Source organism: Mytilus trossulus, chromosome 12 (assembly GCF_036588685.1).
Source record: "Mytilus trossulus isolate FHL-02 chromosome 12, PNRI_Mtr1.1.1.hap1, whole genome shotgun sequence".
Taxonomy (NCBI): Eukaryota; Metazoa; Mollusca; class Bivalvia; order Mytilida; family Mytilidae; genus Mytilus; species Mytilus trossulus.
In genome coordinates, this window is record NC_086384.1 from 58,903,866 (window position 1) to 59,034,984 (window position 131,119).

At 32.8% G+C, this 131,119-nt stretch overlaps 4 protein-coding genes and 2 long non-coding RNA genes across 6 annotated transcripts in view; 2 read left to right on the forward strand and 4 right to left on the reverse strand.

The window, feature by feature from the left end:
* Positions 1 to 1,848, reverse strand: part of LOC134692640 (uncharacterized) — a 3,101-nt gene extending 1,253 nt beyond the window's left edge. Inside the window, exon 1 of the mRNA XM_063553099.1 lies at positions 1,785 to 1,848. Within this exon, the coding sequence (XP_063409169.1) occupies positions 1,785 to 1,848 (64 nt within the window). The remainder of the gene's footprint in view (positions 1 to 1,784) is intronic.
* A 4,586-nt stretch (positions 1,849 to 6,434) lies between these two features.
* Positions 6,435 to 10,159, forward strand: LOC134693790 (uncharacterized). Its single transcript, XR_010102479.1, has 2 exons — positions 6,435 to 6,480; positions 9,358 to 10,159. It is a non-coding gene; the product is annotated as an uncharacterized LOC134693790 (long non-coding RNA).
* A 12,779-nt stretch (positions 10,160 to 22,938) lies between these two features.
* Positions 22,939 to 88,042, reverse strand: LOC134692641 (uncharacterized). Its single transcript, XM_063553100.1, has 11 exons — positions 88,009 to 88,042; positions 84,189 to 84,242; positions 82,345 to 82,401; positions 79,748 to 80,044; positions 76,635 to 76,931; positions 74,247 to 74,543; positions 69,794 to 70,048; positions 66,533 to 67,105; positions 29,099 to 29,220; positions 26,498 to 27,682; positions 22,939 to 23,013 (listed from the first exon to the last, which is right to left on the reverse strand). The coding sequence occupies exons 1-11, from the start codon at positions 88,040 to 88,042 to the stop codon at positions 22,939 to 22,941; spliced, it is 3,246 nt and encodes a 1,081-aa protein (XP_063409170.1).
* LOC134692942 (uncharacterized) lies at positions 36,391 to 42,167 on the reverse strand. The gene is made up of 4 exons (XM_063553587.1): positions 42,017 to 42,167; positions 40,000 to 40,069; positions 37,465 to 37,533; positions 36,391 to 36,901 (listed from the first exon to the last, which is right to left on the reverse strand). Exons 1-4 carry the CDS (start codon positions 42,122 to 42,124, stop codon positions 36,798 to 36,800), a joined length of 351 nt encoding a protein of 116 aa, XP_063409657.1. The 5' UTR covers positions 42,125 to 42,167; the 3' UTR covers positions 36,391 to 36,797.
* LOC134692943 (uncharacterized) lies at positions 55,545 to 59,773 on the forward strand. The gene is made up of 3 exons (XR_010102297.1): positions 55,545 to 55,648; positions 59,138 to 59,225; positions 59,561 to 59,773. It is a non-coding gene; the product is annotated as an uncharacterized LOC134692943 (long non-coding RNA).
* Positions 88,043 to 88,438: 396 nt separating the features above from the next.
* On the reverse strand, positions 88,439 to 90,543 carry LOC134692944 (uncharacterized). Its single transcript, XM_063553588.1, has 3 exons — positions 90,378 to 90,543; positions 89,774 to 90,079; positions 88,439 to 88,770 (listed from the first exon to the last, which is right to left on the reverse strand). The coding sequence occupies exons 1-3, from the start codon at positions 90,475 to 90,477 to the stop codon at positions 88,712 to 88,714; spliced, it is 465 nt and encodes a 154-aa protein (XP_063409658.1). The 5' UTR covers positions 90,478 to 90,543; the 3' UTR covers positions 88,439 to 88,711.
* Between the last annotated feature and the right edge of the window lie 40,576 nt (positions 90,544 to 131,119).

The following is a 131,119-nucleotide window of genomic DNA, read 5'->3' on the forward strand; positions in this document are numbered from 1 at the left end:
TTCATAGGCTACATTACACTAATCACGGATTTTGGGGTTCCTCCTTTATAAAGTTTACACAGACGTGTCGCTGGATCCCTGTTTCGTATGTCTCATATATCCATGGGTTGTAGTTTTAAAACGGTAAAAGTAAACTGGTCAACAATTTTTATCTTTCGGTTAGATATGTTTAAATATGCTGTGCTTGCTTTTAAATAAATAACTTCAATATATGAATAGAGGCGTTTTTCAAATCCCAGCTGCAGTTATCCAAATGTTTAAACACCTGGTCCTAATTGCCATAAACTTTATAAAGCATTTACTGTTTTTGTACAGTTATCCAAATGTTTAAACACCTGGTACACCTGGTCATAATTGCCATAAACCTTATAAAGCATTTATTGTTTTTGTACAGAGAAAATACGAATTCAATGTTTTCTGTTCATCTTTTGTTTACCCACAGCTCTAAAATGGTAGAGGTAGTTGGAGAAAACTTGTCAAAATTCCTATAGTAGAAACACATCAGCGATGTTGTTTTACAATATAAATTTGAATTGTCTCGTTCTTCAGTATTTACATTTTAAATGCATTCTCAGTAATTTCTCGTCTTGAAAATGAATGAAATATTTGCCACTGAACGTAAAGCAAACAATAATGAAACAATCTATCGTTTATGAGCTTACACTTCAGACAACGGTTTCTCTGCCTATTGTAGTAATCTTGTTTAATGAAAGATTTATCATGAACACAGCTTTATTTTTATGAGCGAGCGGAAACATGAATATAATGTCAAGTTATAGCTAAGCACAGGATGTCTTTTGGTTACATAAAAGAGCAGGTTTTGCAAGGGGGCTCCATGTCTAACCAAGATAGAATCGGTTCAAATCTCTCCGTTTAACATATTGGAGCGCTTATATTTGGCTTCAATGGTATGTTCGGTTTTGTAGGATGTATAAATACGCATCCACGTCCAACCAAATTTTGGACGCAAAATATATTGACTCCTGAAGGAAAATTGACACACTTTCTGCAGTTGTATATTAAAACGGTTTCGGGGATCAATATATCTAATTCGAAGCACTTCTTTTGACTCTGTAACATGTGTTTTTATGTCTTTCAAACTCACTGAATACACCGCCTTTTATACTTCTCGAAAACTATTGGATTAGTTTCAAAATTGTGCCCTTTCGTGTGCTTATGTAATCAAGTAATCTTTGTCATTAAATCTTGTGTTATGTAGTAATACCTAATTGATATCATCTATGCCAATTTTCGGATGAATGGAATGTTTAATTACGCAATTCTGTAAAGGAGAGTCAGACCCGTAGCCAGGAATTTCCAAGGGGGGGGGGGGGGGGGGGGGGGGTTCATTGGACTCGTGAACTCGACTTTAACAGTCACACTTTGAACAAAACGTTGACTTTATCAGTGCTTATTTGATTTCGAGAGGGAGGGTCGTCCGAACCCTCCTGGCTACGGGTATGAGAGTATCAAGTTATCGATAAAGAAAAATCGGAAACCTCTTTGAGTCTAAATTTCTGCCTATCTCCAACACACCTTTATTTCATGAAATAATTGCCACTTAACGTTAAGCTAGTACTAATTGAGGAATCAATCATATTTCTTTAAATTGATTGTTTGTTGCTAACCATCCAGTTGCAAATGATTTCTGCATGTACTTGACGATATCAGTTGACAGTAAATATGGGTAATTCCGGGATAGAAGTCTCGTAAATTTTGACTGCAATTGATTGTGAATTGGAAAGTGACTGAATATATTGATGTGCAATAGGCAATTTTCTTACCCCGGTTAAGAGGTATTGCAAAGGTTCTAAGTAAAGAAAATATGGCATTCACGCCATGAGACATCGGATTCAACATTCAACGTACGTGGCTGTGTACTTGTACATCACTCTCAACCAAGGGGATATCCCGGTTTCTGCCAAGGTTGTATCGGCAGTCGCGGTCGGAAGGGGAACCTTAGTTTATTAGTTGTTGCACCATTGACCAACGTCGAATTTAAAACATAACTATTTTTAAATCATGACAGTTCCGAAGCACCGCATAATGAGCTTGGGCTTTACATGGAGTATTGGTGTCAGCCGAGTGCAAGTAAAATAAAAAATAACACTTTTGGCTTAACTATTATTTCCTAATCCTTATATCAGCTCTTCAATTTTTAGTATAATATTGTGGACTAACGACAAGGAGAATCACTGAAAAACAATGTTTATTGCCAAAATGCATTTGGTGCAATAAAACAATACCGTTAAAGCTGTTGTTATCAAGGAATGTAATACTATGTTTGACCGTAAGCTTTAGTATTGTTTTAAGTCCAGCAGATAGGTGAATAATTGTGCACGTTGTGTTAAAAGCATAAAATTCGGTAGAAACCTAGTTTGGACCATTCTAAATAAATTTAGATATAGAGGCAAGCTGGATTTTATTCACTTACCGTTTTATCATCAAAATGGCGGACATTCATTTGATAACTGATAAAGGATTATTTAATTCTCAATACTGGTAGCCAAAGTTTGCTTTGTAGACGATAATATTATTGCGTACTCGTGGTTTAACATAATGTATCATTTCTTTGAAAACCTCGAGGTAGTGTATTCCAAAAATGTCAATGACAAAAAAACGTAATTTAAGGTCAAAATACATATGTTTAAAAATAAATATGTAATGTCAAAAAAAGGTTGAATTACATTGTCCTTCTCTGGTATATTTGTTCGATCAGGATAACGAATCGTTCGATTAATGGCATAATAGTGATTCCGACATTCAAGGTACTCGCCTGGTCTCTCATAACGGCGGATGCTTAAGTGACACCATTCAATGCAATCCATGTATCCCATGCTCTTTAATCTTTTAACCAGCGATCGATTCCACAATGTCGAATCCAGTAAATGCATGGAAAACAGGCAATGCATATGCTTTTTCTTGTTCTAAAAAGTTAGCAATCTCATGAATTCAAATGTATCTGAAGTCCTAAAGCAACCCATATGTCAGCTGCATTTGTCGCATGAAAGCAGTACTACTTCATCGGTATCAACTGTAGCAATAATTTTCTTCCCAAAAATGTGTTCATCCATCAGTTTATGTGACAGAAAACTGAAAATGCTCTAATTTGTTTTTATCTACACACATGGGAAGCTCTACCAGTATCGTGGTTAGCATGTCTTTGAACACGTTTCCTTGTGCCGTCAATCTTTATAGTGTCTACAATAGTTACTTCTTCTGTCGATGTGGTCAATGGTTCTAAACACTTCGTAAGTAATCAGACTGAATGCCGGTAGATGGATGTGATTTTGCTGTTCAAAGAACTCGTTCAAGTTTCCTCTTAGATAAATTTACATACTGCTATCGTCCAACTACTTCTATTCAACGAACGACGAATAGTATCAACAACTGCCGAGGGAGGTATATCTTTAACTATTATACAGAACAAGCAGTTCAAGAAATTGATTTCCTAAGTCTTCTTCTAAAGAGGCTACATGATGGATAAACGACATTTGAACACTTAGTTTCTGCTCATGATGAGTTATGTCCTCATCATAAAGAAATCAATCTCTGTGACTGTCCCTCTTGTATCTTTTGCCCCTTTTCTTAAACTCTTTAGCAAGGCTTGCCATATCCAGTCAAGCTATCATCCATCGTCGTAGGGCAAATGCGTCTTCTGTTAACAGTGCCTCCATCTGACTTAACAACATATTTATTTTGTTCATGCGTATAGACAATAGCTATTACTAAAAAAAAAATTGTCTGACTGAACTTTTATTCCTAGGTGCATATGTAAGGGGGTTACTTTAGATGCATGATGACGGATCTTTGGAGAGTTACAGATTCGTTTGTAGCTTTTGAATATTACACTAGAAGCCCGATTTCAGTCTGAAACGGCCATTTTGGTCTGATCACATCTTGATTGACTGGATTTACCGCTAGAGAAATTCGTCCAGATATTTCAGATCGTTTAGTCGCCGTTCAGATCGATAGCCTCATCAGGTAAATCAGTTCGTTAAGGCGTATCAAGACGGAAAAGACTAAATCATCTAGCGGGTTGTTTAGACCCGTTAAGACCGTGTCAGACCAAAACAGACCATGGATACAAAGTTACGTCAAGATGTTGTCAGACCGTGTCCAGTCGTGTTCAGATTTTAATCATTTGGACACAAAACGAGTGAAACTTTCCCATTGTTTATCAGGGGTTGCTCCCCTTTTAAAAATAAAATAAAAGTTAGAAAGAAGACGGTTTATGTTAACTGAAAGTCTACCACGTCCCTTTAATCATGTTAATTAAATAAAAAAAAATATTCAATTTGAATTCTTACTACATCCTATTTAACATGTTTTGTATATATTTTAAAAAATAGCTCAAAGTCATACTGCTGAACAAACCGCCGCGAAATGACTAAAAAAAATTCAACAGATTGACGAAATAACATTTATTTATTGAATGTAAGCACCTGAACCTTTATATCAAAGGTATCATAAATCATAATAAGGTATATAGGATTTTTTTTTTTCTGAGACAAGTGCCAAAAAATTTCCTATATGTAGGAAAAAAATTTTCTGAGACAAGTGCCTGTGCGTGAACACTTGAAAACGCGTGATCTTAATAATTATGTTTAATTAAATTTAAGATGTAACATTTTTTAATATTGTAAATGAATGCATTCATTTAACTTTTAATGTTGGCTATATAAATTGCATTTGAGTGAGGCAGGGAAAATATATATATATAACTAGAATCTATGTCTTTTCTCGTTTTCCGTTTACTGTCATGCCATTGTCCGTTCATTTTTGCCAGACTCATGCGTTTGACTTTCCATCTTTATTTTTCACTTAGTCTATAATTCGAGAGCCTTTTATAAAAGAAATATTACACACCAGAAGACTTTGTTAAAAGATAAAGTTTGAATATTATAGCAGAAAAAGGCCAGTGTACCTGAAGTACATTTGAAGACCAGGTTATATATATTACATGAATACAGCATAATAAAGCTGGTTTAATTTGAATTACTATCCATTAGGGACATTTTCTGACGATAATTAATCAAATCTGACAAGTTTGATTAAAAACGGAAAATAAGCCCGTAAACGATTTAACGTTACCGTACCCTCTTTACTTGTCGCATGTCGGCATCTTCAAATGGCAAATTTATTTTACACAAATTCGTTGACATGCCATGATGGTAGATGGCAGTGGCGGATTTACCGGGGGGCACAGGGGGCACGTGCCCCCCCAGTTCAGGTCACCAAAACATAATTTCTAACATAATTTTATTGCTACTGAATCTTCTTATCTAGAGCGGAAATGAATCACAGCTTGATTTGACTTCTTAAACTGGCCGTTAATTAATGCCAGCGTCCACATGCGTGATTTATGACAACTTATCGATGGGTGTGTAAATATTGACACCTTTGTGTGTTTTTAATGTCTCTTTGCAAGCTTAAATTATGGAAAATACATTTACATGTTGATTGGAATAGTACGAATTTTTATTGGTTTATAATACAATACAGATTAAGATCGATTACCAGGTGAAACTTCTGATCTGTGTTTTTAAAGAATAGGTACAAATTATATGTTTAATGTCGATTATGTTGGTACACATCTATATTTAGGTACTTAGTTTCTCTCCATTCCAAAATACAGTACTCACAATACCATTTTATTTAGAATTTATGTTTTTTCCCTCTTCAAAACTGTCTTTTTGTGAATTTATTCAGCAACAAATCAAATCATTTGTTTTTTGATACCATACACGTTTGTTTTTTAAATGGAATGTCCTATTTCCTTTCCTCTTATGTTCAAGGGAAATCGACGATTTGTCCCCCCCCCTTTTTTTCACCGGTCTAGGAAAAACATGATGAATTGACATTTTCTTATAAAAAAAACATTAATAAAATGCTAAATTATTTTCCTAAGATCTATTTTGTAACTGAATCTGGGACTTAATCATTTCTTTGAATGCCCGAGCATACAGTTATATTTGTTTATTTTTCTTGTTTCAAATGCCATGTACATTTATGAGGCTGAAAAAGGTCACCATTTGTAAGGATATGAAGGTGTTTTACAGATATTAGAATAATGTACAAAAAAGTAAGTCTAAAGAGCAAGACCAAAAAAATATAGAGATGATGAAGAAAATATTGATTGATTGTATGTTGTTTAACGTCCAGTGGCAAATATTTGATGCATGTTGAGGACAAATATAATAAAGATCAATTGGCAGGAAAAGAAAGTATAAAGTGAAATAGTAAAAACAAAGATCTAAAAATAGAAACGATGATCTAACCCCCCCCCCCCCCCCCCCCCTTTAGAAAAAAAAAGCAACAACCAAAAAACAAAACACTCACACTCGCATATACCGTATATACATCTCTAAAAAATCTAAAATTTTGGTTTCATGGTGCCCCCCCCAGACATCAAGGTTCTGGATCCGCCCCTGGATGGACACTACAGCACAATATAAGCTGAGCTGGAAATTACAATTGGTGAGTAGAAATGAATAATATTTTAAAACATGCATATCAGACATGAGAATAATCATTGATCCGGCCAAGAGTTTGAAGGAAAGATGTTTACATTTGTTACATTTGTGCATACAGGTATGAATTGACTTTCTAATACACCACATTCTTGTACAGTAACTTGTTCAAAGGCAAAGTAAGAATTTGGGCTTGTAAAAAAAAATATTCCTGTGATTGGACCCCCCCCCTTTTTCGAAGATCAATGCATGATTTGAAAAAGGTACATATAAACTATGGTTTAAATCCTCCCTTTTAAAAAGGGCTGGATACACACCTGTTTATTGCCTAAACCATTGTGTGTATTCAAAATGGTTTGGTTGGGGGGAGGGGGGCTTATTACCAGACCTAACCCCCTGATGGAGTAACCCTAGTCCAAATAATTATGACGTCTGGCAAGGCTATTTTATTTTTTTTCTGATACGCCTTCCTAGGACGTTGTAGGAAGGCGTCCCAGAAAAAAATTTAAATAGCCTTGCCAAACGTCATAATTATTTGGACTAGAGTAACCCTACATATTCATATTTATTGTATGTTTAATAATGTATTGATAACTGTCACGTCCTAAAATTTGCATGAAATATCTGTCACTGGATTTTTTATAACTCATAACCAACCAATCTTCACATGTATGTTACAATGATGATGCACCTATTTATATAGCCACTGGTGGGTGTTATACAATAATTATAATTTATCACATATTTGTTATGAATACCTTCAAGGCTTGGGTTTGCATATGCAATAACCTCTAAATTGCCGGGGGCAAAAAAAAGAGTATATTGATATTGGCCCTGATTCCAAATGATGTGACAGCATTGCATCCTTAACGACAATTTTTTACACTTTTGTGATAAGAAATTTAAGATAATTTTCCAGGCATGTTTCATTAAATTGCAGGCGCGGATCCAGAGGGGGGTTCCAGGGGTTGGAACCCTTTCTCTTTTTGAGGATCAATGCATTTGAATTGGGACATGTAATTGGAACCCCCCTTTGTCCTGGTTTTCAAAATGGCTGGACTCTCCCCTGAATTGTATCAATGATTTGTTTTGCTCTAAACTTTGTAGAACTTAAATATAACATGTTATAATCTATGCATACCATTGCTTTGTCATGTATGTAGTAATATTCTACAAATTCTATTTTGAAATAAAAAAGTATTATTAAAAGAATTTGTTGAATTATTATTACTACAAATATCACAAATCAAATACATGTAGTTACTGTAAATTCAGAAATTATTGCGAATTTTTCATTTTAGACTTAAATGCGATTTTAATTTTTACGATTTTGTGAAAAATCTTGTTTAATTCATATAAAATATCACAAAATGTGCGTTTAAGTTATTGCGTTTACAACTCAGTCGCATTTTTCGCAATAATAAAAACCTCACATTAATTTCTGAATTGACAGTAGTATATAAAATAGTATTAAGGCCACACTTAAAAATATTTTGGTTTGCCCAAACCCTACCCAAAGTTGAGACAGTGGGTAGGTAGGTAGGCATTTTCTTTTGTTTTTATTAAAAAAATGAAATTAAAGTATCAGATGTTTATTAGTCTTCATGTCTATTTGATTAAAAAAAAACTTCTTCAAATCAGGACAATAAAAGAATTTGAGTAGGCCGCTTTTTTCTGGGTAGGTAGCGTTTGGGCAAACAAACCTATTTTTCTCATCACTTTGCGTCCGGCGTCTGTCGTCCGTCGTCGTCGTCGTCCTGCGTTAACTTTTACAAAAATCTTCTCCTCTGAAACTACTAGGCCAAATTAAACCAAACTTGGCCACAATCATCATTGGGGTATCTAGTTTAAAAATTGTGTCCGGTGACCCGGTCAACCAACCAAGCCATGGCTAAAAATAGAACATAGGGGTAAAATGCAGTTTTTGGCTTATAACTCAAAAACCAAAGCATTTAGAGCAATTCTGACATTGGGTAAATTTGTTTATCAGGTCAAGATCTATCTGCCCTGAAAATTTCAGATGAATCGAACAACCTGTTGTTGGGTTGCTACCCCTAAATTGGTAATTTTAAGAAAATTTTGCTGTTTTTGGTTATTATCTTGAATATTATTATAGATAGAGATAAACTGTAAACAGCAATAATGTTCAGCAAAATAAGATTTACAAATAAGTCAACATGACCGAAATGGTCAAATGACCCCTTTAGGAGTTATTGCCCTTTATAGTCAATTTTTAACCATTTTTCGTAAATCTTAGTTATCTTTTACAAAAATCTTCTCCTCTGAAACTACTGCGCCATATTAAACCAAACTTGGCCACAATCATCATTGGGGTATCTAGTTTAAAAATTGTGTCCGTTGACCTGGTCAACCTACCAAGATGGCTGCCATGGCTAAAAATAGAACATGGGATAAAATGCAGTTTTTGGCTTATAACTCAAAAACAAAAGCATTAAGAGCAAAACTGGCATGGGTTAAATTGTTAATCAGGTCAAGATCTATCTGCCCTGAAAATTTCAGACGAATCGATAGTCAATTTTTAACAATTTTCATAAAATTTGTAAATTTTTACTAACCCTTTCAACTGAAACTACTGGGCCAATCATTATAGATGGGGATATATGTACGCAGCAAGAATGTTCAGTAAAGTTAGATCTACAAACATATCACCATCACCAAAACCCAATTTTGTCACGAATCCATCTGTGTCCTTTGTTGAATATTCACATATACAAATGTACCAAGGTGAGCGACACAGGCTCTTTAGAGCCTCTAGTTTATTATGGCCCAATGCTATTGACTTATTTAATTTTATACATGTTATAGAAGTCGCATGTAATACAAGTTATAAATACTTAATTCTTAATGTAAATTTTTTTTGTAGATAAGATATCACATTGGTTTGAGCATGATTCCCAGCAAGATTATGAAGGGGCATATATATCATATATACATAGGAAATATATAGTGTCACTAAATTACTCTCATACGGTACCTCACCTCTGTAGCTGTAAATTGCGAAACGGTGGATTCATTCATAATTTTGAGTTACTTATTGCAATTGGAAATAACGTTGATATAGCTAACAGCATTATGCCATGATGTTGATGGGATGTTATGATTGGACAAAAAGGAAATTGTGAATTGAACAAATAGCAAACTTGAAATTCATAGGAAAAAAAAGTAGGAAATAGGAATAATGAAAATTCATAGTTTCAGTGATTATCTTACAATCATCATGATCATTGTCAATACTACAAGTGCATCATCATTATCATATATATCTGAATTCACCTTGGATAATTATACATTTAAAATAATAATTTGGATATAATAAGAATTTCTGTGCTGGCGTTGCTACTGTTGGCTTCATGTACCACCAGCTGGGAGTGTTAAACCTTTTTGACCTTTCGTGAGGGTCTGTCACGGTCCGTCACAATTGGTTAGTGTCATATATGCATGATTATGGAAGTTTCACCAACCTAGACAAGCTTTACAGCCCTGGCACGGTTGTTGGTTGCACTTAGAGTCAAATGACAGCTTGCTGTATACATTTGTAGTTCAAATAGTCTGAATGAATCTACATGTATGGTGACAATCTTCTAAATTACTGTTCATTCTGAAACTGGCATTTTATACTAGTACATGTAGTAGTCGAACATATTAAACAATACATGTACTTCAAAGTATCAATTTATTTTGTCTCGCCTTACATGAAAGTCATGAAAGTTGGTTGTATATATGCAAGAAATATGTATTACAGTCTTGGGGTGATGATGTAAGCTATTTTTAATAGAGCTTTACATTTATAAAAGCTAATGGAGCTGGTTCAGGGAATGAGTGTAAAATATACTGTTACATTTTATTACATGTAATTGGATACATTTTATTGTTTATGAGTACCTTGCAAGGTCTACTTGTCTATCAGGTTAGGTTGACCTGACCTTAATTTTATTTCATGGATAATCTAAGTGATTTAGGTTATTTCAGTTTAATACAATGTTAACATGGTTAGGTTTGTTTCTCAGATACTTCGTAATGAAATTAGAGACTGGAAATGGGGAATGTGCCAATAAGACAACAACCTGACTACAGAGCAGACAACAGCAGAAGGTCCTCAATGTTTGAATTGTTTCTCAGAAGCTGTAAGCTACATTGAACATGTTGGAAACAAACATAATTTTTGTTTTGCCTAAGGAGATATGGTATCAGGGGTGAATACAGCCATTTAAAAAAGGGGGGGTCCCAACCCAAGACAAAATGGGGGGGGGGGGTCCAACTATATGTCCCCATTCCATGATCGTCCAAAAAAGGGGGGTTCCAACCCCCTGAACCCTCCCCCTGAATCCACCACTGGGTATGAATTTTGATGAGACGACTTGCATTACTTAAACTATAAACCATGTAGACCAAGTGATTTTCTTTTTAGTCACTATATAATAGGTCACTGCACACCCTTCAGCAAAGACCAAAAACTTAAACTTCATGATGAGCACCCTATAAATGGCTCTGCTTGGAAAGAGCTAGGCTTCTAACAGAGTTAATGTAAAAATTCAGACGAGAACCCAACAGTGATGACAACTTGATTTATACTAGTATACATGAGCTACAAACAAACAAATATGTTATAAACAGCAATCAACAAAAACACTACAGACAAAAAATTAAGGGGAGACTATTTAAATATAAAAAAGAAGATGTGGTATGATTGCCAATGAGACAACTCTCCACAAAAGACCAAAATGACACAAACATTAACAATTATAGGTCACCGTACAGCTTTCAACAATGAGCAAAGCCCATACCGCCTAGTCAGCTATAAAAGGCCCCAATAAGAAAAAGTAAAACGATTCAAACGAGAAAACTGACGGCCTTATTTATGAAAATAAATGAACAAAAACAAATATGTAACCAAGGATTTGTATAGTGTCTCACTATACAAATCCTTGATGTAACACAAAAACAAACGACAACCACTTAATAACAGGCTCCTGACTTGGGTTTATTTACTTTAATGTAAAGTAAATAAAATTAACTAATGTCTTGTACAAGTATTACCCTGACGTTCCGTGAAAATTGTTTTCAAAAATCTAATTTGTCCATAATTCTTTTATGTAATAAACTTATTTAAATAAATTCAGACCTTCACCTGTCTGATCACCAGCATGGCTAAAGGTATTACTCCCAGATGTATTGGCAGGTGACACCTCCAGGTATTCAAGCGATTTCCTGTCGGACTTGCAAGTTCATGCATCATTTCACTTCTGTCAGTGTACACGGCTTATTCTCATTTCGCCTTAGCTGTCAAAATCTTTATATAAAATTAATCCCATTTTGCCTTAGTACAAATTTTCAGGTAAAAAATAATTAACTAAGGCGAAATGGGAACTTGTGTAAACAATGGAATTAAGTTACTTTTTGTTTGTATTGCAATTACTTGATATTTGTTATTTTAATGTAAAATTCTGCCATTATACTTGTACTTTTTTCACTTATGTGATATATTTTGTAAATATATTATTAAGTCTAGTTGTTTCTTATTAGAGATGAAAAATATATTTCATTTCTGAATCTGTATTGAATTAGCCCAAGCACAATTTTAGATTATATATTTTATTATCTTAAGATTTACAGCTTATCAGTGTTAAAACAAGAAATAACAAATTATAATTGCAGCAAAACATGTAGACAGAGAATGTTAACTATTTTGTAAATAACTGTCCCTGACTATCCTTAGAGACCATCATAAGACACTTTTGGTGCAGTCCTAACTTTATGACCAACTTTAAAACATCCTTAGTAAGGACCACTTTGAGAAACCCACTAAACCTAAGATATGTTGTAAGACCATTCTTAGACATGTCTTAGTCCAAGACAGCTTCGTGAAATGGGCCCCATGAAAATTAATTTCCCTATTTTTCAGCTTGTTATGTCAGCCCTCTAAGTGATTGTTTGTCCTTGATCTTTTGATGGTTCCATGCAGGTTGGTTGTGGGTATATGCCTTCTATCCATGTCAGAATTACACGTTAATTTGGTGCAGGCATCTGTCTATGGTGCGTTTTCCAGGGAGCGTTAATTTTGGTCTAGTATTTGGTATTTGTGGGACAGTTTTTGTCTGTTATGTAGAGTGGGTTTTTTTGGTGTAGTCTCAAGTGTCTAGGCCATGGTGAACTTTAACTGGTAATTTGGGCCAATCTTGAAGAAGTCAAGACATTGTATACTGGTATCATGGATTTTCCTTTATGCATATAATTAGCACAATTTTAAATGTTTCTTTATTTTTATACATCAAATGTTCTGTTATATATGAAAACTAGACTGTTGGAAAACATATGTTATGCTCTATTGATTTTTTTTGGTTTGTTTATACATTTTATATATAAGGGATAATTGAAATACGTAGATTTTTCAAATTGCATTAAATTTCTAAAATTGCAACTTTTATTAAATGAAACAAACAATATTTCAAGAGCAGCAACTTTCCTACTGACAATTGTTTTTATTGTAGATTTTTTCTGATTTCACAACTGTAAATCATAAAAATTGTCATTTTTATTAAAAGAATATAATGTTAATGTCAATATGTTTTATCATAGATGCATTCTTTATATAATTTTTAACGTTATAGTCTTTTGTAATTCTGTACAGAATGGCTCTCTTTTTATATTTTATATATATTTTACATTTAATGTAATGTTGTATTATATATTATTGAAAGATGAGACTTAAATAAAATATTGAATTGAATTGAAAATATTAAAATAAAAATTCAACACTTCCCTAATTACATGTTATTTACATTGTTATAAAAACACTGAGGTTTAATTTGTTTATTTAACATTTTTATCTAAATTCACATTTTGCCTTAGTTCAATTCCCATATCGCCTTAGTATTTTTTTTACCTTTTTTACCTGGAATTCACAACTAAGGCGAAATGGGAACACACCGTGTACACGACCGAAAACTTGAATCTTTCCATTTTAAACTTTCAGGTGCATAGGTAATCATTTGATAATATACATCTCTGTCCTGCGTGTCCGATAGTGATACACTAGTCATTACTGTTTATAAATAACATTTCTGGTGTAAAGAATATTATTCATAAAAATTTAAATAATTCCAAAAAAGAGATTTGATAAAATAAAAATTTGCTTACACATTTTTTCCAATGGTAAATTTGGGGAAATGTAAGTACTCGTTGTCAAAAGTAAAGGCCAGTTTGAAACTTACAAGAAAAATTGATTTAACAAATATATATATATATACGCACTTCACGACCATTCTTTTATACGCCTTGATAGAAAGTTACGGAACTATAGATAGTTGCAATTTAAAATTATATACATTTTTACATTGAACATAAGAAAGAAATAAAATTGAGAATTGAAATGGGGAATGTATCGAAGAGGAAGCGGAAGGTCACCAACAGGTCTTCAATGCAATGTAACGAGAAATTCCCGCTCCTGGAGGTGTCCTTTAGCTGGCCCCTAAACAAATATATACAAGTTCAGTGATAATGAACACCATACTAATTTCCAAATTGTACACAAGAAACTAAAATTTAATAATACAAGACTAACAAAGACCAGAGGCTTCTGACTTGGGACAGGCGCAAAAAATGCGGCGGGGTTAAACATGTTTATGAGATCTCAACCCTCCCCCTATACCTCTAGCCAATGTAGTAAAGTAAACGCATAACAATACGTACATTTAAAATTCATTCAATTCAAGAAAAGTCCGAGTCTGATGTCAGAAGATGTAACCAAAGAAAATAAGCAAAATGACAATTAAACATAAATAAACATGCAATTTGCCCCCTCCCTTTTTTGGGAAAAAAATCGGTTGCTTATATAGGGAATCACTGAACCGTGACTGGAGCGGTCCCTCTCTTAGGTCAGTCAGTGGGCCATCACTTACGAAAATTCCTGGATCCGCCACTGAGCATGTTATCATGGGATGTCGATGGACTATTGTATACCAAAAGAAGAAGAAGAGAACCAATTTGAATTAAAAACAGGTCGATATTTAACCTGCTCTGGTTCGTCGAAGTAATGGACAAAGTAAAATCACAGATTTCTATTTAAATAAAATTGTTCTCGAACAAAGGAAGGAATTCGTCATCACAATTGTTGGGTATAATGTATTATAATATGAACATCGTTCTGAAGTACTGTATGCCAAATTTTCTGTTCCAACATGCACGTTATATATATGCTACTGGACGTCCCAAGAGAATTTTCTGTTCCGACATGCATGTTACCAAGAGATGTGAATATTTTCTTGGAAAAGTATTCAGTAACAAAGTTTCAAATTAATATCGGGATTTATTTTCTTTCTTGATATATTCAGTAACAGCAAAAAGAATAACTTGACTGCTTGTCCGCTAAATTGGGCTGTTCTTGCCAGATAAAAGACTTATAGTTATATAACTCGAAAAACTTTTAATTTGTATTTTTTTATTTTTTATTTTCATCACTAGATAGCTGAAATTTATTGGGAAACTTGCATTTCGGGCATATTCTTTGCTTCTTAGCTCGAATTAAAGAGTGTTATAAACTTTTTCAAATGTTGAATACGCAACCAACAAATGGAAGTTTTTAACGACCTTGACTGGCTATACAGCCCTTGCACGGTCGGCCCTGGCTTGCGCCTTTTTGGGCATTAAATAATTTAATATGTTTACCATGTGGTAATTTAAATAATTTAGAATGATAAGAAAGTTTAATAAAAACAAAAATTTTAAAAGCAAAAATTTGGATAAATAAATGAATAAAAAAAGTAAAAAATTTAAGATTAAGTAAATAATAAAATAATAAAAGAATATAATACGCAACCAAATCTCCAAGTATTATTTGTGTTTCTGGTAAAGGCGTTTGATTGGGTATTAGTTTGAGGTAGGCGTGTTTTCGGAAACATTCCTCCAATCAGACCAATTTGACATACATGTGTGCGCTGATGCGTGTACACTGGCTATTGTAACGGCACGTGTGACTGTCTCATATCGAAATCTGTCGAGCGTGACCAATGTTTATTGTAGAATTTTTTGTCATGTGGTCAAATTATTTGACATACAAGTTTTAATTTGCATTTTGAAAGATTATTTTCGGAAGTTGTCCCGTATATACTATTCTAAAGTGTTAGAGAAAAAAAAACAAGACTTTAAAGGAAAGATACATATCAACGGAGAATATAACCTGAGAAAACTATACTAGTCTACTAGCATAATAGTCAAAGATATAAAACATGTATTATATGGCTCTGATATTAAATTTAACGTGTTCTGGAAAATTTTGACAAAATATAATTGCACGAATTTTTAATCGATCGCTGACCTTTAATTCTAGAAGTGACTTGTGACTGTTATAAACATGCAGAGACAATTCTATGCATTATGGTTTAAGTTTACAATGAACACACTATAGTTATACATTTTCCTTTTAAATATCAAATAGACAATCACCTTTCGGATAGACTTGCTTTTTCTTTCTTTTCGTAAAAATTATCATTCGTCCATTTAGAGACATAAATTACAAGTTATATATGTCTCTGCATGGTTTATTATATTTGATTACTTCAAAAATGCTTCAAAATACTTTGAGCCTGTATTGGGGTCCCAACCGATCACACAAAAAAAAAGGGGCGAGTTCCAACTATATGTCCCCGTTCAAATGCATTGATCGTCTTATAAGTTTATGACTCAACGGTTTCCTCCAACAATATGGTTTGATAAATTTCTTTCGAAGTTCATTACTTTTCACATACTAAAATAAAATGATATTCATCTTCAATTACTTGTTTATCACACATAATACAAAATCTCGGATATGTCTCAATATTATAAAATCGACAAGTTTTATAGCATGAAAAATGTGTGTAACTGATTTTACGTTGACTTGGACTGCGAATTTGAAAATAATATATTTGTGAAATCACATTCTACAAGATGACATATTTTGTAAGTACGTTTAATATACTCTATAACCTTTAATTCTAATTATAGTATCTTTGAAATGCATTTTATAGCGGACTATGGGGTATGGGCTTTGCTCATTGTTGACGGTCGTACGGTGACATATAGTTGTTAATGTCTGTGTAATTTTGGTTTCTTTTGGACAGTTGTCTCATTCGCAATCATACCACATCTTCTCTTTTATATTTATATAGCTATTACTTGCAACTGCCACATGTACATGTTCTAGACTCGTGTCGCTGAAAGAGGTCTCCTTTCAAGTTTGAAAATAGGTGGAAAAAGCCACACCCACTTATAAGATATATACATGCTCTCAGTCTGACTGTTTCATTTTGAACAAACGAGTGAAAGTCCAGCGCCATGTAGAACAAAATAGTTTCAAGATTCATTTATCATTATCATGATCTTGACCTGCATGGATATATGCATTTAACTTGCAACTGTACGGTTAAACAAACCGGTTATTGATGGCTGCACAAAAATCTTTAACCTCAGACAAAACATGAAATTAACTGTTCAGGAAAAACGAAGTCCATCTAGTAGTAAAATACGGAAAAATGAAAATAAAAATATGCAAAATTTTCCCCTGGATACTGTGTTTTGGACATAAAGAAGCCAATGTCCCAATTTCCCGAAATTCCATTATGTTTGACAACGATTTTGATGTAAAACAAAACTTTAACCACAGACTGAACCTAAATGCTGAATTAGTCGGCGTGAATGCTGACGACGGAACCTTTATTTTTTACCAATTAATTAAATGAAATTGCGCCATATTTACCTGTAAATATTTTTTTACCTATAGCAAAAGAAAAGCAAATGGTATGTTGTCAGAGCTACCTTAAAAAAATAATAAATCCAGAGCTCTTCAAAATTGAAGAAGAAAACTAAGAAAAGAAAGATTTAAAATATGTGCGTCAGTAAATGTATATAGAGAGAAGAAAACTTCACCGGCTCAACTTAAATTCCAGCCGAATTTCACTGAATAGTGGATGCTATTGGTGTTGTTACAAACAAAGATGATGACTTTGTATTGTGTAACGATCCAGAAAGCGGGATCATTTTATTAGGATGCAAAGCTAATTTAAAATTTAAAATTTCTGTGTACAATTTCAGAGGAAGTTTTTGCTGGTATCTATAAAATTTGTCCAAAATATTTCAAACAACTTTATACTATACATGCATGGCTTCAAGATAGGACATGATATATGTGTCTATTCTCAACTACAAATACCAGCCTTTAGTTCAATGATGTACAGAGACATTTTAAGGTGTAACTGTGTATATTTATACAAGTGAACGTTTTAATTCAGCATACTTTTTGTTATTAAAATTACTTTAACTCCGCCAGTCGGTAAACTGCCGATCCCGAGCCCGGATAAAGAAGGAGGGAAGTCAATCATTTAGTTATTTTATATAAATAAAAAAAAATTGGCGCAATTAGATGATTATTTTATTGGCGCAAATGATACCTATAGTTTTGAAAATTAAGTGGCGCCAAAGAAGTATTGGCGCAATTAAGTTGTGGCGCAAATAAGTTACTTTTTGGCACAAATAGATATCACCCGAAATAATAGCTTAAACCCTTTCAAACTATTCTATTAATCTCTCCATGCCATATGGCATAGGTTATGACTAGCCCTCGGGGAAAAACAGTCAAATGAATGGATAATTATTACAAGTTAGTGTATTCCCGACAAAAAATGACAATTACCAAATTCGTTCATTACGTGTAAATGAATGCATTTTGTAAAAACATTAAATCTGTATTTATATAACTGTACAAATCACCCATGCAGAAACATATATACACATGGAAAAAAGTATTGCAACACCTTAATTTTTTAAAACATGAAAAATTAGTCTCTTATTTTGGATGGAATATGATAAAATATTTGTAAAATAATATTGAAACGTAGTTAATGATAACACTGGCTTTAAATCGAACAAAAAATGTATGAAAAAAAAGGTTTTTTCGAACTAAAATTTTTATAACAAAATGAAGTGTTTTTTGTACAAAAAAATGCATTTTACAAGTTTTACTGTAGACGAACTTTACAATGTCAGACATTTCAAAATTAATCTTTAGAAGATTGTTCACATCATGGTTGGTCGTTATACGCTAAAGAATTAGTACTTTGAGCGCAGCTTCCATTCAATACGACGAAAGCAAGCGATCCATGGTAAAAAAGACATTTAAAGGGCACATATTTATCTTTCGTCTGACAGCACGTATACACCGCAGTTATCGTGAATTATATAAACATATAAAAAAAAAAATAACATTATTTTTTTTAGACAAAACAGAGAAAAGAACTGATAAGTGCGGGTATTCCATGCGCCTTGCCTCCTTTATGTTTCGATATTTTAGAAATTAATTATTCTTTTATCTATTATAACACGTGAAAACTACACCGGTGAGTTCCATATATGTCTTCAACTTACAGCTGGTCCTGAAAATGCATGAAATATTTGCCACTGGACTTTTAACAACCAACAATCAATCACACTACAACTTAAAGTATATATAGTAGTGAAATACAAAATGAATATTATAATGATACAATTAGCAAAATAAATAGAATACAAATACACACTACTTTATTTAACTGACATAATTTAAAGGAATACTCTGTAAACTATATAAGTAGAGAAGCGAAAAGTTTCTTTTGAATACTTAACAAACTTCCGAACAGTTCATGTTTTTTTGCTCAATTTAAAATCTTGAAAACATAAGCATGTATATTAAAAACTGACGATCAGACATCACTAATACGTGTATACACAAATTCATTAATTCTTTATTAACGTTTAGCCCTACGGCACCTTTCTATTAAGAATGATGATGAGAGTAATTGTAATATATAATAGGCATGTACTTTCTTACGTTACGGATCATTGATTTTGTTACCTGTTGACCCGGTTGATTACTAGCACGTGCCATCGAACTCAACCATTTTAACTAAAATAGATTTTGTTTAAGTTAACCATGTTAACGCCATATGTATACTAAGTACAGTATACCTATCATATGGATTAGAAAATGCATATTATACGGTGATACTTTAACACTGTCCCGACAGAGACTGAATGAATGCAGTATGATGATCAGGTTTCGGGATCCGAGAAGTCTTTTTTCGAATTTCCGGATGTCGGGAATATTTTTTTCCAACTTAAATAGAGTAAATCTCACTAAATTAATACACATGCAAACAAAAAGCAACAGCTTCAACGGTTAACTAGGACATATATCAACAGAAAACGAATTAAAGCAAATGTCATACATAAAACCAAAATATGCATGTGTTAATTTGCCTCCGGTGCATTTCTGTGGATCCTTAACTTTTTTAGGTTACGTTTAGGATTTTCCGTTACAAATCTTCAAATACGAAAAACATTTTCACCGGTGTTCACAACATTTTAAGGTTTATGGCATACATTCTGGTGTGTATACAATTAACATGCGTCCTTGCATTTAATTACCAATATACATTTATATAAACTAACATTTATTAAAAAATAAACAACATATATAGACGAATAATTTATTAGTTCCTCGACAAAACAAGAAAAGAAATAAAGAATCAACAGAAGATTTAATTTTTCTTTGTAATTAATCAAAATAATACTTCAAACAAATCCTAATATAAAAAAAAAACATATATACAAAATAATCTAAAATGCATTATCGAGTAGAAGGGGCGCAACTCGTGTTATCAAACCGGTATACTAAACGGATCTAAACAGGGTCTGAACATGTTGAACGTAATTTTGTATCAATGGTCTGTTTTGGTCTGACACGGTCTTAACGGGTCTAAACAACCCGCTAGACGATTCAGTCTTTTCCGTCTTGATACGCCTTAACGAACTGATTTACCTGATGAGGCTATCGATCTGAACGGCGACTAAACGATCTGAAATATCTGGACGAATTTCTCTAGCGGTAAATCCAGTCAATCAAGATGTGATCAGACCAAAATGGCCGTTTCAGACTGAAATCGGGCTTCTAGTGTTAGCATCTGACCAATCGTTAGTGTTTTTTCCTGAGAATAAGAGTCGGTTGTTATATGTACCAATAAACATGTGGCTGCGAATGATTTTTACTGCTTTATTAATCTGCATTTAGTTTGAGTCAAAGTCATCATTACCTGCTTTCTGAAGAAAGTGTCCTTTATCATCTTTGAAATTAATTTTCTGACCCTTGTTGTCATTCCTGAACATCAGGTAAATAAGCAAGTATTATATATAAGAAGTTGTTGTATGAGTGCCATTTAGACAACTCTCCATCCAAGTCAAACATGTGAAAGCTCTCTCACAGGCAAACAACCCATAACTGTGTATTCTTTTATCTTGTACTACCACTCTGTCTTCAATGTCAACACCTAGATTCCTTATTTACCTAGAATAAACCTGACATCTTGAAAACTGGTGCTAAATCTTCCTCAGGTATGGAATCTTTAATGTAACTGATGAATTCAGCTAATGCGATTCCATGGCTTATTCGTATGTCTCTTCCTTATTCAGTCTCGACTTTTGATGCCTTTTGATAAAGATTAGCAAGACAAGGATATTTTGTTTCTTTTACAATTAGGTCCCCAGCACTGATCGTCTCTAATAAAGTTGTATCTTGAAGCTTTAGTACACTTGACAAATAGGGATAACAACATTACTTGTTGTTTCTCTGTGAATGTTTTTTATCTGGTCTATACGAACCACAAAAGAAACATGCACATTCTTTCATTGCTATTTCACATGGATAGCTGATGCGGGTGAGTTTCCAGCTCCGATTGGCTGTTTTTTTTTACATCTGTACCCTTGTTATGCCCTTTTTTTTTTTATCTCTCTTTGGTTTTGTTGAATTAAGATGGCAGGTGTTATGCCATGTGGCATTGTTTTTGTACATACTATGTGGAAGCCCACTGCCATCACATTTTGTATTCAGATTGGTCGTAGACAGTAAACATGGACGTTCTTTGCATTTTACGAGATTTTCCGCAAAATTTACATATTTGGTACCAAAACTGAAACACTTTGCATCTATTCGTCTGTTATATTATGACAAACTATACAGTTCAAATTGAGAATGGACATGGGGAATATGTCAAAATGACAACTCCCGAACAGAGAGCAGACAACAGCTGAAGTCCACCAATGGGTGTTAAATGCAGCGAGAAATTCTCGCACTAGGAGGTGGTCCTCAGCTGGCCCCTATATACATTTGTTTACTATAGTTCAGTGAAATTGGACGTCACACTAAACCCCAAAACATATAAATAAACTAAAATAAAGTCCAGTCAGCGGACAATACCCGAAGGTAACCAATGGGTGTTCAATGCAGCGAGAAATTCCCACACCCGGAGGTGGTCCTCAGCTGGCCCCTATATAAAATTGTATTCTTCAGTGAAAACGGACGTCACACTAAAAACAAAACATAGAAATGAACTAAAATAAAGTCCAGTCAACCTCTTTATCATTTGGGAAGATCTTCCTGGTCTTTGATCATCTGATGTCTCATTAAGTTTAAATCTTCAAGAGCTCATCTTTGAACTGTTTTTGAGACTCTTGAACTATAACGTGTATGTCTATCTTTATTACAAAAAGTGAAACAATATTATTCACCACAAATGAATTTTAACGATCTCCAAAGAAAATAAATGCATGAATTTATTACACCCTTCTTCAAACTTTTTTGCAAATTAGTCGACTTCTTTTATGCTTGAATTTTAACACGAAATTTCGAACGGAAGTTGACCAAACGTTACCAAATGTTGCTTCAACTTTATAAACAACACTGAAAAACATTTTATTTTATTCAGATCAAATTAAAACATCAGTTCTTAGACTTGTAGTTTAAACTAAAAATTGTGAAAGATAATTAAAAAAGTTGAAATTTAAACATACATCCGCCATTTTGGATTTTACCGGAAGTTAACTATATTTCCAGCCTTAATTTTAATGCGCAGTATGTCAACAAATAGTCCATTTTAGATTTTGTTATTAATCATGATAAAATATATAGAAGAAAGATATGTTGGTACTTATTATAAACATGCGCATTTGCCAAATTGGTAAAGCTGTGGTATTTGCATATACAAAAACATTATTGTTATAAGTTTACACGTTTTGCTATTGCTGGGGCCAAATAACACCATCCACCAAACCTCACTTAAATGTATGTCTTGATTATTCCTGTGTTAATTGTCTTCTTACTTAACATCACGATAAATCTGACAGTAAACGTATGTGTAAACAATAATCAAAAGAGATATATTTGTGGAAAACGCATTAACTTGAAAAACTTTTATAGTCATCAATCAAACTAATTCTTGTAAGTCTGAATAAAGGAATGCCACCCTTCCTAGTTGTTCCCTGGATATAAAGTAGAATATTCGAAAGACAAGACTATTGAGTTATAACACCATTTATACAAAAAAGTCATGTTGTAGTAACAAATAAAAAACGATTAGACGATAAAGGTTCAAATGGAGAATATTTAAATATTCATACTACCTGGATTTTGGTCATCTTGTGTAGTGTTGATTTTCGCTTTGTCGGGAATCTCTTTAAGCTGAAAACAAAATAAAAGAAGTTTAATTGAATACTAAAACAACATAATTACAATATAGCTTTACTATTCATAATGTTTTACTGAACATCTAACAAGTATGATAATTAGGGAGGTTATGCAAAAATAAAACTGTAAGGTATCTTATAAAACTACATGTAAACTTGTTGCCAATATAGTTACTGCATATGTATGCTTTACTGTTTTGGTGATCAGTCAGTAGTCAGTAATCCGTCACTGATAGGTAAAGTTCATATCACCAAGCCGTCACTGATAAGACAAGTTGATATCACCAAGCCGTCAAACTTATAATGGGAAGACTGGCTGATCGGTGTTTTTGGATTGAACTTTACTTATTACTGCCTCTGGATTGATACGTCTGCTGGGGGACATTTTGACCACGATTATAATTAGCCTAGCATTACCCTAGTAGCCAGTATTTTGATACTTGCATGAAAATACGAATATTGATTTGATTTGAATGCTGTTATAAAATTTCGGAAGAATTTTAAATCAAGGAATGTATCTCCCTAGTGCCTAGCCATGTCCAGCTTTTGCTTCACTGGTGCAGTAAAATGAGTACCGTTATTGTTTATGTTATTAGTAAGCACTGGATCTATACTTTAGCTGGTGTCTTTTGCCTAGTTCAGGCATAGAAATTTTTATATTAACTGATATTGTCTCATTGAAGTGGCGTTTAACAATTTTGAAATCATTTTAAGGAATGTATTATCCTCATGCATAGCTTCTTGTACGAGTTAAAATACCTTTTTGGTTTTATCAGCTGTTACACTTTTGTATTCGGTTTTTGATTTTCAAATATAAATTGGTCTCGAGCATACTTGATTGTCGAAATGCAGATCTGGTGTAGTTAAATAGGTGCTGTTAATGTTCACTGGGTTACTACATTTGTACCACTGGATTGATATATCTAATGGACTTTTAGTCCCAAAAGACATCATGAGACCACTCGCCAGTACTTCAGATTTATTGATCGGTCTCTAAGATCAGCACAGTAGTTTGGAAAATACACCAAATGTGAGAATTGACGATGAGCAAAGAGACGACCTATGTGGTACTGTTATACCACTGTCCCAGGTTAGGGGAGGGTTTGGATCCCGCCAACATATCTAACCCCGCCACATTATTTATGTATGTGCCTGTAATTCAGTGGTTGTCGTTTGTTTATAGGTAACATATCTGTTTTTCGTTATTTTTTTGTATATAAATAAGGCCGTTAGTGTTCTTGTTTGAATTGTTTTACATTGTCTTATCGGGGTCTTTTATAGCTGACTATGCGGTGTGGACTTGGATCATTGTTGAAGGCCGTACGGTGACCTATAGTTGTTTTAAATGTCTGTGTCATTTTGGTCTCTTGTGGACAGTTGTCTCATTGTCAATCCTACCACATCTTCTTTTTTTTGATATACATGTAAATAATTATTACGTTCAGAGCATCTGCGATCACCCATGGATATGGGTTGGGATTGTGTTGCTCAGTTTTAAGTTTTCTATGTTTAGTTTCTTACTGTATTTTTTTTGGTTGTTTTTAGTTTTATGCCATGGCTTTGTCAATATATCATTGACATGTAAGTTTGCGAATCATTCTGTTTGATTAAAAAAATTATTTGTGCATATTGAAAGCTTCATACTTGAAAAAAAATTACAAAATATTTCCGTAAATTAAGGATGTTGTAACATTGTGGGTAAATGAACGGTATTTGTATCATGTTATTGCAAAACACATTTAAATCATATATGAAAATACATTGATTGTAATGTTTTATTCGCAGAATGATAAGTTTATATGAAACGTCAAGAAACAAGTATTACACACTCATGGTACCAGAGAAATTAAATTTAAAATTAAGCAACATGTAGTTCATTACGTTATTATTGTTATCTTCTTTTAAAAATCTTGTCGAGGAAACTATGAATGAGAATTGATTATACATTCACTGATCCAGATCCAAAGTTATCAATTTGTATCTGAGTTTTTATGAATTGTGTGTTATTATTCTAAAAGTATGAATTCTGTCTCTACAAATACCTGAATACATTCTGAATCAATCCTCATATAATTTGTATTGATATATCCTTACCATTTCTGTTTTTGTGTTAATTTATTCTTAAAATCCTGAATTTTCATAACAAATTATACTATTTTTAATTTGTCTAGACATATTCTTTCCATTCTAATTTTGTCTTCGTATGTCTTAATAGTAAACTAAGGTACTCGGCTTATAATTTCATACGCCAGACGGGCGTTTCGTCTACATAAGACTCATCAGTGACGCTCAGATCAAAATAGTTAGAAAGCCAAACTAGTAACTACATAAGCAAAAATGAAAGACAGTGATACAAAGAAATGACCGTAGCACAATGACACAACGGCGGGATGTATAAAAGCCGAGCCCGTCAAAAGAATATTAAGACAAATGGATTTTAAAATTATTTTTACCAAAACCATTATCATTTTCCATTATCATTACAAATACCATTTACAACAGATCAAGCTAGTAAAGTTTAGTTACTTGGACTTAACATCTGAAAATTAACTTTTGATAGTATGAGATTTTGAGTTGTGTTCTTCAGAAAACACTTAGACAGTTGAGAATAAAAGAGGGACGAAAGATATCAAAAGGACAGTCAAACTCGTAAATCTAAAACAAACTGACAACGCCATGGCTAAAAATGAAAAAGAAAAACAGAAAAACAATAGTACACATGACACAACATGGAAAACTAAAGAATAAACAACACGAACCAACAAAAACTAGGGGTGATCTCAGGTGCTCCGGAAGGGTAAGCAGATCCTGATCCACATGTGGCACACGTCGTGTTGCTTATGTGATTACAAATCCGGTAAATAGTCTAATTCGGTAGGTCAAATTCATGAAAGGGAAGGGGATTGTAGTTACGACGTAAGGAACATATCCGATATCATTTCTGAAACGGTTATTCCATAACGGTCAACCAACTTGTGATGGCGTCCGTAAAATTTACGAAGGGATGATTTCAACTTCACCATTTGGAACTCTTGGTTTAATAGCTTCCTTGTGAGCAGTAACCTTCTACCAAGAAAATCATGATAGGAAATGCAAGCACGGGAATATCGTATCAATTGGGAGATATATACCCCGTATGCAGGTGCTGCTAGAATGTTGCTACTTAGTAATGGAAAGTTCACAGTTGGAAAGCTGAAATCATCTCTTTTGTCGTAAAGTTTTGTCTTCAACCGACCCTCATTGTCAATTTCTAGATGTAAGTCAAGATATGAAGCCGACTTAACTGTGTCTGTAGTATCCTTTATCTCCAATTCGATGGGATAGATGCGATCCACATAGTCACCAAATTTTGAATTGTTTAGAAGAAATAAAGGTACCGAGACAGAGTTAAGACTATATACAATGGGTCCAGATTATATTGAACTATAATAAGACTGTTAAGGATTCCATATGATAATAATGCTGTTTTAAAATCATACCTCATTCTTCATCCAAGGCGAACATATTTGGTCAGATCGATGCATTTGCTTATGCTGAACACAGAACCACTCCTTCTCGTTTTTCAATTTCTCGTATTCAAATGTGTTTTGAAAATAATAACCATCACTGCATTTTAAATGGAGTTTAAAAGATATTTTGACGCTATACCTCTCTTTTACATATTCCAATAGTTGTGATACCTCACTGTGTATTTTGCTGCATGTGCTTCTGAATCCCACATTTAGTTCGGAATACGTTACAACCTGAAGAGCAATTGTATCAGTTGACATGGTAACTAGAATCTTTGTACTACCAGATGTATCAATGTCAAACATACAGATACCACGATATAAAGCACTAGTATTTTCTACTGTGCTAGGGTGGTACTTTCTAAGAAACCAGGCAGACAGATGGTTGAAGAAAGAAGGTGGGAGAAAGTCAAATTTATAACAAAGCCAGGAAGATCTTTTACATTTTCCGTCAGAAATTCCAAATATTTTACATACATCGTCAAACGTGGACGATGGCATCATGCTTGGCATTATGTAATAACTTGAGTTCTCAATTTTGACTATTATGTCAAGTTTGTCCATAACTTTATGCAAATTATCCTTCATTCCGGAAAACTGACTTCCAGCTTTTGATTCAAAGAGTTTTGTTATTAGACTGTCACTTATTTTGCCTCTTTGTGTAAACAGACACCAGTCATCAAGGTGGTGCAATTCTCTGGTGTCAATCCTATCCGAGACTAAACATCGGAAAGCATCTGCTAACCACTGAGGATTCAATATGATCAAATCCGGTATTTTTTCGAAGAAAATAATGTTTCCTACATTATGCTGAAATCGTAGAAACAACAACAAATCACCCTCTTTTAGTATGTTGATATCAGGATGTTTAGCCAGTGTTGACATGTCATAAAAATTTATGAAATGTTTTCCATCGTTCTTATTTATTTCAATTAGATGTTCTAAAAGAATCCATTGTAATGGAAAAGAATTACCCCAATTTCCCATTTTCCGAGCAGTATCGTAAATTTCGTATCTCAACTTCTCAAATTCTTCGTCACTGTCTTCTGTATTTGACAGATAAAACTTGTTGTGCAAGTGATGATATTTGGTTTGAAATCCAAGAACTTGGTTCATTTGATCATTGAGTTCCTTTTCTCTCGTCTTAAAATCTGCCTACACAAAAAAGATATAAAAACCAGCAATTGTCATGATTGATACTATATCAATAATAAATGAAATGATTTGACTAGATTTTGAATCCCAATATATATAATCTATATCAACGTATCACCTCTTGGGTTGTGAAGTTCGGTGTGACTCATGTAAAGAGTACAGTATGTCTGCACATTAAGAAAACTTGCATCATCTCTTTTAAAGGCCAAAACTGTGTCATGTAACATGGACAACTTTCTATTTTAATCTTTATAACCCCTATCTCAAAGTGGCTTTTAAGTTTTCCAACCATTATTTCGATCGACAACCTATGTGAGGACCTATTTTCTTATGGTTTTTTTCTCGTTCTTAACATGCATGAAATACTTGCCACTGGGTGAAAAAAAAAAACGAATTAGTCCCTTATGAATAAAGAATATGTAAAATCCTGAATCTTTTTTTACAATCTCATTGAAGGCATGCCATTTTCTCTCCTATAAACGCACTTTTCTGGTATTGGAATTTAACTTCACATTTGAAATATTAGCATGTAAGAAGAGGAAATCGCACAATGCTAAACCTTAATCCTTGTCTCGAACATTGTATACCAGGTCATCATTACTAACATGTTATGTTTTCACAAATAACCTGCAATTAACGTTGAAAATTTTCGATAAATCGACAGGAAAATTATAAACCCTTCACAGAACAAACGTGAGAGGTGATTCGCATTCCTCAAGATATTTTGTTTTGTAAAATATTATTTGATAAGTTATGTCTAGGACAGCAACAACAAACACATACATATTTTACGTTACAGTAAACTCCTAAAGTGATGTGGTCTTTAGCGAGGCAAACATGCATGTTCCTGCCAAACAAGTTAATGTTTTATAATCCTAAATCCTTTTTGAACATATGTACTTGAACTTTATTTACAGTTTTTTTGTAAATATGCATAAATTTATTTATCGCTTTACTTTGAACAGGTATCGACTAATCACTTAATTCAACACATTTTTGTATGTTCGTACTTTGTTTTGTTAAGCTATTGGCCGATGTTGGTGTTTGGCTGAGTGCTCTTAAACAGGTTTGGCACAAACGTTCTAAATGTGCTTGTTTAAAAGAAGCCTACATTCCAATTGGTTTCTGTCATTATTGTTTTACAATATTGCTTTTTTTATCTTCTTATAATTAATGGTTTTCATTTTTTTCGCATGTTGTTATCATTCATATGTGTATAGGTTACTTATTTTAATGGGTTTTGTTGATTTTGTAAGGTGTACCTTAAAGCGATTATGCTCTTTGATCTTCTTTGGATGAATGTCTAAATAGCAAACATGTGTCTGATGACACTTTAATCACGAACAAATGATAATATGTCCGGTTTTATACAAAACTCAGATAGAAGTGATGAACAACGTTCTACAATTATGTTACCTTGCTATACTTATCCTTTCCAGTGAAAACTAATAGAATCGGAGGATCGAAGTGTCCATGATTAGATCGTTCGTCAGCCGTTCGATGGCAATGAATAGAATCAAACCAAAAATCGACATACTCTAAAAGAGATGAATATTGTTGAATAAATAACGTTCGAGACCAAATACGATACTTTGGATATGTACACTGACAGGGAAAAACAATGAAACCATGATTTATTTCTAACATAACTTACAACTATATTTAGTAGTAAATAAACAAATTTGAGGATTTCGTTTAAAAAAATATGTATTTTCAATTTTTTCTCTGCGTGTGAACCTCTCTCCATTTTCATAAAAGATTATGGTGTGCCAAAAAAAATCTCATATCGGAGAAATGTTGTTGTCAATTATAATTAAAACAATGTGTTTTATGTTTTACTGAGTAAGGTTTGCTCTTGTTTAGAGTGATAATAGGCAGAACATATATTGGTCTTGTCTGTAACACCTTATACACAACAGCACTAACAAGTATTTGAAGTAAAATAAGTGGGAAAGGGGTTCACATTGTAGGACATATATTTTGTCTTATCTGTAACACCTTCTATACAACATACACATTCTAATGAGCAATAAATAAATACACCAGAAGTAAAATTGCCATCATTTTTTTAAACAACTAATTAGTGACAAATTCATAAGCGTTAACGGAACCATATAGCATATTGGGAAATCTATTAAATTTTTAATTCGCACAATCCTTTACAAAAACTCAAGCAGTAAATGCCTACTACTTGTAGTAGTTATTGACAAAATTACTGCAACATTATAATGCTAACTTGTATTTAAGATGTAGGAACACTCTACAAAAGAGGGACGAAAGATATCAAAGTGACGGTTAAACTCATAAATCTAAAACAAACTGACAACGCCATGGCTAAAAACGAAAAAGACAAACAGACAAACATTAGTACAAATGACACAACATAGAAAACTACAAATGACATTCCATACTGTTATTTTAACAGAAAAACTTTCTCAATCACTATCTCATCAGAGTCAGCACACGAAATACAAACTACATTGAATATTAGATATAATCAGATATGAGTCAAAAGATAGAGGTGTCTTTTTTTAGTTGTTTTTTTCGTCAGTGACGTATAACCCACACTACTTTGAATGCATTATTTGTCATCCCTTTTTACGAATACATATATTTCTCTATGTTTTCTAGCTATACATTTATAAAGTATTGATTTCAAAATAGGAATTTATTCATTTTTAGTTTATTTAAATGTTCTACCAGGTTGATTATTTGTTTTATCCGCCATGTCCTTCAGGAATATTTTTGTTCATCATCAGTACACAAAAGGCATTTCAAAAACGACAAAAATCAAAATCTGGCACGAAAAAGTTATCTCCCTTTCACCAATTGTTTACCTCCGCCGGTCGGCGCTGTGGTCACACCAACCGAAATGGCGGACTTTTCAGATGGGTTGAAATGTTCTTTCGCCGCTTTTGCATGAACATCGGGTAGATTACATGATAAATACCCAAAGGAAAGTGAAGTAGAACTATTATCGGATTGCACAAAAGACATTTGCTCGCATTTGAAAACGAATAGACTGAATTCCGGTTACAGAAGTCGTTACCAAAACCGAAGGTCGTCTGATTGCCAGTCATGTGGGAATATTTTCCGAAACATTTTAGAGCGAATGACAGTAAGCCCATTCCATCGGTACTCCCTGGTGTTGTGTTGGCAGAGACAGAAAGCCACAAAATGCTCGCACCTGCACCATGCAGGATACGTAAACCGCACAGATGCATTTCTTTGGAAATATCCAGGGACATCTGGAAATATCCATGGAAACTGGTACACTTGTACAAGTTGGATTAGGTGAAAATAAATCTTTACAATCTAAAATTTTGCCTCAAGTACTAGTGTTTTCAAATTATCTAGTTGTTTCGTTTTTGCTGTAAATAATAACATAATATTATGTCCCAGTCCCCTTCGAATCCATTACAAATCACCCCACTGGCAAACCGCCCCACTTTTGTTTACCAACTGGCCCCATTTATGAAAAAGATAATTATCCTATTGAAAATAAGTTGGATATTTTGCCTCATTTGAAAGAAAAGGGTAAAAATCCCTCTAAACTAAGGTCTGCCAACTAGCAGCACTTCAAGGCACTTTTGAAAAATAATATTGGTCCTTTCGCCGAAAAACCCGCTGCTGTGTGTGCACTCAAAATAAAAATTATTTGCAATTTACTTGAACAAATATTGATTTTACTCAAATCAAGTAAAAACAAAAAATTAAATATGTTTGTCAAAAAATGAGTAATTGCTATGAATGCCAAGTAATTGTAAGTTATTACCTAGTAATTAAATTTTGTAAGTATTTTTTCAATGTAACTTAAGTAATTCTTTTAAAAAAACTAAGTATTTTTTTTCTATTTATACTAGGCAAAAAAAAAACAACGTTACATACTTATAAGATCATTTAATAGTTTTATAACTAAAACTTGATGAAAATTATTTAATGGAATAGTTAGCTAACATGATTTTGAAGAGAACAATACCAATTTTTTTTTTTAATTTAAAACAATATTGCACATATTCGGAAAATTTTAACAGGACGAGTACAGAATTCGGGTTAACTTGTCAATACCTTGTATGACCACCTCTTGCATTTATAACCGCCGGACACCTCTGTCGCATGGAATCAATTAAAGTCGAATACAAATCTTGAGGGATGTTGTTCCATTCCCTGAAAAGTGCTGTTCGGAGCTGGGTTAGCGTTTCCGGTGGATTTTAGCTATTTCTGATACGTCGTCCAAGTTCGTCCCAAAGATGTTCAATTGGTGATAAAGACATTGCTGGCAAAGGCAACACACGAATATGGTTATTCTCCAAAAAGGTAATCGAAATGTGTACCAAGTGACAACGGGTGTTGTCCTGCTGAAAAACGTGGTTAAAACGATGTCTTCGGAGAAACGGGAGAACAACAAACGGGAGAACAACTGGAGCCAGAACTTCGTCCCTATATCTTGTTGCATTAAAGTTACCAACAATGATTTTGAGCTCAGTGCGTTCCTGGTAGGTACTTCCGCCCCATACCATGATTTTGCTACCACCAAACCGATCTGTTTCCTGCACGCACGCATTAGACAATCGTTCATTGCGTCTCTGGTAGACCCTGCCGTCGCTAAATTTCAAGTTGAACTTAGATTCATCGGTAAACAGAACCTGCCTCCATGTTTGCCTATTCCATCGAATCCGGACCCGTGCTCATTGAAGTCGCGCCATCAAGTGACGCTGCGAAAGGATAGCTCTTATACCAACTTGACGCAATCGGTTACGAACTGTTTGAGCAGATATTCTGTTGTTATGTCTTCCGTGGATTTGTCGTGCAGTTTGTGAGGCGTTTACAAATCGACAAATCGTCGTTTCACGTGGCCTGCAACTACGGGGGCGATTATTTGTTGTGCCAGGATCTCTGAGACGAGTCTTCAGACTTCAATTTCTTTCAATGCGACCTTTTGTTAACAATCGTGTTTGACAAAATAAATGACAAAAAGGACAACTCGATTCCAACTCTATACAGGTAATTTTTTGAAAAAAATGGTTATTTGTTTGAAATCAGAAAATGACGTCACGATATTTTCAAATATTTTGGCCATGAGCATCACTGAAGAGACATGTATTGTCGAAATGCGCATCTGGTGCAAGAAAATTAGTACCGTTAATTTTATTTCCGATAATTTTAGAAATGAGTAAATTTGATAGATAAATCATTCAGGTTACTAGTTTTAATCATGAAAATATTTGAAATTAATATATGTGATATTTTCAAATTAAAAACCAATGTAACGTTTCTTCATTTGCCTAGTATAATAAGTAATTCTTTTTATTATAGTAAGTAATTCATTGAATACACATTAAGTATTTCTTTTAATGATAGTAAGTGATTATTTTAATACATATAAGTATTTCTTTTAATAATAGTTAGTAATTCTTTTAATACATATAAGTATTTTTGTTTATCAAATAAAGTAATTTTTGTAATACCATTAAGTATGTCTTTTAATAATAGAAAGTATTTTTTTAACATGTTTAATACACATTGAGTATTTCCAGTATGACAGTTCTTGTCCATTCGTTTTTGATGCGTTTTGTTTTTTGTTTTTTTGATTTTGCCATGTGATTATGGACTTTCCAAATTGATTTTCCTCTGAGTTCAGTATTTTTGTGATTTTACTTTTCCATTAATAAAAGTAAGTTATTCTTTGAGTATTTCTTTTAATATTCTAAGTAATTCGTGTACCTCTTGTAAGCCGTTCTTTTACTTATGGCAAGTACTTTCCGGAAATACAATTACTAGCAGCATTAAATTTATTTATAAGTTTTAAGTCATGCTTTTACATTCAAATTGTATATATAGATATAGGAAGATGTGGTGTGAGTGCCAATGAGACAACTCTCCATCCAAATAACAATTTAAAAATTAAACCATTATAGGTTAAAGTACGGCCTTCAACACGGAGCCTTGGCTCACACCGAACAACAAGCTATAAAGGGCCCCAAAATTACTAGTGTAAAACCATTCAAACGGGAAAACCAACGGTTTAATCTATATAAACAAAACGAGAAACGAGAAACACGTATATATTACATAAACAAACGACCACTACTGTACATCAGATTCCTGACTTAGGACAGGTGCAAACATTTGCAGCGGGATTAAACGTTTTAATGGGCCCAAACCTTCTCCTTTTTTCTGAAACAATAGCATAACATCACAACATATAAAAACATACGATAAAATATCAATTAGCAGACTTAACTCAATCAAAAAACGTATGATTACACAAAGAAAGAATAAATTTGATCTGCGTATATATATATTTAATATAATTACAGATTAGAATTAATTTTTACACTGTTTTCTTAAAAAATGCATCTAATTCGAGAAAGTAACATAACTTTTTAAAGAATTATCATATATATATACTATATCCTTTGTTATGATCCATTTCTATTCTTGTTTGTTGTAGGCTAACATGGGCTACATCCCCAGCAACTGTTTGTATTACATTTCATGTAATTGAACTAATACACAAAGAGTAGAAAAAAACATGAATACCCACAAAGTGTCCTTTTGAAAGGTTCTCATTTCCTTTCATTTCGTCAATTGTACAAGTATTTTAACAAACTCAGTAGACGTTTTGTTCAAATTCAAATCTGAATGATTTCCAGCTAATTTTCAAAATAGCTTACCAAAGTCTATTAAACCCTAATTCTGATTGGATGAACATTTTTACAGTCTCAAGTCAAAAACGACTTATTAAATACAGGAAATATGATATAATTTTGTACATTTATAATAAATAGTTAATTATCAATTTTAGTAAGACTAAGTCATGTAACTAAGTTAACATTATAAAAATTATATCAAAAATTAATAATGATAATTGGAGATGTTTTGATATGAAAAAAAAAAGTAATTCAAAATCAATTTGTTTAAGCATTTCGAAGTATTATCTAAACACTGGCTACTATTTTAATTTGGAATTATTTGAAATTATAGAATTTGCATAATGTTTTGTGCTCGAAATTTTAAATGAACAATGCATTTAATACGTGTTGAACTATATCTTAAACGCATTCTATTTGAAAAAGAGAATTTCTATTTTATTCTCTTTTTTTGGTGGTTTCAAATTCGGTTGACGATGTGAATTGAAATAAACACTTGTTGTCAACAAATCTATAAGATAATGGAAATGCGCTTACTTGATGTTATCAAATTTGAGGAAAGCTTCCCACTCAATGAAGAAAAATAGTCTTTTTGAATTGAAAAACGTACCAGTGGGGAAAATCCCCACATACACATATAAAACCAATAACATAAGAATGGGGAAATATCCCCACATTCACATATGCAACCAAAAACATCAGAATGCGGAAATCCCCACGATAAGATAATTAATAAGAAAATACAAGCTATTATTGCTGACCATCAAATGGGGAAATTTCCCCATAATCTCATTATGTTCAAATCATAGAAATATTGTTGACTATCAATTGGGGAAATTTCCCCATAATCTCATTATGTTCATATTAGATATTGTTGACTACAAATTGGGGTAATTTCCCCATAATCTCATCATGTTCATGTTAGATATTGTTGACTACAAATTGGAGAAATTTCCACATAATCTCATAAGATTCAAATTTACGGCAAATCAAATAATTGTTTGTACTAAAACTGTCATCCCAAGTCCTGAAATTTAGACAGCGTTAAGACATTTGACTTCTTATGAAACAAATGTGTACCAATGACAACTCTCCATCCAGGTCCCAATTTGTAAACAAAACAACATTATAGGTATAAAAAAAAGGTCTTCAACACGGAGCCTTGGATCCTACCGAACAGCAAGCTATAAAGGGCCCAAAATGACTAGCGCAAAACCATTAAATCGGGAAGACCTAAGGTCTAATCTATATCAAAAACGAGAAACGAGAACCACATCAACAAACGACATCTACTGAACATCAGATTCCTGACAAAATGTTTGAATATTTTGTTGTTATCCGTATAAAGAAGGCAGAATGATTTGAATACAGATTGCTTTTAAACACGGGGAGCTTACGTTAAATCGTCATCATTAGGAAAAAACCTCCTTCAAAGAGAAACAAATGATACCAGAAGAAAATTCAAACTCATAAGTCGAAAATAATCGAACAACGTCGTGGTTTAAAAAGATGAACGACAGACAAACAATAGTACACAAAACACAATATAGAAAACCAAAGACTAAGCAACAAGAACCCACAAAAACACAAAGGATTGTTATATTATTCTTACGAAAACCACAAAAACCACAAAACGCACACAAACAAGGAATTCAAATCTATGGCTGTTTAATCAGCAGACACTACCGACCGCACTTCTAAAAAATCAATTCCAATCAATTTGTTATACTTTATATCGATATTATCAAATATCAAATAGTTTTCCTGAAGCTGTTGATGGTCAGAAAATATCTATCCTGTATGTAAACGGTGATGATGTTTTAGTGAATTTATAAAAGTAATTCTGTTGATGATGGAACTCAATAACTTGCACAAAAATAAAAATGTTTGTACATCATAAATTTTAATATGCTAAGATTGTGTTTACTAATGACTATAAAAAGTGCTATATGACACATTGTTACATGTTTTAATATTGCAACTCTATTGAACAGCTTTATGTGCATAATATTGAAACACACTTGGCGACTTATAACTTATTCTATGCACATCTATCTATTGTTGATGATTTTTGTATACTTTTTCATCTATTTATTTTCGTCATTGGTGTTGTCTCATTGATGGTGTGATAATTACTTCTTATTCTACATACAGTTTGTCATATTAAATTACAAGCACATTCAGACCAAACAAGCTTAATCTGTGAATGTTTGTTTTTTTATCATTAAGATATCATGATAATGTCCCAATATAAATTAAACAATATATATAACCTTGTTCATTCTTGTATACATGTATACATATATAGGATCATTTGACTGATGTGAAATGTCTTTTGTTCAAGGACAAGGAAATAAAGCTTCCTTGTGTTGTTGATATTGTTTATTATATCCTGTTTTGAGAACATTATCAGATGACTTGTGAGTTTTTTGTAAGTTCATATATATATGAAAGTGTTTTGTTCAACAAAACACCTTCAGCTGAATCCATCTCGATGTTTTTTTTCGTAGATTCTGTAGACTTAACACTCTTACTTTGTTGTCGTCTGCAAATACGACTTTGTAACCTGTAAAATAGAGACTATCCAATCAAAGGGACAAAAAACCAAACACATATTAAGCATATTAAAATAAATCAAATATATCTACATCTTTCTTTTCATACGATGTTTCCTTGACTTTATCGAAATGTTGAATCCTTAGTGAGTCTTTTTACTTCGAATGCTATGTACATTGTTTCTGTTGATTAGACATGTGATGCTCTGTGTTCTCTCCAGATACGCCAATTTTCTCAGCCAATAAATGCAAACGGTAATTTTTAATTTAGACCGCTATTCGTTTTCCTGTTTGAATTGTTTTACACAGTCTAGTAATAGTTATAGCTTGCTGCTCAGTGAGAGCCAAAGCTCCGTGTTGAAGGCCGTACCTTGACCTATAATGGTTTACTTTTATAAATTGTTACATGGATGGAGACTTGTCTCATTGGCACACATACCACATCTTCCTATGTCTCTGATATAACCTAGGGTGCACATTGTGGCCTTTAACAACAAACAAACTACCTGACTATCAATCAATTCATTAATTATCGTTCTTTTGTAATCTCTCTTTGATTTATATCATGGTTTACCTGATTTAGTTTTTTCTAGGACTGTTGCGTTATACCATTTCTTTTCCCGTTTCCACAAGCTCCGAAATCCTGAGAAAAAATTTAAAACAATGTAATCATATTAAGAATTTCACCTCTGTTTGAATGCTGCTTTTAATTTTTTTGAAATATTATGTTAAAACTAGATAGGTATACAAAGATGTGGTATGATTTCTAGTGACACTATCACATTGACGTAGATTGATTTGGATGAAAGCAGCTATATTTTACTGTACAATATTCAACAATGAGCAATCATATGCCGTAGTGTAAACTTAAACTAGAGGCTCACCTTGGTCTATGTTAATATTAAACATTGTACACAGATAGATTCATGACAAAATTGTGTTTTGGTGATGGTGATGGGTTTGTAGATCTTACTGTACTAAACATTTTTGCTGCTTACAATTATTTCTATCTATAACAGTAGTTTCTGTGGAAAATGTTAGAGAAAATCTACAAATTTTGTGAAATTGTTTAAAACTGACTTTGAAGGGCAATAACTCCTTAGGGGGTCAATTGACTATTTTGGTTATGTTGACTTATTTTTAGTTCTTACTTTGCTGTACATTATTGCTGTTTACAGTTTATCTCTATCTATAATAATATTCAAGATAATAACAAAAAAACAGCAAAATTTCCTCAAAATTACCAATTCAGGGGCAGCAACCTAACAACCGATAATCAAATTCATCTGAAAATTCCAGGGCAGATAGATCTTGACCTGATCAACATTTAACTTCCTGTCAGATTTGCTCTTAATGGTTTGGTTTTGAGTTATAAACCAAAAACTACATTTTACCCCGATGTTCTATTTTTAGCCATGGCGGCCATCTTGGTTGGTTGACCAGGTTACTGAACACAATTTTACTAGATACCCCAATGACGATTGTGGCCAAGTTTCAATTAATTTGGCCCAGTAGTTTCAGAGGAGAAGATTTTTCTAAAAGACAACCAAGATTTACGAAAAATGGTTAAAAATTTACTATAAAGGGCAATTACTCCTAAAGTGGTCAACTGACCAATTTGGTCATGTTGACCTATTTGTAAATCTTACTTTACTGAACATTATTGCTGTTTACAGTTTATCTCTATCTATAATAATATTCAAGATAATAACCAAAAACAGCAAAATTTCCTTAAAATTACCAATTCAGGGGCAGCAACCTAACAATGGAATGTCGGATTCATCTGCAAATGTCAGGGCAGATAGATCTTGACCTGATTAACAATTTTACCCAATGTCAGATTTGCTCTAAATGCTTTGGATTTTCAGTTATAAGCCAAAAGCTGCATTTTACCCCTATGTTCTATTTTTAGCTATGGCGGCCATCTTGGTTGGTTGGCTGGGTCACCGGACGCAATTTTTAAACTAGATACCCTAATGATGATTGTGGCCAAGTTTGATTTTATTTGGCCAAGTAGTTTCAGAGGAGAAGTTTTTGGTAAAAGTTAACGACGACAGACAGACGACGGACGACGGACGCCAAGTGATGAGAAAAGCTCACTTGACCCTTCGGGCCTGGTGAGCTAAAATACGATTAAACATAATGTCAAACAAGAATGTGTCCACAGTACAAGGATGCCCCACTCGCACTATCATTTTCTATGTTCAATGGACCGTGAAATTGTGGTCGAAACTTTAATTTGGAATTAAAATTAGAAAGATTATGTCATAGGGAACATGTGTACTAAGTTTCAAGTTGATGTAACTTTAACTTCTTCAAAAACTACCTTGACCAAAAACTTTAACCTGAACTTCGCACTATCATTTTTTATGTTCAGTGGACCATGAAATTGGGGCCAAAACTATAATTTGGCATTAATATTAGAAAGATCATATCATGGGGAACATGTGTACTAAGTTTCAAGTTGATTGGACTTCACCTTTTACAAAAACTACCTTGACCAAAAACATTAATCTGAAGCGAATGGCCGCACGGACGAATGAACGAAAGGACGAACGGAGAGACAGACCAGAAAACATAATGCCCCTCTTCTATTGTAGGTGGAGTATAAAAATTTAAACGTGAATATCAACGACCGATAAATAGAAATGAAATCATAGATCACAAACAGCAGCCAAAACGACCACTAAATTACTGATTTCGGACAGACATATAACATGAACAAATGTGGCCCAATTTAACGTGAAGTAAAACGCAAACAATTATTTCAATCAATGTCACATGGCTGGAAATAACTTTAGATTATTTTTGAAGTTCACAAAAAATGCAAATGTATCATGATGTTCAGGGGTTTACACCCCCTCCTCACCTTTTCTGCGAACTGGATCCCGACCGGTTTTCGAAAAAAGCTGAATTGTTACACAACGTGCAAATCTGAACTTAAAAATAATATAAATATATGTTTTCTTTTGGGTGCTCGTTGATATTTAGCAGGAAGACAGAAATATAACGGTTGATAGCTTAAAACTACATTGCATACACATATTATAGATTTCACTGATTCACTTTGCCAAAGGCATTACTATCAAATCAAATATTATGAACATACCTCCAAGTTCTTGATCATGACATCTTTTTTCTGCTATAGTTTTCTCATTCCGTTTACATTCTTCAGATTTCTAAATTAAAAAAAATGTCATCCCATATATCAATATAAAATTAGAGATGTGGTATGATTGTCAATGATACGACTCTCCACAAGAGACCAAAATGACACAGAAATTAACATCTATAGGTCACCGTAGGGCCTTCAAGTTCGTAATAGAGGTAACGGTTCTAAGATATTTTGTTTAATGCAATATAATAATAAGATATTGATTACGATGAGTATTCGAAAAATTATGGCACTAGGAAAAAGATATCGTCTTGCAATTGATAGATTTTGGTATTGTTTTCTGTTTTTCTGTTATTGAATAATTTATTAAACATTTTATGTTATTAACAGTTTAAACATCAAGCAATTTTTAAAACTATAAAGACGTGAATTGGTGATCAAACAGTGTACCTCTTTTCATAAGGCATGCATCGGCTTTCTCTCACGATTAAACATGATTAAAAATACTTTGGCCGTGAACACTAGACTCTTATTTAATTATTTTGTTTCTGGCACTAAGGGTATCACATGCAACACTTTAACCCTTTCATTTACATATAAGTTCATATATAGCTATAAGTGTCAACATAGACTGGTTTATATATTTTTTAGGGAACTAATTAATGGTTACTTCTTTCTCTATAGTCTCAATAAATAGATAGTGCTGTAGCGATTCGGCTTGGTCTTTTTTTTTGTTTTTCTAATAAGATGATCTCGGAAGCCTGAGGAAATAAAATATAGGGAAAATTTTTGTATTTTCACATTAAGCATGTTTAATCTAATCCATCTCTTTAAATTTGTAAAAGGGCAAAGTCATACAAACAAGAAATATGTCCCAAAAAGATATTATTTCTAGTGAGCTTCATGGACAACCGTATTCTATGATATACTCAGTATTTCAGTTATTTGTGTTTATCTTTAAGCGTATAGGAAGAGTCAATTCAAGTCATATGTTGTCAAATAAATATTCATTTATCATGTTTATGTCAGGATGGACAATGATGGAATGAACCTCTCTATGAAATCCTTGATTACTTTTAGTTTCAATCTTAACCTGACAATATACGCTTTTAATATAGAATAATACCGCGGCGTCACACATCAGCGTATAGCTCCGACGTACGTGTTAAAATCATGTACGCTGCCAACACGCTAGTAACTTTGGATGCATTCAACCTGTCAATCACATCTGTAACGTGTGCTCAACGAGCTATAAGCGTGCATTTAGCTTACGAGAAGGCTCAGTGCAATGATAAAATCCTGAACCTAGAGTTTGGCTTTCTATATTTAAAATATAGTGCGGTTTTGGCTGCATCTTTTGAATGTCGCCGGAAAAATAGAAAATAATTTTATGCTCAAGGAAGCGGAAGCCAATTTTCCCCGTAAAACACGTTTTTCTGTACATATACATATGTATTCAATTGTGAGGGTTTTTCTAAAATTTGTATCCAATGTGATTTTAACTCTTAATCGAAGATTTCATTCTTATTCATTTATGAAGCATTGGAATGTGACAGTTCTGTACTAGTAATTTCAACTACAAGTTTTTATATTATTTCATTGCAACATAATTTATGCTTGCTCAATATCAGTTTATCTTTATTTATAATTGTTTTAAAATTATTCTTATTTTCGTTTATCCTGATAAATCTAAAATGATGTAACTGTTATTTCATTTAACTAAAAATGTAAATTAGTAATAATTTTGATTGTTTTTTCTTGACAATGCACATTTCCGTAGTACTTTTTTTTTCATAAAGAAAATATTTAAATTCATTCTTTTCAAATGACCGGCAAAATAACGTATTTACTGTTTTGCTGGAGCCAACTTAAAACCCCGTATATATATGCTATTGTGTCGGCTTTATTTCGACATTTTAACCAAGGCTGATAAAATAGCATATTTTATTATTTTGCCGACGCCTGAAAATTAGTCAATCATGCCTTAAAAAACAATTATAAAAACAATTACCTCGATCTTCTTATACTGCAAGGAGCTTTTAGCATACTCAATTTGTCCTTCAAAATCTTCAATCCCTTGGATATTCAGTTTGCCATTATCAATTTTCCAATTCACCATTGTTGTAACGGAGGTATATGTCGAAAACGAGCAGTTTGTTTGTTAGATGAGTGATTCCAATATGATATAAAGATAAATATATATACTAATGTGGTTGATGCACGTGACAGATGGACAGACATGTCAAATATCATTCTTGATCATTCACACGGTTTTTCCCCACAGGTGGTATTAACAAGATCCGATGCATGTTTCAAGATCTTTTGTGTAATCATACACTGCTAAATGTACGCCCTAAATGTATCCGTGTCATCGATATAAAATAAACATTTAGAAACAAACACTGTTTTGTTTTATAAGTTTCTTAGTAGGATTGGATAAATGCTCTGTTAGTAACTCAGAAATTACAGTATTTAGACTACATCTAAAGTGCTTGTTGTCACTAGTACTAAGGTTCTTAAGGTCTCATCATTATATATTTTGATAGATGCATGTATAAGAAAAACATTAAAACGCTTTGACTGTCTTGCAAATTCCGATATTTCAATTTGAACATTGCTACCTGCTTTAAAATAACAAATTTCAATTAAAATCAATATTGCACCATTTAACTTTTAAATGCATTTTTTAAATATTTGGGTAAACAAATGGTTTGTCCAGCAGATTTTTCTATCAAAAGATGCCATTTTATCCGGGCACTCAGTATACCACAATTAAAATGAGCAGCCACAACAACAAATCATCTGTTTCTATCACAGTTTCATACTTTTGTCAGTTCTTTACGGATGCTTACTTTGCTGTTTCGTAAACTGCATTACATCTTTTAACAGACGTCTCAAATAGCATTTTTTTTAAACAAAAATTAAAATGTAAAATGTAAAGCTATAAACTACATTCTAGGAGCAAACTTACACGATTTGATCGTGAAGGTCAATTAAAGTGTGTACAAGTGATATTAAATGTGTAACTTCAAACAATCTTTTTGAACATGCAGTTTGTCAGTTCCAAAACGACCGATTCCAAAACGTATGATTTTATGGTTGTATGCATGTAATAAGCAAACACCTTTTACGTATTTCGTTTCGAATCTGTTAACATCAGTATTCAATTAAAGCATTTCTAGGCAAATTCTAGGGAAGAGGATGGACCAAACCCCTTTATTGAATCATAAACATATAGACTTTTAATCTGATCCACTCAAACGTTAACTAGTTTGTGTCTCTCTAAAAACTTAGACCTCAACGCATTTTACCGCTGTCACGCATTAGCTTAAGGGCATACGATACAGTTTTGAACCTGTATTTACAAGTTGATGAAAATTTGCATATAGGCTATTTTTTACTTGATTAAATCAAATATGCAATGAAAAATATACCTTCATGTGCTACTTTTTGAGAAAAATGAGGTAGAAATTTTGTATATTTGCTCAGAATTCAGATTTGTGACCGTATTTTCATTTTCGAGGAAATACGTAACTGTTGTGTTTTAAAGGATAAACACAAATTGTTTTTCGTTAAGTAATCGGTAATTTCTGTATTTTATAAGTATCATTAAAATTATGCAATTTTTATTCAGAAATAACTCTTATATATCAAATGTTCATGAATAGGGAAAAAAACGTAATTTTTTGCTGCATGTTTATCAAAATTCCAAAAATTACGCTATTTGCAGTTTTATCAAATTTTGGTCACATAATCTCCTTGCAAAATAAAACAAATTGCCGTTTTTAAAAATAGGGCTCTATGCTCTCGTTTTCAAATCACATTAGTTTGAATGACAAAAATCAGTCCAAATATGCATCTTTTCCCGATATGTCATAGTTTGACGTCGCGAAAATAACATTTTACGTTAGCAACATCATTACCTCCACTGTAACTGTATCCGTACAGAGAAAGTTGACCAAGAGTGCATTATTTTAACACATAGCATGGATGCAAACGGCTAAGCGCGCACATGTTTTGATCATTTGTTTTCTTATATATACGCTTTCAAAGTTAACATAAGCTTTGACAAACTATACACTCGCTAAAAATGAGTCTACAGTTTGTCCTTCATCGTTTGTTAGTACAAATGCTACATTTGTTTTTTAACTTCAGCCTCATTAAACGATGTATTTGTGCAACTTTTGTAATAAGTCTGTTTATCAACACCATGTGCATGGATTATTGAAAGTTCAAACAGGGTCAGTAAACGCTAATTAAACGCTGTACGTGTTTCTATACTGTTGTAGCGTTTATAAGCAAACGATAACAAACGACACACAATGTTTAAAAAAAATTGGTTAGAAAGAAATGCACTCCAAGTTCGTATAAGTGCTGAACGCTTCACAATCGTTAGACGCGCGTTGCATTAGTTTGAAGTAAGTCGAAATATAAAAGTATACACTTGGTAAAATCTATAACTCCAGAAAAATTTTATGCAGCAAACACATTTTCATCTAGCTCTAGCGTTGGTCAAGCGTATGTCTGTTCGCTACACACACGTATTAAGTACGTTACAAGGGCGTTGGAAAACGCTATATATATATATATATAAACGAGTCTAAATTGAAAACTACGTTCAAACCTATGACTGCGTTGGATAAAAACCGCAGTTTTTATACGTGTGCATGTCAAACAAATTTCGTTGTAGAAGGGTCTAAAAACAGCACAAACAACATTTTCCAAAAGACCAAAAGAGTGAAAAAGTATATTTAAACAAAACGCATTTGACTAACAGGTCGAACAACTGATGTTCTTTAACCCTGCTGACTGCCATTGGCGATTGCCAAATAAAATTGATCACAAGATGTTACAAAATGGATCCTAATATAAATTTAATACGTCACAGAAAAAAAAAAAAATATATATATATAAGTTTGAAACAAGTTTAGAGAACGTTGTTTACGCGACAAGATAGTTTGACCTATACTTTGACTTTTACTTGGGCGAATGCGGGCCTGTTTGTAACATATATATACGCCTGTCGTAGTTTCAGCGCTCCATGAACGTACTATATAAAACGCACCTGTGGCGTATTCAAAAAGTATTCTGACATTCGTATTTAAAACGTACTCTAATATTCAACGAAACTTGCTCTGACATTTATAGGGCCATATGTCCGTGAATTTACAAGACCATATGGATACAGAAGTAGTACAAACACCCATATATAATAACATGTCCGAGAAACGCCGGCGGCATGGTACGACTGAGACACGTCTCATATACATTCAAATGACTTTTTGCTATATGTAGCTATAGTTGCATCTAAGTTAGAGACACGACAGACATAAACCATCATACGTTACTAGAACGCCAAAACGCTTATGTACGCTTCTAGTACGCCCTAAATACGAATAAAGCTCGTTTTGCACACGAAACAGATGTGATTGAAAAGTTGAATGTGTCCAACATTTTTAGCGTATGGTAAGTGTACATGTTTTTTTTACCACGCCCAGCGTACGTCGTTGCTATACGCTGATGTGTGACGCCACTATAACTTCATTTATTAAAGTTGTGCACATACAAAATTTGGAAACTTTACATCTTTAAGATATTTAACCAGTGCAACATTGAAAAGTTGCATATACAAGTTTCCGTGTTTGTTTTGTTATGCAGTGTACAGCTGTCTCGTTCAGATCAAAATAGCTTTTATGGTCTCACCCCGACGGAGGGGGCATTCAGTTTTATCCTCGTCTCTATATACGTACATGTACGTTTGTCCGTACGTCCCAAAATATGTTTCCATTCTCTTACTTTAGTTTGCCCTCAACACAATGCTTATTACCTGAAAACATAGATTAAGTTTGGATTTTGAAACATTAAAATACAGAAAGTAATTGGGGCCCCGCCGATTAATTGTCGAACGCCATATAGTGTTCAATATATCCGTCCGTCTGTCCATTCGTCCGTCCGTCCGCGAGTAACAAATTGAGACCACTCTATATCTAAGGAACCGTTATGATTTCAAACTTTAAACTTGACATGTATATAAACCAACAACAGAGGGTGTGTCATAATTTATGTACAACTTCCTACATGTACGTCAATGGTCAATGTCAAAAACTGTTCAGTTGACAACCCCATGTCCTATGGCAAAGATACGAATTTTCACCACACGTTATTGACAGCGTGGCCCACAGCGGTGCATGGCTCCCATCTCAATGATATCTTGTTTTGTAAGTATTTATGATACACAACATGCAGTGCTTTGATTTCATGTTAGCTCATTTTTAAAGTTGACCCATAATTGCTTCAATTCACCTTATATATGTTCTAATGGTATAGTTGTTCCTTAGTCAATCATATCAGTATTTTATACCATAAAGTTGCTTATATATATAGGCATAGGCGGACCAATGGATGGAGGCCCTTCTGTGGAATACATTGTGTTGTTTATATAGGGAATCACTAATGCATGACTGGAGCGGGCATTCTAAGGTCAGTCAGTTGACCCACTCCTTAAAAAAAGTTCTGGGTCCGCTACTGTTAGGCATATCAGTAATGTCATTGTAACCAAAATATAATATTCTCTCTTCTCCATATCAATCAAATTTGTTTAGTCAAAACGATATCTAGAAATAAAAACATTATCTGTCACTGTATCTTCTATGCTTCAGAGAAACTGGTCATCTTGCTATAATGTGTCACGCTGTACATAATGCAAGCGCTGGAGATGTGAGGTCAACTGCTGTGGATTTAAAGTCTATCGCTGTAGATTTAAAGTCTTTCGCTGCAGATTTAAAGTCTATCGCTGCAGATTTAAATCATGCGTTGATTTTACATCTCCGGCGCTTGATTTTACATCTCCATCACTTGACTTTAAATCTCTGATTCATTGCATTGCACATTAATTAACTCCATTGGATGTTGGATGTGTACTGAATGATAATTTAGTCCAAGATGCCTAATTTTACATTAGTTACTATCTGCTTTGAAGAAGCTGTCGGTAAATGCGAGTACTTTTAGATCTGTACTTACGTTTCTTTTAGTTGTTGGGATGTACAAGTATAAACCAAGCCACGTCGGACGTTTATTTTTTGAAATACGACATATTGTTTATAGAATCCTCAGTAAACCCATGCGACCTTTATATTGTAAATATAAGAGAATACTGATATAATTTTTTTTGGAATATGACACTTAATGTAAAATAAATTCATGATACATTAGCCATAATTATTTGTCTTTTGTTGAAGACGGTGTTTTCTAAATCTGTATTTCTTTATGTTGCAGTCATTATAACAAAGTATATTCCTTAAATCTTTTTGTATTTCTATTTGCAAACTGAAAATTTTTCAGGTAGCTCATTTTTTTTGGATAGGAAATATGAGAAATGTGAAGGGAACTAAGTACTTTAGCAAGACATAGGTCACCGTACGGCCTTCAACAATGAGCAAAGCCCATATTGAATAGTCAGCTATAAAAGGCCTCGAAATGAAAATGTTAAACAATTCAAACGAGACAACTAACGGCCCAATTTATATATAAAAACAATGAAATGACTAAATTGTTTACACACAAATTAAAGTAAAGAAATTGAGTGAACTCTTTCACAATTCATTGTTAAAACAAGGCGCGAGATAGATCCAACTGGTTTGAAAGAGTTGAGTAATTTCAGAACTTATCCGGATGGAATAAATTACTATAGATATAAAATTTCTATTGGAAGTTTATCTTCTATGGTTCTTGTGATATGCAATAACTTGTGTTTATTAGAAATATAAATTGATCTCATTTCATCGTGTAACACATCTACAGGAAATAAAGCATCTGTTGACATGCTGACATCCGTGGTTTTGTCTGTAGTTCAGCTTTGAACTCTGCAATTGATTATATATACTAATAATTAAATGATTATGTTGTTAGATATATTAGAACTTCACGTCTGGACGACTACTGATAAAATCGCCTAAATACACAGATTAAGATATGTATGTTCCGAAGGATATTAATAATACAAGCATATTAGCATTTATCAAAATCTCACTAAATAATAATACAATAAATTACAAAATCATATTTTTATATTTGAGAAGAAAAATAAAACTAATGCATTCAAATTGAATCCCTTCATATTTAAAACCATTGAAATTTGAATATTTATTTTCAATGCTTTAGTGATGATTAAAACCTTTTGAAAAACATTATTCACTGTATTTTTTCCAAAGTAGGAAATTTAACCTTATACCTTGTAAAATAAAATAATCACACTTTAATTACTTGGATGGATATACAAATTAGTCAGTAATTGAATTTTGAAAAGGAATGACACTAGCGGAAGTTGATATTTATAAGAGTCAAACTCATAGTTCGAATTTAAACCGATAACGCCATGGCTAAAAAAGAAAACCACAAACAGACAAATAATATACCGATTACTGATTTAATTGCAAACAATGTAGTAGGTCTGTTAAGTGAGTTTCAACAAAAGAAAAATGTCTTATAATTTTAACATTTATAAATAATAGCTGCACCACCTATCAATTGAACCTTGAAGTCCCCCCCCCCAAAAAAAAAATTATGAAAAAATTCTGAAATTTCAATCTTAGATTCAGATATTGTTTTCATCATAACTTACGATCATCTTAAACTAGGAATAGAAATATGGTCACTTTGGTTTTCTTTCGACCGACATTAAAACTCTTGTTAAAGTGGTTTGTCTATTTGACTGTGCCGGATGTATAAGTACACAACCACGTCCGATAAGAATCTATATTTAAGGACCGACATATAGTGCTTGTATTGTAATTTTTTCTCGTCCTGATCATGCCTGCTCTCTTGTCGGATTATTGTCTGTTTGGCACATTCCCGAATTCCATTCTCAATTTTAATATTTGCCACTGAACTTTATGAAACCAACAATCAATCAGTCCGTATAAATCATAAACATGCTTCTATACCAAGGCGTCATTAAAGTTTATGGAAGTCTTAAAACGTTAATCTCAAAATGTATCATAATGTTAATTAAAATTGAGGATGAAAATGAAGAATGTGTCAAAGAGACAACAACCCGCCCAAATAAAAAAAACAACAGCAGAAGGTCAAAAACAGGTTTTCAATGTAGCGTGAAATTCCTGCACTCAGAGGCGTCCTTCAACTGGCCCCTAAACAAATACTAGCTAGTCCATTTATTAAGACATATTAAGTTCCTTTAGAAGTATAACTAGTTTATGAAAAAAAGAAATATTTCCAAACATGTTCTCTGAATATTGTCTTTTGATCATAAAATGACGGTTTGACAAATTTATCGATGTCCAACTTTTTTTTACAATAGACTGCACTTAATTAAATATTACCGACATCTACGACGGAATGAATGAATGTCAAATCTCTGTTCCGCGACAAAATGAAGCAGGCTCTACATAATTGTAGAAAAATGTTTTTACAGTTGTATAGATTGTACCTATGTTTCCATTGTGTTTGATATACCAGTAGCATGAACATTTTATATACTATTTTACGTGACATGGGGCCTCAGCCACTCCGTAACAGGATACCGTATATGAAGCAACCAATGTTCACCAGTTTGACCAAAGTTTAAAAAATAAATCTGTCTTTTATGTTCCGTTTATCTTGTTGACAATGGTTGATATTGACCTGAATTTTGGTTTCAAGAGTATATTATTTAATATATTAAGTGGCACGATTGACCGTGAATGTGGTGTTTAACCGTACCAATGAAAGGAGATAGATCTGATGTTAACGTCATTGAGACAAAAACCCAACGACACAACAAGACATTTGAATGATTATCAGCACGTCTGTGAAACTAAGTAGATACAGATTCATCGGCACATTTCATGTGTTTATTTATGGATATATAAACTTGAATATTTCATTTGAAAAACTTGTGAGTTAAAGGAGATCATGGTGATATGAGATATTTGTGAGTTAAACAACGACAAAGGGTATCTAGAAAATACAGCGCTATCCAAACATATATAGTGCCAAGCTATAAAATACCAATCATAGTCCAAATGAAGTAGATGTATGCAGCCATAAGGCCTTTGTATAAAAGTGACACCTTAAATCCACGTATTCCAACATCAGTCCGAATTCCGATAGCAATCAATCTTATTCGGAAGACTCCGTATACATACTATATAAGTATTTTATTGTAATTATATTAAAAAATATTGATCACATGATGCTAGTATTACTAGACTTGCAATTGCTTCAAATCAATCCGACATTAATTTAATGTTTCGACGATTTTTGTATTATATGCTAATGATAAATGTATAACATTTATGAAAGGGTTTAAGCATTATAGGTCCGTCATCATCACGGATTTACCTATATCAATTTATTTTGATTTTGTCGTTGTCAATAGATCTGCAATATTTTTATGCTTTTTATAAGCTATTATTGGTTTGCGTGAAAATATTTCGTTGCAAACTTCATCCTGTTTTAGTAGATCCCAATGTTAACTAATGCATTGTTTTAATTTATGAATTCATGGATTAAATTTCGTTGCCAATACTAAAGGAATTTCCTTTGTGTTTGTTTGGCATTTTTTCTGATTAAATCAGATTTATTATATGATAATGCCCCCTTTTTTTTAATACCCCCGCTTTAAAAAAAGGTGGGGTATACTGTTTTGCCTCTGTCTGTCCGTCCGTCCGTCCGTCAGTCAGTCCGTCCCGTCGCATTTTTCTCAGGAACTACAATACAAGGATTTCTGAAATTTGGTTTCAGGGTTTATCTAAGTCAGCTATACCGTGTGATGCGTTTTCAGATTGATCACTTGAAAACTTCCTGTTTTCCTGTTTACCGAACACTTGTATGATTTTACACATGATAGCCAAGTTAAAATTTTCGTCACACTTTTCTCAGGAACTACAATACAAGGATTTCTGAAATTTGGTTTCAGGATTTATATAAGTCAGCTATACCGTGTGATGCGTTTTCAGATTCATCACTCGACAACTTCCTGTTTACCGAACACTTGCATATTTTTACATTATTTATTTTTTCGTCGCATTTTTCTCAGGAACTACAATACAAGGATTTCTGAAATTTGGTTTCAGGATTTATATAAGTCAGCTATACCGTGTGATGCGTTTTAAGATTCATCACTCGACAACTTCCTGTTTACCGAACACTTGCGTATTTTTACATTATTTATTTTTTCGTCGCATTTTTCTCAAGAACTACAATAAAAGGATTTCTGAAATTTGGTTTCAGGTTTTATCTAAGTCAGCTATACCGTGTGATGCGTTTTCAGATTGATCACTTGACAACTTCCTGTTTACCGAACACTTGTATGATTTTACACATGATAGCCAAGTTGAAAATGTTCGTCACACTTTTCTCAGGAACTACAATACAAGGATTTCTGAAATTTGGTTTCAAGATTTATATAAGTCAGCTATACCGTGTGATGCGTTTTCAGATTCATCACTCGACAACTTCCTGTTAACCAAACACTTGCATATTTTTACACTATTTATATTATCCACTTGCGGCGGGGGTATTATCAGTGAGCAGTAGCTCGCAGTTTCACTTGTCTATTTCAATCTCCGAAAACATAAACCTCTAACGAAAACATTAACCTTTCCATGCAGGTATTATATATACTAGAACGCACCCGCGAAATCGCGGGCATTCAGAGCGTAGTTTAAAGTATATATAAAGTGTTGTATGGAGAATTTTGTAAAATATTGAATGACTGGAGAATTTCAGCAAAAGTATCATACATTTTGTAAATCATAGTTTATTGGGGACAGGAAAATGCTTTTTTTTTAACCCCAAAGGCGGATTTAGGGGGGGCAGGGGGCCCGGACCCCCTTTTTTGAAAAAAAATTGGTTACTTATATAGGGAATCACTGAATTGTGACTGGCGCGGCCCCCTCTTAGGTCAGTCAATGGGCCCCCATTTATGAACATTTCTGGATCCGCCACTGTAACCCTCCTCCTTTATTTCCAATATTCCTATTTTTTTGTTTTCTATCAATTTCAATATGAACATACATTTAGTATGTTACGAACATTCAAGTAAGGAGCCTGTAATTCAGTGGTTGTTGTTTGTTTATGTGTGGCGTATGAGTATGCGGTATGGGCTTTGCTCGTTGTTGAAGGCCGTACGGTAACCTATAATTGTTAATATCTGTGTCATATTGGTCTCTTGTGGAGAGTTGTCTCAACATGGCAATCATACCACATCTTCTTTTTTTTGTAATCGATTAATTTTGTAAAAGATTTAATGACTGGAGAATTTCAGAAAAGGTATCAAAAGTTCACATGCATATTTTTAGCGCTTATCAGTATATTATGAACATGCATTACTATATAAATAATATAGTGTATTTACTTTCAATTCTAGGTTTACTAATCGATCCATAGTGGTCATTGATATAGTATACAGACCCTCTCTATTTAATAATCTCTGTGACTGCCGTGGATAGTAAACTTGAAAATGAAAGCAGATAGGATTCTGAAAATACACTTTATTCTTTGTATATGTATGTTCAAAGTATATAGAAAAACGCAAACTGGAAGTCTAATCTGACTTAAAATTTCGTCCAATGACGGGACAATATCCGGATGCCTTTTTTCTCGTTTTTCTCCAAAAAAAACTCTGAATAATCATATGAATAGATGACAAATGGCACTATACACTGTACATATAGGACACAGAGGCGTGTTGATCAATTAATTGTGGAAAGAAGAGAAGCGACACCCAAAATGAGGTCTTCTCGTTTAATAGTATAGATAGATTTATATATACATGCCCTTCAAAACGAGTTTCTCTTATGAGGTAACAAGTATGATTGACACCTTACTTTTTCGGCAACTGTTTCATTCTCTTTTTTTTTTTAATTATTTAGTTAATTAAGCAGACATTTAGATTCCTCTTCTTATCGATTCAATACTGAGACCCTACACACTGAAATCAATCAAAAATCAAAGTACTGAAGTACTGAACATCGGATGACAGCAAGTTCTTGTGGATGATCCGACAAGCACTTGTCTCAGAAAAAAATCACGTCTCTATACCTGAAAGTGATGTTAATGTTCAGATATAAAAAAAAAATATGAGACAATGCGTGCATTGATGATAAATTAATGACAGGGAATTCAACCTCATATATTTAGGATATGGATGGTTATAATAAATTTAAAAAATCATAGCTCTAAGAAATGAAATTATTATTCGATTTTATCTCTTAGTCTGTATGTCACCCGTATCTGTATATTATGACCTGATGGAGTTCTTTGGAAATCATGCTAATAATAATAATAATAATATAAAACATTTAGTCTAAACTACACACGAAAAGGAGAAGCTGATTTTTTTTTTTGACAACTTGAAATCATACAGGAAAACCAACGGTCTAATACATATAAATATTGAGTAACGAGAAACAATATACATGTATGATTCAGAACAACAAACGACAACCACTGAACAATATGCTTCCGACTTCTTACATTTGGTCTCTGGTGAAGAGTTGACTTATTGCCAATCATGCACCATCTTCTGTTGTTTCTATTTTGCAGATTCTTGAAGACTAATTGTTGAATCTATATGTCTTTTTGTTGTTTGTCCATCGATTGCTGAATCATATTCTCTTTTTTTTTGTGCACTTCTATATCAACAGTGTCTTTATCCAGATAACAAGGCGCAATTCTGAATCTTTTATCATATGTAACAATATGTTACGTTTTCACAGGCTGTTATAAATAGGTAGATTTATTACAAACCACTAGTAACAACGAAATTATACATATTAATATAAAACATTGCTCTCTTTCTTTCTGGGATGGTGAAAGGGACCATCCATTGGCATGAAGATCACCAGATGCGACGTAAATGCATCAGATATTTGATAAATCTTTTTTTATATCTCCCTGATAAAGCCTGAAAAGTAAATTATGTTATGCTTATCCAAAATGTGTACAATTTGCTTTTTTTTTTAAATACGAATCATGCTTATCAGTTTATTTATTTTTAGTTCGAATTTATGTGTAGCTGTGTGAATTTCCTGATGCATAAAAACAAACTATTAATTAAAGAAGGTTTTATAGAGAAAACCTCGGGGGGGGGGGGGGGGGGGCACTTCAATTTTGTTTTTGGTAGGGGTGAGCAGCTGGGACATTGAGTACCCCACCCTTTTCATATATTTTGTTTATCAAAAATATATATCTACCTTGTTATATATCAATTAACAAAAAAACAAAAATAAGACCTATAGATGTATTTGAATATTTTTCATCTTCTGGTACATTAGTATTTTTTTTGTCCCGCTCATCATCACGTTCATTGTTATCTTAAAAGCAACGTAGTAGCGCAATACTTTAACCTTCCTTTTCAATAAATTCGTCTAATTTTAAACACTTTCTTCGTATTGCCCCCTTTTATATGAAAGACATTTAATTCCAAAATACAATACATGTAAAAGACGTTTGGTCAGATCATAGATGGTATAACATCTATGATCAGATAAATGTAATATCACCCTAGAGAGTAACACTTTCACTGATTTTAACATGTTCAATAATAATTAAAAACTAATTACAAGTTACATTGCCGTTCCCTCTTCAAGGACACTGTCATAATGGAATTTCTCTAAAAAATTGTTATCATGTTTTAGTATATACAAACCCTTGAATGTTAAATAGGTGCAAATGTCAAAATGATTGGATTTATTGCATCTATAACTGGCATCAGTGGAAAATCCACATCAGAATAAATAGAGTTTAATTGGTTTGACAAATAACTGATGCATTTACGACTGTGGTTTAACCGCATCAAAAATAAATACGGCCATCTGATTAACTTCAGATACTTATGATATTATCAAGCAAGTGATCATTGAATCTGAATTTCTCACCATTTTCATATATCATAGAGCATGTAAAAGTGACCAATTACAGCGGCTCATCTCTACCACTAATTATATAGTAAGTGTCACCCCCTCGAGGAGAAAACAGCGCAAAGCCTCAGAAGCAAAAGAATAGTACATATAATATGTACTATATTATATAATGATTTGTTTTGCATAGGGAAATTTTATACAGTCTTGTTAAAAAATGTTTGTTATTTTTAACATCTCATTTGAAAAAAAAAAATTTCATGTTGTTTAATCGGCATATACTACATTCTTTGTTTGACTAACATTTAATTGTTTCCGTTAATTTTGAATGATCGAAACATGTGGCATGCTTAAATCCGAAAAAATTCAAAACCTAACAGACAAGAAATAACGTAACATTTACAGATCTGAAAGTAAATACGCTGTTATGTAAATATTCTTATCAGATATTAATGTCCAGGATCTCTGCATGGTTAAAGTCTAATTAGATGGAATTCCAACGGTAAAGATAATTTGTTAAATGTAACACGATATCCTTTCAAGTCTGTTCGTTTGAACTGTGAAGTAAATCAATGTGATAAATCGCACACCCTAGTAGGAAACATTGGAACCAGAAAACGCGCGTTTTCTTTCTTAACATGAGAGTATTGTTCAATCAAAAGTGTTATTTTGAAATTTTTCATTTCAAGTTATTCTTAATTATGATGGTTTGCGTAAAACTAGCAACAGCACCAAGCTAAGACAATCAATTCCAAGAAAATGACAATACGGATGGAGAAGAGGTAAGCATGTTTAACTTTAATTTGATCTTTCAAAGTTTATATTAAAGTAGTCGGGAATGACTTTTCCAAGTGGTTCATATTCTAATTCGTGGTTAGTTAAAAAAAAAAAGAATATTATCAATGTCTACACGAATTGTTAAAATATTTGTTCCAAGATCAGTAACAATCTCAAGATTTGATGTAATTGACAGGTATTATTATCTAAGTTACATACAAATTGAGGTATACGAAGGTAGCCATTAATTTTGAAATTCTTTAATTGTGAGTTCATCGAGTTTGCACGGACATATTTCAATCAATATTGATAAAAGTTCAGTCATTATTAAAAACGATATCAATTGTATGAATAAAAGAGTTAATTAAAATGTGTTTCCTACATGCAGATTCTAATTTGATGTTTAAACTATCCAATGTGTTAGAAGATCTTAAAAGGATGTTGTGAGGTAAACTTGACTGACCGCATTATAGACTGAAGCTTAATGTCATGTGTCGCATGATTTGTTTACTTATATAGATACTGTTTATTTACTTTTTATTTATTGAATATATATTTATGCCCCACCTACGATAGTAGAGGGGCATTATGATTTCTGGTATGTGGCTCCGTTCGTTCGCCCGTCCGTCCATTCGTTCTTTCGTTCGTTCGTTCGTCCGCAGGTTAAAGTTTTTGGTCAAGGTAGTTTTTGACGAAGCTGTCAAATCAACTTGAAACTTAAAATTGAGAATGGAAATGGGCAATGTGTCAAAGAGACAACAACCCGACCGTAGAAAAAAACAGCAGCAGAAGGTCACCAACAGGTCTTCAATGTAGCGAGAAATTCCCGCACATTAGTACACTTGTTGCTTATGATATGATCTTTCTAATTTTAAAGCCAAATTAGACTTTTGACCCCAATTTTACGGTCCACTGAACATAGAAAATGAAAGTGTGAGTTTCAGGTTAAAGTTTTGGGTCAAGGTTGTTTTTGATGAAGATGAAGTCTAATCCACTTGAAACTAAGTACACTTGATGCTTATGATTATGACCTTTTTAATTAATTCTAAAGCCAAATTAAATTTTTGATCCAATTTCACGGTCCATGGAACATGGAAAATAATAGTGCCAGTGGGGCACCGTGTACTTTGGACACATTCTTGTTTTTTTATGTTTGAACTAACCGATAAGAACAACAGAAACACTGGAAATTCTAAAATAGTTTCTGGTATGTTATAGAACTCACAATTAATATATATCTTTAGGAAAATAGGTTTAGAATTAGCTCAAATTGCCGCAATGATCTATATGATTATAATTCTTGATTATTGCTAATCGAATATGCATGTTTGGGTGTGTTACGTTTGTACGGAATTAGAAATTAACGGACATTACATTTTCGCGAGAGAAAAATAGAGTTGCGTGACTTTTACAGATAAATCTAAAAAGAATGTAAATGCAACTCGTATTAGACCTTTTACTGAGCCGATGCTGATTAAAATCACAAAGATATTTGACCTTACAGTGTGTAAATGTCAAATATATACTATACATGCTATAAATATATAAAAAATGTAGTGTGAGTGCCAATGAGACAACTCTCTATCCAAACAACAATTTAAAAATAAAATAAAGGTAAACCATAATAGGTCAATGTACGGTCTTCAACACGAAGCCTCGGCTCACACAGAACAACAAGCTATAAAGGGCCCCAAAATGGTCTTTTGTGGATAGTTGTCTCATTGCCAATCATACCACATCTTCTTTTTTATATAGTGTAAAACCATTCAAACGGGAAACCCTACGTTGTCTATATAAAAAAACGAGAAACGAGAAACACGTATAAATTACATAAACAAACGACAACTACTGTACATCAGATTCCTGACTTACACAGCAACTTTTGCATATGTACTTTTTCTTTACTTTGAATCTGTAGTACTGGAAATTTACTTTTAATATTTTGTACTATTTCTTTACTTTAGAATTATTCTAATATTTAGGTACTTTTTTCAGTACTTGAGTAGAATACAATGATATACAGACATAGAGCGATAAAGAGTTACTCTCAGATCCGTTCTTAGTGTCTTTTTGTTGTCGGAATGTACAAGTACTCAGCCACGTTAACTCTGTGTTTTTGTTTAATGTTTTTCTATTTGTATCCATCTGATAAGTTAAGCCTCATTCAACTGACTGTTATTATAGTTCGTTCCTTGTGTTGAACTGTTACACCACTGTCCACTGTCCCAAGTTAGGGAGCGGATCCCGCTAACATATTTAATTCAGTGTTTGTCGTTTGTTGATATATTTGTTATTCTCGACTCCTAGTTCTCCACTCCGAGATAAAGAATTGAACGATGGACAGTTAGGGCGTGAATTTTTCTTGCTACCTGATTTGAAGATATTACGAGACGTGATTCATAATCAAAGTTTATTGATTGGTTAGGACAATCCAAACCAAGTAAATGTCCTTCAATCACGTAGAGTATCGGATTTGTCCTCTCTATTTTAGCAATTAGATTTTACACCGGCAACCTTTATCTATAAATAGTCGAATCTTCTGGATTAAAAAACAACGTTAAACGATACTACTTCATAGCGTGTGACCTCTCGTGTGTTGTAAAATTTGTTGATCGACGCACGTGGCTATTCTAGTAAATAAACTAATCTACAAAGCGAGAGCACTTTCCATTTTCATCAGCTAAGAGTCGAATAGCCTTTTCGAAAGGCTAACGCTTGTTCATTTTGTTGTTCATTTATTCTTTTTGCCTGGAGAAGTGTAAACCCTAGTTTCGTCATAATTTCTAAATTTAGTAATATAACATTCAGAAATATACACTTCAAGTCAAATAAAACCTGATGCTTTTTGTTATCTATTAATCATGTTTTTCTTTGTCTAATATGTTCTCCTATTTATTTGTATTGTAGTCCTGTACTATTATGTTGTCATCTCAATGTTATATTTAACTATGTCATTAAAGTGCGAGGTTTGGCATGCCACAAAACCAGGTTCAACCCACCACTTTTATTCCCCTTTAAAAGTGTCCTGTACCAAGTCAGGAAGATGGCCATTGTTATATTATTGTTCGTTTATGTATGTGTTGCATTTTAACGTTGCGTCGTTTGTGTTTTCTCTTATTTTTGAGATATTGAGATAAGACGTGGCACGTACGGTACTTGTCTATCCCAAATTCATGTATTTGGTTTTCTTGTTATATTTGTTATTCTCGTGGTGTTTTGTCTGGTCCGTTTCTGTGTGTGTTACGTTTCGGTGTTATGTCGTTGTTCTCCTCTTATATTTAATGCGTTTCCCTCAGTTTTAGTTTATTACCCCGATTTTGTTTTTTGTCCATGAATTTACGAGTTTTGAACAGCGGTATACTACTGTTGCCTTTATTAATGGATAATTAATATTAATAAAAAAAAAAAAAGATTTCTCGTATGCAATAATACCTTTGCCATTGATCAGTTTACACCTTATATACTAGTAGAACATTAGTATTTTTCTATCATAGATTCAGATTACACAGAAAAGAAAAAGAAAACAAAGTGAACAAGACAAAACCAGACCTGAATTGAAAAAGCAGAAGAAAGGCAAACAAGGTACGCTATTGTACAGTTATTGTTACAGTGTCATTTGGAGGAGCAATGACGATTTTGTTCAATGCCGTTACCGGTGGCAATCATTAACACTGTTTGTTATTACAAAAAAAAACGGACATATTTTAGTTTGTTTGAATATTCAAAATATTCATAGGAGTGGGGGGTTGCTCATATTACTGTGAAAACTAAATATTTTTCTTCATTTCAAATCAAATATTTTTCATTTGAGCAAAACATCTTGACGTTTTATTAGCAAACTCAACATGGAATCGGCTACTTTATAATATTTATTTGTTTTTCTTTGATCATCAACCAACAACATTTTTTATTTTTAGGAAATACGAAGAACATGACAACTAGACGCACCATATATAGCCCATATGTATATGGCTATATATGTCAAAAGAAACAGATATTGTATTCTATAATACAGGAATTTATAGAATTCATTTTCTTTTTTGAGTTGATTTGTTATATACATGAGTTATCATATTTGTTGTGGCTATTTTACCTACCAGTTGAACAACATATGGTTTCAACAGCAACAGTACAATTATGTTTTATTCAAATTAATGTGCATGCTTTATTATGTAATTTTCAAGAATTTAAATTTTCTACCTGTGCTGTACTGACATTAAACAGTTTGTAGTTATGTTTTCTCTTGAAAAAACATTGATTTCTATCTCGTTTACTTTCCTTTAACTTGATGGATTCACGAATACGTGATATCGTGATTACCCCGAGTGCGAGAGGTCCTAGGTTGGAACCCGGCTGGATGAAAACAGAGATTTTATAATTTGTATTTGTTGTTTATCCGATTAGCACGCAGCATGAAGGAGTTTGATTAAAGGATTGATTGGCTCGAAGTGATAATGCTATGTCCGTTTCTGTGGACTGTTATCTTATGAACAACATGACGGTTTTCACATGTGAAGCAGTATTTTCTTCCCTTTCCGAGATCACCCCCAGCTTTTGGTGGGATTCGTGTAGCTTGTAGGTTTTAATTTCTTTGACGTTTTTTCTTCACTATTGTCTGTCTTTTCTGTTGTAGCCATGGCGTTAGTTTACTTTCGATTTATGAGTTTGAATGTCCCTCTGGTATCTTTTACTCCTCCTTTATGAATTAGCTTGTTAAAAATCCGACTCAGCTTGTGGTTCAAGTGAAAAGTAAAGTTATTTTTCATGTTACATTAACTTATTCTTGTCCTGAATATGCATATTTATTTACCGCTGGACAGTGCGAAGCCAACATCATCACCAAGATTCATCTTTTATTTCGTATTTGATTGTTTCAAAGTCATTTAAAGACTTGTACATGTACATTAGTTGGTGTTAATTATGACCTTCAAATCTAAGGCCCGCTATCTAACTCTGCAAAATAATTTAAAGCAGTATTTTCACTAGCTTGACTTGTTTGCAATAAAAAAAAAACTCAGTCGAAAAGTGCATTGAGAATCGCACTGCTTTTCCATGCTTCACCTGATAAATGTTCGTCATTTTTATATTCAAGATTGGCGTTTTTAGACAGAAGGTAAATCTTTACAAAATGCTGTAGAAATGGATAAATACACATAATGGGGACATTTCCCAATTCTATGTATATTGTTTATTTCTTCGACATAGAAAATGACCAATTACACAGCCTGTTTTAAAGATTATTTTCATGTGGGGAAATTTCCCCAATATTGTTTAGTGTTCACGTATGTGTTGTCTTCCTGTATAGATGTTTCCCACCTCTTGTAATTTAATGGGTAAATTTCCCCATTTCGTATTCTTTTATCATATTGAAAGTCATATTTAATGTTGGGATATTTCCCAACTTTATTCATGATGTTGATTACAATAGCTTACACACACTTCTTAAACTTAAAATTATATTTGAGGAAAAGTGGGGATATTTCCCCATTCTAAAGGTCTTTGTATTTCGGGGATATTTCCCCATTTTCATTTGTTTTTAATTCATTATGAGCATAGATGAGGAATAATTTCAATGTTTACATTTTAATGTATGTTATAGCAAGTAGTTTCATCATTCTTTGTTCCTGCATGAATATAAAGTTAACATCAGGTGTTATTCCGGATAAATGTTCACTAATTTTTAGCAACTGAATTACCTTGCCTTCTTCAAATAAAGATGTTTTTTACAATAAACGTTGACAATCTTTTTGTTTACCGAATTTGAAACCACACTAAAAAGAGAATAAAATAGATATTCTCTTTTTCAAATAGAACGCGTTCTTAGTAATTGTTATGAAACCGACTCACAACCATTAAGCAGATCATCAATAGTTAGAATTTTGAATGTTTGCTCTGCATCCAACAGATCTTGTTTGAATAAATTCATCATAGATACCAGGACTACATTTTGTATATAAGCCAGACGCGCGTTTCGTCTACAAAAGACTCATCAGTAACGCTCGAATCAAAAAAAGTTAAAAAGGCCAAATAAAGTACGGTGTTGAAGAGCATTGAGGACCAAAATTCCTAAAACTTTTGCCAAATACAGCTAAGGTAATCTATGCCCGAGGATAGGACTGGATAATATATCTGCAGAGGGAATTGCAGCTTTCGATACGTGTATCTACATTATATCTGAAATAGAAAAAAATGGGACTGCTCTCTGCGTGGTCCAAGGCAATCTCAATAAAGGTGAAAAGTAACAAAATGTATTTAAAAACAGACTTTAAACTACATCTGGAAACTGAGAGTAGATGTGCAGATCATTTCTTGCAATGGACATTATCAGACACCACTGAAAAATCTGGCAACTTCAAAGTATATTGTTTGCATACACATGACATTTCATGTGACAGGTGCAGTTTGTTAGAAAATGTGAAACTTGAAATGCAGAATGCTTTTGTACAACCTAACAAAGTTGTTGAAAATGCTGAGAATATTACAACAGGTCTTACAACAGGTAGCCCAAAACACTTTTTTTTTGCAGTGAGCCAGGTTGAATTATCGCATTTTCACTAAAGCAACACATATTCATTCGAAAACATGATCATTACCTGGAACGTGAAAGCACTCTGTGAAAAGAATATGGACTGACCAATGCAACAACATTAATAACGAAGTCAATATGTGTTTGAATAATTTGTCAGTGGGGCATGACGAAACTGTTGTTATTGTAAAGGAAAATTGGGCTATAAGAAAGGAAAGACGGAATCAAGATTTTCAAAGAATGATGTGTATTATTTACATGAAAAATGTAATCAGGGTCAGATAACTGCACGTAAAGTGGAAGCCAATGACGTTGTACATGGTATGCGATCTGCTGTCACTGAAGATGGAAATAGAAGATTTGACAGGTCTGATTGGTTGCAAGTGACCCAAATTACAACCTGTTTGTGTAGACTGGCACACACATCATGTTCGTCTTCTAAGAAAGATGATAGCTTTACACTGAATGCTTTAGTGACAGATGATGATGACGATTTAAGGGCAATTGTGACAACTTTAGATGCACTCGATATAAACCAAAAACTGGAAACGTTGGATTTGTATGATTAACAGAGTTTACATTGTATACTTGTACATCTGATGATTTTGACTTTTAACCTTAAACGTTTAATTCGATTCATTAAATAATCATACATTAAAACGTGCAAAACTTTATTAGATTTAAATAGAATAATACTTAAACTTGTGACAGACATTTTTTTATACAATTTGGTCAAGCTGTGTGTGTATTGAAGAACATAGCTGTATTCATCTTATTGTTTAAAAGAAGGACGAAAGATACCAGAGGTACAGTCAAACTCATAAATCGAAAATAAACTGACAACGCCATGGCTAAAAACGAAAAGGACAAACAGACAAACAATAGTACACATGACACAACAAAGAAAACCAAAGAATAAACAAAACGAACCGCAACAAAAACTAGGGTTGATCTCAGGGTCTACAGAAGGGTAGGCAGATCCTGCTCCACATGTGGCATACTCTCTTGACATTGACCCAAATTTTCAAAAAAACTATAAATGTCATATACTGACATTATATACATAAAGATGATCCAACAAGTACATGAAGTAAAAGCACTGCAATATATTTTTTAATTTTTAATGATGATTAATGAAGAAGTTGTTGCCTTTGGATTGAAAATAGGGTCAAAAGTTGTAAAGTTGGCTATTATATAAGGTCCTGAATGTATATATACATTGCTTCTATGTGACAACCTTGTTCAATATGGAAACATATACAACAGTAACTAAAATGTAACTGATACATATGCACAATTTTCTTTTATAAGTGTCAGTATCCACAGTTGTAAAATTGTGGGAATTTTTCAAATTTTTAAGAAAATTATGGACTTTACTTAGATTATTTATTTGTAATTTTTTTTTACGAAAACAGCACTGTTGCCATAGAAACCGTTGTTTTTAATTTTTTAAATTTTATTTTGTTTTAATACCTGGCACTAGGAATAGCATCTTTTACATAGAAATGCATTACAAATTAAGTTTGGTCAAGAACTTTATTTGAAATTGTCTCAAAATTGAGCCAAAAATATTGAAAATTGACATTTTTAAAATAGGGCTAAAAAAAAAATCAAAATTTAAAAAAACGCACTCCTTTTTCTTGATTATTAAGAAGAAATCAATACTTTTTCATTACAAACTTAGGTAAGCTCTGATAATTCTGGGGGATGTACCAAAAAAATCAAAATATGTCAGATAGGGAGAAATAAGGGAAATCAGTGATTTCTTGTTGGTTACCTTGTCAACAGAGCTTTTTCGTAAATGTCTTAATCATATCAGTTTTCAAACAATAAACTATATCCATCATGTACTAATTAGTTATGCCTATAAAGATTTTACACTATCAGAATAAAGTGTTGAAATCATACTAGTTTAGCCATCAAATTATCAGAATTTACATCGTAACCAAGAACCTAATTGTTACCATGGTAACAAGATGGATAATGGGTAAAAAATAACAAAAATGTGAATGATATAACTTATAACACTCAAAAACTGAGAATGAGTCAAATCTAAAATTCCTCATGTGTCACTGCCTGCTTGATTCTTACAGATACCAGTACTTAATATATTGATCAATTCGTTTATACACAAAAAAAAGATAATAAAGTATAGCTATCCCGCCTCAAAAACTGATGTATTAATTGGTTATTTTCTTCTATGTGTTTAACAAATGTTTAACCCGACGCTTCGTAATCTATACATGCAGAAGTGCCTTCTACCTGTAGATAAAGACAGAATTGAAGACAAAATTATCCTTGTTTTTAGTGAATATCTCAACCCATGAAGTGTAAAATATACTTCTTTTTCTAATTCTATGCAAATTATTCCCTTTTCGAACAAATTGTTTAAAAAATCAACGTGTGGTTGCCGTTGATCTGAGTAATTGATTTGATGAATATAATGGTCATAATCTTGACCAGTACACTGGATATATCAAATTTGACAACTTTGAGAAACATATTCTAACATAGTTACTCGTGGATTATCGGATTTCTTCAATCTCGATACTTAGAATATAATAGTTAAAGTTCCAGGCGGGGCTCGGACTTTAAAATTAATATTTTGACTATCTCGATTTGATAAATCCGATACTCCACTGGTATCTATGTAAGAATCTACATGTATGCGTTACATTCGATGTAAATCAACTTTAAAACTAAAAATATTGATTTGAAAGCAAACATACTTTCTGGTTCTATATAATGAATTCATTTCTATTTATATAAGCAGAGAAATAGGTCGTTTAAAAGTGGTTTTTTTTATCACGAAACGTGCATTATTTAAAACATAAATCTTCGTTAAGGTAAAAAAAGAAAACCACACATTATAAATCAGTCAAGATTCTACTTTGTCAAAATTATCTCCCCATTACGCCAGTTCATTTTCCATATTGCACCATTACGATCCTTATAATTATGTCAGTTGAATTTTAAAAGACAAATCTACCAAATAGCAAATGAGCATCAGTTAATGATCTTGCCTACATTGATTCAACTTAAAACGTTTGTCTGGTCGGTTGTCAGGTTGAATTTTCGAAAATTCATAAACATTTAAAAAAATTCTAATTTAATATTTCGTGGAAGGGCAGACTAGATTTAATTAGTGGTTGAAGACTATAATTCCTAGTTATCACACACAAAAAAAATAGAATTTTTCAAAGATATGCATTTTCATCATCCAACTTGAAAGACTGTCTTTAAGTACTTTCAGTAAAAATAAATATCTATTCGAACACACCTACTCTGTTTTTGTGATTCATTAAATAGGTATTTCACTTGACCCATATATTTCACCTTAAGTTTTAGTACTGTGATTTTTTATGTTATAATGTCAACCTGTAGCTTTAATATATAAAAATTATAGAATCTGAAGCGATAAGATGTATGAGATAGTCTTGCTTTGTACGATTTCAAGACAAACTATTCAACTCAAACACACCCTCACATAAAAAGGTGCACTCGATTTTCTTTTTTCGATACAATTGTTACCCATTTTTTGGAGTTTTTTCTTGAGTCACATACTATAAGGGCAGACAGGAAAAATACTGAACTAATAGATTCATATGTTTTCCGTTCGTGGTAAAAAAAAATGAAAATCAGAGGTTATGCATCTTGTGCATCCAACTTGAAAGAATCCCATGTCGTCGACTTGATATCTAATTGTTCTGCTTAACTATGTACTAGATAAATTGAAAACTAATGCAAATTGAGAAGAAAATTGTACTTTTGTTTGTTTCTACTAATTTTTTAATATTTTGTCACTAGAGTAAACATTACAGTTAGTATTTATCGACTTCTCTAACAAAGAGCTTCGATTCTTATGTTCTATTTCAACCGGGTTTCTGACTAAAATTGCATGCGTCTGAAGCGCTTTTCTAGATTCACCTTCATCGGGAACATTCTAAGCCAAATATTTGAAAGCCAGAGATGTATAAGAACTTAAACAGTTAAAGAGTTGTATCACTTAAGAGAACCAATACACATATCCAAGTCCGTAAAAGGTCAAGTTTGCCTTGGAAAGTTGTAACCGTAGTTTCTACTAATATCAATATACGAGGAGTGATGGTTGAAAACACAGAGCACCGTGGACAACTACTTCTGCTTAAAGAAAAAGATAATTGGTTGGTTTCTCCCTTGTTATACCTTACTTGGTATTTAAAATTCTTAAAACAGGTACTTTGTTTACCTTGATCGTTTTGTTATTGTTTCGAAATGTTTAACAGGGTCATACTTAACCAACAATCCGCTTGTATATTTTGTATATTTGCAAATCTTAAATTATAATGTTTACTGTCAGTGATTTTATGGTACGAAAACATACCTCCAATATGCTGAAAATTAGCAAAACACTGACTTAAGCCTTGTTTACTTATGTCGTCCTTCATATCTGCAACAACAAGATACAGTGCAGTACTGGTCAAAAATGCTTGATGTGTAGCATAAAATTCTTTTTGTCCTGCAAAGTCCCATAAGTCACACGATGCATAAAGGTTCGAGGAAGTATTTGCAGTTGACTTCGAAAGCACATTAGACATCAAATCCGCAGGCATAACCAAAGATGCAGACTCAATCGTATCTTCGTTTTTATAAAGATTTCCCTTTTTGTCGGTAGCTAAATCCTCCTGTATTTCTAAAGATGCAGGCTCATTTGAATTTTTATTTTTATCATGACTAACATTTGCTTCGGAAGCTGATGAGGACTCATTGGTATCATGACTTTTATCTATTCTGACCTTTGCGTCGGTTGTCGTTTCTTTTTTATCAGTAGACATTTTATCACTTTGACTTGAATTTGTTTTCATTGTCTCATATACCTGCATATTTTCAATGTCTTTGTCCTCTGCATTTGGATTAAGTGCTCTCCTAATCCGGTTCAACTTATCATCATCGATTTCTGGAAGGAAAAAAAAGAAACAATAAAAAACAAAACACAATTTTTACAATAAGTTTCAAGTCTTACCAATTGGTAGTAGTATATAAATAAAGGCAACAGTAGTATACCGCTGTTCGAAATTTATAAATTGATATTGAGAAATAAACAAATCCAGTTTTTCAAACTAAAACTAAGGAAACCTCATCAAATATAAGAGGATAACTAAGACACAAGATAAACACAACAATCAAGTGTACATGTTACACACACAGAAACGAACAATGATACAATGGTCATTTTCCTGACTTGGTACAGGACATTTTAAGACAAAATGGTGGGCTAAAGCTGGTTTTGAGACTAGCCAAAATTAGCCAAAACCTATTATCAGCTACTATACCATTCATTCGGGTTTTAACCTTTATCGTATAGTTTATTGTGATAATAACATGCTGTTTGTGTTACATTGTAAGGAAATAGAAAGATTACTCGAAATGATAACACCCTATACATCTATAGGACCACGTTTTACTACTATCATAATACTCAACTGCAACATTAGCATGGTGTTGTAATGTTGTATTCAGTGATATTTTTTTCTTCAATGAAAATCTATGTAGATTTTATTTATATATTTGTTATTTATTTCTGTTCTTTTAATTTTAAATACATATAAGCAGATGTGGTATAATAAGATGTGGTAAAATTGCCAACGAGACAACTTCCGAGTCACATTTGTAAAAGTAAATCATTATAGGTCAAAGTACGATCTTTAACATGTAATGAATGAAATAAAGCAGCTATATAGTAAAGGGAAAACCAGACATCAACCCAGCGCACACAAATACGTTTAGAGTTCTGCAACAGAAGACTGGTCTAGTTCATATTCGATACATCTCTTCAAAAAAGGTATTGAATCTCATCCATCGAGCTAGAGATAAAAGGATACAACTGATACAGTTAAGTCTGCCTCATATCTTGACTTACATATAGAAACAGACAATGAGAGTTGATTGAAAACAAAAATTTACGACAAACGAGGTGATTTCAGCTTCCCAATAGTGAACTTTCCTTTCTGTATAGCATCATCCAAGCAGCGCCTGCATACCGAGTATATATTTCCAAATTGATACGATATTCCCGGGCTTGTAGTTCCTATTATGATTTTCTTGATAAAGGGTTGCTACTCATAATAAAGCGTTTAAAACAAGAGTTCCAAATACTGAAGTTGAAATCATCCCTACGTAAATTTTACGTACGCCATAAAAAGTTGGCTGGCCGTTATAGAACAAACGTTTCATAGATGATATCGAATATGTTTCTGATGTCGTAACTAAAATACTCTTCCCTTTTCACGAACTTAACTTATCGAATTAGACTATTTTCCGGATTTATAATTCATCAATCAGATGAGCAACGCGACGGGTGCCACATGAGGAGCAGGATCTGCTTACCCTTCCGGGGCACCTATGATCACCCCATTTTTAGTGGGGTTCTTGTTGCTTAGTCTAGTTTTCTATGTTGTGTCTTGTGTTCTATTTCTGTCTGTTAGACGTTTTCTTTTTTGAGCGATGGAGTTGTCAGTTCCTTTTCGATTTATAAGTTTGACTGTCCCTTTTGTATCGTTTGTTTCTCCTTTATATATCTCCCAATTGATACGATATTCCGTGCTTGCATTTCCTATCATGATTTTCTTGAAAGAGGGTTGCTGCTCACAAGGAAGCTATTAAACAAAGAATTCCAAAGAGTGAAGTTGAAATCATCCCTTTGTAAATTTTACAGATGCCATCACGAGTTGGTTGACTGTTATGGAATAACCATTTCACAAACTATATCGGATATGTTCCTTACGCCATAACTAAAATCCCTTTCCCTTTCATGAATGTCACCTACCGAATTAGACTTTTTTCCCGATTTGTTATCACATAAGCAACACGACGTGTGCCATATGTGGAGCAGGTTCTGCTTACCCTTCCGGAGCACCTGAAATCACCTAGTTTTTGGTGGAATTCGTGTTGTTTATTCTTTAGTTTTATATGTTGTGTCATGTGTACTTTTGTTTGTCTGTATGTCTTTTTCATCTTTTGACATGGCGTTGTCATGTTATTTTCGATTTATGAGTTTGACTGTCCCTTTGGTATCTTTCGTCCCTCTAAAACTACATAAAATACCATACATAACATGTGCATTTTAATGGACGTGTGATGTTGAACGTAAAACATGCGAAGTGTAGTTTAATGTTGAAGCAGTTTTGGTTTAAGAAGAACACACGTTTTAATGATATCATATTCGCGAAAATGTATAAAGTAGTTCTTAATTCATGATTCCAAGATCGAGGTCACTTAGAATTATATTTCTGAAAATACTGTTATTTCGCAGAACACAATAGACAGTTAATAATAACCTGGAATATATGTATTATCAATGAATTATTTTCGATTGTTAATTTTCTCCCGTAAATTGATATTCATTATATGTCACCACTTAAAAAAGTTTAATTATTTTACATTTCGAGGATAAATGTTGAAGGCTATAGTTTTGTATAATTTATGTGTCGTTTTGGTCTCTTTTGGAGGGTTGTCTCATTGGCAATCATATCACATGTTTAAACGTCACTGATGAGTCTTATGTAGACGAAACGCGCGTCTGTGGTAATAAATTATAATCCTGGTACCTTTGATACCTATTGGTTTAGACTTAGTATTTATTTACCTTGGCCAATTGTCCATTTTCCATTTTTTATGTTGATTTTACATCTACGAACAACAATATCTACACCATCGGTACTAGCAACATCAGATATGTCTTCCTTCAATAATCTTCTCAAGAGGCATGTTTTTCCAACCGTTTCCTTGCCAACTATCATAGTTCTTATTAAATACCTGTTTTCTTTTTTTTCCGTTTGCATAAGCGTTTTGTATCTGATTTTATCTTCCTCTGATAATAGCTGTATAGCTTCTGGCAAAACTGAAATAAGATTATATTTGTGACATGATGTCTGAAATAAATATATACAAAAATGTGAAATAGAACAAACAAAAAGTTGTACAGTGGCAACACAACAATATAATTGAGAAGTTCACATACAAACAGACTACTCTGAAAATAGCATTTTCTTATTCTAAATATAACATTGCAAAGCATATAAGACGATCTAATATTCTTCCCATGGGTTCTTCTTCTATCATCAGCCATTTGATCATTGCCAATAATACTTGTTTCGGTTCGGATGAATTGGGATATATCTGTTGTATTCATAAAGGGGGGAATTTTATCTACACTTTAAAGAAGAGTTTTGCTCAGAACCATATCTGTTAAAATTAAGGCGGGGTCATAGAGTAATTATATGTAAATTAAGGGTATGTAATACAAAGCTTTTCATCGAAACAGGAAGATGGAGAAATGTACCACGAAATGAGTGAATGTGTCCTCTTTGTAAAGTTGGTCTTGGGGATGTATACCACTATATATATATAAATGTACCAATTGTGAAGTTAAGGATTTAAGGGGGAAGTTCATACCTCCATATTATTTAAAAATTATTGAAAAAAAAGTACTTGGCATGCTTAAATATATAGTAATAGTAAGGTGCTGTCTAAGCTGTCAATTTTTATTCAAAAGATAGAGAAGAGGCTTGTCTAATTTAAAACTGTAATAAACACAAACTAATTTCTGAAGATGTATAATTTAAAAATGTATTCTGTTTGTATTATGAACTATGTTGTAATTAATATTGTGTATAATATGCTCCTGTTACGCAGTCTTCTGCGGCTGAGTTTTCTTTAATAAACTATAAAACTATAAACTATTAAATTAATGTTTTTCTTTAAACTAAATATCTAACTAGTGTAAAATTCAGTTTGTAAACCTCACAAATAATACTTTTTTTATAAATACGGCTCGCACTTTTAAAGATGACTATTCAGATCACGACCTGAATGTTAAATGTAATAAAGCTAATATGATGCATCTTGCCAATTGATTACAGTGACATATCTGGCACAAACATTTAAACTGAGGACAAGTGAGTTGGGAATTTAATATACATGACATTTGACTTCGTATGTTGTAGCGCCAGAAAATTACAGAGTATATCCAGTTCATTTGCCAGTATTTTTATACTGGCGTGAACTAAAACGTTATCTCTTTTTAGATTTGCTGTTCATTTATACATTTTAAACTAAGTGTAGTCCTCATGCATAGCTCTGATTCCATGTTCTGGTTTTGGTGAAAACGGTGATTCTTTAGGATAAATCACTTGTACAACATTTGTCTTACGCTTTAATAATCAAACAGTTTGGCCCTGCGAACCACCGAAAACAAAATCATTATTGGAGTTTGCAACTTTAACAGTGACATTAGTAAATTTAATGATATTCATGTAGTCTTATATCGGATCGTCAATTTGTTTTAACTTAAGACAGATTTTTCATTTTTTTTTAATAAAGAACGAATCTTTACATATTATCAGCCATTCATTTTTTTTTATCACCGCCTAGTGACATGTTTCCGGTATGTGCGTCCGTTTGTTTGTCTGTTCGTCTGTCTTTCCCGCTTCAGATTACTGTTTTAGATCAAGTCAGGTTAAATTTTTTGGTCAAGGTAGTGTTTGCTGAAGTTGAAGTATAATAACATTTAAAAGTGACTATCTTAATTCATTCCGAATTAAACATTCTAGCTTTGATGGCATATATTAATTAAATCCCTAAATTTGACAGCAATATGCCAAACTACCAAACAATCTAGCATTAGCTGTAGAGTCTTAAGAAAATCCAAGTTTATTTGTACAATGTTATAGAAATAACAATAGATGACTATCTGAGTTAAATCAAAACTAAACATTCTTGCTTTTTAACCAATTAACATAAAGCGTTAATTTGACAGCAATGACTAAACTACCAAATAACCTGGAATATATAATTGAGCAGTCACGAATAAATTTAAAGGTCCAGACTGGTCGAGCCTTTGTCAAGACGATTTCAAACAACACCAATAGTATCAAATACTGAATCAAATGTATTAGATAAAGTCGAGAGAAATGTCAATTACAGCTCAATACAGATACGTATTGTCGAGTTTTATGAAGTAAAATCAGTGCTCGACCTAACATGTCACGCATAAAATATGGTGTTGTCAGATTCTGAGCAGTTTATATTGTAAGAAAACAATGACAAAATGACAAGCACAATTTCTCCTTATCATTATCAATTTCTTCTTAATTGGTGACCCAAGTAAAAAAAAACGTTGAAGTACACTGAAAGTTCCATTATTTTATGCTGTGATCAAAGAATGGAATAACACATTATGGAATCATGAATTTGGAACTAATCAGTCAATTCTGATTATGTGTTATAGCAATTACCTCTGTGATTAATTACCTTGCTAGACATTCTAGTATTCTTCTAGTTTCGTGTTTCACTTTTCTTTAATTCGTATCACAGAGAAAAAAATGGTACTCAAAATGAAGGTCTAGAACATAAATAAACTACAGTATGTTCTGACAGACAGTATTAACGACTGCATGTGGACATCGCGATGCTTAAACAAATAATCGTTGTAAAAAGCAGTAAGTATTTAATGTTATATAAAAACCTTACGGATATGAGTGATTTGACAATGGTAATAAATCATTTTAAAAGTTCATTAATTTTTTAACGAGAACAAATCAATAAATATATACACCAAGTTAATACTTTTATAAGGGTCGGGCCAGTATGGACAAGTCCTTGTATAGTGGTCGGACTAGTACGAACAAGTCCTGGTATAGTGGACGGACCAATACGGACAAGTCATTGTATAGTGGTCGGACCAGAACAGACAAGTCCTGGTATAGTGGTCGGACTAGTACGGACAAGTCCTGGTATAGTGAATGGACCAGTACGGATAAATCCTGGTATAGCGGTCGGACCAGTACGGACAAGTCCTGGTATAGTGGTCTGACCAATACGGACAAGTCCTGATAAAGCGGTCGGACCAGTAAAGACAAGTACTGATATAGTGGTCGGACCAGTACGGACAACTCCTGATATAGTGGTCGGACCAGTACGGATAAATCCTGGTATAGTGGACGGACCAGTACGGACAAGTCCTTGTATAGTAGACGGACCAATACGAACAAGTCCTGATAAAGCGGTCGAACCAGTAAAGACAAGTCCTGATATAGTGGTCGGACCAGTACGGACAAGTCCTGATATAGTGGTCGGACCAGTACGGACAAGTCCTGGTATAGTGGACGGACCAGTACGGACAAGTCCTGATATATTGGTCGGACCAGTACGGAAAAGTCCTCATATAGTGGTCGGACCAGTACGGACAAGTCCTGGTATAGTGGATGGACCAGTACGGATAAATCCTGGTATAGTGGTCGCACCAGTACGGATAAGTCCTGGTATAGTGGTTGGACCAGAAATGACTGAAACTCAATCTATCGATAACGTAAATGTAAATAAACTCATCAGTGACGCTCTAATCCAAAAAAGTTAAAAAGGTCAAACAAGGTACGAAGTGGAGGAGCATTGAGGACCACAATTCCTTAAAGTTTTGCCAAATACAGCTAAAGTAATATATGCCTGAGGTAGGAAAGCCTTAGAATTCCAAAAATTCAAAATTTTGTAAACTGTTAATTTATCAATATAACATATCAATGATAATTCATGTCAGCACTTTATCACTTCTGTGCTGACTACTAGGCTGGTGATAACCTCGGGGAAATAAATCTCCACCAGCAGTGGCATCGTCCCAGTGGTTGTAAATAAACTCATCAAAGATACCAAGTCTAAATTTTGTATATACGCCAGACAAGTGATGATGATACACTCGAGGAGTAACTTTCACCAGCAATGGTTTTAAAACCTCACTAAATACAACAGGCTTTTCAAGTGGTACACCGGTCGCGTCTCCCATATACCTGACACTTGTGAGCGTCGCCCAATCAAAACAGTTGAACTATTTGGAGGTAGATCATCAAAAGCCAAATCTGCATTAAAGATGTGACTTAAACCTCATTATTTGTTAACTAGTGGTTAACAATTGTAATATGATGGTGATTACCTCTTAGACAAAATTGCAACGAGCAGTGGCATCGATTCAATGGGTGTATATGTAGACACTTATCATAAATACCCGACTTAAAACTATTATTCATTAAATGTCAATGTTACATTACCTGGTTTCAGTGTCAGGATAGTCATAAGCTCTGTATAATGGCTTCTGTCATGATTATTAACAGAACACAGTTTTAACTCATATCCTGTTTCGGGCAAAATATTTAGAAGTGTATACACACGTCGCCCATTTTCCTCTGCCGATAAATCTGTTGTAGAAAGTGTCGTTACAGTCCATTTTTCTGTTTGTTGATTTCTATATTCAAGTTCATACTGGAGACAGTCTTCGTGGTCATGTATATACCATTCAATTGTTATTGAACAGTCGGAACATTCAACTATGGCAAATCTTTTAGGAGCTGTTAAAAAAAGAAATAAAAATGTTATCCATGATATCAGAACATGTGTGTAGATATATAAACAAACGGTTTTATTATATACAACTTACCAAAACATACGACAAGGTGATGTTCAAAATACTAAAAACTGCTCAGAGTCTGAAAAGACCATATGTTACGGGTCGAACACACATTTTACTTGATAAGGCTCGACACATCTAACGTAAGTGTATATTGACCTAACAAACTTTCACTAGGTTATTCGGTAGTTTAGTTCATTGCTGTCAAATTAAAGGATTTAAATTAATTGGTTAAACAACAATGATTTTTAATTTTGATTTAACTCAGATTGTCCTCTTTAATTAGTTCGATAACTTTTTCAAATCAATTTAAATTACATCAAACTCTACAGCTATCTTAATTATCAAATATATATTAACTAAAGCCAGGTTGTTTGAAGTGTTATGAAGTAAAAGCAGTGCCCGACCTTACTGATCGAGCATAACATATGTTTTTTTCCAGACTCTGAGTAGTTTAAAGTGAAAGAAAACAATAACAACATGACCAATGTTTCCTCATCATTATTGATGTCTACTCAACTAGTGACCCAAAGTAAAAAAAAACATTTGCAATTGCACTGTCATGATCAAAGAATAGAATAACACGTTATGGAACCGTGAATTTGGAACATATGCTGTCAATTGTGATTATGTGTTATAGCAATTATCTGTGTGGTTAATTATCTTGCTAGACATTCTAGTATTCGTGTTTAACTTTTTTTAAATTCGTATCACATAGGAAAAATGGTACTCAACATGAAAGTCTAGAACATAATTAAACTACAGTATGTTCTGCCAGACAGTATTAACGACATCATGTGGACATCGCAATGCTTGAACAAAGAATCGTTATCAAAAGCAGAAAGTATTTCATGTTATACAAAAACTTTACGGATAGGGTGATTGAACAATGGTATAACATCATTTTAAAAGTTCTTTATATTTTTGGACGAGAACAAATGAATATATACACTAAGAAAATACTGTTATAAGGGTTGGGCCAGTACGGACAAGTCCTGGTATATGGGTCGGACCAGAACGGACTATTTCTGTTATATGGGTCGGACCAGTACGGACAAGTCCTGATATAGTGGTCGGACCAGTACAAACAAGTCCTGGTATAGTGGACGGACCAGTACGGACAATTCCTGATATAGTGGTCGGACCAGTAAGGACAAGTCCTGGTATAGCGGTCGGACCAGTACGGACAAGTCCTGATATAGTGATCGGACCAGTACGGACAAGTCCTGGTATAGTGGTCGGACCAGTACGAATAAGTCCTCATATAGTGGTCGGATCAGTACGGACAAGTCTTGGTATAATGGTTGGACCACTACATATAAGTCATAGTATAGTGGCCGAACAAGTAAGGACAAGTTCTTGTTTAGTGGACGGACCAGTACAGACAAGTCCTGATATATTGGGCGGACCAGTAAGGACAAGTCCTGGTATAGCGGTCGGACCAGTACGGACAAGTCCTGGTATAATGGTCGAACCAGTACGGACAAGTCCTGGTATTGTGATTGAACCAGAAATGACTGGAACTCAATATATCGATAACGTAAATGTAATGGACATGTGCTGAACAGGAGCGTTGTCCAATTGTTTTTGATGAAAATTCGGGCATTGAAAAATTGTTCCGTTTAAAATCATCGTTTCAATTGTATAATTTGTACTATTGCTGAATACTGAGATGGTGATACACTCGAGGAATAATTTTCACTAGCAGGGGTTTTAAAACCTTCATATATACAGCAGGCTTTTCATGTGGTACATCGGTCGCGTCTTCCATATACCTAACACTTGTGAGCGGTACCCAATCAAAACAGTTGCCATATTTGATCGAGGATCATCACAAACGAAATCTTCATAAAAGATGTGCCACAAACCTCATTATTTGTTTACTAGTGGTAAAAATTGTAATAGGATGGTGATTACCTCTTGGACAAAATTACAACGAACAGTGGCATTGATTCAATGGTTGTATATGTAGACACTTATCATGAATACCCGACTTAAAACTATTATTAAGTAAATTTAAATGTTACATTACCTGGTTTCAGTGTCAGGATGGTCATAAGCTCTGTAAAATGGCTTCTGACATGATGATTAACAGAACACAGTTTTAACTCATATCCTGTTTCGGGCAAAATATTTAGAAGTGTATACACACGTCGCCCATTTTCCTCTGCCGATAAATCTGTTGTAGAAAGTGTCGTTACAGTCCATTTATCTGTTTCTTGATTTCTATATTCAAGTTCATACTGGAGACAGTCTTCTTGATCATGTATATACCATTCAATTGTTATTGAACAGTCGGAACATTCAACTATGGCAAATCTTTTAGGAGCTGTTAAAAAAAGAAATCAAAATGTTATCCATAATACCAGGAAATGTGTGGAGATATATAAACAAAGGGTTTTATTATATACAACTAACCAAAACAAACGACAAGGTCATGTTCAAAATACTACAAACTGCTAAGAGTCTGAAAAGACCATATGTTTCTAGTCGAACACACATTTAACTTGATAAGACTCGACACTTCCAACTTAATTGTATATTGATCTTACAAACTTTCACTAGGTTATTCGGTAGTTTGGTTCATTGCTGTCAAATTAAAAGATTAAAATTAATTGGTTAAACAATAATTTTCAATTTTGATGTAACTCATCTAGTCCTCTTTAATTAGTTCGATAACTTTTTTTAAATCAACTTGAATTACATCAAACTCTACAGCTATCTTAATTATCAATTAAATCTGAACTAAAGCCATAACATGATTTTTTCAAACTTAGAGCAGTTTAAAAGTGAAAGAAAACAATAGTAAAATGGCAAGTCCAATGTTTCCTTATCATTATTGATTTCTACTCAATTAGTGACCCAAAGTAAAAAAAAACATTTTGATTTGCACTGAGAGTCCTATTACTTGATGTCATGATCAAAGAATAAAATAACACGTTATGGAACCGTGAATTTGGAACATATCCTGTCAAGTGTGATAAAGTGTAATAGCAATTATCTTTGTGGTTAATTACCTTGCTAGACATTCTCGTATTCGTGTTTAACTTTTCTTAAATTCGTATCACATAGGAAAAATGGTACTCAACATGAAAGTCTAGGACATAATTAAACTACAGTATGTTCTGCCAGACAGTATTAACGACATCATGTGGACATCGCAATGCTTGAACAAAGAATCGTTATCAAAAGCAGAAAGTATGTTATGTTATATAAAAACTTTACGGATAGGGTGATTGAACAATGGTATAACATCATTTTAAAAGTTCTTTATATTTTTGGACGAGAACAAATGAATATATACACTAAGAAAATACTGTTATAAGGGTTGGGCCAGTACGGACAAGTCCTGGTATATGGGTCAGACCAGAACGGACTATTTCTGTTATATGGGTCGGACCAGTACGGACAAGTCCTGATACAGTGGTCGGACCAGTACATACAAGTCCTGGTATAGTGGACGGACCAGGAGGGACAAGTTCTGGTATAGCGGTCGGACCAGTACGGACAATTCCTGATATAGTGGTCGGACCAGTAAGGAAAAGTTCTGGTATAGCGGTGGGACCAGTACTGACAAGTCCAGATATAGTGGTCGGACCAGTACGGACAAGTCCTGGTATAGTGGTCAGACCAGTACGAATAAGTCCTCATATAGTGGTCGGATCAGTACGGACAAGTCTTGGTATAATGGTCGGACCACTACATATAAGTCATAGTATAGTGGTCGAACAAGTACAGACAAGTTCTTGTTTAGTGGACGGACCAGTACAGACAAGTCCTGATATATTGGGCGGACCAGTAAGGACAAGTCCTGGTATAGTGGTCGGACCAGTACGGACAAGTCCTGGTATAATGGTCGAACCAGTACGGACAAGTCCTGGTATTGTAATTGAACCAGAAATGACTGGAACTCAATATATCGATAACGTAAATGTAATGGACATGTGCTGAACAGGAGCATTGTCCAATTGTTTTTGATGAAAAATCGGGCATTGAAAAATTGTTCCGTTTAAAATCATCGTTTCAATTGTATAATCCGTACTATTGCTGACTACTGAGATGGTGATACACTCGAGGAATAATTTTCACTAGCAGTGGTTTTAAAACCTTCATATATACAGCAGGCTTTTCATGTGGTACATCGGTCGCGTCTCCCATATACCTAACACTTGTGAGCGGTACCCAATCAAAACAGTTGCCATATTTGGAGGAGGATCATCACAAACGAAATCTTCATAAAAGATGTGACACAAACCTCATTTTTTGTTAACTAGTGGTAAAAATTGTAATAGGATGGTGATTACCTCTTGGACAAAATTACAACGAACAGTGGCATTGATTCAATGGTTGTATATGTAGACACTTATCATGAATACCCGACTTAAGGTAGCACAATACAAAGATTTTGTTACTTCCAATCACTAACATTTGAAATGCTGTAACTTTCTTATGAATGCATAGAAAATAATAAAAGAGGTACATATAGATCGATAAATGATTAATCTTTTAAATGAATGTAATATTTTTATTATGCAATGATTATGTAATCAATTATTATGTAATTAGTGGCAAAATATGGGTAAGGTCACTTGAATGAATTTAGCTCTTTCATCTCTTTAACTATACAGAAAATTTTAACAAAATCTTAATCAACACATCATGGGCTTCAAAAGGGTGTCTCAGATTGTCTCTATGGTATTCTATTCTCTCATAAATCTCCAATTAGTGAAACATCCTAACCACATAAAAGAAGATAATGTTTAATTAGGTGTAAAATTTGTTCTATACATTCTATCTGAAATCTGAGACACCCTTTTGTAGATAATGGCCATAGAAACAACATATAATAAAATCAAGCCTCTAGGGATACCTATGCAGAAGCTAATTTCATTTGAAAGTGGAAATTTGGTGAAAAATATTTTAGACACCGTTAACATTATAATTGGTTACATAATTGTTGCATAATGCTAACATTGCATTAATTTGAAAGAGTAATCTGTTAGCTATCCAAAACTACCACTTTTATAAATTTTCAAGCATTATTAAGAAATTTACAGCATTTTAAAACTTGGTAGTTGGAGTTATAAAATCTTTGTATTGTGCTACCTTAAAACTATTATTAAGTAAATTTAAATGTTACATTACCTGGTTTCAGTGTCAGGATGGTCATAAGCTCTGTAAAATGGCTTCTGACATGATGATTAACAGAACATAGTTTTAACTCATATCCTGTTTCGGGCAAAATATTTAGAAGTGTATACACACGTCGCCCATTTTCCTCTGCATATACATCTGTAGTAGAAAGTGTCGTTACAGTCAATTTATCTGTTTCTTGATTTCTATATTCAAGTTCATACTGGAGACAGTCTTCTTGGTCATGTATATACCATTCAATTGTTATTGAACAGTCGGAACATTCAACGAAGGCAAATCTTGTAGGAGCTGTTAAAAAAAGAAATAAAAATGTTATCTACGTTACCTGAAAATATGTGGAGATATAAAGACAAAGGGTTTTATTATATACAATTAACCAAAACATACGACAAGGTGATGTTCAAAATACTACAAAAGAGGGACGAAAGATGCCAATGGGACAGTCAAACTCATAAATCTTAAACAAACTAACACCGCCATGGCTAAAAATAAAAAAAACAAAAAAACAGACAAACAATAGTACACATGACACAACATATAAAACTAAAGAATAAACAACACGAACCCACCAAAACTAGGGGTGATCTCAGGTGCTCCAGAAGGGTAAGCAGATCCTGCTCCACATGTGGCACCCGTCGTGTTGCTTATGTGATAACAAATCCGGTAAATAGTATAATTCGGTAGGTAACATTCATGAAAGGGAAGGAGATTGTAGTTATGACGTATGGAACATATCCGATATCATTTGTGAAACGGTAATTCCATAACGGTCAACCAACTCGTGATGACGTCCGTAAAATTTACGAAGGAATGATTTTAACTTCACCATTTGGAACTCTTGGTTTCATAGCTTTCGTGTAAGCAGCTACCCTCTATCAAGAAAATCATGATAGGAAATGCAAGCACGGGAATATCGTATCAATTAGCAGATGTATACCCTGTGTGCAGGTGCTCCTGGAATGTTGCTACTCAGAAATGGAAAGTTCACAATTAGAAAGCTGAAATCATCTCTTTTGTCGTAAAGTTTTGTTTTCAACCGACCCTCATTGTCAATTTCTAGATGCAAGTCAAGCTATGAAGCCGATTTAACTGTATATGTAGTATCCTTTATCTCTAGTTCGATGGGATAGATGCGTTCCACATAGTCACCAAATTTTGAATTATTTAGTGACAGAACATAATCTATATAGCGGAAAGTAGAGTTAAAGGATATTGCTAACTTATTATATTCCTCCCTAAGAAGTTCCTGCATGAAGTCAGCCTCATAATAATAAAGAAACAAGTCGGCAAGTAGAGGGGCACAGTTTGTTCCCATTGTAATGCCGACAGTCTGTTGAAAAACACGTCCTCCGAACGTAAACTGCTTAGAGTCTGAAAAGACCATATGGTTCTAGTCGAACACACATTTAACGTAATAAGACTCGACACATCTAACTTAATTGTATATTGATCTTACAAACTTTCACCAGGTTATTCGGTAGCTTGGTTCATTGCTGTCAAATTAAATGATTTAAATTAATTGGTTAAACAACAATAATTTTTAATTTTGATTTAACTCATAGTCCTCTATAATTAGATCTTTACTAAAGCCAGGGTTTTTGAAGTGTTATGAAGTTAAAGCCTCGACCTTACCGATCGAGCATAATATATGGGTTTTATTCCGAGCAGTTTAAAGTGAATGAAAACAATAAAAAAAGACCAGCCAAATGTTTCCTTATCATTATTGATTTCTACTTAACTTAGTGACCCAAGGTTAACAAAAAATAAATTTGAACTATAAGTTCTATTATTTGATGTTATGATCAAAGAATAGAATAACACGTTATGGAACCGTGATGTTGGAACATATCCATGCAGTCAATTGTGATAATGTGTTATAGCAATTATCTGTGTGGTTAACTGCCTTGCTAGACATTCTAGTATTCGTGTTTAACTTTTCTTAAATTCGTATAACATGGTGAAAATGGTACTCAACCCGAAAGTCTAGAAAAAAATCTGCAGCACAGTATTAACGACATCATGTGGAACTCGCTACGCTAGAACAAAAAAAAAACGTAATAAAAAAGGAACGTATTAAATGTTATATGAAAGGACCTAACGGACAGGACTGATTGATCAATGGTATTAAATTATTGTAAAAGTTGACTAGAACACATCTATAATAAGTCATGTGATAGTGGTCGACCTGCGGACCTATACAAGAGTTGTTGTGAGATATCGTGGTGTATATAAAGCTTGCCAATCTCTCAACGCAAAGCAACAGTTTGAGCAGCTCAATTATCTGTTAATCTCTTCATCAAACAAAAAAGGATTCCAAACGTTTACAATGGTTTTAATGTCGGTTGGAAGGATAACAAACATGATGTTTTCATATAGATAACACCGTTAGTTTTCTCGTTTGAATTGTTTTATATTGTTCATCGGGGCCTGACTATGCAGTATGGGCTTTTCTCATTGTTGAAAGCCGTAGGGTGACCTATAGTTGTAAATTTCTATGTCATTTTGGTTTCTTGTAAACAGTTGTTGCATTGGCACTCATACCACATCTTCTTTTTTATAGATGGGGTCTGTATAATTTTAAAACTTACTATTACAGAGTTGAATCCATCTTGGTTTAATTATATGAACAGCGACACAAACAGCAACTAAAAACAAGATCACATTCAGTGTTTAGAATAGAAATCCCTTAATAGTATTTTATTTTAGGGAGTCTCTTCAAATGAATTTTTAAAATTGTAAATAGTAATTCTAAGAGGAATATGAAACACACATCTGTGGCTTGCAATTTAAAACAACTGACTTCAAATTTATTTACGAATTCACTCGATAAAAACACAGATTTTGTTTGAAAATATACTTGTATCTATAAAAACTTCTTTTAAACAGGATTGAATGTATACACATCTTTCTTTCTAAATTCAGTTAATCATTGTAACACGATGATGACTGCTGTGACCTTATTATGACTATTTTATTTATTATGTCTGTTTAGTTCACGCATCATGGTAAATATAACGGAATTTGATGACACTGTCGTACAACGTGAGAGGTGTAGCGCTATAGAACCAGATTTAATCCACCATTTTCTACATTTGAAAATGCCTGTACCAAATCAGGAATATGACAGTTGTTTGCCATTCGTTTTTTTTTTATGTGTTTTGTCATTTGATTTTTCCATGATCAGGGACTTTCCGATTTGATTTTCCTCTGAGTTCGGTATTTTTTTGATTTTACGTTTCAATTGAACATTGTAATAGAATTTGCAAAAGGTAAGGTGATTCTGTAAATTCTTGAAAAGTATGGCTAACATAAGAATGAAGTAAATGACTTTCAAAATTATACAAATAAGGATATGTTGTTTTATAAATTGTGATTCAACGGTAAATAAAGTTTCAAATAAAAAGATCGACTTTTCAACTGTTAACTAAATTTAATAGCATGCATATATACTTCCCTCAAGTCCGAGGGAAGTTTCATGTTTTATTTAAAAAAATGATTCATGACAGCTGTAGATTTGTTTTCATTTAACCATGGGTTGGGCATTTATATTCAATAATTTTACCCTGAGTGTTATTTCGATTTTAATAGGACAAATTCGGTAATTTTGTTAATCGTGAAAGCCTTATACATACGATTTTGTTTTGGCTGTTCAGTTTTTCCCAGTTTTGATAATATAAGTAATATTATATAATTCAATGGTTATTATTTTTAATCGCAGTGTTCACTTATTTTTTCTTCCAACGTAATTTGATTCTTTTTTGGGAGTTCATGAAGCCTTGAAATGCCCGGTATTTGCATTGTTTGTTTTTTTTTTTTACGAAAATATACTTGTAACGTCACCTTGTTTCGTTGCTATGCCAAGACAATAACATCATTTCGCAGAATTTTCGTTTAATGGAATGTTACCATAAAAAATAAATTGAAATGGACTGATTGTTTTTTTTTTAATGGTAGAATATGGACAAATGTATTGTATTTGAATCTTGGTATTCTTAAACTGTAGATTTTGATGTAGAACATTGAATATATCTGGCAGTTTGAATAAGTTTGTGTTAACTCGGAACAGCCGTTTGTGTGCATAACTGCGTTTGCGCGAAAGGTAGATATATTCATGATATTGTGAATATACTGGCTGACAATAATAGGTCGTCATATTATAATTTTCTGGATTCCCCTTAATTAATAGCAGTACAGTTTAGTAATTTGTCAAAAAAAGTTTATATCATGCTTTAGAAAGAATTATGTAACAAGCAGCTTTTAGTTCAATCTAGATATTGTGGGAAGTTTGCATATATGTACAAATAGGAAATTGTATAAAAATGTGCAATAACCAAACCTTTCCCCCAACCCCGTTCAAAAATCTAATTTGAGAAAAAGACAATATTTGTTTCTGATTTTTTTGATAAATTGTTATATATTTATAGATACTTACAGTAAACTAATAACAATGTCAATACTGATATGGCTGCTTCGATGCGATATTCATCTACAATAATATAATGAAGTTTTTGTAGTGAATTGTGTTATACTTTACAACATGTTTACAACCGATTTTTAATTAATATATAATTTTATAAAAAACATGTAGACTGAATTTATACTGATTTATAACGAGTAGAACCACTATTATGTACACGTAGAGAAACATAGTAAACTGAATAAACGACAAAACTATTCATTATGACGTATTTAGGTAGATTCGGGTGATTTCCAATGATAGTTTTACTTATATATAAAAGAACGGCTTATAACATTATTGTAATTTGTAAAAGTATGTCACGTATTCTGTTTTCTTTTTATATTGTATGTCAATATTAAAAGCATGTTTGATTACAGGAGCGCAAATATTTGTCTTCATATAGGATATACGATCCGCTTAGATTAGCAGTATATGTCAAAATGAAAGGAAAATAACTCATGGGGTTTTTGCATTGATATTAATTAAACTACCTTTTGTTTTGCCTATGATCTACCCCTGTTATCGATTAATGTCGAATATAATCAAAGGGGATCAACACGTGAGAAGTAAGTATAAGCCAAAGCGTCCAAATAATTATTTGTTTGTTGATTATACACAATTATCATGAATAAGAACACTTATAAATAAAGCATGAATTATAAAATATAATCGCCATAAACATTTAAACATAATGTCTACAACATTCTGTCAGCTTTAATTTTAAGTGCCAACATTAAACATACTAATTTGGCACTTAACCAATGTGGTTAAGTTATTTTTTGTCTTTTCAGCTTTCCCTGTAAAGACCTATTGATTTTATTATGATTATTATTTTTTTTCTTGCACTATATTTTTGTTACAAAAGACGTCGCTTAGTTTTTGTATATGTTATCGAACAGTATATACGCTTTTGAAACTAACTATCCTGTTTATCCGAACACTTTTCTTTGTAAGAGTTATCTCCACAAACAACGTTTTTTTCTTGGCATAAAACCTCCTTCGCAACCGTAGAAGTAAGCGGCAAATTTATGTTTCTACACTCTTCGTTATACAATCTATCCTCAGGATATTACGTGTTTTTCATCTTAACGTTACGAAGACTCCATACGATAGTTATTCCCCCTTATGCTTTTGATATAAGTTATATTCATTCCTTAACCTTCTTTGATAGAGACTTAGGTATGATACTAAACCCCTGACGGGGAGGATTGTGCCTGATATTCATATGATGAAGACATAATTTTTCAATCACTTTAATTGAAATCTGAAGCTGGCATGTCAGTTAACTGCTAGTAGTCTGTTGTTATTTATGTATTATTGTCATTTTGTTTATTTACTTTGGTTACATCTTCTGACATCAGACTCGGACTTCTCTTGAACTGAATTTTAATGTGCGTATTGTTATGCGTTTATTTTTCTGCATTGTCTAGTGGCATAGGGGGAGGGTTGATATCTCACAAACATGTTTAACCCCGCCGCATTTTTGCGCCTGTCCCAAGTCAGGAGCCCCTGGCCTTTGTTAGTCTTGTATTTTTTTAATTTTTAATTTCTTGTGTACAATTTGGAGTTAAGTATGACGTTCAATATCACTGAACTAGTATATATATTTGTTTAGGCGACAGCTGAAGGACGCCTCCTGGTGCGGGAATTTCTCGCTGCATTGAAGACCCGTTGGTGACTTTCTGCTGTTGTCTGCTCTATGGTCGGGTTGTTTTCTCTTTGACACATTCCCCATTTCCATGTTCAATTTTGTTAGGGTCGTGGTCGTTTGATTTGGGTTCCACGGTCCAAAAAAGATTAGAAAATTAGGTCAAGGTCAGATGTCAAGGGCATATTCTAAATATTGATTCTGGCTTAATTTTATTTCCAAAAACTGTTTGAGATATCGATAAGACATGCGTTTCATCTACAAAATACGCAACAGTGACGCTCGAATCCAAACAGTAAAAAAGGCCAAAAAAAGAAGATGAAGAGCACGTACGTTTTGATTTAAAGAAAACGCTTACATTAAATTGAAGTATCTTAAATTACACATAAGGTGATATAACTCATCAATCATATATAATTAACACCTAGGGTCTTTGATTTGAGGTCTTTGGTTTATGACCTTTAAATTAAGCTCAAGGTCATTGATAATTTTGACGTTCTAGATTTTGACCTTGCTTTAACTTCTTTCAAGTATGTATATGTTCCAGACCGTGTGAGTATTTGGACCGTACGCGTACTTTTTCAAACACTCATACGGTCAGACCGTACGCGTACGGTCTGACTAATCTCAAGAAGTTGGTCAACTTTATTAGATACAAATGCATATAACAGATTAACATAACTTAACTCTCAAATTAATATAAAAAAGTTCAATTGTATTCGAAATAAACACTTTATAATTTAACATGTTTAACTATATAAAAAAATACGCTAATTAAATTTGTTAATCTTATGTATTTAGCATATCGATCAGAAATATATTACCGGTAATTGAACATGTTGAATTATGTTCACTGAAATTGAAGATATCGGAAGTAAACATAATGTGGGAGGACAATTGTTTTAGAATATTTAGCAACTTTACGAAAAAATGCAAATGCAAAAGGACATGCATGAGCTGCAAACATGTAAATGTCCAAATACTACGTTACTTGTGGTAGCAAGTGTCACCTTGGGCGAGAGTACCAACATAGGATTCAGATATACAATTAAACAAATATTTGATTTGAATTGTTCGTTTGTTTATTTTATCCATCTATTTTTAATAATAACAATTTGTAAAAACAAAAATTGAGATTGTGATAAATGTGTGTTTAATTTTAACCAATATGATCCAATAACTTGTATGGTCAGCTCGTACTGAACCATACGCGTATACTCATACGGTGTGACCGTACGCGTATGGTCGGACCGTACGAGTATGCGTATACGCTCCGGACTGTACGCGTACGGCCCAAATTCTCATATGGTCTGAAACATATACATGATAAAGTTATGAGACTATTTGCATTAGGTCAGGAATAGATTACCTTAGCTGTATTTGGCAAAACTTTTAGGAATTTTGGTCCCCAATGCTCTTCAACTTCGTACTTTATTTGGCCTTTTTAACTTGTTTGGATTCGAGCGTCACTGATGAGTCTTTTGTAGACGAAACGCGCGTCTAGCGTATATACTAAATTTAGTCCTGGTATCTATGATGAGTTTATTTACTTGACCATGGAGAAGCCAATCGGAATTGACCTTAGGAAAACTGGAAGTAGCTACTTATTATACTTATTTAATGTAATGGCATAATGATTTATATATATTTTGTTAATCAGTGTAAAGTAAACTATCAAATAAAACTCGTTAATGACATTTTCAAAACCGGAAGTAACAAATTATCTCCCTCATTTGGATTTTTTTTGTATAGAACCGTATTTTTTTTAATTAGCATACAATAACCTATCATTTGACGCAGGACACAATATTTTAAACCTAAATTAAATAGTTTGTTATCAAAATAGATTACTATGGGTGGAAAGACCTTAATTCTCAAATGTATAAGTGTCTTTGTAAGATATCACAAACAGTGTAGTGTAATGTTTTAAGAATATTTTGTTCATGTTAAGTAACAGTTGATGTTTTTTCTGTATATTAAGAAGAAGGGTACCACCTATCAACAGTATTGTGAAAAGCGTTATTCCTGTATTATTTAGACAGAACCACAAAGCTTCTGAAATATTTGGTAACATTTTCATATTAATTATTGTTTTTACCGCAAGAGCCCTATTAATCAATTTACCAATATTTCGACGTTTTTAACCTTTCATATGGTTTTGGTCATGGCAGGCTGACATTGTGTCAAACATAAAATTAAAAATTGGTAATGGTAATCGTTATTGACGGCTTTTAATGTCAACCGTCATAAATCTGAAAGTTTAAAAAAAATATTCAATTCAGGCAACATTGGTATATATAACATATAAACATTTGAGACATCATTGATAACTCTCAAAGGGAGTCATATCTAAAATGTTTTTCATCAACTGTTGTCTATACTTACTTGAAGGAACATAGTTCAGGTTATAATTGAAGTTGTCATACTCAATGATCCTTAATGATTGAGATATTTTGAACCTAGAATAAACAAATACATGTGCGTATTGGTGCATAGTGTTTTACAAATCAAAAGATGTGAGCATACCTAAATACCTAAAAATAAAGTGTAACTTCAACATAACGAATTGCCCAACTACTTTAAACCAAGTTATATCTACCAGAAATCGAATTTTAATTCAATTCACACAAGAAATTATTTAAATTATAAGATCTTTTCATAACTAGCATAACTGATATATCTTTATCCATTTTTTATTCTATTCAACATCTAAACTTTAAATTGATATTCATTTGCAAATCATTTTAACATATATGCATGTTTTATTAATGAATTCAAAGAGATGTAATACATAGGTATAGATAAATGAACATAACAAAGGAATATAATTTGAGAAGTTGAGGAAACCCTACGTGTCTTCTAAGAACATCTTTCTTGTCATTTTAAGGTCATCATAGCATTTGATATCTGAAAAATATAGTTAAGAAGCTTTTCATATAAAGTATTATTCACTCTGTATGTGTTATACAAATCGATAACTTTTCAGTTGTAATGGTCAGTAGCTAATGTGAACTGCAACAAGTACTGAAACATGAGGGTATATTTGAAAGAAACAGAAACTAAAACTGACAACTTGTAAACCCGTAAAAGAGTTGTTGCCATAATTCTAGTGCACTTGGTTATCCAACACAGCTAAACGGACTTCGTACCTGACAGTCGGAGGAATTTTACGTATTTCTGTTCACCAATCACCCTGTTTGAGGGATTTACATATATGCTCATTAACCAGAACAACAAATAACAATATATATACAATGTCAAATTATTACGCGTTCCAAGCATGTGAATCTATTCAATAGTAACAGGTAAAGACCTGCCACTTCCATCAAGTTCTCAATAAACTGAATAAAAAATTCAAAACAACAAGTCATAACAGCGCTTTTCTGTATTTACTTTCACTAGTGAATGTTCAAAGCCGAATAATTGAAAGTAAATGATGTATATGGACCGAAAAAGCTGAAGAGCTATCAAACAAAAAGGTCCTACAAACTAGCCAAATTAAACTAAGGTTAACATAAAATATGCAACAAATACTGACGGGAATCCTGACTCATGAACCATCAAAATGTTGCAGCTAAATAATAATAAAGATATCAGGTTTTAAAGTGTGACGCTCGTTTCGATAAATTCGAGTATTTCGAATAATTCAACATCTAATTAACGATTCGTCTATAACATTTAACATATGTTATGTTTCAATAAATATTGAAATGAATATAAATATGCTAATTCTTTGCCTTGAAAAATCATGTGCACTAAATTTCCGTCGGTTCTAGAAATAATATATACCTAGTAATGGAAAGGAAAACGTTATTTTAACCACAACAACACTTTTAATTTTTAATAAACGAGCAAAATTGAATATTTATAGAATTTAAATCTGACAACAAAATAGATAACTGTACTTTACTTTCCAGTCCAATCGATTTGTTGTATGAATATCTTCCGCGATAACAGGAACAATCTTCAGTTGAAGGATTACAGTGACATTGTTGTTTCGAGTTCCTGACAAAAAAATATCCTTTATTGGTATTACATATACATTTTCTGTCGACCGTAGTATCGCCGTGTTCATATGTCTCCTGACCTAGGCTGTTGCAAAATGATTTCTGAAAGGTGCAGTCACTGTACCCAACTGTCTCAAAAATAAAAGGCTGATATCGATTACCACTACATGCTGCTCTGTTTAAGTTAGGTTGAAAGACGTATTTATAACCTGCAAAGAAAGTGTTTTATAACCTGCCATTTTACCTTCACTACAAAGCTATTTTAAATACAATGAAATTCATTTCTTTAATATTAACAGCTGTTCTATTGAAGATAATTTCTGTGTATTGTGTTTCAATTATCTCTTTTTTAAATGAGAATACAGTTATTGTTTGATATATTCGAAATAGTGGTTACTTTTATTTATTGTCTGTCATGGACTTTTTGATAAAGCTCAAAATTGTAAAACTCAATATGCTATCATTTACTAAACAACAATTGATATATATATTGAAACAAATACATACCAGGACCTAAGATTCTAGGTCTGTTACATTTATCCCTGTATACATTTATTTGAAGGTTAATATCAAATAAGCAAGTATAGTTTGTTGTCGGCTTACACATGGATTTTGCCCGAAGGTTCCAGTGTGCCTGCGATGGACAGATGAACTCGAATGCATCATTAAAGCATAACATCTACAAAAAAAGATAAATCCACATTCATTCCAAGTTTAAGCAAAGTTATACATTGGCTAGAGGAATAGGGGAGGGTTTAAATCTCAAAACAAAAGTTTAACCCCGCTGCATGTTTGCGCCTGACCAAAGTCTGGTATGATTTTTAATTTTAATTTCCTTTTTAGATTTTATAGCTTAGTATGACGTTCATTATCACTATACTAGTATACATTGTGTATTTCGGAGCCAGCTGAAGCTCGCCTCCGAATCCAGGTTGATTTTGATGTATTGAAAACTCGTTTATGGCCTTCGGCTTTTTGGTCGGGTTGTTGTTTCTTTGACACATTCCCCATTTCTATTCTCAATCTTAGTGCAAACAATACCTTGTCAACGTTAATTTTTTTAACACACATACACGCACACAAACAGCCAGGGTTGATTAGGATGTACCACCTTCTGTTCAGTCGTTGTCATTTGTTAAGGTAGTGTATATGTTTGTCTCGTTTCTTGATTCTTTTTATATAGATTAGACCTTTGATTTTCCTTTTAAAATGGTTTTTACCGGTGAGTATTTGGACCCTTTATAGCTTGCTGTTTGGTGTGAGCCTAAGATCCGTGTTGTTCATGTAGGTCGTATTTTTACCTATCAATGTTTATTTTTTTTACCAATTGTGACTTGAATGGAGACTTGTCTCTTTGACACTCATACCACATCATCTTATATATACTAACTAAGTTCTTAGTTGCAGCAAGACACGACTGACTTTTGAAATGTTAACTGTGTTTAATTACTGAACTAAAACACAACAATCAATTAAAAATATGCTTACACTTCCAGAGCACATGCGATGACCCCTATTTTTTGTTGGGATTCGTGTTGATTAGTCCGTAGTTTACTATGTTATATCTAGTGTATTATTACTATGGATTCATTAGTTTTCGTGGCTTGATAAAAAACTACATTTTCTTGTACATTTGATTAAGGGGTTTTACCAGAATCATCATACAACCCTATATAAAAAGTGGCAGTTTGTTGAACATTTCAATTCGTGATTCACCTGTATCCACAAAATCCACAAAAAAAGGATCCAAAGAATTAAAATGAATCCACAGTATTTGTCTGTTTTTCTTTTTCTTTTTTAGTCACGGCGTTGTTTGTTTATTTTCGATTTATGCGTTTGAATGATCCTCTGATATCTGGTACTGCTACCTCTAATTTGAATTAATGTAACATTCTATAATTTTCATTATAAAAACTGTTGATTTGCGGTTTTCAGAAAATTCTGCATTAAGTTTATCAACATAAAAGAAACACTTAATAGAAAAACATGGTCAACTTTTAAGTTGCACAGTAAAGACATATTTAGGCCACTGTTGTAATATTCGTTAAACTACACAGATGCAGAAAAATCCTTGCTAAAGACACCGGTTTTTTCCCCACTGTGCAATGCCAAACAATAATTGGTACAATACCTACATGCTAAGATTTTAGAAAAAAACAAAAGGTACCAGGAATATTCGAACAACAGAAAATGTTATAACCGTTGATATAGTTAAAAAACAAACACGTTAATTTCGGCTATAACAAATTACAATAAAAAGGTTACATTTTTATGTTTTAATGAAACACTGATCATAGACACATCTGATGTTAAATTACAACACCCTCCCCCTCTTCGTTTTATATAGATAAATTATATTGCATGGACATATTTAAATGAGTTGCATACTTTTTAAGATAAATGATTTTGTTTCTGAAATATACCATGTACCCATTATTGAATTATAAAATACGCTCTAGATCTACAGCGACTTATCTTGCATTAAGTTGGCACTATACTGAAAACATAAGATAGCAAACTGTTCTGAATTTTTGCTATATGGTTTTTTAATAAAACAAAATTAAATTTATCTTTCAAATTATTACACCAAGTGTTCCAAATGGTGAAAATGGTGAAGTTGAAATCATTACTTCGTAACTAATTTTGACGGACGCCATCACGAGTTGGTTGATTGTTATTGAATATCCGTTTCACAGATGCTATCGGACATGTTCCTTATATCTTAACTACAATCCCTTTTCACGAATGTGACCTACCGAATTATACTATTTACCGGGTTTGTAATAATACGAACAAAAAGACAGGTGCAATCTATGGAGCAGGATCTGCTCACAATTTTTCAACAAGGCATGTGACACTTCAAGAGATATCACATAACCAACGAATGATTTTTTTGCTTTACATTTTCCGGAATATGAAAATTAATTAATAAATTAGGTATGCGTTGCAGAGAAAGGAAGATAATTATTGTATTCATCAAAATCATTGGCAAAACTAAACGCTGACGTGAATTTTTTTTTAATCTACCTATATATGTATTTTATAGTATAAACACATATATAAAACCTGATATAGATATTGTGAAATTGATCTTCGGTTAGTGACATATATAGGTTTGATACTTCAAATGTTAGAATCCGGTCCATTACTTGTCTTTGTGAATGAAAGTTATACACTAATTCTTATATGCTTTGCATATTAGGGAATATATCTGTAATTGTTTGGTCCAGGGGACTTCCGTTAGTAGCTTTGTTTTATTTTTCGATAGACGACTTTGACGGAACTCTTTCTTGTTACCAAGGTAAACTGGTTCAACATTAAATATGTTTTTGATCATTTCGTGTTTATCGTTGAATTTTTGAAATAAGCACAACACATTTTTTATTTGAATGATAGTACGATTAATTAGTAGCTTATTGGTTATCAGACAGCAATTTTCATCGTGTTATTTTTTTCCGTTTATTACAAAATACATGCAGGCACCAGGCCAATTCAAATATACTGTTGATGTTATAAGTTGGGAAATGCAATCAACTTTTCAATATTAAAGAGTTATAAGGATTACCGTATAGCGGGTTATTTTCGAGGGATGTACATTTTTGCTTACTGTAAAAGTAGAAATTTTCGAGGTGGATTTAATTTCATTTATTTCGTGGATAAGAATTATCCACGAACTTAAAACTCGAACGAAAATTTAACTGTAGATTAACATTATTTTATGATCTGACAAAATCTTATTGACATTATATAATTGATGAACATAAATGCATACAATGACATAAATAGGTTAATTGATATGACATCGATATTCAACATTGTTCAAAGGTTTTCTTTAAGTCAGATGATAAACCTAATCTTTTGTTTGTACAGTAATAAATAATGATCTGTTAATCAATGTTATTTAACAGTCTAATACATCTGTAATGCCCTCAAGTCGTTAAACATTTATTACACAATCATTGTCCTTTGATATGACATCAAAAGTGTGTAAAAGCCAATTAGCAGGTTACAACACTTGATTAGTGCTCACTGTTACAATGAAATGCAATTATTGATTTTTCCCAACAGCACAAGTTCATATAAGTTTTCTTAAGTATTGTCATGTATAAAGTGACATTTACATAAGTGTTTTCTTAACGTAAAAACCACGAAAATTAGTAAACTCCATAAACCGTTTTCTTTAACATGAAACAACGAGATGGAAGAACGGATAAATAAAAATATATAGTAAGAACATACCTGAAGGAAAATCAGTAAGATAAACATGTACATCATGTCTGATTGACTCCTTAATGCCATCTAAAAATATGAACATTTACAAAATTAAAGATAAAGACTATATGCTATAGGCTGTACATTACATTGTTTAACCACAAAACACAAACAAAAAATGTTCCTGGATTGTTTCTGTATTGTTGTGAACACGTTGTGATTTTACATTGTGGTAACATTAAACTGTGGACTGTAACATTCAAAGAACGTTAGGATATAACGTTATCAAAACAAATTTAAAGCCTGAATAAAACTTGTATAACCAGTCTGGAACCTTGATAGAACTTTGTGTCTCATTGGCACTCATACCACATCTTCTAATCGACATGCTCATCACAGAATAAAAAATGTTAGGGTTCCACGGAACCCAGTGTCTGGCCAACTTTTGTTGTTAATCACATGTCAACAAAAACGAGGAAAAAAATACTAATTGTATTCCTCTCAATACTTTCTTTTGCGTGTTAGAAGGTTCTTTCCAAGTCTGGTAAAAATCCAGGATAATTTATAAATCTAATAAATGGTTTGAAAACTGTAACTGCAGACTGTATGTAATGTTAACTGGCAAAAAAATAAGTCCATTTATAAGTAAAATACGGGAAAAAAAACGGAATATTGTTTTTCTTGATACTATCTTATTATCATAAACAAGCGTCTATACAGTGTGGTAAAAAAACAGGTAAGTTTAAGAAAGTAATTATAATTTCAAAAACTTTTACTACAAAGTGAATAGTTGCGGGCGCCGCAGACGACGACGACGCCGATGACGGAATGTAGGATCGCTATGTCTCTCTTTTCTACAAAAGTAGAAGCTTCGACAAAAAAGAACACGTAAAATAACCTAGAACACCCAAACAGCAAAACAGTACCACGTACTGTCTTTCATACGACAGCATCACCACCAAAAAATGAGGTCACAGGTTAATTTAAAAAATATACTATAATTTAAGATGAGGTTTTTTATTATGTTGTTTTATGTATTTTATATTAATAACAAGAATATTGAAATAAAAAGTAGAAAAAAATGTCCTATCTTACAGTCGTATAACACAAACAAACAATGTTCCTGGAACTTTTCTGTTTTGTTGTTAAACGTTGTGATTTTACATTGTGATAACATTTAATTGTGGACTGCCAGTTACATACATATAACGTTATGATATAGCGTTATGGAAAACAACGTTTGAAATCTGAATAAAACCTCGTATAATCAGTCTAGAACCTTGGTAGAACCTTGTGTCTCATAGGCACTCATAAAACATCTTTTAATCGATATGCTAACCACAGATTAAAAACGTGTTAGGATTCCGCGGAAACAAGTGTATCGCCTACTTTTGTTGTTAATCGCAGGCTCAAGAAAAACGAGAAAAAATTATAATAATTATATTCTTATCAATATTAACTTTTGATTGTAAGAAGCTTCTGTCAAAATTTGGTAAAAATCCAGGATAATTTATAAATCTCATAAATGTTTTGAAAAAACTTTAACTGCAGACTGTATGTAATGTTAACTGGCAAAAAAAACTAGTTCATTTATAAGTAAAATACGAAAAACAGGTGACAATAATTAACATGAATTCCTGCTAGTTACTAGCTTTGGATCATAAACAAGCGTTTGTCCAAAATTGGTACAAATCTAGAATAGTTTAAAAAAGTTATAAAAATTTCAAAACTTTAAGCACAGAGTGAATGTAATGTTTCCTGGCAGTAAAACTGAGTCAATGTATAAGTAAAATTCGGAAAACTGTAATATTATTTTTTTAAATTTACTTCTGAATACTGTCTTATTATCATAAACAAGCTTAAATTTGTCAAAATTTGGTAGAAAACCAGGTAAGTTTAAGAAAGTTATTAAAATGTCAAAAATGTTTACTATAAGACGTGTCACGGTACTTATCTATCCCAAATTCATGTATTTGGTTTTGATGTTATACATGTATGTGTTGTTCTCATTGGATTTTCACTATAAAATCATATCCTTCAGTTAACACGAATACGTTTAATTTATGAGAATTTTAAATATAAGGAGACGTTTAAAATGGGTTCGCCAGGTTTTATATCGTGTTAACATTATACATACATGTATAAGTATTAAATGCAAACACATATAACTTTACATTTCTTTCAGATTAAAACTAAACGGTTATGGGTATCTCGAACCAACACTGTGGACAAAGGTAAAACTCATAACAAACGTTTTGTATTGCTGAGATCCTTTTTTGTTTACATTTGCTCTTTTTATTTAACTCTTCTTATTTAGTTAAAAACATAAAACATGTAAAAAGGGCTTACACTCTTAAGGGAAATTACACCTTTATAGATTATACTACAAAATCGACAAAACTTTTCCTACTCACAAACCTTGTCTTCCTGATAATGTTTACTTTCAAAGTGATTATCCATCTAAAATGGTTACCAAAATGAGAAGCAATACATAATAAACGGATGAAAAACGTCTTTAAAGAGCAAGTACTCCAAAAAGAAGAATTCATTGACAAATCTGGACAGTAGTCTTATTTGAAGATATTGTCTTGCTAAACATTTTTGGTTATTTTATTTCTATCTCTCTATGAAATTTTTTTTCAGATGCAAAACATAAATGTTAAAGTAGTTACATGGCAAACATGACAATACGGATTCGGCTGTAGATTTGAACCATGTTGATTTTTTTAAAGATCTTGTCTGAGTTATTACACGAAGAAACACAATACAGGTGTACTCCAAAGTCAGGAAACGACAAGAATTTACCTTGGAGCTCGGTATTTTTCTAATACCTTCATAACACAGATCACTAAATTTTGCAAAACAATGGCACATAAAACCAACACTTATGTTCATCCTTTTACATGAGAAATTTGTAGACCAAACGTGTTTTTTAATCTGAAAACTAACCAGTAAACAAAGCTGTGTTTTGTCAATATTTTGGAGCAACCTTTACTTTTAGCTAATGGGATCCTTTCTCTTTTAAACATTCAGAAATATTTATCAAGTGTTATGGAGACAACAAGATGTACTGCATTGATTATGTGTATGAATATTCATTTGGAACGTGAAAATCAAAAGTTACTTGAAAGGAACAGTCCCGACAAAAAATTGTCAGGCTCCGATCAATTTTTGCTCAGAGAGCTATTTATTAGTTTTTATACAATTTCTTTAATTATCGAAGGAAGTTATACTTTACGTCAGTCATTCAATTTATCAATAAATCAATCAATTTATAAATGTGTCATTCTTATGTATGTTTTAATCAAAGCGAAACCATATGATGCATCAATAAATTTACATGAAATTGATTAAGTTCTCACAGTTTTCAATCTCAGGTATGTTTTTTTTTCAAATTAAAAATAGATTCTATAAACCGGTTTGAGTATGTAATTTTAACATTCATAAATTAATCAATAACATGTGTGTTACATATATTACAATAACATGGTGTAAATACACTTTTGGAAAGAAGATTATCGTCCGATCAAAAACCAGTGAAAACATCATTGCACTTATGTAGACTGGTTAAAATGCAAATGAAAAAAAGATATGTGTTTGATAATGTTCGATTTACCCAATGAGAGGACGAATGTTACTTTGTCGCCAAGTTTGATATCCTTATCAACAAAATTAAAGTGATTAATTAACCCCATTCAGCTTGTTATATCAACCGCTATACTATAGACCCACCAATTCAAATCAAAATTGTTAGTAAGACCAAAGTGAGTGATCGATATTTTCAGTTTACCTGTGTGTACGTTAACATAATGTGCAGACATTTATTAGGTTATTATGCTATGCAAGTTTGATCAATATGGACAGTACAGGGATATATATATATATATAAACAAATTAATAAAATTTGCACATCCAATGTGCTGTGTTACTTTAACTTCAACCAAAAAGACATTTTTGTAAGTGCTGAAAATCAGGAAGGGCTGACAGACAAAAAAGACATAAACGCAAACGTCAACGTTGCCTGAAGAATTCCTGAAGGAATTATAACCTTAGTTCCTCAATATTTTATTAACACAATTATACAAATTTATTTTATATCAATCATAAAAAGCTGCGATGAGATGGTTGTATTATCGAACATGTTTTGGAATAGAAAAAAAAACTAACTTGTATAACAACAGATTGTAACAAAAAATACCTCTTTTTTTATCTTTCGGACGGGATAAAAGACGGGGTTAACCATTTTTAACCAATTTTAGTTATGATGATAAACACATGTGACTTGCCAAATAATTGTAAACTTATACTGGACATACTTTTTACCTATAGAGCTTACATTAATGCTCTCTCAATCTGCTATCGATCCAGTTTAAACGACTTATAGTAACGTGCGAACTATAAATTAATAATTCATTAATTCTGGTAAAATGTCTAGTAATCAAAACATGTGTGCATATACTTTATATAATATATAAGGGTAATTGAATACGGAAATCAAATATCACAGTTGGAATGGTTAAATAATGAAACAACTCTATTGTTGTCTATTTGTTTGATGTGTTTGAGCGTTTGATTTTACCATTTGATCAGAAACTCTCAATTTGAATTATCTCAACATGCTCAAAGTTCAGTATTGTTATGATTTTAATTTTTATTAATAAAATTTATTTTAAAAGATATGCAAAACGCGGTCGTGTATTTTTTTTAAACAGCGTTAAAGTGTTGTTTATTCAATAAATGATTTAACAACACCTATTAAAGAATATTAATGTATTTCAATTTTACATGTCTCAAGAATACTGTAAGTCAGAAAAGAGAGGGACGAAAGATACCAAAGGGACAGTCAAACTCATAAATCTAAAACAAACTGACAACGCCATGGCTAAAAATGAAAAAGACAAACAGAAAAACAATAGTACACATGACACAACATAGAAAACTAAGGAATAAACAACAGGAACCCCAACAAAAACTAGGGGTGATCTCAGGTGCTCCGAAAGGGTAAGCAGACCCTGCTCCACATGCGGCACCCGTCATGTTGCTTATGTGATTACAAATCCGGTAGATTGTCTAATTCGGTAGGTCAAATTCATGAAAGGGAAGGGGATTGTAGTTACGACGTAAGGAACATATCCGATATCATTTGTGAAACGGTTATTCCATAACGTCAACCAACTCGTGATGGCGTCCGTAAAATTTACGAAGGGATGATTTCAACTGCACCATTTGGAACTCTTGGTTTAATAGCTTCCTTGTGAGCAGTTACCCTCTATCAAGAAAATCATGATAGGAAATGCAAGCACGGGAATATCGTATTAATTGGGAGATATATACCCCGTATGCAGGTGCTGCTGGAATGTTGCTACTAAGAAATGGAAAGTTCACAATTGGAAACCTGAAATCATCTCTTTTGTCGTAAAGTTTTGTCTTCAACCGACCCTAATTGTCAATTTCTAGATGTAAGTCAAGATATGAAGCCGACGTAACTGTATATGTAGTATCCTTTATCTCCAATTCGATGGGATAGATGCGTTCCAAATAGTCAACAAATTTTGAATTGTTTAGTGAAAGAACGTCATCTATATAGCGGAAAGTAGAGTTAAAGGATATTGCTAACTTCTTATCTTTCTTCCTAAGAAATTCCTGCATGAAGTCAGCCTCATAATAATAAAGAAACAAGTCAGCAAGTAGAGGGGCACAGTTTGTTCCCATTGGGATGCCGACAGTCTGTTGAAAAACACGTCCTCCGAACGTAACAAATATGTTGTCAATCAAGAAATCAAGCATCTTGATAATATCGGTTTCAGAGAATTTTTTGTTTGAATCAGGGTGATTCTTTACAAAGTAGGATTTATCCCTCCCTAAGACAAGATACTTGTATCTACGTTGGCCATTCTTTTTTATGAAGCAAAGTAATACCAACTCTTTTAATTTGTCTTTTAGTTTGGAATGTGGAATACTTGTGTAAAGAGTGGAAAAGTCAAATGTTTTAATACTGTTACAAGATGAAAGAGAGTTAGATTGTATGTACTCTAAAAGATCTTTGGAATTTTTAAGTATCCACATCTGATTCACGCCACCTCTAGAATAGGCAGTTTCACAATAACTTTGAAGCCCGTCTTTGATTGCTGATAAAATAGATGTTAATAATTTAGAAAGGGGTTTCGTGGAGCACTTGGAAGACCCAGCAATATACCGTTGTTTGTAAGGACACTTATGTAGTTTAGGTATCCAATACAGTGATGGAAAATCCAGTTCTTCATCTTTGTTTGAAATACCAAAGGAACAAAGAACAGACCTATGATTATCAAGAATTTCCTCTTCGGTAAGTGTCGTGAAGGTATATGTTGAGTTTCCAAGTGAATTGTCTATACCTAATTCGTTTATCAAGCAATTAATGTAATGACTTTTACAGACAAAAACGATGTTATTTGGGGCTTTGTCTGCGGGGACAACAACATATTTATCATGGAGGTCGGATAGGTGTTTAGCAACATTTGGGTCTTTGAAGATTGACGTAGCATGGGCATTGATGGACCCATTCAGTTTCTTAATTCTGATTTGTATTAACGACCTCACTGCCTTAATCCATTCGGATAGAGTGTCTACGTCTTCCTTCTCGCGCTTAGCCCATTGCCTGGCATAATCCGCGACTGAATCCATCAAAATTTTAAAGTTGTATTTCCAATTGATGGATTTAGGCTCACGATATTTCGGACCTTTCGATAACACATTTCGTAGAGACGTGTTATTAACAATGTTAAGGTCACCGGTAATAACGTGGCCAGGAGGATTATATGTGAATTGGGAACTAGCACAAGTGCAATCAGGAGGTTTAGACTTGAAGTCGTCAATATTGAGATCCTGCAAAACGCGTTTGTAATTGAACATTTTAGTTGCAATAGGTGTGGTAAAGGTATAAGAAATTATTGGTACAGACTGGTCTTTGAAATAAGGAGGTATTTTCGATTGAACTAATTTATGATGAAGGATATTGCCTAGGTTGACGCCATCGAGACCTTTGTTGGAAAAGGAAAGATTTAGAAAAGATCTTTTCTCTTTTTCATCTTTTCCAATGCGAACTGGCTTGAAAAGTCTGTGACTTGCAATATCCGAAATTATAGCTTGAAATTTGTATTGGTTTGAATGAGGGTTTGTAACAGTGGATTCCAAACATAAATTGAACAGAGAATGAAGTTTTGAAAGGGGTAATGAATAAAGTTTCGTGCGAATGTGATGAATACCTAACTGTTTTTGTATGAATGGCAGCAAGTCATTAATAGAGACGTCATGCAGAGAGGGTGATGTATAATGACGATGACCATGACTGCGTCTACTTCGAGGAGTCGAGTTGAAAATATTCATCACATTCACCGAGTTACACGAAGGACTAGATAGAATACCTATACCATCAATTTTGTCAATGCAGCCATACGGTGTTGCAGTTTCCAATTGTCTAATCCAGTAGTCTTCTTTTTGTCTACGGAGAGTCGTTGAAAGATTAGGATTGTTAGAGCTATGGTATATCTTTTCGATAATGCAAACTGTCATAGAAACGATGGAATGATCGGGCTGATTGAAATGCTGGTATAGAATGTCGTTATCATTGAGGTTAATGTCTGATCTATGACCGCACATACGTTTGTTTAGCCTTCCTTTCGTTTCACCGACGTATACCAATCGGCAAAGCGTCGTTAACCAAACATATGCTTTTTTACCAACACGTTTGCGTTAAAAGACAAATAAAAAAGGACTTCCAACAAGACATCGCATACTAAAACAATTAAAAAAAAAAGCATAGCGGCAATTTTAGTGACAAGTCAAATTACTAGTAGTACAAATTGTCAAATTGTATATCTTTAAATAGCCAACAGGATACAGAATTGAATAAATGTTGAAAGATTGTTACTTTGTACACTATTTCCTTTTTGAAGAAAAGTGTCTAAGAGAATCAGACGTCTCATATAAAGATAACCATGGTTATGGAAGTTAGTTCATTGTTTGTCGGTAGTTGTATACACTTTCTATAGGCTAGTATTTGTCGGTATTACAATGTAATTACGATGAGTAAATGTGTGTTGGTAACCTATTGTCAATTCGATTTTTAAATTTATTCACAGTTGTATGCGTCTGTTGTTTCGTCTTTGAAACTTCAATCTTAACTTCAACTAGACAAACAACCTTTTTATTATGAATTTGGTATCTTACAGTCAACACCGATGTTTTTAACCACTAAGATGCCATATATGATATATCTGTTTAAAAAAACGTTCAATGGTCTTTGTACCACAGTAGCTCGTTATCAATATTTTAAGATTGAATAGATTGTTCAAATAGGCTGTTTAGCTTTAGTTATATAGTTATCAAAGGTACCAGGATTATAATTTAGTACGCCAGACGTGCGTTTCGTCTACATAAGACTCATCAGTGACGCTCATATCAAAATATTTTTAAAGCCAAACAAGTAAAAAGTTGAACAGCATTGAGGATCCAAAATTCCAAAAAGTTGTGCCAAAAACGGCTAAGGTAATCGATGCCTGGGATAAGAAAATCCTGAGTTTTTCGAAAAATTCAAAATTTGGTAAACAGGAAATTTATAAAAAAATACCACATTATTGATATTCATGTCAACACCGGAGTGCTGACTACTGGGCTGGTGATACATCGCGGACGAAACGTCCACCAGCAGTGGCATCGACCCAGTGGTGTAAATAGTTATCAAAGGTACCAGGATTATAATTTAGTACGCCAGACGCGCGTTTCGTCTGCTTAAGTACTACAGTCAGAATTTTCGGACTCCATCCAAGTCTTTAAAGATCAATTTCTCAAAAATACTCAAGGGATTTTCAAAATCTTTAATTTATAAAAAAAAAACTAAAATACATTTTTTTTTCTAATCTCTAGTTAAAATTTATTTTTTGTTTGATTTATCTCAAAATACAGCTCATAAATTGCACAAAAGTGGTCTTCCGACTTGAATATAAATGGCATATTTCAGAACAAATGGTATTAACATTTGTTTCGGTCCGTTGATCAACCATACACAAGCTACAACATATGTCTCAGATTTTCTTTATATATACCTCCACTAAGAAGATATATTGGTTTAACGGCTTGGTTCCAAATCTCATTTCACATTTCATCTCTGGTAGATAGATAGTTTACAATGGAGACCTATACATTCATTTAGAAAAAAATTATCAAAATACTCGGACATGGTATTGTAGAAAATACTCATTTTAAAAACATATATCTAATTTAAGCAAAAGAGGGTACCTATTAAATTTTCTTTTTTTCATTTGTTTCTAATAATTCTCATGAAAAATTGTTCAGAGAAATGACATAAAATCATAGTTGTCCCCTTAGAACCCCTACCAATGCAACATAAATACAAACTTCCACTTGGATCACACCAGGAGTGGTCTGATACCATTATTTTATCAATAAAAATACAATATTTGTGTCTTTGATGCTCTCACTAGTAGCCAGATTAAAGTCTGAAACGGTCATTTTGGTCTTATCAAGTATTGATCGACTTAATTTACCGCTAGAGAAAAACGTTAAGACTTTTCAGATTTTAAAAAACTGTTCAGATATGTTGTATTTAGTCCGTTTAATCATGTCAAGTTAATCAAGATGGAAGGTTCTAGCGTTAAATCAAGTCTGTTTTGAACAAATTTAGAACAATCATAAAAAGTAACGTTCAAAACTTTCAGATCGGGTTAAGATCCGTTTAGTGTGTCAGAATGATATTAGGAGTTACACCCGTTCATGTGGATGATACATTGTATTATAAATGCTAAAATAAAAAACGTACATTATTTTTAATTATTAAACATAAAATTATACGTTGACTTTTTATTTTTGTTGGACTTTTTGTTATCATATTTTTAGTAATTAAAAAGTTATTTAATGTTTTTCTCGACACGCGCCACACTCAGTGGATTGTAATCTATAGAAAATTATCTTCGTTTAACCTTGACCTATTTTGAATACATTATTATAGTGATTAAAAATGTATATATTATGTTATTTCATGTTGTTCTTGGGTTTTTTTTTATGGTATAGTTATTTCTGCCGTATATATTTTTGCCTTTGTGTCTGTTATAGTTTTTACTTCTCTGTAAAAGTAAAATTGAGAATGGAAATGGGGAATGTGTCCATGAGACAACAACCCGACCAAATAAAAAACAACAGCAAAAGGTCACCAACAGGTCTTCAATGTAGCGAGAAATTTCCGCACCCGGAGGCGTCCTTCAGCTGACCCCTAAACAAATATATACTAGTCCAGTGATAATGAACGCCATACTAATTTCCAAATTGTACACAAGAAACTAAAATTAAAATAATACAAGACTAACAAAGGCCAGAGGCTCCTGACTTGGGACAGGCGCAAAAATGCGGCGGGGTTACACATGTATGTGAGATCTCAACCCTCCCCCTATACCTCTAACCAATGCAGAAAAGTGTATGTTAAACTTCTTTTTGTTTCTTTTGATTTCGTTGGCTTGTTCCGTAAGTTCCCTATTTTGAGTTATCTGGTAATGTTTTATAAAAAAATAATTAAAATAGTAAAAAAAGTTTGTTTACCGACACATACTGACATAGAAGATAATACACATGTTTCACAAGTATAACAATTTGATACATTTTTGTTGAGCCTGCGACTTTTTTGGCAAAAGCGAGTCATAGCGATCAACAAACCACAAATATTCACTCTATGGTTAAAGTGTTTGAAACTTTTTCGTTTGAATTGTTTCACATTTTGTCCCAAGTCAGGAGGCTGTAATCCAGTGGTTGTCGTTTGTTGATGTGTTATATATTTGTTTTTCGTTCATTTTTTGTACATTAATGAGGCCGTTAGTTTTCTCTTTCGAATTGTTTTACTTTTGGCATGTCGGGGCCTTTTATAGCTGACTATGCGGTATGGGCTTTGCTCATTGTTGAAGTCTGTACGGTGACCTATAGTTGTTAATTTCTGTGTCATTTGGTTTCATGTGGGGAGTTCTCTCATTGACAATCATACCACGTCTCCTTTTTTCTTTATATATATATATTAACAGACATTCAACAGTATAGGGAACTGAGACTTCAGAGGTACACAATTATGCTTCCAACGCCACTCGCACGGAAAATCTCCTTCATTGGCCATTTGGAATTGAATATTTCAATATTTTAGGACACAGTGGACTTTTAAATGGATTTTGTCTCGCTTTACATGAATCATAGATTGATTTGGAAAATATTGTTTACGTTCCGAGAACGCTTTTGTCATCAACCATTGTGGATTTATACTTATGTTCATTGCTGGACACCTTCATACAGATTTGTCATACAAACCTCTGTATCACACAGACTTGAATACATGGTTAAGAGTGTATTAATGTTTATGACTATTTCCAAAGTTATATGAATTACGGACGTGAATTGACTGAGATGGCTATAGATATGCGACGATCTAGAACAAGTTGAAGCATAAAGGGCCTTATAATAAACGTGTTTTTCTTAATTTTTGTTCATTCAATAAGGCTTCCTCATTCATTTTTTGAGGGGAAGGAAATGAAAGAAGAGAGGCAAAATAATTTTTTGTATTAATGAGACAAAACGTTATAAAAACTAATAAAGGAATTTAATTGTGGTATGAGGCCAGATATCTATTGAAAGTATAATAGGGGAAAAGAACTTCGTATAGTTTCTTATTCATAAATCTGATTTAAGGGGAACACTACGTACTATGTCCAAACCAGTTAGATAAAATAAAATTTGGTCCTAGGCTATTTATAGTATAATAATTATTTATCAACCCATTTACGAGTTTATACGGCCAAGTTAACTAATTATCTGGTATTCGAAGCGTTACTAACTAAATTTCTGAAGAAACTCATTGGGATACAAAGAACAAAGATAGACAATTAGGTAGTAGGGAAGACAGCCGAGCAGACTACAAACAAGACTAGTAGTGATATTCGTCTAGGTAATTGAAAATTGGATGTTAGTTTATTCTACAACTATCATAAACTTGTCAATGTAACGATCAAAAGACAATTATTTATTGGATAAGGTTGATGGAGCGAAGTCATTATTCTTCTAATTGGCGCAATCGTATGTTGTTGTTTTTTTGGCCCAAATGATACCATGTAATTTTAAAACAGGTGGCGGAAACGTAGCATTGGAGAAAAAAAGTTGTGGCGCAAAAATACGCATTTTTGGCGCAAACGGATCTCTCCCGTTGAAAAAATACCCATAAATTATAATAATTTTTAATTATTTAAGATTAAATTATGCAAGGAAAAGTGTCTTTGTTTTCTGTCAAAATAATATACTTTTTTTTTACATAAAGTTGTCGTTAAAGAAATTGGATACCCTGCATTTCAATAGCATATTATCAAATTGCTGAAAGATCTCCTACATGCACTAAGAGGGAATCCGTTAGTATTGAAAGCCCCTGTCCTCAATAAGTTTCAAAATCAGCGTCAACTAATCCTGCCTCTTTAAAGATAAAATGAAGGTAAACCAATTTCACTATACTATGGCAAGGAACTACAAAACGTTTCGCGTGGTATAGTTATAATATAACTGTTACTTATACTTATAATTAAAGTTTTAACTGCAAGCCGAAAAATTCACTTTGCTCTCTGGATGTCTTTTGGTTCGTTTTTGTTATGTTTATTTGTTTGCTATATTATTGACTTAAATAAAACCAAAACTCCTTATTTTTAAACGTAATTTACAGAACTCAAAATATATATCTGAATAAGAATGAAGCACGAAAATGCAGATTGATATGTAGTATAACGGAATCAGAGATCTGTATTTTAATGAGATTGTTATTACAGCTACAGTAATTTTTTCAATATTATTTAAAATCTAAAATATATTTAAAAAAAATGTACATTTGACTATGCAGATGTAAGAAATAATGCAATAACATAACGAATTAAATGTGCCGCTTTAATTACGATTAATGCCAAACAAGCATTCGGGTTTACGATTGCATTTCTTTTTTTAAAGAAAGCAACTTGTATGCACGGTCATATATCGAAAATTTATAAAACCTAACATAAAAACAAATAAGCCTTTTGTGATTTCACAAATTCACCATAATTATGTAATGCCACATGCTACCTGGATTCAGATTTTTTTTTAAAGAAATCTATGACTACACAATTATATGTACATCAATCTTAATGAACAAATTATGAGCATTAAAAGAATACATCATATCACAAACTATAAATAATATGGATACAAACAAAAAAAATCTTAGCGATATGGATAATACCGCAATGCATGAAAAAAAGTGTTGTATTTCAGTAATTAACACATGTGTCGTTTGATTGTAGACATGTTGTAGCCCATCATGCATTGGTTCTTGTTTTGTGGATTGGTAAAAAAAAAAGAGGTAAAAATAAATTACGTCACACGTAAATAAACTATAACAAGTGCGCGGACATACGTATGCTAATTCATGCATATCCCTAAAAGGTAGTATTCTCGACATGTTCAACTATAAGTACTGCAAATAGAATACTTGTGCATGAATATGAGCAAGAGACGAAATTCATGATATACCGATGCAAAACTACAGACTCTCCTGGGCGATATTGAAAAGTGTAAATCTTTGCTTTATGAAAAATTGTCATATGTTGCAACCAATTACATACAAATTATCTGTCAGAAATATTAAAGAATTGAATAACTCAAGGATTTGTATAGTAAATCCTTGATGTACCCTTTAATCTGTATTGCTTTCGGAATAACGTTTTATATTATTGAAGTTTTATTTTTTTTTGGCGCAAATAAAAGATTGGATTTTTTTCAAAATTAGCGCATGTGCAATGCACCCCCTCTTTGAAAATTGGTATGTCTGGTGTATTTATATCACACGTTCCATCTAAAATATACGGAAATGACACGGCCGGGTATTGTAAAGCTTTTGAGGGGCTTTTAATGTCAAATTCATATCCCTGGGCGAAGAAATTATCGGTTTGTGACCTGAAACACCGTGTGTACACTGACTTATAAAAGTATTTTAGTCTTACATGCATGCTGTCTAATCTGAGCAATTTTTGTAGGTTTTTAAATACAAAAGGAAAACCGGCAAAAACTTTAGTTGAGCGGAAAATAATACATATTTCTCTCTGCCTGAATGCAATCGTAAGCAAATTTTCATACTTTTCTTTATCTATTTGCAAATGACGAAGAATTCTCCTTAAACTGTAAATTATTAGACAGACAGACTAACTTTAAAGGTAAAAATACAAGCGTGTACTATCATCCAAAGAAACAAGTTTCTATAAAGTAACTAATCTAAGTGGTCATTGATGTGTAACATTTGACACTGGACATTTTTTCTTGGAGCAAAACTATTGTGTTTATGTTGTGCCGTTGTTGTCCTCTAATATTTGATGCGTTTCTTTCAGTTTTAGTTTGTAGCCCGGATTTGTTTTTTCTTTGGTCGATTTATGAGTTTCGAACAGTTCTTTACTTCTGTTGTCTTTATTTATTCAAACAGTCATATCCAATTTCGGAAGAAGGCTAACAATCTGTTTAATGATTAATTACAACCGTCATATATTTAACTGAAGCTTTTATATTTTTTTATGTTCCTATTTGTTCAAATATTATTGTTTTTGTTATCAATATTGTGCTAGATAATCTGATTAAACATCCAGCTGTTGTGTTACGTTTTAAAACTTGTGACAAGTAGATTATAAAATGTATTCTTTTTTTCATAACGATTTCAATCTTACACATGCCGTAGGTGATATAAGCCGATAACAGTTCATTCTGTAAAATATTGGACATGTGTGAGGCTGCAGGTCGAAGACCTGTTCAGTATTTTACAGAATAGACTGTTAGAGGCTTATATCTTACGTAAAACGTTTAACACGGCGAAAAGGGTAAATGAAAAGAAAAAGCAAGCAAAGATGTATTTTTATCAAGTATGAACATTGTTTTGTGAATACACTTTTCTTACATTAAAATATATCCTACATAATGGCCCCTTTTAACAGTAGCTCAACGTAAAAAATAGACAGCTGAAGGTAAACAACATCATTGATCCATGAACAATAAGACACAGCGTATCATGATTTTACGTGCACAAGGACTACTCATATGATCCGCTCAAAGTTTCCGTGATTACCTTTACATGCGTTTTGTGTTTCAAAATGGATAACGTGATGAAAGTATAGTCGTAATGCAAAAACGAAGAAAGACATTTCGTTATTAGCAATGTTGTTGTTTCCAATTTTGGATTAAAATCAATTGTGTATTTATAATCTATTCAGATACATTATTTCTGTGTGGATTATAATAAGGATATAGTCAAAGCAGCTAATTACGACAAGTTTTATATATCAAATATCAATATGTAGTCCTCCCATATTATTTTCTTGTTTCTTCTCTGGTTTTTTTTACTAAGTAAATGAGAAAAAAAGAATATCTTATGATGACAGGTTCTTATGGAATCATATCGAGTGCACCGCAGTCGATTTTATTTCAAATATATAATTACAAAACGAAGAGATAACAACATGAAATCAGTTATATTCTTATGTTGGAAATTTGAGCGACCGTTATTGTTTACCCAAACGGTACCACAAACATACCCCTTCCCCTTTCTGTTTTTGTCCTTCTACAAGGTCGTGTCGCTCTTTTTTGTGTATTTGTGTATTGAGTCCATTGTCCTTTTCGAATTTTACCGAAACGTAATTTGTCTCAATTTTCTTTTGAAAAATATTCTATAAAACGATCACTGGGAACAAAGGGCGAATATGACTGTTTGACAGGTAAAGTGCGATACTGTCATCGTAACAAAGAAACAAGTTGACAAGAATAGTCCAGTTGGCCTTCATTGAATGATTAATCGATAGTTGCTTTAGGTCGTGTGGCAATTATTTCAAATCAATATATCAACTGCAATATACTAAACAGAAGCTGTTTTTATTTTTTGTGTGTCCATGGGTTCAAGTATTATTGTTTTGATCAATATTGGCTAAATAATCTGTCAAAATATACAGCTTATTAGTTAAGTTTAAATCTTTACATAAGAAGACTACAATCCGTATTCTCATATCCCATAACGATACAGAATTTTTACACACCCCAAATGAACACCTACATTGTATACTCATCAGAAAAAAAACAATTTTAAAGGAAAGTTTGTCATTTCATCATTTTTTTTATTTTTGTATGCATAATTTTTAAAGTTTTAGATTTTAAACAAAAATGCATGCCTTAGATGTTAAATTCACAGCATACTAGTTCAACTAAAAGATTTGAAAAACAAGTCTTTATACACTAAATGTTTCCTTGTGTCCTTTTTACTGTAAAGAGGAGAAGTGTGAAAAAGACTAATATTATTCAGTCTTATATGGGAGTAAGTGACTTTAAATGTTTCACGTGTTTGCGTTTTCCCCCCATAATCTCACCACCGGTCTCTCGACGATCAAGGCAGAGGAAGTATACACTAGTAGCCCGATTTGAGTCTAAAACGGTCATTTAGGTCTGATCACATCTTGATTGACTGGATTTACCGCTAGAGAAATTCGTCACGATATTTAAGATCGTTAAGTCGCCGTTCAGATCGATAGCCTCATCAGGTAAATCAGTTCGTTAAGACATGTCAAGACGGAAAAGACTGAATCGTCTAGCGGGTTGTTCAGACCCGTTAAGACCGTGTCAGACCAAAACAGACCATGTATACAAAATTACGTTCAAAATGTTCAGACCCTGTTTAGATCCGTTCAGTATACCGGTTTGATAACACGAGTTGCGCCCCTTCTACTCGATAATGCATTTTAGATTAATATGTATATATGTTTTTTTAACATTAGGATTTGTTTGAAGTATATTTCTTTTCTTGTTTTGTCGAGGAACTAATAAATTATTCGTCTATATATGTTGTTTATTTTTTAATAAATGTTAGTTTATATAAATATATATTGGTAATTAAATGCAAGGACGTATGTAACTTGTATACACACCAGAATGTATGCCATAAAAGTGTCTTCTCATTTATCCAACTTTTTAAAATAAGGTATTCTCATTTAGCCAACTTTTTATTTTTGTTAATTATTGGGTTGTTTGTTTAATAATAGTAAGGTGTCTTTCTAAAATTTGATAGTAAATTTGTTCCTGTATGTTTTTATACTATTTAAAAAATATACATGTATATAAAATAGGCATACATAAAATGTAAACTATTTTTAACTAAAATTTAGTATATTTAAAATAATAAATAAATGTTTCATCATTTATCATGTTTATACAGAAGAAACCCACATATCAGTAATATTTGTTCATTTGAGGTTCTGCGTTAATTTACAATTATACTAGTAACATGTGTATTTGGTATAGCATTTTTACTTCACAATCTGGATAGACTTTAGTAGTATCATATTGTTTCAATATTCATTAGTTAGCAACCAAGTAACATCATCGGACCTACATGTTGCCATCAACTTCAAGCACCATGTTAATTCATGTACCATATACCACCTATCGGAACTAGACATTGACATGATTGCTTTAATTTAAAAAGAGAGATATTTATCAGTCTAGCTTCTTCATAATTTGATGAAACCCAGGAGCTTCTAAGCTTCACCATGTACCCTCTACCCGGGGAACCGTAATTACGCCTTTCGTTCTGACAATCCTGGCCTAGGAATATTGAAATGTTTAGTATTGGTTATACCGTATGAATTGGAATTTCTCGTTATTGGTATTCTGCTGTTAAGATCCATCCAACCATTTTAACAAACAATAGACAATATTTTTAATGGAGGAAGTTTGGCATAAAAAATGTCAAACCCTGACACTTTAACTATAAAATATACATGCTCCAAGTCAGGAACTGTTACATTAGTGCATTACATATTTATTTTATGTTTTTGGCAAAAATAAGGTCCAATTTTTGTTCTTTCTCCGGCCCTTCTTTTAAATATCCTTGAAACGCCCCTAAACCTACATAGACAACAGACTGACCCAACTTAAGGATAGACTACAGCAAGGACAGTTCAACATATATCACTACACTGATGCAGTATCCTACCTACTTAAACTAGGATGAAGATCTAGTACTGAGCATGCCTTTAGTGTGTGCTATGGATCTTTCTGTGCTATGTTTTTTAACCCTTGTGCTTTGTTGCTTTTGTTTATATATATATTATGTGATTTTGTTTTGTTCCAGTCTTTGTGTAGTGAAACGTATTCACTTATATTTTGTCTTATTTGGATCATTTGGTCAGAAGAACAGAAGAAAATGAACGAAGAGGATCTATTACACCAAAAAAAAAGCTCCATCTCATTGACACATCTCTTCATGAATAAAAGTGCAACTGATATTTTTTCTATCCAATTCACATTTTAATTAATGGTGAAAAAACTTTAAAATACTTTCAAATGATTTACTTTAAATTAACTAAATGTCAGTTGCACATTTTAATATGCTATGCTAAATAATACTACAGAAAATTTAATCCAGGTATATTTTTCAGTCTTATCTTTCACCTGTAATTCAACCCAAACTCTAATTTAAAAAACCCTTTGTTCTTGATAACCTTTGATCTCATCTATCCAACTTTTTTTTTACCTATATTACTTATAATTTTAAAAAGTTGGATGAATGAGAATGAACCGCCATAAACCTTAAAATGTTGTGAACACCGGTGAAAATGTTTTTCGTATTTGAAGTTTAGTAACGGAAAATCCTAAACGTAACCTAAAAAAGTTAAGGATCCACAGAACTGCAGCGGAGGCAAATTAATTTGTTTTATGTATAACATTTGCTTTAATTCGTTTTATGTTGATATATGTCCTAGTTAACCGTTGAAGCTGTTGCATTTTGTTTGCATGTTTATTTTTTTAGTGCGATTTACTCTATTTAAGTTGGAAAAAAATATTCCCGACATCCGGAAATTCGAAAAAAGACTTCTCGGATCCCGAAACCTGATCATCATTCTGCATTCATTCAGTCTCTGTCGGGACGGTGTTAAAGTATCACCGTATAGAAATTTTCATTCAAACGATGTATCCTTATAATATTTATTTTCTAATCCATATGATAGGTATATTGTACTAAGTATATATATACATATGGCGTTAATTCAAACAAAATCTGTTTTAGTTAAAATGGTCGAGTTCGATGGCACGTGCTAGTAATCAACCGGGTCAACAGGTAACAAAATGCTGTAAGCATAAATGTACCTGTTAATTACCCCGACCATACGCGTACGGTCCGACCATACGCGTATGGTCGGACCATATGAGTATATACCCATATGGTCATGACCATACGCGTATGGTCAAAATACTCATATGGTCCGGAACATATACACGTATTAGTGATGTCTGGTCGTTAGTTTTTAATGTACATGCTTATGTTTTCAAGTTTTTGAATTGAGCAAAACAACATGAACTGTTCGGAAGCCGTTTGTTAAGTATTCAAAAGAAACTTTTCGCTTCTCTACTTATATAGTTTAGAGAGTATTCCTTTAAATTGTGTCAGTTAAATAAAGTAGTGTGTATTTGTATTCTATTTATTTTGCTAATTGTATCATTATAATATACATTTTGTATTTCACTACTATATATACTATAAGTTGTAGTGTGATTGATTGTTGGTTGTTTAAAGTCCAGTGGCAAATATTTCATTTATTTTCAGGACCAGCTGTAAGTGAAAGACATATATGGAACTCACCGGTGTATTTTTCACGTGTTATAATAGATAAAAGAATAATTAATTTCTAAAATATCGAAACATAAAGGAGGCAAAGCGCATGGATTACCCGCACTTATCAGTTCTTTTTTCTGTTTTGTCTTAAAAAAATAATGTTATTTTTTTTTTATATGTTTATATAATTTACGATAACTGCGGTGTATACGTGCTGTCAGACGAAAGATAAATATGTGCCCTTTGATATTCGTCACCAATTTGTCAATTTTTACATAGATGGCAAACACGGTTTTCTCTCAGTACATTTTGCCATCTTCTTGTTTCAATAGGCAATTTGTTATTGGTCGTTCGAAATCGACAAAGAACAACGGCGTCTTTAAAGTTCAAAATGTTATAATATTCCCCAAATTCCCAGTGTTTCTTAAAAATTTTGTAGTTAATAGCTTTTGGAGAATTTTGAATTCATGAATTTCAATTCTGAAGAAACTGGTCTAACAGTCTTTGCTTTATTACAGTTTTAACCAATCTTTATCTATAAAATTTTGTAGAGAATGAAGGATGCAAGTCCAAGCTTTGAATTAAAATGGTCATTAAATAGACACACAAATAAAAGAACAAGTGTAAGTGTTGGAATGACATATACAATATATCACAATGTGCATTGTCGAAGAAGTTAAATTTGATTTTACTTTGGTAACTGGACAAAATTGAAGAGAGGCAGCCCAATCTTTTCTCCTTTGTATTACGAGTACAAATAAACTGTTCTTAGTTATTTTGTAAAGCATTTCCTTAAAAAAATTAAATCGAGCGTGATCTAACAAATACTCACATTGCAGTGTACTATACTGCTTTCGATACAAATTATATCAAATTATAGAGCAGTCTAACGGTTCCAACTCAACATTTGAACCCTTCTATGTTGGGGGTTGGCTCTACCATTTAGTTTGAAAGCTCCAATCATACAAGCTGTTTCACCCTTTTTATTGTGATGATTGGCAATTTGCATTCAGCTGTTGGTCACGTGCCGAGTGGCACACGCTGATTTAAAAGTCATTTAACTTCACAATTACTATAGCTATTGATACCATATATATGAATTATATACTAATATTCTCTTATATCCATGTTCCCTAGGGGCTTAAAACGTCATTTTAGTGAGAGCCATTAGTGCTAAAACTTTCTTAGTGTACTTAGAAATCCTTTGCGGTATATATGTTCCGGACCATATGAGTATTTGGACCATACGCGTATGGTCATGCCCATATGCGCATACTCATATGGTCCGACCGTATGCGTATGGTCGGACCATATGAGTATTATACTCGTTTGATTATTAACGGGCCGGACCATATGAGTATTTGGACCATATAGGTATTTTTCAAATATACAATAGAAATAAAACAATAAACTTTATCTAAAAAACAAATTTGTTTACAAAAAAATGTATTAGTTTTATATTTCAAAAGCTACATAAACATTAAATAGAGATGTCACAGTCAGTTGATCTTAGTTTTCATCACTATATACGCGTATGGTCCAGATACTCATATGGTCCGGAACATATACACAACGGACTCGTTGGTCTTAATCACTACTTTAGCTTTGATTTTATCACCTTAATTTTCACATGTTTAATACTACTTTTTATTTGATGCATGACATATATAGGAAGAAATTTGAAAGATTAAAGCCTGTATTATACACTAACAACTACCAAAGGCTGATAATTATGGCATCGAATCATTTGTCACTCATACACAAAATATTCACACTGTCGTTTGCTAAATATGGACTATGGTATATAAATGCGACGTAATCGTAAAGATAGATATAAGAAGATGTGGTATGCTAGCCAATGAGTCAAAAATATTATTTAGTTGTATAATGTACAATAATTGGCTGTTTGGCAACAAAATAGTTCCGTGTTTTTAAAATCAAAGGTTTTGGCATCTTAGCTAGCCAAAGGTTACGATCCACTCTGGAGAGCGGGCGTTGATCGTGACCCTTAGCTAACGAAGATGAAGTTTTGGATGTCTTCGATTTCACCGTACCTGGTGTAAAATTGTCCCTGACTATACCGAACGTTGACTTATTATACGAGCTAACCACTATCACACGTACAGTTCTTACAAGCATGGCCCGTGTTATTACTTATAATGACATACAGCTAGTTTTGTTTTATCTTCCATTATGTATCTTGTATTCGTTATTTTTTTTTTTATATATTTAGTTATTGCTTGACCCACTCAGAGTTCTAGGTCGCAAACAAGCTTTCCCTGAACTAATCTATTGGGAAAACTTTTAGGTATGTTGGTACTTAATGCTCTTCAACTTCGTACTTTATTTGGCCTTCTTTGAATTTTTTATTCGGGCGCCGTGACTAATGAGTCTTTTTTTTAAAGACGAAACGCACGTCTTCCGCGCGAAAATATATGATGAGTTTATATACCATTGTGTCAATAGAGAGAAAATTCTTTGATTAAAACACACTCGGGAATAGCAAGACAATTTACCAAAAGAGAAGTGGGAACTTCACTGATTTTTCTTATCATATACTAGTATATTTCTGATAGTTTTCCCGACCTCTCCACCTATTTTCAAACTTGAAAGGAGACCTCTTTCAGCGGCACGAGTCTGGAACATGTACACATGGCAGTTGCAAGTAATAGCTATATGAATATAAAAGAGAAGATGTGGTATGATTGCGAATGAGACAACTGTCCACAAGAAACCAAAATTACAGAGACATTAACAACTATATGTCACCGTACGGCCGTCCACAATGAGCAAAGCCCATACCGCATAGTCAGCTATAAAATGCATTTCAAAGATACTATAATTAGAATAAAAGGTTATAGAGTATAACGTACTTACAAAATATGTCATCTTGTAGAATGTGATTTCACAAATATATTTTTTTCAAATTCGCAGTCCAAGTCAACGTAAAATTGGTTACACACATTTTTCATGCTGTAAGTCCATTTCAACAATATCATTTCAAACACACACTAGCTTGCCTTTTCATTAATTTAAATAATACAAATTCAGCTAAATTTTGTTTATTCCCATCAACAGAGAAATCTCACACTTATCCTAGACGTTAATAATACTCATGCACTTTAATTTTATTAAACAATTTATTGATACGGATGACAACGCTTTAAAAATACGGTTACATCAGGGTGTAAAAAAAAGTTAATTTGTTTTAATTTGAATTCAAAGATAGATTAAACGGTAGCTTTAATAGTGAAATGTACTTTTTTTTGAAGACTCGCCTAAATGTATGTTGCATAGATGTATTTTTTTTTAGATTTATTAGGAAAACACTCAGACACATTTACAATGTGTTACAAGAGGTCATTATTGATAACATATATACATTAAATATGACAGAAATGAACAAGTGATTAACAACTTAAAGGGAAACTTCGCAAAAAAATCAAAAATTGATATTATGTTCATTCTGAATAAAAATCCTCAAATTCATAAATATTAAAGTTTTATTCCGCTAGATAAGCGATCACCAACGATTTTAAATTTAGAGTATCAATTCTCTTCGATCAGCCATTTTGTGTTCTTTCCCAATGAATAACAACGATATGTCTATAAACCACAAAGAAACAAAACTACAGTAACCGATGTAGTCGTAATTGCGTGTCGATATCTTGTCAATCGTTCGGTTGGTTTATCCGACTAACTAACTTGAAACGGAAAATATTCTTATTTTTTTTAAATGACCATGGTTTTATAACTGTTGATATTGGAATTAGGTAAAAAGTCAAAGTTGAAATCATAAATAAGTGTTCCTTGAAAATAGTTTTCGAAAATCTAATTTGTTCATAATTCTTTAAAGTAATAAACTTTTTTTCAAATAAATTCTGATCTTCCGTCATCTGATCACCAGCATGCCTAAAGGTATTACTTCCAAAGGTATTGTGAGGGGTTTGAGGTGACACGTCCAGGTATTCAAGCGATTTCCTGTCGGGCTTGCAAGTTCATGCTTCGTTTCACTTCTGCAGGTATTGATAGTGTACACGGCCGATAACTTATAACTTTCCATTTTGAACTATCAGATGTATAATATACAACTATGTCTTACTTGTCATTACTAAACTCAAACGCTTGTTTATAAATAACATTTCTGGTGTAAAAAATATGATTCATAAAAATATAAATAATACTCAAAAAATTAGATTTGATGAAATTAAAATCTATTTAAATATTTTTTCCAAGGGTGAATTTGGGAAAATGTAATATATACTCGTTGTCAATTGTGAAGGACAGATTGGAACATACCAGAAATATTGATTTAAAAAAATGTACGCACTTGTCGACGACTCGTGTATACGACTGGGTAGAAAGTTACGGAACTAAAGCGCAATTTAAAATATATACATGTATACATTGAACATAAGAAAAAAACATATATTTTGAATAAATTGGGGTAAAAGTTTTGTAAATAGACTAGTCCACGTATGCCAACGGTATGTAATCATCGAATGTCGTTAGACTATAATACCAAAAGAAGAAGACGAAGAAGAAGAAAAAGTGAACCAATTTGATTTAAATACAGGTCGATGTTTAACTTGCTTTGGTTCATCGTGGTTGTGGACAAAGTAAAATCACAGATTCATATTTCAATAAGATTGTTCGCGAACAAAGGAAGGAATTCGTCATCACAATTGTTATATATGCCACTGAACGAACACTAGTTATCCCCAAGGGATGTGATTTTTTTGCTGGGAAACTATTGAGTATCAAAGTTCCAAATTAATTTCGGGATTTATTTTCTTTCTTGGTATTCAATAACAGAAAAAAGACTTTTAGTAATATTAAAAAATAGGGAAATATGACATTAAATTGGTTCTGTCTTTTTTTAAAACATCGTTAAAAAGATGTGTGTCTAAGGTGAACGCCACAAGAACCCTGTTATACTAGTACGAGAGTATATCATGTAAACATTCCTTCTTAATAATATGGTTGTATTGGAAATCTTTTCATACAGATTGACAACTAATAGTCCGCCCCGGATATGCATGTAATATTTGCCACATGATGCCCATAGTTCTTTCTACAATCATCATCTTATTCTTTGATATTGCTGTAAACATCGATGGTTCACACCCAAACAAAATGGGAGTTATGTACCGTCAGAGCTTCTCCATGTTATACACTTGTGAAACTTAATGTATAGACGAAATTTCGGTACTATTGAAATGAATCTACATCTCACAAACAGGATGTTTAAACAACGATTTTGAGTACTCACCTAACAAACTAATATAAACGTATGGCAAGATATAACCATGAAGGAATTTAGTTTTTGTCAGACGCAAGAACTCGTCACTATCATAAACTTATACGTATATATGCATGCAGTTTCAAATATCAAGAACAAGCGGTCGATGTCGATAGTCCGTTTTCTAACTGTTCAGAGTTAAACATGTCACTTGTTCATTCTTGGAAGCCTTCATATTCCCCGTCCAACGATGGGAACTCTTTCTGGTTGTGTTGACTATAAATGCTTGTATGGTAATTCTGTCGTTTATCTGTACATCTGGTTGCATTTCCTCTCCTTTCTCAACAAACAAACTAACGAAACGCTACTAGTCTGCTATCTCTGGAGCTCATCCTCTATAGCACTTATACGTAAGGAAACTTACATGTATACTAATAATGATTGTTTCAAGAACAACGATGTAGGGACGAACTATTCTAAATTCGTCAATATCAGTTATGCATGACTAAAATATAAGTTTTATTACAACTACTGTATTATTTATTTGAATTAATCTCATATATCTTGTTCAACATTGCACAAATATTATCATATAATTTTTTTTTAAATGAACAAAACCCCCCCCCCCCCCCCCCCAAAAAAAATAATCTTTATAGCTTAGAAAATTGATATTCTTTTCACAAAAAGTTCGTATAAATAATCCAATGAATTTAATTATGTAAGAATGAAATGCTAAAAAGAAACAAAAAAAAAATCATGCATGTTGTATGTTGTATTTTTTTTTCAATTAAAAACTTTAAAATTGCGATAGTTTTACGAGCATTATAACACAGCCAGATTTGAATACAAGTTAAGAAATCCCGGTAAAGTCATTGATATCAAACAGATGTGCAATGGTATATCCTATCAAATTAGGTAACATTGCATTTAGTTTTAATTAAAGATTAAAAGTACTACTGTTTTTATTTCATATTTGAATATTTACGATAATTGCCGCTAAGAAAGTAATCAAAAATTGTTTCATTTTATTTTTATACACTTTCGGAATAACGAATCTGAATTTTATTTTATCTTAATTAATTTACACAATTTAATTATTGTATCTTTATTCTCATCCTATATTAAATCTTAGTGTATTAAAAACGGCACACGTTTTCTGATCATTTCTGTTTATCCTTTCCAAATAACAACATTCATACCTGTGTACGGTTGAGCTCACACCTGGGGCTAAATAGCTACAAGGTAAACGAATTGACCTCAGCCGAGAAATATACAGCGACCTTTACAAAATAATATACACACTCTGCTCACACATTAGTTGCATTGAAATGATCATCAAAACAATAACGGTAAATAGAACGGAAATATTTTCAGTTAAATATCAGTAAAAATGTTCAATAAAAATTTTATGAAAAAATCTCAACAATAATAAATGAAATTTATTCGAAAACATTTACTAGAGATAATTTTATAGGAGTTCAATTCAATCTATACAAAACGGTATATGTATATTCATTTTCGTTCATTCTTATATTGTGGTTAATAACCACGACCATTCGTCAGCTGTGCGCTTTTAATTACGTATATTGTCGATAAGCTATAAGAGTTAAACAGATTTTATTTTTTCCCAGAATTCAACAAATCGGGCTAATACGTCACGACCCACTCGAGAATTCAACCAAAAAAGTTACAAATACTTGATTTTCTCCGTTATTAGAAGGAATATAAATTTAAAACTTTGCAAATGTGTTTTTTATGTTAAGATGAATATAATTAGATGATAAGTAAAAAATCGCGGAATTTCCCTTTAATACAGACAAAATTTAAAGAAGAGAAGACAGTTTTCTGATAAACATTGACAATTTCTTATATAATTCAATATTGCAAAGTGACAAGAGACCTTCCATTTTTACAATGTTTGGATTATTTCTATAATAATGTGGTAAATATCTGTTTCTCAAATCTACTATCTCTGCATTTTTACAAATAAATAATACATGATACTCATCACCAATATTCTCTTTGCATAAATTACATTTTCTTTCTGATTTTGGTATATTGTACCATCTACCAGTTTCTATAGGCAATCGTAAGTTTGCAGTTCTAAATTTTGAAATCCAACTTCTAGATGACTCTGGTAAATTAATAAGGTATCTTTCTATTTCAAAACTCTTTTTGAACAGTGAATAAAATTGTCCACGTGATGTGGTGTTTAAATCACTATACCATTTTTGTATGAACTGGTCACACAAAATTTGTTTTACTAAAGCCTTTTCGTATACAGCAAACTGGTTTAAAAAAATAAAGCTCATGTCTAGCTCATTAAATATAGATTTTATGTGGTTTATCCACTTGAAATTCACACCATGGTTGCTTTTTAAACATAGCATTAACTTGTATAAGGTACTGCTTAGTTTATTTTCATTTAATACTAATTTACTCCAAAAAGAAATCATCCTCAATTTGACCCGAATTTCGAGTGGATACCTCCCAAGTTCTCCATAAACCATAAATGATGCAGTTGAATTTCGAACTTTCAAAATTCTCTTACAGAATTTCAAGTGGATTTGTTCAATAATTTTAAGGTTTTCAAAACCCCACACTTCTGAACCGTACAATAAAATTGGTTCAATCATAGAATCAAACATTTTTAACTGTATATCTATAGGTATTAATTCATTACGAAATAGTTTGTAAATGCAATATAACGCTTTTTGTGCTTGCTCAACAAGTTTTTTCCTTGTGTTAATAATGTTGTATTTGACCCCAACAATTTTATTTAGATCATGCTGTAATTTATATTTATAAAACCCCTATTCATTTGTTAATACCGCATATATCTGCTCACTGTTTGAATATAGAAACTTGTCGATTTTATAATATTGAGACATATCCGAGATTTTGTAATATGTGTGATTAACAAGTAATTGAAGATGAATGTCATTTTATTTTAGTATGTGAAAAGTATAATGTATTTCGAAAGAAATTTATCAAACCATATTGTTGGAGGAAACCGTCAAATCATAAACTTTTAAGACGATCAATGCATTTGAATGGGGACATATGTTGGGACCCCAATACAGGCTCATAGTATTTTAAAGCATTTTTGAAGTGTTCAAATATAATAAACCAGAGACATATATAACTTATAATTTATGTCTCTAAATGAACAAATGATAATTTTTACGAAAAGAAAGAAAAAAGCAAGTCTGTTCGAAAGGTGATTGTCCATTTGCTATTTAAAAGGAAAATGTATAACTATAGTGTTTTCATTGTAAACTTAAACCATAATGCATAGAATTGTCTCTGCATGTTTATAACAGTCACAAGTCACTTCTAGAATTAAAGGTCAGCGATCGATTAAAAATTCCTGCAATTATATTTTGTCAAAAGTGATCGAAATGCCTTTATCAGGTAATTCAAATAATCGCACCTATATATTTTTTTTCCAGAACACGTTAAAGTTAATATCAGAGCCATATAATACATGTTTTATATCTTTCACTATTATCCTAGTAGACTAGTATAGTTTTCTCAGGTTATATTCTCCGTTGATATGTATCTTTCCTTTAAAGTCTTGTTTTTTCTCTAACACTTTAGAATAGTATATAGGGACCACTTCCGAAAATAATCTTTTAAAATGCAAATTTAAGTTTTAGCCTTTAAAACTTGTATGTCAAATAATTTGACCACATGACAAAAATTTCTACAATAAACATTAGTCACGCTCGACAGATTTCGATGTGAGACAGTCACACGTTCCGTTACAATAGCCAGTGTACATGCATCAGCGCACACATGTATGTCAAATAGGTCAGTTGATTGGAGGAATGTTTCCGAAAACACGCCTACCTCAAACTAATACCCAATCAAACGCCTTTACCAGAAACATAAATACTTGGAGATTTGGTTGCCTATTCAACATTTGAAAAAGTTTTCGAATTTTATAACTATAAGTCTTTTATCTGACAAGAACACCCCAATTTAGCGGATAAGCAGTCAAGTTATTCTTTTTGCTGTTACTGAATATACCAAGAAAGACAATAAATCCCGATACTAATTTGAAACTTTGTTACTGAATACTTTTCCAAAGAAAATATTCACATCTCTTGGTAACATGCATGTCGGAACAGAAAATTTGGCATACAGTACTTCAGAACGATGTTCACATTATAATACATTATACCCAACAATTGTGATGACGAATTCCTTCCTTTGTTCGAGAACAATTTTATTTAAATAGAAATCTGTGATTTTACTTTGTCCATTACTTCGACGAACCAGAGCAGGTTAAATATCAACCTGTTTTTAATTCAAATTGGTTCTCTTCTTCTTCTTTTGGTATACAAAAGTCCATCGACATCCCATGATAACATACTCAGTGGCGGATCCAGGAATTTTCGTAAGTGTGGGCCCACTGACTGACCTAAGAGGGGCCCGCTCCAGTCACGGTTCAGTGATTCCCTATATAAGCAACCAATTTTATCCCAAAAAGGGAGGGGGCAAAATGCATGTTTATTTATGTATAATTGTCATTTTGCTTATTTTCTTTGGTTACATCTTTTGACATCAGACTCGGACTTTTCTTGAATTGAATTTTAAATGTACGTATTGTTGTGCGTTTACTTTTCTACATAGGCTAGAGGTATAGGAGAGGGTTGAGATCTCATAAACATGTTTAACCCCGCCGCATTTTTTGCGCCTGTCCCAAGTCAGAAGCCTCTGGTCTTTGTTAGTCTTGTATTATTAAATTTTAGTTTCTTGTGTACAATTTGGAAATTAATGTGGTGTTCATTATCACTGAACTTGTATATATTTGTTTAGGGGCCAGCTAAAGGACACCTCCAGGAGTGGAAATTTCTCGTTACAATGAAGACCTGTTGGTGACCTTCCGCTGTAGTTTTTTCTATGGTCGGGTTGATGTCTCTTCGATACATTCCCCATTTCCATTCTCAATTTTATTCTTTCTTATGTTCAATGTAAAAATGTATATAACTTTAAATTGCAACAGAGACATATATATACACATCTGATTGCAACTATCTATAGTTCCGTAACTTTCTATCGATAAAAGAATGGTCGTTAAGTGCGTATATTTTTGTTAAATCATTTTTTCTTGTATGTTTCAAACTGTCCTTCACTTTTGACAACGAGTACTTACATTTCCCCAAATTTACCATTGGAAAAAATGTGTAAGCAAATTTTTATTTTATCAAATCTCTTTTTTGGAATTATTTAAATTTTTATGAAGAATATTCTTTACACCAGAAATGTTATTTATAAACAGTAATGACTAGTGTATCAGTATCGGACACGCAGGACAGAGATGTATATATTATCAAATGATTACCTATGCACCTGAAAGTTTAAAATGGAAAGATTGAAGTTTTCGGTCGTGTACACTGACAGAAGTGAAATGATGCATGAACTTGTAAGTCCGACAGGAAATCGCTTGGATACCTGTAGGTGTCACCTGCCAATACACCTGGGAGTAATACCTTTAGCCATGCTGGTGATCAGACAAGGGAAGGTCTGAATTTATTTAAATTAGTTTACTATGTTCCGGACCATATGAGTATCTGGACCATACGCGTATGGTCATGACCATATGCGTATACTCATATGGTCCAACCGTACTCGTATGGTCGGACCATATGAGTATATACTTGTTTGGTTATAAACGGGCCGGAGTATTTGGACCATACAGGTATTTTTTTTCAATAATATGTATTAAAACTTTATTAAAAAAAATGATTACTACATGCAATTGTATTATTTACAATTCAGATAACATTAAATATCGATGCTAAAGTTAGTTTCCATGGCTAAGTTGTATTCTTGCATGTATACGTAGGGTGACATTAACTTCCACACAGTACATGTACCATAGCTTTTCTTGGGGCCTGGGTCATTCCGATGTTTCTACGGTGATTTTAAAAACCTCTTGATCTCCAATATCGTAACATGACTGAAGTACATTATATCACGAGACAACTTAAAAAAATAAACTAGTGTCCTTGCCCGTTGACGTCATTCATTTATTTTAAACAAAACACGTATAAGTATAAAAATTCTGAATATTGCACTTCTAATGCTTAAATTATATTAAGTTTCAAAAGTGAGCAAATTATTAGACTCTTTATGCTGTCGACTTTTACGTCAGGTTATAGTAAAACAGTTGACTTCTTGTGTAACAGTTCATTAAAATATTTTGGAAGTTATCTTCCCAGGTCGACATCTTGCCATTCACTCGTAATATTAAACATAATTTATTATCGGTAATGACAAAAAATGTGTTTACTATAGTTTTGACTAGTGATGAAATTTACTGTGTGAAACTGCTTATTTTATTTTGTTAATCTTGTTATTATCCATTTTTAATAGATCTATGATAAAATGACTTTTGGTAGTGTCTTTTTAATGACGTGACATCTAGAAGGGTTATATGAAGAGTTAAGCATATAATTGTACCTGTTAATTACCCCGACCATACGCGTACGGTCCGACCATACGCGTATGGTCGGACCATATAAGTATATACCCATATGGTCATGACCATACGCGTATAGTCCAAATACTCATATGGTCCGGAACATAAAAGAATTATGGACAAAATCTAAATTATGGACAAATTAGATTTTTGAAAACAATTTTCACGTAACGTCAGGGGTAATACTTGTACAAGACATTAGTTAATTTTATTAACTTTACATTAAAGTAAATAAACCCAATTTAGGAGCCTGTTATTCAGTGGTTGTCGTTTGTTTATGTGTTACATATTTGTTTTTATTCATTTATTTAAGGCCGTCAGTTTTCTCGTTTGAATAGTTTTACTTTGTCTTATCGGGGCCTTTTATAGCTGACTAGGCGGTATGGGCTTTGCTCATTGTTGAAAGCTGTACGGTGACCTATAATTGTTAATGTTTGTGTCATTTTGGTCTTTTGTGGAGAGTTGTCTCATTGGCAATCATACCATATTTTCTTTATTTATATTTAAATAGTCTCCCCTTAATTTTTTGTCTGTAGTGTTTTTGTTGATTGCTGTTTATCACATATTTGTTTGTTTGTAGCTCATGTATACTAGTATAAATCAAGTTGTCATCACTGTTGGGTTTTCCGTCTGAATTTTGTACATTAACTCTGTTAGATGCCTAGCTCTTTCCAAGAACAGCCATGTCTGTACAGTGACCTATGATATAGTGACTTAAAAGAAAATCACTTGGTCTACATGGTTTATGGTTTACAGTTTAAGTTATGAAAGTCGTCTCATCAAATTTAATACCCAGTGGTGGATCCAGGGGAGGGTTCAGGGGTTGGAATCCCCCCTTTTTTTGGACGATCATGGAATGGGGACATATAGTTGGAACCCCCCTTTTTTAAATGGCTGGATTCACCCCTGATACCATATCTCCTTAGGCAAAAATAAAAATTATGTTTGTTTCCAACATGTACAATGTAGCTTACAGCTTCTTAGAAACAATTCAAACATTGATGACCTTCTGCTGTTGTCTGCTCTGTAGTCGAGTTGTTGTCTTGTTGGCACATTCCCCATTTCCAGTCTCTAATTTCATTACGAAGTATCTGAGAAACAAACCTAACCATTTTAACATTGTATTAAACTGAAATAACCTAAATCACTTAAATTATCCATGAAATAAAATTAAGGTCAGGTCAACCTAACCTGATAGACAAGAAGACCTTGCAAGGTACTCATATTCAATAAAATGTATCCAATTTCATGTAATTAAATGTAACAGTATATTTTACACTCAGTCACTGAACCACACATCCAGCTCTTTTAGCTTTTATAAATGTAAAGCTCTATTAAAAATAGCTTACATCATCACCCAAAGACTGTAATACATATTTCTTGCATATATACAACCAACTTTCATGACTTTCATGTAAGGCGAGACAAAATAAAATGATACTTTGAAGTACATGTATTGTTTAATATGTTCGACTACTACATGTACAAGTATAAAATGCCAGTTTCAGAATGAACAGTAATTTAGAAGATTGTCAAAATACATGTTGAACTACAAATGTATACAGCAAGCTGTCATTTGACTCTAAGTCCAACCAACAACTGTGCCAGGGCTGTAAAGCTCGTCTAGGTTGGTGAAACTTCCATCATCATACATATATGACACTAACCAATAGTGACGGACCGTGCCAGACCCTCATGAAAGGTCAAAAAGGTTTAACACTCCCTGGTGGTACATGAAGCCAACAGTAGCAACGCCAGCATAGAAATTCTTATTATATCCAAATTCTTATTTTAAATGAATAATTATCCAAGGTGAATTCAGATATATATATGATCATGATGATGCACTTGTATTATTGACAATGATAATGATGATTGTAAGGTAATCACTGAAACTATGAATTTTCGTTATTCCAATTTCCTACTTTTTTTCCTATGAATGGTAAGTTTGCTTTTTGTTCAATTCACAATTTCCTTTTTGTCCAATCAGAACATCCCATCAATAATGCTGTTAGCTTTATCAACGTTATTTCCAATTGCAATAAGTAACTCAAAATAATGAATGAATCCACCGTTTCACAATTTACAGCTACAGGTACAAATGAGGTACCGTATGAGAGTAATTTGGTGACACTATATATTTCCTATGTATATATGATATATATGCCCCTTCATAATCTTGCTGGGAATCATGCTCAAACCAATGTGATATCTTATCTACAAAAATATATACATTAAGAATTAAGTATTTATAACATGTATTATATAACATGTATAAAATTAAATAAGTCAATAGCATTTATACTATTTTATATACTACTGTCAATTCAGAAATTAATGTGAGTTTTTTTTTTTTTGCGAAAAATGCGACTGAGTTGTAAACGCAATAGTTTAAAAGCGCATTTTGTGATATTTTATATGAATTAAACAGGATTTTTCACAAAATCGTAAAAATTAAAATCGCATTTAAGTCTAAAATGACAAATTCGCAATAATAAATGCAAGCAATAATTTCTGAATTTACAGTAACTACATGTATTTGATTTGTCATATTTGTAGTAATAATAATTCAACAAATTCTTTTAATAATACTTTTTTTATTTCAAAATAGAATTTTTAGAATATTACTACATACATGACAAAGCAATGGAAGGAATAGATTATAACATGTTATAATATATGTATATATTTAAGTTCTACAAAATTTAGAGCAAAACAAATCATTGATAACAATTCAGAGGCGGGTCCAGCCATTTTGAAAACCAGGACAAAGGGGGGTTCCAATTACATGTCCCTATTCAAATGCATTGATCCTCAAAAAGAGAACGGGTTCCAATCCCTGGAACCCCCCTCTGGATCCGCGCCTGCAATTTAATGAAACATGCCTTGAAAATTATCTTAAATTTCTTATCACAAAAGTGTAAAAAAGTTTCGTTAAGGACGCAATGCTGTCACATCATTTAGAACCAGGGCACAATATCAATATACTCTCTTTTTTTGCCCCAGTCAATTTTGAGGTTATTGCATATGCAAACCCAAGCCTTGAAGGTAATCATAACAAATATGTGATAAATTATAATTATTGTACATCACCCATCAGTGGCTATATAAATAGGTACATCATCAGTGTAACATATGTACCTTTTTCAAATCATGCATTGATCTTCCAAAAAGGGGGGGGGGGTTCCAATCACAGGAACAATTTTTTTACAAGCCCAAATTCTTACTTTGCCTTTGCACAAGTTACTGTGTAAGAATGTTGTGTATTAGAACGTCGATTCATACCTGTATGCACAAATGTAACAAATGTAAACATTTTTCCTTCAAACTCTTGGCCGGATCAATGATTATTCTCAGTATATGTAAGAACATGATAATCCTCTTCTTCATGGTTAAGTACGAGCGTTAGCGAATACTTATCATGAAGAAGAGGGTTATCATGTTCTTACAAACTTAGAACATATAAACTCTATTCTTGATTAATTATATGTACTGTGTTAAATGGTATACATGAACACAGTTCTTGAAAATATGGCCAAACAAATAACCCCTCTAGCTAACTGTCTTGCTCTAATGACTATCAAAAGTATTATTATTTTCAAGTCAGTAACATGTATGCATCTTTAAGTCTAAAATGAATCAACTTGTTGGAATTGATTTTTTACTGCATATCAGAAAACCTTTCTCCTGCATTTTCGTTTACAAGTACTGTCAAAAAGGACAAGCCTGTCATATTCATCCTACCAGTTTGATTTTACAACACCGCTCATTCTGAATTTTTTTCCTAAAATGTTCGATCGTATCTTTTACTTAAAATATCTTCCCCTCCCCCTCCCCTCCCCCAAACCTCCAAAAATCAAAAGGGTGTTCCCTTGTTTTTTTTAAGGTAAAATCCTTTCATTTTGTGTGTTTTTTTCTCTATTCGATACCATTTATATACCCCAAACCCTTCAACCAAAAAATATATTATAAAAAGGTGTTATTTTAAAACTGCTATTATGGACAAAAAAAATACAATAAAATAATTTGACAGTTATTTTTCGGATATTCTAATAACTTTATTCTGCTTGCCAATAATTATGTATCCCAATGTTATTATTTCCGAATATGCTTAAATTGTCTCAACCTATACTTTCAATATACTGTTTTTAATAGATAATTGAGATATGATGTATTCGTGAAGAGACAGCAAACAAACAATAATTGATTCTAAGACATACTATTACAGTTTAAATTAGTCTAGTTTTAACATGGCCAATTTCATTTTGTATTAATTTACTAAAAAGCTGTATATTCAACTCATTCGGCCAATTTTGGAAAGCAAACTCATACATGTATACATTTCTTGTCTTCTGGGGTCGTCTCCCACCCCCTCGCTCGGGAAATAAAACTCGCGTTTAAAAAAACACGAATGACAATTTTAATCTCAATTTTAACTACGTTTTTAAACTACAATGAAACCAGTGTAAACAATATAAGTCTTTATATGTATTAAAACAAAGAGTAAAACCACCACTTTTTGTAGGTATCTGAGAACAGATTGTAACAGAAATGACGTGAGCCTCTTTGAAAAGGATTCATCTACATTTGCGTTTTTTAGAAAATGTCTTGACAGTCGAATGAAAGAACTAACCAATAATGGTATTGGAACTAACGTAAAAAGGGCAGACCCTATATTAACAACAGACGAGGAGGCCATGTGGGATAGTGGAGTTTTTAATTGTAACACTTCAAATGGGCTAACCAATATAGTTTTTTTCTACAACTGCAGGTTATTTGGATTTCGTGCTTTAGATGAACACAAACAACTTGATGCTAGTCAATTTCGAATTTCTGTGGACACAATTGGTAATAAATTACTCCATTATACCGGGAGGCTGTGTAAGAATGTACAAGGTGGCCTGAATAACAGAAACGTTGATGTCAAACGCATAACTCAGAAAAGTGACCCAACAAACCCAAGATGCCTAGTTACAATTTATGAGAAATACTTGTCACTTTTTCCACGTGAAGGTAGGTTTTACCGTAAACCGCTACCACATAAAGCTAACGATGGTTCTATTCGCTTTAGCGTCCAGCCGATTGGTATTAACACATTGTCTAGCAAAATGAAAGAATTATTTAAGGCTGCGGGAATTTCAACTACTGATCGTAATATCACCAACCATTCTGGGAAAGTTACATGCTGCACCACACTTTTCAATGCCGGATTTTCCGATTCAACTGTAAAATCAAGAAGTGGTCACCGATCAACGGCCGTCGACACATATAAACGCCCGTTAGAAACATTACAGGATAATGTAAGCAAGGCATTACAGCCGCCAGTACCCACAAGCAAAAACGTTAAGCAAGAAAATGACTTGTCCATTGCCAAACAAAAGTAACCAGCACAGTTTCGAAGACAAAGAAAACGATAATAGTACCATGACAATAAATGTGCCAAATTGTATAAACAAAGTTGTCATTTTCAAAAATGGAAAAAGATATTGTTTAGAAATTTGAACTGCTTGTGTATTAAAGAATATTTATTACAGTTAAATTTATACAAATAATTGAATCTTGATTAAAAAGCCTGGGGTCATAACTATTTTTTCAGTACACTGTCCTTGCGAATTGCCTCTAGGCAA

Bases quoted from the DNA above. Each gene is read 5' to 3' on its own strand.
- LOC134692942 (XM_063553587.1), bottom strand. From the start codon at position 42,124: ATGGTGAATTGGAAAATTGATAATGGCAAACTGAATATCCAAGGGATT. The intron at 40,070-42,016 runs GTAATTGTTTTT...TTTTTAATTTAG, and splicing joins TGCAGTATAAGAAGATCGAG to AAATCTGAAGAATGTAAACG. The intron at 37,534-39,999 runs GTATGTTCATAA...ATTTTTTCTCAG, and splicing joins TCATGATCAAGAACTTGGAG to GATTTCGGAGCTTGTGGAAA.
- LOC134692944 (XM_063553588.1), bottom strand. From the start codon at position 90,477: ATGTGTAAGCCGACAACAAACTATACTTGCTTATTTGATATTAACCTT. The intron at 90,080-90,377 runs GTATGTATTTGT...CTTTCTTTGCAG, and splicing joins ACCTAGAATCTTAGGTCCTG to GTTATAAATACGTCTTTCAA. The intron at 88,771-89,773 runs GTAAAGTACAGT...TATATTTTTCAG, and splicing joins CAAATCGATTGGACTGGAAA to ATATCAAATGCTATGATGAC.
- LOC134692641 (XM_063553100.1), bottom strand. From the start codon at position 88,042: ATGTCAGCCTGCCATGACCAAAACCATATGAAAG. The intron at 82,402-84,188 runs GTAAGTATCTAT...TCTTGTTTTTAG, and splicing joins GACATTGTTATTAGTTTACT to TTGCTGTTTGTGTCGCTGTT. The intron at 27,683-29,098 runs GTAACATAATTG...TTTTTTGTGTAG, and splicing joins GAAAGGATAAGTATAGCAAG to GCAGATTTTAAGACGAGAGA.